General features: G+C 41.8%; 1 protein-coding gene and 1 long non-coding RNA gene across 3 annotated transcripts; both read left to right on the forward strand.

Moving 5' to 3' along the window:
* The first annotated feature begins 10,403 nt into the window (after positions 1 to 10,403).
* Positions 10,404 to 119,584, forward strand: LOC146700852 (glutamate receptor 1-like). Of its 2 annotated transcripts, none has more exons than XM_085471105.1 (18): positions 10,404 to 10,661; positions 20,956 to 21,090; positions 57,075 to 57,314; positions 75,993 to 76,177; positions 82,455 to 82,508; positions 82,974 to 83,132; positions 87,884 to 88,051; positions 88,585 to 88,689; positions 89,768 to 89,878; positions 90,259 to 90,465; positions 93,766 to 93,981; positions 94,251 to 94,371; positions 94,473 to 94,614; positions 96,660 to 96,858; positions 96,969 to 97,216; positions 103,492 to 103,606; positions 110,442 to 110,576; positions 116,068 to 119,584. In XM_085471105.1, the coding sequence occupies exons 1-18, from the start codon at positions 10,568 to 10,570 to the stop codon at positions 116,278 to 116,280; spliced, it is 2,847 nt and encodes a 948-aa protein (XP_085327231.1). In that variant the 5' UTR covers positions 10,404 to 10,567; the 3' UTR covers positions 116,281 to 119,584. The 2 variants fall into 2 exon arrangements, with proteins under 2 accessions (XP_085327231.1, XP_085327232.1); XM_085471106.1 differs by lacking the exon at positions 103,492 to 103,606 and adding an exon at positions 105,382 to 105,496.
* Positions 63,351 to 67,232, forward strand: LOC146700853 (uncharacterized). Its single transcript, XR_014922634.1, has 3 exons — positions 63,351 to 63,454; positions 64,580 to 64,714; positions 65,998 to 67,232. It is a non-coding gene; the product is annotated as an uncharacterized LOC146700853 (long non-coding RNA).
* Positions 119,585 to 141,137: the final 21,553 nt, after the last annotated feature.

The following is a 141,137-nucleotide window of genomic DNA, read 5'->3' on the forward strand; positions in this document are numbered from 1 at the left end:
TTTTACCTGCTTGACCCGTTTTTCAGCCCCTCTGCCTGAACCTCAGTCTCAAAGTTTATAAGTGGCTTTTAAGGAACTCAGGGTTAAATGTTCGATCATGATACAAACACTATCATTACAGCTCGATAAATGGCGTACACAGTCAAAGTCGGGCTCAGAGCTGCAGTTTGCATTTTATTGGAAATTTGATGGGTAAAAAAAATGACTCTCATATGTTTGCAGTCACTTTCTGAGCATCTTCAGTGTTTTTTAATGTGACACTAAATTCTCTTTATTGGTTTTCTTTTACATATCCCATCAACTCCCTGCAGAATGACTTTTTTTCTGCCAAGCCAGTGTTATTTGATTTCATGTATAAAATAATACTTTATCTTCTTATTAAAGCTGGCATCACACTGATAACATTTTAATATATTACCAAAACTTTTATGTCCTTAGAGGCCAGAAGTGGCAAAACCCAGGGATCCAGCTTGAAACTGAAACCTAGTCTCCTCCTTCAGGTTCTTGAAACATCTCACTCTCAGCTGAGAGACGGCCTCAGCTCTAAAAGCTGATTAGTCTGAAAGCTCAGGTCTTTAACCTGTAGTGCCTCTCATACTGTGTCATCACGTGAGTCATTGTGTGAAGGTGTGAATGGTTACCTGAGGCTAGGTTATTACCCACATTTCTGAACGCTGGCTTGTACTGTAAGAACTCAGACCTTTGTTTTCCACTTCCTCTATGAAGAAGTCAGCTACAGTGAATCACCCCAGGGACCCAACACATCTCAGATCGTCTGTTTTATGAACACATGATGGATTAAACGTGAACATTTTCTCACGTTGTTGGATTTCTTGCAGTAAATAAAGTAAAACATATTTTTAATAGGTGTTAAATGATCGCTTTGGTTTGACACTTCACATCACATGTGGGCCTTGTGATAAAATAACACTCGTGGCATAACCGCCCAGGGTTGGGCGACGTCAAAATGTTCCAACCTACAATCGGCAGTCCAATAATCAACAATGGGTGATATATATACATATATGCATGCGCAGACTTTTTGATCGGCGGAGCAATGTGATGATGCATGAACTGATTTGTGCGTTTGTGACACAGATCAGTCCATGCATGATCATATTGCTCATGACACGTTAACGCGGTCATCACGATTAAGGCGATTGAAATTTTCAACATGCTCAACCCATGTGGAGCGCAGAATGAACAAACGTTGGACAAACTGCCCGAAATGCATTGACAGAGACATTTCAGGGATTTTGACTCAGTCTGTGCACAGATGGGTTAATTGTTAATCGTGTTAGTCATGATGACGGCGTGTTAATGCTGACAGCACTAAAAAATATAAAGTCGCCGATTTAGGATAAAAGAGGTAAGCCTAAGGATGCAACCAAAGCCGTATGCCGCTTGTGCAGACATATAGTGCGAGCAACATACGCAAACATGACTAACTTGCATGAGCATGTATGTGACCACCATCTGGTTGAGTATGCTAGGCTATCACCAGCTTCCGCGGTGCTGTTAAAACAGTGCTATGTTTTTTCCTGTTGACTGCTTCTGTTAGCTCCATCGTTATTAGTAAATTTACTCATGGGCAAATAAATAAATTGCCCTTTTAAAAACGATCGGCGATGGGCTCACCCACCACAGTCACATCTCTCCAGACAGAAGCAGATGAGTAGGACACATCTCCCTCTAGTGTGTCACTGACTTGCTAACATCTTTCACGACCAGAATTTTTTAAGGTTACCAGAAAGTTATTTTACATCCTTCCAAGTTTCCTGAGACAGCTCACTGTACAGCGACTCTCTTAAGCAAAGAAAAAGAGTCCTGAAATCATGAGGTACTGCAGCTCAGTTCACTTTAGCTTCCACGAGGGAGGCCAGATGCAGAAAGCCAAAATCAATAGCAGCAATGGCCTTGCAAGAGTTTTATATGATGATACAGGGAAGAGGCTGGTGGGTCAAATAGATTTGAACTTTTCTGCTAAACTGCAAAATACAGCAAGTAATATTTTATGTAGAGGATAAATTAATGTTTAGTGGTCCTTTGGCAGAAGTTTGTAGAAACATAACTAAAGAAGAAATGAATGAGGATGCTGTTGGAGTCAAATTGTTAAATGTTGTCATTATGTTATTTAAATTTGTAAGTCTTAGTTCAAACTATAGGATCAAAGACATTCTTTGATGTTGACCTGTTGACCTCCCCAGCCTGTTGGTGGGGGAGGCTGTAGTGTTTTATTATAGGGACACGTCCTGTGTGAGGGTTCTGTTTGCTTGTTTAGTAAGCGTCCTGCTTTTATGACCCTTTTGTGGGCAGGAGGTCACACAAACACACCCCCAAACACAAACAGGGCTTTGGAGCGTGATGTCACGGGGGTGGGCGTGGAAAGGATTTTGGCCCGATCCGCCATTTTGGGGGTCTAAGTAAGGAGCGAAAGCATAGCCATGGTTCGTACTTGCTGTGTGGTCGGCTGCAATGTTCGATCTTACGACCGGCACGGGAATAAGTTTCGATTGTCTTTTTATGCTTTCCCAACCTGGAAGCAACATGAAGGAGCTCATGTATCGGATATTACCAAACGAAGGCGTCTAGCCTGGATAGAAGCCGTGAGACGAGCTGATATCAAGTTCTGTTACGTCTCCAGATATATCAGCTGGTGTGCTCAAGACATTTTCATTCCGGTAAGTTCTAAATATGTTCACATCACACTTTATAGCTGAATAATATCATCGTTGGTGGTCTCGGAAGTTATAGAAATTGCGATCAAACATAGAATGGAGTGACTTGATTGGTTGATGTAAAGACAATAAATGAAATGAGACAGGAAGGACACAAATTGGCGTTAATAATTTACCCGATTATCAATGTGTTAATTTGCATGTACTTTACAATTACGGGCATATAATATGATAACGATATTTTAGCAGTTCAATGATAAATGTGTAACATTAATTATGGTGGGGGGTGGAAAGTGGCTATTTCACTCGATGCACTCCAGCTGACTTACTTTGACGATGTACTCAGAGTTTGGCGGCTTGAAAATAGCCAAATCTTGCGCCCAGCCATTTGTAAATTGGATGTGCGCCTCCAGTGACTTGTAATTACGAAACTGGTTCGCTGTGTAAGCGCTTACTCCACAAACAAGATACGTGAAGATATCGGGGTAGGACAGTGGCGGTAAGTCGTCTGGGTCTTTACTCCACTGCCGTATTTCATATGGGTCCAGATTTGCGATGCACTCTATTTTTTTTCCAAGTACCGCTGCTTCGCCTCTGGACGCAATCGGTCTCTATACCGTCCGTTTTCTTTTGAGCTGCTTTTAAACATGTTTCTTGTCGTCGTTGTTCCAACACAGTGTGTTTGTTTTGATTCGTAGACCCCGAAAATGGAGCTGCGCTCCCACAATGCATTGCAGCGTGACGTCAACTCCAAAGCCCTATACAAGGCGGCAAGTGGAGGCCGGGGTTGAAGGGGTCTGACCGAGGGCAGAGGGGCTGCTCTGAGATCATTCCCTTGCGCAAGTAAAATCGCTGTTGGTCTTGCTTCCTTGTCGTTAACAGGAATAAGTTTCTAAACCAGCGGGGCCTGTGGAAGCGCAGACCCAACAGATGCCATTTATTTTCCTACGTGGCTCCATTTCGACCCCTCTGATAAAACGAATGACTGTTAAAAGTTCGATGTGGCAAGGCTACGATAAAGTCGTGCTTCTACACATGAAACTAAACTGATCAAGTGTCACTCAATCAAAAATAAATTAATATGCTTTTAAAAATTACATAAAAAGACCATTTAGAATTTGGATGACAGTAAATATGTTTTAATGTTTTCTTCAGTATTACAATAAGGTTTAAATAAACAGCAATTTCCTGTTTTACAAGCCAATGTTTTTTTGATCCATCCATCCACCCCAACCTCCTCCCAACGTTCCCAAAACAGAAAAGCATAAATGTGTGTGTTCTGATACTGTAGGAGACGACTGTTGATGTGAATTCCTCTTTTATAAATAAAACTAAACTGAACTGAAATGATTCTTAATAATTTTTTTCGTTGTCAATTAATTAACTGCAAAGTTCCAAAAGTTAAAGAAAGAACGGCAAAATGTGAATTTTACAAAACATTTGGCGATCATCAGTAGCTCTGCAGGATTTTCCCATCATGCTTTGTCCCATTGGGTGTGGCTCTGTAGTGGTTTCAGTTCAGTTCTGGGATGAAACAGAGATCTGTTGTGTGTTATGTCTGGAGGGGTCTCTGCAGGTCACATGATGAATGTTATGTAGTGGGGACAGATGAGACTGAGGGTGGAGGTTATGGGTCAGGGGTTGGGCACTGAAGGACAAGATGTAGGTACGCTCTCCTTCCACATCGAGCACATCTATGATTTACACTCACAGGAGGTGAATCTGAGCATCACATTCACTCTGCACAGGAACAATAAAGCTGTGTAGGCACAATGCAGTCATCATTTATTCATTTTCACATCACGCTCAATGGAAAACTGCACATGAAAAGCATGATTCTTTTACGAGCCTTCCAGCTGCTTTAGATCTCTTAATGTACGATATAGAAACCTAGTAGTTCTGACCTGAGGGTGAAAACAGGATTCTAAACTGCAGCAGGTTTGAGCTTCATGTCTGACAAACAGCTCGAAGCACAAAATGTAATAAAGGCCAGAATGAAACAGAGAACAAGTGAAGAGTTTACCTCAGAACACTGACAAAAACCTGAAATAATTACAATAAGCAGATAAAGATTTAGTCGTGTGCATGAACAGAAAATATTTCACTGTTTTTGTGACACTCACCACAAAGTTAACAGTTATGCTTGTTTGTAATATGTGTAAATGGTGGTTTGGGGTCCGTAGGATGTTAGAGGCAAGATCAGGCTTAAGTTTCTTCTTGCTTAATTTTTACACCCAAATCAGGGAGTCCTACTCCAGAGGCTCCCAAAGTGTGGGGCCCGCCCCCTGGGGGGGGCAGAGCCATTGCGGGGGGGCATGAAAAGGAAAAAAAAAAAGAAAGACGAAAAAAAGAGCGCTTGGACACTGCTAGCATCATGGACAGGTTTTTGACGGGGCTCCCACACAAACGCAGAGCAGGAGATGAAGCATCGCTGAATATGTTTCCAAACCAACTTCATTCTAAGCCAAAGACTAGAAAATATGGTGAAGCAAATCTGCCCTTTGGCTTCACCTGCACAGGTGCTGAGGTAGGTCTCCCTGCAGGATTAGTTTCCCCTTCTTCAGGAGCAGCGCTGGGCTCTTCAAATCACGGACAAACAGGATCCCACATTCTTGATTTTTAGTTCACAAACACTTGTTGTAATGACTAACTACTCCTGACATGTTGGAGATGTTTGCTCTTTATACAGTAAAGTTACAGCTGGATACAAATAACATCAGGCTGATCCTGCCACGATTTCTTTCCCCGGTTCAAATCACGGACAAACAGGATCCCACAGCTGTTTATGTTTTTGAACCCATTTTGCACAGAGAGGCATTTTTTGAGAAATGTATTGATGCAATGTTGAATATTATTACACAGGAAAAAAACAACTACCGTAATTCCCGGACTACAGAGCGCACCTGATTAAAAGCTGCATGCTCTAATTTTAGAAATAAAATCATCTTGTACTTGTACAGGCCGCACCGGATTTTAAGCCGTATGCGTTTCGCTCGTAATATGAGATATTTACACAGAAATATTACACGTGAGGATTTTTAACGTTTAATTTAATCCGTAAGGTAACATAAACATGGTAACATACAAAAATACATACTGCAAATGCTCTTTTTCCTCAAACAGCGCCTGTAACACGGCTACCTGTAAGTACACGTACGTATCAGTAACACACAAATTACGTTGCTTATGTTTTTTTTTACAAACAACAAACAACTACTTATCAATTTTATTGGTCTACTGTTACCAGGCAAAATTTTTTGGCCGCATGAAAAAAAAAGGCTTTAGCCGCACGTCAGTTTAAGCCGCAGTGTTCACAGTGTGGGAAAAAAGTAGCGGTTTATGACCCGAAAACTACGGTACACGTTAAATAATCACACAAAGAGTTTTCTTGTAAAACAAAGGGGGGCCTAACAAAAAACGTTTGGGAGCCACTGTCCTACTCAGTGCGTCCTTGGTTCTGCTGGAAGTCTCTTCCTGTTAAAAGAGAGTTCTGTCTCCCCACTTTTGCCAAGTGCTGCTCGTCTGGGATTGTCTAATTGCTTTGGGGTGAATAAAAAGTGATATATATGATATTGATGGTGCCACCATGGCATTGTATATTGGTTAATCCTCTTGTTAAGTTTTAAGCTGAGTCTCAGACACGGTGAGCAGAGGGTGGTTTTGACCCTGAAACAGAGGAACAAACATTCCCTGCTTTATCGTCCTCCTGGACACTAACAATAACCTCAGTTTACTCAACAAAGGAGCCGTGGGCTGTTATCTTACAGACTTCTATAAAAACACACTTTCAGCGCTTAGTTTTAAATATCTGTCTACAACTGGAAGTCGTTGTGCACCCAGAGGAGTCGCCCCCTGCTGACCATCAAAAAGAATGCAGGTTTAAAACACTGATGAGAGTTTTGTAGGGTGACTTTAAAGAAGGTGATTTATGTTAGAAGACAAAGCTGTTTTGTCCTTCCCCTCAACCTCCAATCAGTCAGGACATCTTAGTTCTGCAGAGATCTCTTCCTGTTCAAAGGAAGTGCTGCTCATCTGGGACTGTTTGACTGTTGCTTTACTTTGCAATATAAATTACCTTGAGATGACTGACGCTGCATGAATAAAACTGAATTGACATGATTTCTTAAAATAATTTTATTTTGCTTTGTGTTGCTTTCTCAAGACTATAAATGTAACACAATCCAACAGTAATGTGTCTGACCACAAGTAGCTCTGCCTAAAGAAGCAGTCAAACAGAACAAAAACAAAACAAGCACAGTTTTAATTGAGTTTATATCCACGATCACAGACAGGCTTTAGAGCCGCAGGATGCCTCAGTTCTTCTGACCTCCAGCTGTTGTCAGTGTGTAATGAAATTGGTTTGCAGCTGGAAATCAGCACAATGAGGAAAAGAGTCACGTCTGACAGACGTCTCCATTTTTCTGAGCTAAAAGACTCCTATCACAGCCAGATCTCCTTCAGATATTATCGCTAAACATCCTGTCAACCAATCACGTCCTCCTGTCAGCGCGCAGGCAGCGCATGGACTCAGATTAGACCATTTGATGTAGCTCATATAGATAAAGCAGATGCCTGTCTGCATGTGCTGCTTCAGCTAATTACACATGGCGCTAATTAGAGTTGAATCAAGGAGGAGGCAAAAAAAGAGAAAAATGACAATCGCTGCTTTTACTGCTGTGATCTTAATGATATTACACAACATTTACTGATGAAACTGCTTTGAACTGTCGGTTGGTGCCACCTTGTAATAATGCGTCAGGACAGCCACCACACTGCTAATGGGTGGCTAACGTTGCAGCTCTGGTGTGTCTAACAGGTCAGCTTCCCTCCTCTCTGGCGACCACCATCAAACAGAAACAAGAATCTTTATTCTTAGACAAATTTTGAGTCGCGCCATCAATCTGAGAAGTGTTTCCACTGTTATGATGCTGCATCACATCAGTACTAACCCTTAAAAATAACCACAGCACAGACTTCAAAATGAAAAATGGCCACAGGAAACTGGACTGAAAGCAAAATCTAACTGAACAAAAAAAGACTCTTTTAACTTAAATAAAACTTCCTGTCGGGTGTCGGGTGCAGGTCCAAGAGGCCTTTTTGTACACTTCTGCATGTTACATACGTGTACTGAAGCTCATACGTGTAGGTGCTTTGTCGGAGTTGTGTCGGGGATGTCATGCAGCTACACATTGCATCTCATGAGTTCTTGAGGACGTTGATGCCCTCAGAAAGCAAACCTGTGAAAATAACAACGGAGCAGATCCAACAAGGCCTTCACACTCAGTCCCGATAACACAGTAAAGAGCTTAATAAGTAAAAAGGACATGCTGTACTATGTGGAAGTGTACTAACAGAAGTATCTAAACTGGGACCCGGTGGCAGTCTGAGAGTGATTCGAGTGTACGAAGGCTTTAAAGTGCAGAGCGCAGAGTTGCTGTGATCAGCCTCAGAGGCTCCTGGTGTGCCTCACTCTGCCAGCAGAACATGTTTTATATTTTATCCAACAGCTGCTGAGACTTTTCAGTCTGAACGATCGGATCGACGCATTTTACAATCACGACACAAACATTTTAGATTTGATTCTTCTACTCTGCTGTTACATTAATTAGTGAACATTTCATGGTTTATTTAAAGTCACTTTTCCCACCCAAAAGCTTCAAAGTCCATCAGAATCTCTTTCTCAGGACCAGAGGACAACAGGCGCACCGTTAACGTCCTACAACATGTGCCCACACGTGGAGTAACGGGGACGCTGATAATCCTCTTCTATTCACTCTCAGTCGACCAATTTATGGAGACAAAACAAAGAGAGGGGGGAACGTGACCACCCCCTTTCATGCAAGTCCCTGCCTAATTAATTTATCTGTGCTCAGCAAGCAGGCCAACGGCAGCGTGGGCGGATCCAGAGGAAACACGACAAACGATCGACTTCTGACAGTGAAGCGGCCTCGCTCCCACAGCTCTCCTCTATCTGCTGCTGTCCAGCAGCTACGTGTGTGATGTTGTAAACATCAGCATCTAAAGCGGGCATTTCCACGCTTTCAGTGAGACGCACACGCAGCCTCACCCTCAGTGTGTCACTGCAGAGAAACTCAGCTTTCAGGTGTCCGCTCCCACTTTCCTTTTTCTTTGGTCTAAAATATTTACAATTAAATCCTGTCTGAAGGGAAGCAAATAAATAATCCTGTGTAGGAGACACAGAGAGTTTGTGGTTTCTTCTTTTGTCTCTGTATGTTGGTGAAAGGCGATGTGCTGGTGGCTGCAGTTGGAGGCCACAGCAGCTCCAGTGAATGGACTGATATCCCCATCTTACTGTTGTTCCTGTAGCATCATTATTCATTTTGCTCAGTGATTTATGAGGATTGTAATCACGCATATTCTCTGTTCTCATGGTCATACATGTACACTGTGCTGGTGCTTTGTTACAATGAACAGGAACAGTTTTTAATGTTTTCGTTTTGCCTTCTCTGCCCCAGGATAAGCCCAGTTCTTGTGATTGAAGCTAAAAGCCTGGGGACTGAGCAAAGCTCTGATTGGCTGAAAGAAGATATTGGTTTGTCTTCTGTCTGCATTCTGTTTTAGCAACAGGTTGACATCTGCAAACCCATTTGAGTTTGGGTTTGTGGTCACATTAGATAAGATGAGATAAAATTATGATTTCATTCAGACAGCACTGACTACATGTAACGATACAGCTAATAATACAGCTTTGTGTCAGAACTAGTCGTTCTGGTTGGACTCTGAACAAAAGTTCATGACATTAGAGAACGTGGTGGAAGAAGATTTCTGGTGAGTTGGGTCCACGGTTCTGTTTCAGTTCCTCTCCAATGCTGATGTGAGTTCAGGCATCAGCTGAGCCCTCAGGTGAGCTCGTTACTTCCAGCTGTGTGAGGCTGAAGAGTGAGGTTAACTCTCTCTCACACACACGCACACAAACACACACATGAGAGAACAGCAGGGCTGCAAGATTGTGAACAATGTCAGCAGGTGTGTTAGGAGAACATACGGGTGTGTTGTGAACTAGCAGCAGCCATGTTAAATTAGCAGCAAAAACCAAAACTGGTTTTGGAGAAAGATATAAATGTGTTATTTCCACTGTTGGAGCCTCAAGTGGACGTTCGAGGAACTGCAGGTTTTTGCTCTTTGCTCTAAACTTTTCGTGGTTCTAAGTCACCACCAGGCTTTTCTGTGAAGGTCAGTCCAAGAAAAAAAAAGTTCTCAGGGCTGCAGTTGCCTTTCTTTGTTCCACCAAACAGCCACTGCTCCGGTCACGCTGATATACTCCTAGGATGGGTCTCGAACCCATAACCACTGATTTAGGAGGACAGTTAGAGGCGCTGCCTCAGTGATGGCCGAGTGGTTAAGGCGTGGGACTTGAAATCCAACCGGGTTTCCCCGCGCAGCTCAGAAGCCTGCTCGCACCGGATGGGAAGGTTTAGAAGGAAAAGACTGAAGTCTGTAAACTGACCAGATCCCGTGACGGTGAAAGGTGTAAACAGTTAGCACATGTGTGAATCTCAGTGACCAGCGGGAGAAGCGGGCGATCCTTCACTAACAGAAATCTGACCTGCTGAACTCTTGTCGTGTGGCCAAATGTGTTTCACAGTAATGTCACGCACTGATTTTGGTGTAACTACACTTGACTGATGTGCGCAGCAGAAAGAGAGAGAGGGTGAGAGAGTGGAGGGGGTGAGAGAGGTACAGTCTCAGCGGCAGCACGGCTCTGCGCTCCGAGTGTGGATGTTAGAAAAGAGGGAAGGACTCCGAGACACACACACACACAGAGGAGCGCTACCGGTGGACGTGAGTGTGCTCGCGGGCTGCGGAGCGTCTCTCCGGTCAGCTGTGAATGGGATTACGGCGGCTCCTCCGGGACTGCAGGAGGAACCATGCGGCCGCAGAGCTGCCCGCTGCCCTTAGCACTGCTCCCGCTGCTGCTCGGGCTCTGCAGCGGCACAAGTTTCCCAACTAACATCAACATAGGTGAGTGAGCCCCGAGAACCCGGGTCTGACCAGCCCGACCCCCACATATTCAGATCATTCATATCATGATTCACGCGTGGACGCCTGGACCCGAGTGCTTGCGCTCCTCCAGACTGTCTCGAACGTTCCTGCTGTGACTTTGTGTCGATGTGCTTCTGTGATCGGGACTCCCTTACTTACACTAAGTTAGGGTTTATATTTCCACGCGAGGACAGGCGCTTTTTGTGTCTGCAGCACTTTAATATCGCTGCAAAACGCAGGGCATCTTTACCACTGTGACGCGAGGCGGAGGTTGTTCACGGTGATTCTCAGCGGCGGGAAGATTATGGAGATCAGCACCGCGGACAGAGTCACAGACTCAACAACCAACAACTGAGTTGATTCAAACATGGCTCAAAAATCGTTAAATATGAGAATCATTGAGGGAAAATGGGGATACCGGCTTCAGCACCACGGACAGAACTACTACATACGAACAATAGTGGACCAGCATGAGCACCAGAGTCACGGCGGGTGTGACTGATTGTTTTTATGGCCTTAAATTAAATATAGTTAAAACGTTGCCATGACTGGGGGGGTCACAGAGACACAGACAGAGCTTATTACAGGCTTATTTTAGGACAAAGGACAGAGTCACAGTAGCTTAATGTGCTTTATGATTCATATGGTTTCTGCCATACACATTTCAGAATCAGCATTTATGGGGTCAGAAAGTCAGACGGTAATATTCAGCACCATGGACAGAATCATGAAAGAACATTGTCTGTTTTTATGGACAAATTCCTAAATTTAAATTTACAATTGAAATAAGAGAATCAGAACTTTAGAGGGAGAGAGCGATAAAGACATGGGCTGGAATTCAGGAGCCGGAGAGAGAGACAGGCCACAGCATGGCTAACATCACTTAAGAACGCAAAGTGTTTTTTAAAGAGAAGTATGGTTATTATATTAATCCATAGGGATTAGAAGAATTAACTCCATGAACAGAGCCATATAGGGCTACCATTTCTCATGTCAATAAACATGATCAGGACATCCCAGTAGTAAGTCCCAGACTCTAATCCCCTCAGCTAGCCCCGAGGCTACATGTACACAACAGGATTTTCCATATTGAGCTATTAATTTATGAGCCAGTCACCTCTGAACCTGATCAGCTGTTTAGTCTGCTTGTTGCTGAGATGCGTGAAGATGTCCGTTTGCGGAGCGGGTGGATTCATTTTCTCTCAGAGGACTGATCATTTAATGATTGCAGCTCTAATGCCACACATTAGCGTATTAACTGTGTTTTTATTGTACGATGGTGTGTTATGATAATCCTGACTTTGCCTGTTTGATGGTTCTTATAATTTCCTCTGAGACATCCCGGCCGATGGGACTGTCAGAGAGGAGCCTGCAATCTTTCTTTGGAATGACTTTATCATATTTTTATCATATTTCTAAATTTAACTGTATCTTTTCATTAATCTGAAGTATTTCCTGAGGCTTTAGTGATTTCCTTCAGCTCTGTGTTAAACCGCAGTCTGCTCGGGTCACTTTACAGTTTTACTGTCAAGTCTAAATACTTGTGCTTTGCTGTTATATCACTAGATGGAGTTATTGATGATTTATTCTCCTTTTAAATGTACCTTTTTTTCCATCATTATATAATATTAAAAACTGAGAAAAGAGCTTATGATTTGTGTCCTAATGGTTCAACTGTTATTATTTAGCTGGTTGTAAAACACTCTGTGCCTCTCATGTAGGCTCACATAGATGGTGTGGTTCTCTTGCTCAAAGTCACTTTCATTTAGGGACAGATGGAGTCAACCCTGCCATTACTCAACATCTTGCACTATGAGACTCTACATATAGAGCTCTAACGCTAATTCAGTCGGGACCACTACAGAGCAGACCCCAGGTCAGTGACAGCAAAGTTGAGACTAATTAAATGGGATGCAAAGCAGCTTACAGACGTTCAGATGTTTAAATAATGCATACCAAATAAGATTAAACAGGGGTCACTGATTCATTTCTTATAAGGGGCTAAACTGCAAGCCCAGTGATGGAAGCAATGCAATGCAAGTAAAAGTGGTCATACTTTAGTATATACCTATTCATCCCCTGGGGGAGTAAAAATCCAGCTTTACTAAGTAAAAGTAGAGGTTAGGGTTAGTGCCTTTTAATCAGAATCCCCACTTTTATTAGATGCGTTGGGTTCAGATTTGGATTGAGGAGGTTTTGCAGGATTTCTTGCTGTGGGAGCACAGAGTTGGACACTGGCTCTTGCTGCTTCTCAGATACATATTTAGCTTGAACAAGAAAATCTGGGAGAGATCATCCTGATGTTCTCAAATAATATCACAACTGGATCCAAGGACTCAGGTGATGCAGAGTGTGGAGGAAGCTTCAGGCTTGGTGGTTAAATGCGCTATCCTGTTAGCAAGGCTGCAGCTGCTTCAAATGGAATTACTAGAGTTATTTTAATCAGTGATTCATTCAAGTTATTGATCAAATTAACCCTCACGTCATACTGGGCTCTTTTTGTGCCACTTTTTTCATTCGTATGAACGCCATTTCCGCTGTGTTGGGTGTAGCATAGCCAAACTTGCCAGCCGGTTTCGTTTTTGTAAAATCTTCAAATTTTCAGTCTGATTTTCTTACATCAGCCTAACACGGCTTAGCAGCAAAAATACTCACACTCAACACCCTAGGGACCGTTTTGTGCCCCATTGAAACCCATTATAAACGCTATTTTTCACGGCAAAAAAATTACGGTCAAATCGATCGTGATCGGTTATGTTTCCGCTTCCGCTTGCAGTACTGGCCTTAGAGTTGTAATTTTTTTATTTGTCCACCGGGTGGCGCCCTTGCTCCACATGTGACGCCTGCTGGAACATACACATGTTCTCCAGCGGCCTGCTCGAGACAGATACCCGGAAAAGGCACACTAATTTCCCGCGTACAGCAGCAGCTTGGCCCGCTGCTCGTTCCGGACCATTTTCTGCCCTTAGGTTCGTTTGATTTTTTGTTTTGTTTTTTAATCAACAGGAAATGACGTATTTGTTTTCACGTGGTAGCGGAAGTGTGTGCTGCAGACACGGGAACCGAACCATATGCTCCGGCGCTGTGCGAAACACACCCGCGGCAGAGGCACTCCTCCCCGGGGGAGCAGGAGCAGCAGCGCCGCCTGGGGACATTTTTGGCTTCTGGAAAAAAAATTAAAACCGGATCGAAATTAATGTTCGTGCCAATCTTTTGTCCATCTAAAGGCCTAATTATAATAACAATAAAATATTACTTCAAATGTTTTTTTTGGAAAATATTTTATGTTTTATGTTTTTGGGGCAAAAAAAGCAGTGCGCTCATGTGACGAAACCGGGATATAAAGGGTTAAAATCCGCGAAATGTAATTAAAACTTGACATGAATATTTCAAGGAGAAGTAGGTCTAAAAGATTGGCTAATTTAAAGTGGAATAAAATATTAATATATAAATTTTTTATAGCACTTTTTCGGGCGTGGCAGAAAACGGTCCCTAGGGTGATGAACGTAAGTTTTTTAAAGGATGACGTGAGAATATATAACCTGCAAAAGTGCCCAGTGATTAAAACTGTTAACATCTGATATTAGTGATGCATAAAGCTCCAGAAAAAGGAAAAAATACCAACATGCGGTTATAACAAAGTCGTACAAGAGTGAATATTCTGCGTCCTCAGGACTTTAGTTATGTAACTTACATTTCTATGCTACCATTTTCATGCAGCGAGCTCAAGTAAAGCAGGGGCTCAGTATTGTTTTCTGCCCTCAGTCCTGATGTCAGTAAACAGACGTTCAGCGGGAGTTTATGAAGCGGGGACTCCTCTGCCTCCTCGTCTATTCCCATGTCGAGCCTCGACTGGTCGGCTCACACTCAGCGATGTGTGGATGAGGCAGCTGTGGGCTGTAGCGCGTGTTACGCTGCCAAAATGAAGTTTAAATGTGATTCATCAGGCCGCTGGTCCAGATTCCCGCTGTGGCTTCCACTCAGGTGGGATGCTCATTTGGCATCAAGTTGAACTAACCTTCATTTTACTGGAATAAAATCCCTCCTGCAGCGTGACCCTGCACGCCCAACCAGAGCGCCTCGGCACTCCTGCACGTCTTTATAGCTTCAGTCACAGCAGATGGATTGCTTCCAGCCCTCATTTCTCTGATGAATAAATCATAAATGATTCTAATAAAATTTCACAAACTGTCTAGGGATTGCAGATTTTATTCTAGGTCAAATATACACAACAAACTCTATCATTAACAAAACCTTTATCCGAGCATAGTGCCTCATTCAGGTTTTGCAAAGGAGACTTCAAGTTATATAAAGTTTAAAGATGGAGACATGGAGTACACAGATGCAGAAATGAAGAAATTAATTTATTCTATTATTATTGTATTCATGGGCAAACATATTGTGACCCCAGTTGACTGAAAAAAGTCCAGTTAAGTCATGTGACTGAACATGCTTCAGTGATAAGTGACGAATGGAGGGAATTTGACTTCTGTCTGTCATGTTGACCCAGCATTTTCAGTTTCTTATGTTTCTGGTATTCTTCTGTATTATGATTTATGTCTGATTCTTTAGTTATCCTGCTTTGATTATTATTATAAGTCTACGTTTCAGTTTATTCTGGTTTAGGGTTTAGTTCTTAAGTTTTGTTCTTATGCCCTCGTGTTTAGTTTAGGTTTAGTTCTGTGCTTCGTCTTCTCTGCCCGTGTGTTCCCTCTGTGTAAAGTCCATGTTTAGTCTGTCTTTGTGAATTGTTTCCTGTTTTATTTTGAAGGGTTATGTCTGATGTCAGTGTTTCTAGCTTCGCTCCCCCTGTCTCGTTAGGTCTCATTCCTCCCGGCTGTGTTCCCCTGCTGTCTCTAATTCCTTGATGACCTCCTTAGTGTGTTTAAGCCCCATGTTTCTTTGTGCCAGTGTCGTGTTGTACCATCAGATTTTGCCTGTGTGTCCAGTTTGTGGGTTTTCCCAGTTAGGTTTCTGTTTTGTTTTCTGCCAGCAATAAAGCTGTGGTTTTTGAGTTGCACTCAGTCTCTGAGTCCTGCATTTGGATCCTCACCTCCGCCTGCCCGCACACAGAGCCCTGACACTGTCATAGAAATCCAAACAAAGACGAGAGCTGGAGTTCCACTGGATCAGGAAGGAAAATGAGAAACTGCAAAGGTTGTATGTTCCTTTAAGACAGGGGTGTCGGACTCCAGGCCTCGAGGGCCGGTGTCCTGCAGGTTTTAGATCTCACCTTGGGTCAACACACCTGAATCACATGATTAGTTCGTTACCAGGCCTCTGGAGAACTGCAGGAGCTAATTTAGCCATTTAAATCAGCTGTGATGGTTCAAGGACACATCTAAAACCTGCAGGGACACCAGCCCTCGAGGCCTGGAGGTGCCCACCCCGCTTTAAGAAGTACTCCAACCTTCACAATGAAGTAAAATTTTGCAACAAACTGCTCAAAACTCATTGAGCTCATTTTGTAGTCCATCTGGATATCATAGTTCTGACAGAGGAGCCTGGGGTAAGTGCCGTCACATTCTCTGAGCTTCTCTTTACTTGTGACCTATTAAATACTCTTTCACAGCTTTTCTTCCCTTCACGAAATCTTCCATTGAGTTCAAGCACTGTTTGTGTATTAACTGATGCCTTAGTTGTGTGGCTAGAAATGATATTTTCGTGTGTGTGTGTGTACTGAGATTTTTATTTTGAAACTGTAAACAGCAAAAATGTCCCATTTTGTGTTTGCGTTCCTCCTGGCTGATGTGCTTGATGTGGGATTTAAATATTTCCTGTGGTGTCATGACTCCTGTTATGTGATATTGTTACTTTTATCCCTATTTATGATTATCTTTTCACTGTTTTTATGCATTTAAATGTGCAGTGTGTTCATTGGGCAGAAACTTTGCTTTGGCTGAGCTGGGTTAGCTGCACTGGAGCATTCATACAAGTGAAAATGTCTCCTCATGTTTCCTGTTGCGTACATGAGAAACCATCTTTTTTGAAGGTCATGTAAAATATATGACAAGCAGCTGTAACCGGTGTGTTCCTGCGTTGTCTGACACTGAAAGGTAAAAGAAAGAAAGACCTCCAACTTGCCCGCTCCAGCTCCTACAACCAAATGTAAACAGTAAGGAAGAGGGTTAGCTCAACCCACCACAACTTCCAAGCTAACAAAAATGATCTATTCATGATAGCATTAACTGTGCCTATAACACATGTGGCACACGCATACTACACATTTACAGTATCTACCAAAGACGGGCACAGTGATGACAATAACTGAACTAAAACACAATCAGAAACATCAGGGTGGCTAAATATACATTATGTGTGTTGTACAGTGTTGGGAAAGAAATGACCCCAACCTCTCCCACAGGGGAACTGTGGAAAAGGGGAGGGGCCAAAGGGGTACCCCGTATTTATAGGGTTGCACCAAAGAAGGAGAAGGGGCTCTAACTGATAATGAACATAACTACAGGCTTGAAGGTCCTAAAAGTCAGGTATGATAGGAGGGGTTTGGGGTCTAGAACACATTTTGTGTAATTATAACATTATGTAATTTATGACCTGGTTACACAGACATGGAGGCGGTTGGAAGGTGATGAATCATAACAGCTGTCTTGTATTAAAAAGTTATTGTAAAGTTTGAATATCTTCGTGTTCTCCTAAGGTAATAATGACTAAATATGATACTGACTTGTATAACTACCAGTTTAAAAAAACAGTAACTGGGTAGGACACAAAGAAAAAGTCTCCAAAATGCTCGACTGGGTTAAATGAATAACACAGTCAAACTTCAGAGACAGTGTGTCCAGTTGGGAAGCATAAACTGTGAATCCGTTTCACCTGCTTTACAGATGAAAGTGGCAGCAGGTGCGCTGGACAAACCCCAAATAAAGGGAATGGTCTTGCAGGTGCTGACCACAGACTGCTGCGCTCTGCTCATCCCTCCTGGCTGCTTTTTTTTTTTTTTTCTTTCCGTTCATGTCTTTGTCACTGCTGGTGGAATGAGACGGTACCTGCAGCTCATTCAGGCTGGATCTGGGCACGGGTTCATCTCCTCCAGGATGGCACATCCATATCGACCAGCACATTCTCAGGAGTGTGATGGGTCATTAAAAACAGAACTGGACGGAGCCTTATTTGCTCCTGTGTGAGGAAGAACAAAGTGAGCTTCTGTGCTCGTCTCTGACCGAACTGTCAGATCCAGAATCCACAAGGGGCCGGCGTCCTGCAGTGAGACAGACACCGTGCAGCTGGATTAATGTCCTGTTGGTGTCTCTGCAGTGTAATGGGTGCTTCCTGTCTGGACACATTGATATCTGCGAAGTTCAGCTGACTTTGTGTTATACTGCAATGATCGGGAAAAAAACACCTTCTCTCTGAGTGTGAACCTCAGATGTGAGTTATCAGGACGTTTGGAATAAAAATCATAATGATGGCCACAGTGAAGCTGCTGACTTTCATCCAGGAGTGTATTCCACTCTCTTACTCTGTCCCTGATAATTTGAACCTCTGACTACATTTGTCATGGCCGACACATTCGGACCATCACAGTTAGACTCAGGGGAAAACTCCATGGCTCATATTCGATGATTACATCGATAGTAATGACAGAAATCTTTGTGTCCATCAGCCTGCAGATTTGAGCACACAGCTGCCACATTCTGCTGAGCTTCCCACAGACATCCACACTGCTGAAGGTCACAAGTACTGAGAGAAAAATCTCTTTTCTTCCTACTCAAGTTTAAGGCAACTCTTAATAATCTCCAGCACTTTATGGGGAAAGTTTGATTCCTACAGGACAAGCTTGTCTCTACTTAATGTGTAAATTTTCACAGCAAGGACAGTACTTATCAGTGCTCATGTCTATTTTAGGGGGCCTTGGCTGAAACAAACTGATCAACAATTTCAAATGTGAATACAAAGTGATGACTCGCACCGTGCTTTGTTGGAAAAACTAATATACAGTAGGAGTGTGAAAAGTATGAATTTTTTGTGCTCCATATCGCCCCCCTCTGGTGACTGAAATCCCACTTACTCAATAATAAAAATGGCATCAAATTGTGGAGATGCTGAACTGAATTTGTGCTTATCATAAACTTTTATTTCCCCACATTTATTTTTATGTGATGATCTAAGAAGCTCTGTAAAAATCTCAATATGTTTCTGTTGAGGAAACCATGGCGATGCTAATTTCTGCACTGACTGGCTAAATAAAGATGAAGGAGAAGCTCGATGCAGAAGAAAGATGGTTTCCTTCCTTTTTCTTTAACTGCAGAAAATTTGTGCCTAAATGTCACCAAACAGCAGCAGAAAATCAACCATAACTGCGAAAAAAGCTGGAAACTGAAACCTTTTATTAAACTGCTTTATTCAAAGATCTGTTTGTGTGGAGACAGAGAGGACAGAGCAATTTTTACTTTCCTGCTGAGAAGAAGAGTCGTGAAAGCTTCACCACAAAAAGAAAGAAAAACATAAATTAACATTTGAATCGAGGAAGTTGGAGCGCCCTGCTGTGCAGTCATATGAAAGCATCTCTTCCTCCTTCAGCACAGAAAACAGAAGAGGGTCAGTCAGTCGGAGTTTAAGTGTTTGGATAATTTCCACGTGACCCTAGAAACCATTATGCTGAGAGGGTATGAGTGCCGTAAAATGGCTCCAGTAAGAGCAGAGAAAAGAGGCTTTTAACAGCAATTACAGCAAAGCGGGCACTCGTCATTATTAGTGACAATGGTAAACTCTGTGTGAGCAGCCAGCTCACGGGCAGCACAATCAAGCATCTCAAAGTTTCTTAACTTTACTCCCATTTCTTATTTTAGGGTAAAGTTGGAGTTTGAGGTGCTCAGGAGCAGTGAGTGTGAATACACTTACATGCAAGTATGAAAACACACAGTTCAGCTCCACTTTTCTTTTATTGGGGACATGAAAGCGAAATAAATTGGAAGAAATCTTCTTTGCTATTGTTAGCATGGCTGCTCTATCACGACTATATGGACATCAAATTAAGAACAGCAAGCTGGAGGAGAGAGAAGCTGGGAGTTTATTCATTTCCACCCAGCATGAAGACAAGGAGCCACATTTAACCTCATTTACAGACAACAGAGAATGAAACCTGACCCTGATTAGCGGCCTTAAGTAGACTAATATGAGCTGAACACGTGAAAATGTTTCACTTCATAGGAACTGAGGAATTTTGGCCTTAAACAGGACAAAGGTTCCAAGTTCAGACAGGAGTGAGACACGGCTGCTGACTGCTGTTTCTGGCTATCAGCAGCAGGAAGTGGCATCCACATTGACCACTTTATAGACAAAATCTTTAGATGGTTGAGTAACTAAAGCTCCACACTGAAAAAAAGTGGTTAGACATATTTTAAATAACAGTCCTTTTAGGCGAAACAGGAGAAGCCCCACAATTACATCATTTAGTTCCAATTGGGTTTTTTTTAAGGCATTTCTATATGAGTAAGAGAAGCTAGCTTAACAGTAGACTCATGAGCTTCATTAGCTCCCTGCTAAAGGTGCAGATGACTTGCAGGCAATGTACCCTCTAAGCTACGCGCGTGCGCAATCGCGCACTGCTGGCACGTCTCTGCGCACAGAAAATCTAACCTGAATTGAAACTAAAACAAATACGTTAACAATTCTGTTTGCAGTTTAAGTTAGTAAGTGACCGGAAGCTGGCTGCTCCACCCAATGATGCGATTCACATTCGTATATACGCAGCTAATCAACGTCGTTTACGGGAAAGACTAACATGCTTTAATTGTGCTAAACAGCTCCACATGAATAACTAGCACGAGCTAATTAGCACAATGTTACGTCATGGACATTATTATAAAATTTTTGCTTTGCGGAGAGACGTTTTTCCTGCAATAATCCAGAACCCACCATTAGCTTTTCTGCAGAGGGAAGCAGGGCGATGCGTTGACCCTTGATTTCCTTTTCTTTTGACTTTTTGAGGTTTAATTTAAAGTTTTACTGAGTGTGACACAGAGCTGCTTTTATAAACTCTGTTTGCATTTATACTCTAAGAACAGCATAAAGTGGGGGCGCTCTTCAGGGCGGTCCTATAAAGCACAATCACTATGAACAGCTCAATAAAGATTTCACTCTTGTATCTGATTTCATGTTAAATCAAACGGCGTCAGCTCTTACTGTAAAGCACACCGGTGTTTTTGGGCTTGTGGGTGAGCGGTCGTTTCTCTCTCTGGGGCTTTCCTGTCCTTTGTGCTTTGGGACACTGAAGAACACCCTCTGTGTGTCTCTGTGTGTTTGTCAACAGGAGGCCTTTTCCCCGGTGACTCCCATGAGTACGAGGTGTTTCGTTTCGCTCTGGCACAAAACCAGGACATCCCCAAGCTGGTGCCACAGGTGGACATGGTGGACACGAGCAGCAGTTTCGCCATGACCTACGCCTGTAAGTTCATAGACCGATGGCGCTCTGGGGCGGGCCAGAGGGTGACTCTTTGTTGGTGTTTGGGGTATTTTACCACATTTTTAACTGAGCTTTTTAATTCTGGTATAAACAGCATTTTGTGCACCTGTGCTTCAGCAGTTAGTTTCCATGGAGCGTTTCTACTTGATTTAATTTCATTTTACAAAGCGGTTCAGGTGCCATGCTCATCTTTTAGATATCTGAATTGATATGAATGAATGCAAGCAGGAGGACCTGGTGCATAAATCTTTGAAACAAAGCATCTCCGGCTGTGCTTTTTTTTCCTTTTCTTTGTGCACTCATATCCCAGATTCCAAAACGCAGCGGGGCATAGAGGATGTTTACCTCACACTGGTGCAGTTGGATCAAATCAAAGTTGAGTTTTGCTCAACAGTTTTGGGATGGAACTGGCTGCCACTGGTCCGGTGGATTTGGAGGTCACTCTGCTTTGCTGAAATGTAGCAACAACACGGTTTATTAACTCTACAAACAGTCTGATGTTTCCTTTCTCTGTAATGAAATTATCAGCGCTCACTGTGGAGTACTTTTATTATTTCATAACAGCAGACAGAAAGGAGTGGCTTCGCTCAGAGTTTGCTCAACATTTATGAGTGAAGCCGTCATTAAAGCATCATCCAGCTCAGCCTGTGGTGATCAGCGTGAACTCATCAAGGAAACAATTACAAGAAAAATAAGAACCATCTGCAGAACTCGGAGACATTTGCAACAATCAGAAAGCTTGTTTATATGAAAATGTAAAATGTACCTTCATAACTTATGACCTGTGTGCTCCAGTCCCCTGACTTTGATGTACTTATTTTCGGCTGTATGTGGATGTAAAAATGTAGTTTATCTGTCAGGTTACACGTGCCCAAACAACTGGCAGAGCTCATATTTGAATAACACTGCAGCTGTTTCATCATCGGCTTACTCCGCACGGTCTCTTACCACAAAGTGCTCCAAACATCTGAATCACATTCCTCCCACGACGTCAGACATGCCGCTGGTGTCCTGCAGCACCGATGCTTCTGCTGCGGCATTATTAGATCCCGAGAGAAGAATGTCTCAACTTCTCCGAGGTTTCAGCACTTCTTAATGTTGGTGTGTGGAGTTGCAGGCTGACAGGAGACGTTCTACATGTATGAAGTAATAGAGCGATTGTTGTGACAGTGGAGTGCGCTGCATTCGAGGGCTCGCTTTCAGGAACCAAACAAACAGTCTCTGCAGCTGATGCTGCTCCGGCTTCATTCACTGAACTGAGAAAGTGTCAAAAAAGACATGAAGAACATTACTGGAGATCTTGATCAGAGAGCCAATGATGAGTTAGAAAATAATGGAAAAAGTCCAGGAGTATAAAAGAGTTTTTACAGTAACTTTAGCATTTTTAAGATAAGATCAAATAACCTTTTTTAGTCCCACACGTTCAAAATTTTTTGGTCACATGCTAAATCTATTTAACACTTTAAAGTCAAGAGTTTATATGAGTTTCTGAGACTTCTACATCATCACTGTATATTTTAGCGATGTTAAAATTTGGTGTTTGGTGATTTGCCCTCTTAACTTCACCAAAGGACAAATAGAATTTGAATTTTAAGGGCTGAAAACAGATTTCGGGTCAGTTTAACTGCCCCGCTGCTTTGCTTTGACCGCAGTTACAAGGCAGCAAATTGTGCCATAGTTCTATTTCCAGACTTTTTATTTTGGAAGGTTTGAAATGATTTTTAAAGACAGGATTTTGCAGCAAATACATGTTTAAGACTTCAGTGTCAAATTCAGCAAAGCAAATTTCCTGCCGGTTTTTTTTGGGTCTTGATGATATAACACATGGTTTTTGTAGCTACTGAATGTGCGCTTTTGCTCGGATGCTTTTGTGCATTGTTAGTGTATCATTTGGCTCTCTGTGGTGCTTGTCTGACTGGGTTTTTTGAAGGGTTAGCCTGCCGTCCGCTGCACTCACCGTCATGGGTCAGTGCATCATTCTCCCGTCATCCAGACTTCATTCAGCAGACCTGGGATTTACAGGGTAAACACAAGTACATGGAGCCTGGCTTCAAAAGGGCACGTTGCGGCAGTAAATGGACGCAGACCATGGGGAGCTCGCCACTAAATGGACTCTGGCTCCGGGGAGCGTTCTGTACAGTGCAGCAGGTTTAGACAATAATGTGCTGACCTGTTTCATTCTGCCCCAAAACACTGAATTTACCACCTGAATGTTCAGCTGCTGCTGCAATGAATCAGTTCAACCTCAGACACGAGGCTTCATGTGTGACATGAGCTGTTTAAAGAGCTACAGTACGAGTGCTTAATCACACTGAGTACAGACCACAGCACATGTCATCACTTAACATCATTAGACAACAGAGGTCATTACAACTTATTTAAACTGAGTATTTCACATACATCACTCTGGAACTCAACTCTTTAAATTAAGAAATCAACCTAGCAACACTTTATCCTTCAGTATTTAGCATTAAAAACAGAGTTTAGTTGTCCTGAAAAAAAGTGATAATGTTGGTACTCGTCAGAAAGGTGATGCTACTCAAAACACTTGGTCCAGTAAGTTTTTGGGCCAACGCAGTAAATAATAGAAAAACACAAATACAACAATTTGTGGTCATTTATTTAGAAAAATGTGACTAGTAGCTATGATTCTTATTTAACATGGACATAAACGTATTTATTGTATGCTTTAAACCGATGAGTTGCTCAGGTATATTTGGGGAGTCATTTAAACATTTTAAAAATCTTGTTTTTATGACAACAGTATGATTAATTTACAATTGGATAAACAAACTTTTAAGCCTCAGTCTCGACCAAAGGGATGAATTCTTATTCTTGTTATACTTCTTTGAAGTCCGCTGTCTGAGGTTTATTTGTAGCTGATGTTTTCTAATTAAAGTATCTGCAGATGAGTCTGCGCAGTCAAGAAAATAGGCAGTCTACACGGATCCTTGTTCGCCATGTGGTGGTATAAGTTAGACCCCAGCAAACCTCAGCAGGGTCACAGACATGAAAAGTATCCTCAAGACTTTATGTCTGAAATTTGAGTTGTTGCTAAATTAGCTAAATTACACATGCTAATCAGCAATAGGTAAAAGACTACCGACCACAATTTCTTCAACGATGAGTTAGTACAACCAGCTGCACAGAAAGCTCCACCATTTGTCAGATAACTGCATTAGAAAAACTGCAAAAGGCATCAACAACACAAACATGATCCAGAGATCCAATTCAGTGACTCCAATTAGTAGACAGCTAGCAACTGCAGTCGTCTGTGTTGCAATCCATCCATCAGTCTAAGAGGCCACGCCCCTAGTAATGCAAACTTTAAAATTCATCATTATCCAAGTATTTGAGTTATTAAAGAATTCACCCACCAGGAGGCTAAGGTTCAGGAGGTAGCGTTGGAAGGTTCCCCGGCGCCTTTAGCCTGCGTGGAAGTTTATCCTGAAAAGTTGTCCACAGAGCCTGATGTCGCAGTGTGAATGTGTGAACTTAGGCAAAAACATGGTTGTATGATCGTCTGTGAATAAGTGAAGGAGGCTTGTCGTAAGAAAGTGCTTTAAGTGCTCAAATGGAGTGTAAAAGTACCCATCCCTTTATACACAGATGTAATGAAGCAGCTGAGAGTTGGAACATTTTTCGAAGTAAGACATAAACATGTTTATTTCTGCTGTAAAGAGATTTTATCAGGCAGTCTACAGGGACTGATCACGGTGCACATTCACTTTGATGATTGGTGCTTTACCTGGACCTGACATTTCCCACGGCCGGCGGAGCGGACCAATGTGTCACAGTGAGATTCTCCTCCATAATGCAGAAAGTCTCTAACGTTGCTATCTTGAGATGCTTTGTGGATCCAACCTGTCCTCACTCCCAACTTATCACATGACCCGTTGGTGTCACCGCGGCTTAAACATCTTTAATACGAGGCTCTGATCTTCTGAAATAGATGGAATGAGTGTTGCTGGTGTTGTTGAGGAGTAAAATGTAATAAATGTTATTTATTACTGTGGCAACAAAGAAAATGTTGGAGGAGCTTGTTGCATTTTGACAAGCAGTGTTGGTGCCAATATTTCAAATCAGTGACAGAAAACTTTAAAATAAGAAATAAAAGTGACACAAACTGCAAAAAAGGCTCAGATGAACCTTAACATAAGGAAGTAAACATGACGTTGGTACCAACACTCGAATAAGAAATGCTTCATCGTCATCTCTGAGAAGCTCAAGTATTAACATCAGTTTATTTATTCATATTCTATCTTGAAGCCGGCAGTTTTAGCAGCTCCAGTCTCAGAATACTAAACAAAAAAATGCTAATGCTAATAAAAGTGGAATATAAAATCAGCTCTCAGTGGTGCAGCTGTGCTCTGCAGCATTAAAACTAAATCTGGAGTGAAAGACAATTGGACTGCACATTACACAGGTTAGTGTTGTTATGAGGGCAGATATTTCTTAATAACGTCCTCACTGATCATGTTTTACAGCCTAGCAGAGCAGATAATCCCAAAAACATGCTTCCAGTTCAATTGTGAAGTCTTTAGAACCAGTGCCATGTAGTTAATAAGCAACAAGTGCCTGTGTTTCTGCTGAGTCATACTTTATACATGCGTAGAGCCGCACAGAGCCGGTCGTCCTCTCTCATCTGACAGAATCGTTAGCTTTGATTTGGACGGGGCTCAGTCAGGATCTCAAAGTTTGATATTCACAATCTCTTTTCACCCAGTTTTTCATCTTTATTAACCCTTAAACGCACAGCCTGCTGGCTTGGATGCATTTGTTGATCTGTTTCAGGAAGACAAAGCGTCCGTCCATAGGAACGTTTCTAGACACTTGAGAGGGGTGAGGATTTTGAACCAACGTGTTCTCTATTACTATCATTTACGTACAAAATAAATATCTTTATCTCCAGTTTGGTACCAAAGACTTGGAGAAACAATGCTGAGGAGCACTAACGCTGCTCTGGTGACTCAGCACCTCACTAAGATGCTTAGTTTTCCTATCAATTACCTAATTAAAACAACCAGTGTATCATAGGCCTCTAAGCAGTGTTAGCCTATTGGTTGTTTGTAGCTGAGTGAGAAATGTTTTCAGTCAGTTATAGTGAGTTTGTCTGTGCTGGTGTTTTGGGTTTGGCTTATTCCACCTGAAGGTGAGTCCATCGAGTCTCTGGATCTCTTTAAAATGAAAATTAATGAGAGAAAATCAGTGAAACCAAAAGTGGCCAAAAGGATAGCTGTCCATGCATCCATCAGTCCATCCATTTTGTAGGTGCATACTACTGTTTGCAAGTCCCCCCCCCCCCTCGTAGAGTCTGCCAAGGAGAATGGTTAGAAGCTATGATTGCAAGGAAAGATGGAACCAGAGATCACATCGCCTCGTCTGAGACAGCCCTGAGGGAGGCCTTTGTTGGCAAAAGCTGGGCGGAAGCCATCCTCTGGACCTGGAGGAAGGACAGTGAGGGTCCTGTGCTTTTAGCCCTCTGATTACCTCTAGTGTTTTGTTTATCATCATATTTCCAATTTTAATTCTTATAGAAAAAAAGGCGTCACAAAGGATTCACATGTCTTCCATCTCAGGACGTCTCTGTCTGAAACTGAGGGTCAAAGTGGCTTCCAGAAAAAGTCCAACAGTTAGAGGAAGGTTTCACAGTTGTGTGAAGGCAGCTCAGTGCAGAGCAGACCTCTGTGGGTCTTATCCTCGCAGCGCTACCACCTGTTCCGACAGGCCAGTTTCTTTGGGTGAAACAAAGCAGCCTCAGTGTCTGATGCTCTCCTAAAAACGCGTCCTCTGCTCGCTCCTCTGAGCAAACAGGAAACCACAAAGTGCAACTCCTGGTTTCCTCTTTTCTGCTGGTCAGCAGGTGCCTCTGAGTGTTTCTATGGAAATGCTGGTTAGTGGGTGTCACCGATTGTTACCATGGAAACTCCGCTCAGTCGGTGTCGCCCATTGCTGCCATGGAAACACCGGTCAATGGGTGTTTTCTTGTTGAGAGACTGGCTCCGGAGCTGCTGTTTCTGTGTCCTGTGGGAAAATCAGGCTGCAGTCACTGACTCCTGTCTGTTGCTCTTAAAATGGCCGGTTTCTGCTTTTCCTTACTTCCTGTTGGCTCTCGTGCTCCAGTGGCGGAGGTTCTTATTAATGATGGCCTCAGTTACTTTCAGATAATGAGGTCAGAATAAATACAAGTAATCTCAGACTCCTTTAAACACTTTGATTTGTTTAGCTCTTCCCTACTCTTGGATGTGTATGACACCAGTAACATTGTCACCGCAGGCACTGAAACCTCAACCACCTGCTGTTCAAACTTTCTGAGGGGCAGCCAATTAGAAGAGAGTTGGCTTAAAGTGGGAGGGGCTTGTTTCAGATGTGGCATAGCTTTGGTGCAATCCCTCAGGCTAACTGTTGTATAAATGAGGATTATTTTGGATTCTGAATCATGCAAAACTTCTCTAATAGAGTCCCAGAATAAAGATATGCAGCTGGATCTGAGCAGAATACGACCACTTCAGGCTCTGACTCTGTTTCTGTAATATTAACTCATTGCCTTAAAATATCTTTTCACATATAATTTTTTTTGTATAACTGCACCCAGAATAGCTGATAACTGCACTTTATTAAGTGTCTGAGGACTGAGGAAGTTACCTGTTGTAGCCAGATTTATTCCATTGCCAGCTGATGCTCAGGTTCAGCCGCTTTGTTGTTTTATCAGCGCTCTGATTGTTTTCAGCCCAGACTCTGACTGCAGAGCTGCACTCTTGGAATATGAGCAGACTGTGGTTTGGGCATCATCTTCTCGAAAGAAATGCTAAAAAAACAACATTTGAAAAATAGGCTTTCTACACTTCTCACGTCAATAGCAGATTGTGGATTATAGGTTATCATTTGTGTAGAACGTTGTATTAAGACTGTAAGCAGTTGCAGGTTGGTTGTGTTTTTTGGATGTTCTGGCAGCCTGGGTGACATCAGACAGGCAAAACTAATAGATTCATATCATTTATTCATAATAAAGTCTGAAGGCCATGAAAATCATGAGAGAACAAAAGAGCAGGAGTGAACCTGGAGAAGGTCATGAAGCAGGTGAGAGAATGTGTACCGGCAGATGTGTTTGTTAATGCTAACTAATGAGCTAATCAGCTTCATTAGGAGGACGCTGATTTAACAAAAGTCAGACCCAGAGGTATCACACACAGATAATCTGATGATGCTGCAGGTATTTGCATATTCAGAGAAAAACCTGAGTTGAGTGAAAACGTGAGTTAACATTTCTGTTCTGAAAGTGATATAATCATCTGTGCTTTAAAAATTAGATGTAACTTGTGTTTAGTGAGCTCAGGAGATGCTGTCAACAGAACCAGGCGGCTGTTTTTATCCTGAGGTAAGCCAGCTGTCCGTTCCACCTTCGTGCAGTCGAGTTTTCATTTTAGTTTTTTCTACGTGCGAGATTTATTTTTCTTTCCTGAGCTCAGGCCACGTTGTCGAGTGAAGCGGCTGTCAGTCACTCGAGCCGTCATCACGAGACTAAATCTTGATAAAAGTGAGAGTGAGCAGCTTGTGTCGGAGTCTCAGCGCTCAGAGAGATGTTTGTTTTTCTGCCTCAGAGCGCGCTGGAAAGACGCAGCCATGCTGCTCGGCGCCGACTCTAGAGTCTGTCTCGCAGGAGGCCGAGCTCAGTCTGTTTTACATTTCACACAACAACAGACCGGGGAGAAAGCGGGAGGGGAGGGGTTAACAGTAAGAGAGAAAAGAAGCGAGAGACTGAGCAGGAACAGAGGAAAACGGGGAGACCGAGGCTGGTACAAAAAGCACAGAGGACAGTTTCTCATGTGCAATTATGATTTCAAATTCAGGTTCAGCTGTGGAGAGGACATTTTATCAGCTTCAGTCCTGAGCTGGCCAAACGGCAAGTGAACAGACACTGACAGCAGGACTGCAGAAATCATAACCATGAATATGAGCTTCATTATTTAACATGAGCGCTAACAAGTGAGGATTTCCTGAAAGAGTTGGAGCTTGTGGGTTGCACGGGGTTCTCAGAGTTAGCGCCAGCCCTGGCTCCCTACCATCGTCTGGTTCCACTGTGGGATCTTTGTGGGTTCATTTGAGGGAGTGGGAGGCCCTGGTGGCAGTGGACAGAAGCCACAGGGAGAGCGATGGAGGGATGAAGCCACAATCAGCTCACACCTCTGTCACATGTCAGTGAAGGCGGATCAGGTGAGAGACTTGCGGCAATCCAGAGATGAGGGCAGCTGCAGCCACCCATTAATGATTCTTCCACAGGTTCACAGATGGAAATCTTTGTTGGTTGATGTTTTTGACCAAATGTTCCCTCTCCATCGTCTCGACTCAAGCTGGACTAAACAGTGAGCGAGATCAGTGGAAGGAAAAAGGTGATGCGCTTGATTTATATCACAGGACAAAACGAGAGCTTTGGATTGACTATTAATGCAAAACTCTTTATCTAGGTTGCATTGTGTTAGTAACAGCTGGAAACCAAATTTGTAATTAAATAAAAAAAATCGGATGAATTGCTCAGCCCCAGTTGACGGTGAAATCACTCCCTGCAGGTCGAGTGCAGCCCAAAGATTTCACACAAAAGGATGCTGTGACATCACCCACTGATTTGTGGCCTACTGGTTTTGCTCTCACATGATTAATGGACCAATTGTTACAGCCTTAAATTAAATCAGTTAAAAGCTGACATTTCTCTGGCTGTGTAAAAATAACAGTGATGATGATTGCTGGGTAACGTTGTGGCTGTTCCTGTATAATCAACAACTGATTGAAAAGACTTTAAAAAGACTATTTTCTAAGACGTCCAATCAAAGTTGAGATTTGGTTTGGTTACAAAGAGAAGAGACTTCAGAGCGTATGAGACGACAGAGTCACCACCGTGTCATCCCAGCATGTCGGAGCCGCACAACTGTGACGCACAGATGTAGGAATGGGTTTGATTAGAACTGAGCAGTTCTGATCCGGTTCTCGATTCCCATCACTACACAAATGGTAAATAGACCAATTTTTAAAGGTTTTTAAAGTTCTTATACGCTTTGCTTGAGAACACAAAGCATTCTTTATAACAGTGGTTCCCAAACTTTTTTTGCTAGGCCGCCTGTTTTACAAAAAAATGTTTGCGCCCCCACCCAACCCCCCACGCGCACGCACAAACACACCCTCCAACCACACACGCCCATATTTTGTTTTCAAACTCAGTTGCGGTTTATTTCACACCTCAAACATTTAGAAAACAATTAAGCAAATGCAAGTAAACTGCAATAAATTACAGGTAGTTAAAATAAACTCTTTTACGCTGCGTCCGCACCTACACGGGTATTTTTGAAAACGCAGCTGTTTCGTCCGCACATAAACGGCGTTTCGAATCACCGGAAACAGATTTTTTAAAATTCCTTTTTTGTGTTTACCTGTGGACGAGAGTTCGTCATGAAACATTAAAGGTATGTGCTTTATTTCATGTCAGCTGTGTGCATGTTATTGCTTACATGAGAGGAATTGCAGAATGGAGATAGAGACAAAATACTGTTAATCTGACTGTCTGCAGGTTTACACGCAGTTACTGTCCCTCCATTTACAAAGGCAGAGGCGTCACGCTGTGATTATTTTACGTGTAGTTGTTTTTTCCTGTGTAATAATGTTCAACATTGCTGTCAATACATTTTTCAAAAAATGCCTCTCTGTGCAAAATGGGTGTAAAAACATAAACAGCTGAGGGATCCTGTTTGTCCATGATTTAGACAGGGGGAACAAATCGTGGCAGGATCAGCCTGATGTTATTTGTATCCAGCTGCAACTTTACTGTATAAAGAGCAAACATCTCCAACATGTCAGGAGCAGTTAGTCATTACAACAAGTGTTTGTGAACTAAAAATCAAGGATGTGGGATCCTGTTTGTCCGTGATTTGAAGAGCCCAGCGCTGCTCCCGACGCAGGGAAGACCAATCCTGCAGGGAGACCTCCCTCAGCACCTGTGTAGGTAAAGCCAAAGGGCAGATTTGCTTCATCATATTTTCTAGTCTTTGTCTTAGAATGAAGTTGGTTTGGAAACATATTCAGCGATGCTTCATCCCCTGCTTTGCGTCTGTGTGGGAGCCCCGTGCTGGCAGTGTCCAAGCGTTGTTGTTGTTTTTTTTTTTCCTTTTCATACCCCCTGCGCCCCCCCTGCAATGGCTCTGCGCCCCCCCGCCCCCCGAGGTGGCGGGCCCCACACTTTGGGAAGGTCTGCTTTATTCACCCATTTATACAAGCACTTTTTTCTACACTTTCTATGTAACATTCAAGGGTACTTTGGTATGCAGACTGGAGCAACCAGGGATTGGACCACCAACCTTTGATTGGTGGTTATGTGGCTCAAGGCATTAAACCCTGGGGGAAATTATATATGACATAAATATGTTTTTACATTTGAAACACATGAAACAAACTCATAAAATCAAATTTCAGGTTATAGTTCAATCAATCAATCAATCAAAATTTATTTATATAGCACATTTTTAAGACCAAAGTACACCAAAGTGCTTTCCAGTAAAATCGCAATACAAATAAAATCACAATAAAATATAAATTACAAATATATAAAATATAAGATAATTACATAATCTAAATACAGAGCCAGATGTAAATTACCCTAATTCGCCTTAAATGCCAGATCAAACAAATACGTTTTTAAACGTGATTTAAAAGACTGAATGGAATCTGACGCGCGAATATGAAGAGGGAGAGTATTCCATAGCCTGGGTGCAGCAACGGCAAAGGCACGGTCTCCTCTGGTCTTCAGCCGAGACCTAGGTTGCACCAAGAGCAGTTGGCCCGATGATCTTAGTGCTCTCTGAGGGCTGTACAGACAGAGGAGATCAGCTAAGTAGTCAGGTGCCATATTGTTTAAAATTTTATAAGTAAACAATAGAATTTTAAAATCAATTCGATATTTGATAGGAAGCCAGTGTAAATTTTTCAGAACAGGGGTGATAGAGTCAAACTTTCTAGTGCCGGTCAAGAGACGTGCTGCGGCATTCTGGACCAGCTGCAGACGCTGCAGAAGAGAAGATTGAAGACCCAAGTAGAGTGAGTTACAATAGTCCAGTTCTACAAATACACAATGAAATAAACGGGCAAAACTAACAGTTCTGGATCAAATGTAACCTAATTTGAACTTTCATTGAGATGTATCATGAAGTCATCTGTTAGACCTCTAACCAACAGAAAATTGCTCAGTGGGTAAATGGTTGTAATGAGGTTGAATTCATGTCTTTATAACAGCGTGAAAAGATGCCTTTTAACTTTTACCTTACAGCCAAATTTAGACATAAAGGGATAATCTCACCACAGCCAGTCACAATAGTTCACTAGCAAGCATGCCAATACGTGACACAAAGAGTGGAAACATTTGGTGAGAAAAATCTCAACCAGATCTCAAAGCTTTGAGTCTTTGTGGAAGAGAAAAGGGTAGAGCGATGGGTGGAATAAAGCAGAGGACAGAAAGGGAAGCTAAACAAGACAGAAATGCAGTAAGAGAGGGCGAGAGAAATGAAGACAAGTGGCTTCACAGGATAAGACGGGGACAGATAATGAAAAGGGCAAACAAGAGGGAGACAAAGAGATGGCTGGAAGGAGAAAGAGAGAGAGACAGATAGATAGAGGAAGGGTTTTTCGGTAGTATCCAGGGGGCAGTGGGGATCAGCTCAGGTGCTGCAGCTCCATTATTCAGACTCTGTTCACGTCTGGTTTAGAAAAATAACCTGCAGCACCGAGCAGAATCAGGGCACACCTTCATTTTCAGGTTAATTCCAGTTTATTATAACCAAGGTCTTAATTTTGAAGTTTGATCTATTGATTTCTTTTGCTCATTCATCCTGTTGGGGACATTTGAGACATTTAATCTGGAGAGAATCATGTGATCTTGGTATGGGCCATTGTTTGTGGATGCTTTTTGCTTGTTTGATAAAGCCTCTATAGTTCACGCTCACCTTCATCTGATTCTTGCCTTGGGCTGTTTGTTAGTGATCCCTTCCAGATCAGGTTAGTAGTGTATGTGGTGCCAGAGACTGCCGCCATCAGGTGGTGCACTGCCATGCAGTGTTTCAGCGGGTGGCATATATCAAAGGTATTCACATGAATACCAAGTATCTCAGAAGAACACTGAGTAACTGCCATAAACTGTATTTCCTGTAACTCCACTTGAAGGTGAATCCGTCCTCATAGACTCAGTAGTGAAAATATCCAGATGTAAGATGATCACAGCTATTGCCTCCCTTTATATCAACTCTACAGGTTACGAATTTGTTATGAGTCATCAACTTGAGTTTTTTAAGGCTTAAACTTGGCTATTTGGATTGACAGGTGGATGATGACACAGGTGGCTGTAGCTGACTGTACTACTGACTGTACTAGGCATTATTGTAGGGTCTTAATCTCACAATATTAAGCACCTTGAGGTGACTGTTGTAGTGATTTGGCACTGCGCAAATAAAATAAAATGGAGTAGGTTCCACCACAGCTAACTGGAGTGAGTGACCTGGGCCCTATTTCAGGAAGCCGGTTTAGAAAACTCAGAGTTAAAAATGATACACGGGGTTGAGTAACCCCGAACTGTCCAACTCGGAATATTCGGTTTCAGAAAGGCTGATAACAATTAGTTCAATCAACGCGGAGTTGCTTTAACCCCAAGTGAAGCGCGCGGACGAGGATACATAAAGCCCTGATAAGCGGAGCACAGATTAAGCGAGTCACCATGGAGACGGAGGGAAAGAAGGCGCGGTCAATGTATTTTACAGCGCTTGAGGCCGAAATTCTGATGGCAGCATATGCCGATAACATGCAAATTCCGCGGAAAAAAAGTAACACAGCGACAGCTGCAAAAGAAAGGGAGCATGCATGGCAAAACATAGCCGACAGAGTCAATGCGTGAGTGTTAATATAAACATTGATCGAGGGATTTCCACCCATTTAACACGTTATTTTATCATATGTTATTTTATTTGTTATGTTATACATTTTATTTTGTGACGTGATGTGAGCGCAGGTGCAACCCAACAGGCCCCAAACGTTCCTGGCAGCAAGTAAAAATGAAATATAAAAATATAGTCCAAACAGGTAAGGTGTAATTGTATTATGAGCCATAGTGCTTGGTCTGTTTGTCCCATGTAAATCAATTGCAGTTAGAGGCTACATTAATTTCCCCTCTGTAAGCACTTATTGAAATTATCTGAGCACATTACAAGTACATATTTGCTTACTCTGTATGCTCAAATGTGACCCGTTATAGCCAACAGAAAAAAAGCGGAGGCCCGAAAAACAGGTGGGGGTCCTCCACCACCACCACTCACAGAGGCTGAGCAGTTGGCCCTCAGCCAAAACAGTGGGCGCCCTGTGGCCGAAGGCATCTCTGCGGGGACATCCTCTGAGTCAATAACCCCGCAAGACACAAGTGCCTACATAGGGGGTAAATTCAAAATAATACATGATGTGTATACATCCTTTCTTCACAGTCACCTTCGCAGTGCTACTCATTCATTTGATAAACTCTTTACCATAATGAATTATTTTGTAGTGAAGTTATTTTCCGACTGATTTTGCCTTCCCTCAGGCTTGGTTGTCTTTGAGAGCATAATGACAATGAAGTGTAAGGTGATTGGTATGTTTGTTAATTGCCATTTGGTCCCTTGTAAGTTATAAGTGACCTGTATGAACCTCATATTCTATCAGTTGATGGTGATGGTGTACTGCATCTGGTGCAGCCTCCTGTTGAGCCAGACCAACATGCAGTTGTGAGTAATACTCCACAGATTATATGAGTTTACAGTAGAACAGCAATGTTGTTTATTTCTTTACTACAGGAAAATAATGAAGAAACATTGACAGCTGTTACAGAGGAGGAAGCAACAGAGACACTTTATGAGGTTTACATCTTTTAATACTTTGTGTACAGGAAACACAGGCGACCAATAAAGCCAGTTGAACAAAAAATCTGTTTATTCTTCTTTCAACATGTTGAGATGATGGGTCAAAAGAAATGATTGTGACATATGGTGTCTCTGACTGCTCTTCCATCTTGTATGTCCGTGGGAGGGTCAGGATGTTCATGGTTTGGATCACTGCTGATGTTTGGTTCAGAAGGACAGTGTTCTCCTCTAATTGTGGCAATGTTGTGAAGAATCACACATGCCACAATAATGTCACATGCCCTTTCTGGGGTGACCCTGAGTCTTTGCAGGCACTGGAACCGGGCCTTAAGCATTCCGATAGTCATTTCAACTCTGGCTCTTGTCCTGCAATGAGCCAGATTATATCGCTGCTGTGGGCCCGGGTCAGGGTCAGGGTAAGGGGTAAGCAAATAGGGTAAACATGGATACCCCCTATCACCAAGCAAGTAGCCAGTGAACTCTCCTAAGACAGAAGGGTACACTTCAGTTCAAATGTCCCTGTAGCAATTGGTCTTTATATATTTTAAAGTATTCTCAACTCACCATGTCCAAATTTTGTGCTCAGTGTACATTCACGGAATATTTGTGAGTCATGGACAGAGCCTGGCCGCTTGGCTTCCACATTTGTGATAATGTTGGCAGCATCACATATGATCTTCACAGTGCAGAGAACACAAATTAGCATCCATTACTATAATGAAATAATTTGTTAGTTTGAAATGCTACAGGGAACTATGTACCTGCACATTAATGCTGTGGAAAGACTTCCTGTTCACATAGTCTCCTTCATTTACTGAAGGAGCAATGATTGGAATGTGAGTGCCATCTGTACAGCCAATCACGCCTGGGAACCCTGAAAATAAATGTAAAATTTAAGTAGTAGTCCAAGTATCACCACATCATACATTAAGTTTTGTTCATCCTGCCACCTGCAATTTTGTGGCATCCCTCTTTGATGAATCTTGTGGGTCTGTGACCGGGGAACACAAACGAGTACAGGAGACGTTTCAGTGCAACTGTAACATTCCTGACTGCCCGACAGACGGTAGCCTTGGAAACGTGCTCAGCGTCACCAATATTATACAGAAAGCTCCCGTTTGCAAAAAACCAAAGTGCAATACAAATAATATGCAATGAACTGAGAGCATGTCCGCGATGTGTCACATGAGCAATATTAGGCCTGAGGATGTTATTCAAATAACTTATAGATTGTGCTGAAAAACGGTAACGTTCGCACAGACAATCATCAGGAAATGATAAAATGTCCAAACGCGCTCTGATCACTCTCTCCCGGCGGAGAGCTCTGCGGAGAATTTGGGCTTCACGATCTACTGGCTCTTCAAGGAAGGGACACGCCATGTCCGACACTTCCTACTGTCAGGTTTCCGACAAAGGGGCGGAGACAGTCAGGGTTAGTTGTAGTAAACCTGCTAGGGGGCAGGTTAGCTTCACGGAGTGTGTCGTCATAGTGACTCACTGAGGCTTCATCTGAACTCGCTTTGTGAAACCGAAAACCCAGAGTTTTCGTTAACTCAGGGTTTACTTACTCAGTTTTTCCACTAAACCGGCTTCCTGAAATAGGGCCCTGGACGTTTGGACCATGTTTGTGGCTGAGTGTTTAAGCCTGTTTGTTACTCTCTTACTTATATGTTTATGTCTCTGTAATAGATGCAGTTCACAGATGCAGGTTGCCAAATAACCATTTAAAGTAACTTACACATCAACATGGCAGTAGCTAAGATGCTAACTCTGAAGCTTTAAATTGCTGAGCAGGTTACATTTTCAATGGTTATGCTTGTGTTAACAACCCAGGAAATCTGCAGAAAGTCCTAAATACTTTTCATTTGTTTCTGCATCTGATTGCTGACTGTTGGGAGAAGTCACACACCAGTAAACTGTACGTGGGATTGTTGTAGCAGTCGATGGTGAATTTTTAATTAGCTTATCCATCTGTCCGCTTTCACACCACACTGCATTAATTAACTCAATGGCATATTTGAAGTTGTAGTTGTTATTTACAGCTGATAAGTGCTAACAAAAATATGATGCGAATGAAAACTCATTCTGCACTAAATCGTCCGTTCTGTTGTGAATGTGAAACTGTAATTAAATTGCCTCTTTAAAAGCTTACAGTACAAACTGTGTGTCAGACATTTGTCTCTTTTTTTTTTTTTTTTTTTTTTTTTTTTGGTTTTTTGTGCCCATTACTTTTCCACTGATGACATTTCCCCTTCAGAACAGTCTCAATGTCAGCTGCCTGTACATCAACAGTGTACAGTACAGAAAGTAGGGTGCATCTGTGCAGGGGGATGGTGGGAGAACAGCTGAGCACCACAAGGGATTTGTGAACACAGGGACTGTATGAATGAAAAAAGCTTCACAGAAAAACCTGCAGTTGCGCCTCTGCTGCTGGAGCTTCATCAATGCAACTCTGCAGTTACTGTAAATGGAAAATAGGTGCCAACGGATATTGATCAGTGATATCAGCGATGTATTTCCATGTAATCTCACAATAAATTCCCTACAGTTGGCAACAAAGTTACTAAGCTCTGTCATCCTTAACTTCAAAGACAAAAGAAGAAAGATGAGATCTCTAAGAAGAGATCTCTGTGGTGTAACATCGAACTTGAAAAGTTAAATTAAATAATTTCAGTATTTGTTTCTGTATCTTTATTTAGATTATTATGCTTTGTAATCTCAGTGTTATTAAACACCAGGCGATACTAATGTGGCTAACTCTTTTTAGTTGAACTAACCAACTGACAGTGCTGGGGAGCAACGGAATACATGTACCGCGGTTACGTATTTAAAATACAAAATATGAGTAACTGTATTCCGTTACAGTTACCATTTAAAAAAGTGGTATTTAGAATACAGTTACTTTGTTGAAATAAATGGATTACACGGTGGTGTTTTCCTGTTTCATATTGTGGCGGGTCAGGACTGTTTGGGTTTGTTTGACAGCTGTGATGTTCTGTTGTTCCAGCCGGCAGCGTTACGGTTGCCATGGTTACAGGATGACACGCTCTCTGCGACTGTGTTTCCTGGGTGAGAGAGTGCCTTTTTGTTGTTGTTGAATGCTACAGGCATAGCTCTAAAGAATGTAGCCTGATGGGCAGTGTAGTCCGTGCTGCAGGGAGAATGGACTGTTATACTCGTTATGTGTCTGTGAGCGAGGAGGGAGAAAAAGGCAAAGTACTGTCACTGAGCAGAAACGGGAGCTGGAAGCATGTAAATATAATAATAACCACTGCAGCCAAGAAGAGAGTCTGATGAGCCCAGTTGTAAGTAAGCTATTAAGACTCGACTGTACACCGTGTTCGTGTTTTCCTCTGAAACAATAAGTTCCGTTGGAGCAGTCTTTCAACGCCTCTCTCTGTCTCTCACTAGCAAAGTCGACCCAGACAACAAAGTAAAGCTAGTTTTCGGCTACAAGCCGACACGAACCCGACGTATTAGCCAGAGGTCCCTTTACCTCCAGTAATAGTAATAAATCACACAGCAATAGTACATTCACGTAGTTGTAAAAAGCATGATAATATATTAAGTAATCCAAAGTATTCAGAATATGTTACTCTCATTGAGTAACGTAACGGAATACGTTACAGAATACATTTTGGGGCATGTAATCTGTAATTTTTAGTGGAATACAAGTATGACAAACCCCACCAACCAGCCAAGCCCACAATCCTAACCTGTAGGGCCAAGCACCCTAATGTTACCAAATCCACCTAATGCTAAACCTAATCCCAGCTCACTCACTGATCCCAGCTAACCCACGCAACTGACAATAAACCTAAATAACCAGCCGATCAGCCTACCAAACTTTTTCCCCCAATGCGACCAACCATCCCACCACACTAACCCATCAAACCAAACCCACCTATCCACTCTACCTCCAGCACTTATCTCCACCAACTTGCAGATACTAATTAACACAATCAACAAGCTGACACAACCAACCAACATCCACTTTTGTCACCCCATGCAACCAAATCCACCTACCCCACGTCTCGTCAGTCACTCTATCGAACCAACACAACCTTAACAAACAACCAGCTCTTCTAAACCATCTGAATCATTCCAAGCAAAGACCCCAAGAGAAAACATGCCGGCTAATTGAGTTATTAATTTTACAGAAAACAAGTCTTCCTAACAAAAGATATCATCTTCACAATACGCAGTACCTGTTTCTTAGAAAAACAGATAAACTAAAAATATAATCTTCTTATCAACACAGACCAGAAAATGTCACCACAGAGAAAGAGAAATTTTGACTGTTTGGTTTGCCAACCACTTATGAACACCTGATTTACCCACCAAATGATCAAATAATAAGAATATAATGCCACACTTTACATCAGCAATAAACAAAAGTAGTTGATATGTTCTGCTCTTCGTGTCAGTCATGTCCTTTATGGAGATTGACGCATACAAATAATGCAGAGCCAGCTTCCTGTCTCGGTCATCAGACAGCCGGTGACAAAACCTGTGATGTGTCTCACTCTCGACGTGGCTTACATCTGTCAGACTGCGTTTATTGTAGGCCTGAACCCTCAGAGGATTCTGTCTCCCCAGTTTGAAACTCAATTTCTTTACATCCTCACATTTTTTCATCATATTATTTTCATTTGCATGTTTTTCATGCTTTGGATATTATCCGTCAGTTTTTATTTGACTCTCCTGCAGACCATACACCTACACTCTAATGCATTTATTTTCCTCTCGGTTATTCTAATGCATGCTAGTGTTGTGTGTTTTTGTTTTGTTTTTTTTTTGTTTTTTTTAATCACTGTGTTTCTAGCGTATCTAACATTGAGTATGTTCACGTATACGTCGTCAAACACCTGCTTTTGAGACCAGTGCATGTTGAAACATGATGGGTGACAGCTCACTGTCCGCCCTGTGTTGTGATGTTTGTGCCTCATCAGCCTTGTTGCCTTCTTATTCACCTGCTGATGTTTGTATTCATGTAAACAAAACTGGTTAAATACTACTTTATTCAGCTTACATTCAACTGCATTTTCTCAATGAAGCTACAGCCACCAACTGTTCCACAACATGTGACACAGGATTAGAGGAGCTAGTGTAGACTCAGCTGATCCTCATTTCCCAGCATGTTGTGACACACTAACACTGAATGTAATGTTTGAGAATAATTAATAAATGGTTTTGAGGCATAAGGAATAATGTTGGTATATATTTGTATATTTTGTATAAACACAGACGGAAATGGCAAAAAGGAGGTTTTGAACTTCGTACTTGCTCCTGGTGTTAGTGTTAGATGCACCTAACTTAACTGAATCCATAAATTGCATGTGTGTCACCAACTCTTAGTTGGAGAGTTTCACTGTGTAATATCCAAAAAAAGCACCATCACCACAGATACTATCCAGAGGTCCAGTTCAAGGACACCAGTTAGCAGAGGTGAAGCAGTTACCGAGATAGATGCCACGTGTCAGTTACTTAAAGCGCCCTGCTTTATGCCTGTGAGTATTTTCTGGGATAAACAGTCCATGAGAACAAAACTTTTTCTTAACATTTTAGTTTCTGCAGTAAAGACGTTTTAATCTGGGATGATCATGTGGATTCATTCATTTTCAGGACCGGCCTCAAATGGCTACTTGAAGAATTGGAGGATGACCGTAGTGGATGTGGCTGCTCGTCACATCCACTACTACTCGTCTGTCGCTGTCGGTTTTGTTTTTATATTGTTTCTGCTATGTGTCACTCTGGAAGTCGGGTCTTTACTGGTGTACGATCGCCAATCGCTTCTCAATCTCCGAAGCTCTGGTCAAAATACCGTTTGCTAATGGAAAACAGAATTCCTGTTGTCCGCTGCTGTCACAAATACCAACTTGCTTATGCCGTGCTGTTTTGCTACCTGCCCGGCGAAGGCGCCAGGGTAGGGGCGCAGTGGTTGGCTGGTTAACCTCAAGCTCTCCTTGGCGCATCATCCCACTACTGCCCAAGGAGTACATCGATTATTTCCTGGCGTTTTTGTGCATCGACGATTCTTGGACCCTGTGGAAGCCTGCCTCATCCCCGTGAGCAACTGGGATGATACTCCGCTTTTTCGCAACCCCTGTCCTCCTCGGCTGAAGGTGCGCCAGACGAACCTCCGCAATCTGTGGCCGTTGTGCTGAGTTCCCTATGCTGCTGAGGCCCCAGCTTCTGTCAGGGTTGGATTGGTAAACGCCAGATCGCTGATAAACAAATCTTTTGTTCTGAAGGAGTTATTCACCTTCTGGAGTCTGGACTTGGCTGAACACTGGTGAGTTCAGTATGTTTTCCGAACTTTTACCAGCAGACTGTTCTTATTTTAACACATCGAGGACATCAGGAAGAGGAGGTACGGCGGTTGTTTTTAAAAAGGATTTTAAATGTAAACCACACTTTTTACAGCCTTCTTCCAGCTTTGAGCTGATGTGTTTTGAAGTTATTTGCTCTAACTCAGTGCTCTTTGCTGTTATTTATCATCCCCCTAAATCAGGGGTCCCCAATCCCAGTCCATGAGGGCCGGTGTCCCTGCAGGTTCTAGATGTGTCCTTGATCCATCACAGCTGATTTAAATGGATAAATAACCATCTTGAAGTTCTCCAGAAGCCTGGTAATGAACTAATCATGTGATTCAGGTGTGCTGACCCAGGGTGGGATCTAAACCCTGCAGGGACACCGGCCCTTGTGTACTGGGATTGGGGACCCCTGCCCTAAATATACTAAGGACTTCATAAATGACTTTTCAGAATTTCTAGCTGGGTTATGCCCAACTACGATTACGTTCTCATTGTGGGAGATTTTAACATTCGTGTCTGCTACTGATACTGTGTTTTCGCGCACTACAGGTCAAAACAGTGCTCCAGCTTGCCTCTGTCGGATCATCAACCCCTTCCACTACTGCCCGGTTCTCCTCTGCCTTTAGCCAGCTGTCTGTCCCTTCCGATCTGGACACAGAGGTCCTTAGCTCTTGGTTTGAATCCTCGTGCCTAACTATTTTGGACTCTGTGGCTCCACTTAAAACCAGGCAGCCCAATGCTAAAACCGAGCCTTGGTTTAATGAACCACTCGGGCTGTGAGGAGGGAATGTCATAGAGCTGAATGTAGATGGAAGAGGGACAATTTACAGGTGTCTCTACAACTCCTAAAGAACTCCTGGCATCTCTATCGTGATACGGTTAAAGAGGCTAAGAGGGAATACTTTCCCAAGATCATTTCCTCCAACAGTCATAATCCCCGTGTGTTATTTAACTCTATTGGTTTAGTTTTAAATGCTCCACAAAGTGGCTGTTTAGACGCCTCTATCAAATTATCTAATGATTTTATGTGTTTTTTTTTTTATTGATAAGGTTGCAACCACACAGGACCTCATCTCTGCCCCTGAGTCTGACCTCTGTTTTAATCCCTTGCTCTGCTGTTTTCGACCAGTTCAAGCCCATAACTCTTTCTTATTTAGAGGATGTGGTTGGGCACCTGAGGCCCTCTGGTTCTCCAAATGATCCTCTACTGCCACATTTTTTTAAGGAGATATTTTCTTGCATAGGGCAGGCTGTTCTTACTGTTATAAATAGCAGTTTAAGATCTGGTGTAGTCCCTGCTAATTTTAAGCATGCAATAGTACAGCTCTTGCTTAAGAAACCTGCCCTGGACCACACTGTATTGGCTAACTATAGGCCTATCTCTAAGCTGCCTTTTATGTCTAAAATCTTAGAGAAAATACTGTACTCCCAGTTGGTGGACTTTTTCAATGAGAATGGTATTCTAGAGGTTTTAAAAACCTTCACAGCACTGAGTCAGCTCAGTTAAAGGTTTTGAATGACATCCTTCTTACCTGTGATCCAGGTAATTATGTTGTTCTTGTCCTTCTTGACCTAACAGCTGCTTTTGATACCGTAGACCACAACATCTTATTGTCTCGCTTACACCATCCTGCAGGCATCTGTGGTACGGCTTTGAATTGGTTTAGGTCCGATCTTACTGACAGAACTTTTAATGTTAATTTTTTAGGGTATGAGTCCTTTTCTGCCACGTTTCAGTTTGGGGTCCCACATGGCTCAGGTTTAGGGCCTTTGCTTTTTGCATTGTACTTACAGCCCTTGGGTACCATCCTTATAGGCATGGAATAGCCTTCCACTGCTATGCTGACGACCAGTGTTGGGTGTAACACGTTACTGTAATTAAATTACTTTTCCACTGAAAAGTAGAGTAACTGATTACTGTTCATTTTTAGGTATTTTAATTACATTGACTTACAATGTGCTTGCGTTACATTGTAAAATAATTAAACTCGCTGAATATCATTATTTAATTTCAATCATTTGTCTTCTAAACGTAGAGGTAAACTCTGCCGCTTTAACATCGCTGTAGTGCAGCTGCTCGTCATTTCGCGTCAGTTTGCTGCACAGTCGTATTCTAAAGCAGGAGCTGCCGGACTCGGCTGAAGCGAGTTTTATGAAATGGACATATTCCCGTCTCTTCACTTTTCTGAAACAAGCAGACAAGAACATTACAGTAATATGTAAAAACTATCGGCGGCTGTTAATAGCAGGAGTAATCTGCTGAAGCGCCTGACACAGAGCACAGACGAACACTTCTGAGTGATCCTTGTTCATCATCCATGGATAACACAGCGGCAACTCCTGCTGAGCAGCAAAACCTGATTTTACTTCAGCAGCACAGAAGGTGCTTAAAAAGGTGAGCTTAAAAATAACTGCAGGCGACACTGTGGAAGAGATGCTACCGCTGCTGTAGAGTCCCTGTCTTTAAAAAAAAAGATTTATTATTTAAAGAGTTTAATTTCTATTGTTTGTCCACTCAATGTTTTATTGGGATTTTAAGAAGTATTTAGTTAAATTACTTATTTAGTAATTAAGTTACTTTTCAGACACAGTAATTAGATAAGTATTTTAAATACAATATTGATTAAGTAATTAGTAATTAATTACTTTTTTTAAAGTAACTTACCTTAACTTACAACACTGCTGACGACTGTCAGATTTATTTGCCTCTGGAGCAGAAAGGCGCCTCTTCCATTCAACCACTTTTGACATGTCTAGATGATATTAAAACTTGGATGGCCCCAAATTTTCTAAGATTCAATTCAAGCAAAGCTGAGGTGATTGTGTTTGGTCCTAGTGGACCTTGTGACCCCTCCACTATTGATTTGGGACCCTGGCAGAGTATTTTACGCATGTTGTCACTAACTTGGGTTTTTAGATGGATAGTGATTTTAAATTGAACACTCAAATTACTGTCAAGTCCAGTTTTTATCACGTAAGAGAGAGCATATAACTCCTATCCTGGCTTCACTCAGCTGGCTGCTTGTTCATTTTAGAGTTCATTTTAAAATTTTAATGTTTGTTTTTAAATGTTTAAATGGTCTTGCTCCACCTTATCTCTCTGAGCTTCTTCATGCTTCTTCACCTCCTAGGTCTCTCAGGTCAGCTGACGAGCTGCTCCTGGAGGTACCCAGGTTTAAGAGGAAGCTCAGAGGGAACAGGGCTTTCTCTATTGTTGCTCCAAATCTCAGGAACAATTTGCCTCAGCTCATAAGAGAGGCTCCATCATTGTCCATCATTAAAACTCACTTTTGCTCCCTGACCCGGACTTTTTATATGTTTTTAGTCTAATTAAATTTGCATTTATTTTTATTTATTAATTTTTTTACATATACTATTTCACTATTGTTATTTGTTATGTCATGTGTACAGCACTTTATTTTCAGCTGAGAGTTGTTTTGAAAGTGCGATATAAATAAATTGCTTGCTTGCTTCAAGACATGCTTGCTGGAACGATTCAGAGGATTTTGTTATCTTTCTCCAAAGCCGGATAAGTTGTCCCCACTGTTTCCTGTTTTTTGCTAAGCTACACTAACTGCCTTCTGGCTTTGGCCTTTAACTGACACACTGACTCATCTCACTCTCAACAAGACGGCAGATAAGCTTTAATGAGTTGACTCTTGAGGTCGAGAACAGAGCAAAATATGTGGGACTGAGGTCGTGACCTTTTACAGTCACTGCAGAGCAGCAGAGGAGAGCGGGTGATGGAGAGAAGCCTGGATCTTAATAAAGATGTTGCGGCAATAATAAAAACATCGTGTTTCAAAGGAACCCAAATGCAGTCTTTGCCAATACGTCACCATGTCTCATTCACGCCAGCAAATTGGGCTGAATTGAATGGAGATGGACTGAATAGAAGTGAAATGAATTGAGTCAGGACAGGCAGAGAGAGGGATGGGGGTTGGAGCGAGCATCCCAGTGTAGCAGAGCATGTAACAGGGTTGTGAATGGAGCTTTAACCTGAGCGTGACCCCGTGTTAACGCAGGCTCAGACTCTGCTGATGGCTCCATGAACTCGCACCCCACCGCACCTTGAAAATCTGCGACGGCACCGTTTTATGAAGAAATATGGAGCTTATTTTATTTTTTCTTAGGCTGAAGTAATGGTTCGGGGCTGAGCGGCAGAAAATCCATCCGTCAGCAGAGAAGAAATGAAGTGGAGGAAAGTACTCCGAGCACAGAAAATGAAGTTTCTTTTATTTTGGCTAAGGTAATTTTTCGGGCCGTTAAATTGCTTTGCGACACCGCTCACCTGCAGGATTGTGAAATTAAACAAGTGTCACACTGAATTTTACTGCAGCAAACGTATAAAACACTGTTTGATTTCAAGGGAAAATATGAAGCGTCTCTATTGCTGAGCTAGTCTGTTAAATTTAAGGAAGAGTGACTATTCCATGGGTCTTATTTTACTTTATGATCGGCTCGGATCCCAAATAGTTTACAGCTGCATGTCAAGGCAGAGATAAGCAAACAATGAAGTCAAGGTAAAAATAAATAAATGAATAAAAATGAATAATGTGTTAAAAATAAATACATAGAATGACGAGGACAAATGTCTATAAATGAACAATCACAGAAGATTTCGTCTAGAAACCAGACTTTGTTATATATCTGATATTTTTATCCTTCCATCAGAAATGACTCCTGATTTTTGATTCCACCCTACCTGTCCTCTCTCCTCACCTTTGTCACGCAGTGTCTGTAGCTTTGGATGGCTGACCGCCGATATTTAACCTCATCTACCTAAACTACCTCCCCTTTAACTCTGTGTCCTCATTCACAATGAGACATTCTTGACCTTCTTTATACCTCTCCGCCAACACATTAACCGATCAGGTAAAAAAAGCCCACTGCCCTCTCTCATAGATGCCCGCATACCTTCACAGGTATGTCATGTGGACCAGCAGCATTCCACTCCTCACCCTCTTCATTAAGTGCTCTCACCCCTGATTGAACCGTTCTCCACCCATACATCCTCCTCTCATTTTAATTCATAAGCTTCTCAAAGTTAGATCTCTAACCACCAAACAGACTCCTCACCAGAATTAGGTGAACTAATGTTCGCTAATATTACTCGGAAACTCAGATTTATATTATGGAGACTGTTTGGCCAAACAGGCATTTGATCAACTTCAGCAAAAACCCCAAGCTGTCTGTCTGTATGTTATCATATCAGCTTATCATAAGAGCTGGCTATGCAAGGTTTTTATAAGAAAGATTGCTGTGAAATCAACTATGTTCCTTAAGCTAAGTGTTTGTATGGTATGGATAAGCATGGGTAATGTTATCGCTCATAGTAATAGTGCATTTAAATAAGCTGTCTGCCTCCACCATGTCTATGACTATTTTTAATAAAGTACTTTATGTTTAGGTAAATGATGTACTTTCATTTATGTCTTATTTATTTATTACCGTGGTATCAAACTTAGTTTCAGGCACTGGTGCATTCTGCTGGTGTTTGTACTGGTTACTACATTTCTGCTGTTTTGACCTCTCTGCTTTCTACCGTAAAAGCCAGCGTGGAGGCAGCTAGCTAGCTAGCTGTAACAAAGTCCCCTTTGTCATTCCACACAGGTCTACAGTATATACAGCACACTGCTCTCTCAGCTCTTATGCATACAACAGAACAACATTACAGTTTATATCTCACTGCTGTTTCAGCCAGTGTTAGCGCACACGTGGAGTGTGACTGCAGTCCATTAATCCCAAAGGTGTTCTGAGGTGACGCAGAGGTCTTTTAAAGTTTGAGTTTTCACACTTCATCAGACGGAGCAGCTGTAATATCACAGCTCCTCCTCTGAATCCTCAGCATTTTAACTTTGCACATTAAATATCAGCTGTAATCACTGAGCAGCAGCAGCATGGGAGCCCGCTCACTCACATTTTAACTCACCGCCCTCCCCGAGGGCCAGATGAAAATGGGAGGAGGAGGAAGGAGGCAGGGAGGGAGACGGAGGAGAAATTAAATGGTGATTCTCGCTGCCAGGACTCGCCTTATCAGGAGCGTACAGATTGAGACGACAGAAGGAAGAAACACGACTGCCCCGCTCCCCGTAGTTAGTGTTATTTGTTGTTTATTGGTGTAGAAAATAAAAAAAATAAAGAGCGCATCGTGTCGGACACACTGAGACAGGAAGCCGGTGGAAAGAGAGGAGCGAGAGAAACAGGAAGAGAGAGAGAGGGCTGATTTGGGTTGCTGGTGACATTTCGCCCTTGAGGACTCACTTGTAGTTACACGCTCAGTTGAATGCCTCAAATGTGAAATGAGGATAAAGTGCAGCCCTGAAAAAAAGAGCGCTGCGTGTATCGCCTGGAAAGACGTTTTATCTCAACAACACAATTTGGCAAATAATGGCAAAAACGAAAAGCCGTCTGTCAGACACGAGGGCTAGCTGCAGGGAGGGAGGGGATTATCTTTAATTAATAATCTTAATCTCTAATTTCATGTCGGACAAACAGAAGTGATATCAGATGGCAGAGTGGCAGGATAAAAGAGGAAGATTCAGATGTGTTCAGAGAGGAAATAACAAAGGAGGAGAGAGGAGAACTAAAGCGCAGAGTTTTAGAGAAGGAGCCGGAAACATCTCACTGTCCACTGACAAACGCTAAATGTTGGATTAAACAACAGAATCAAAACGCTGATGTGTGAAGAACTGGTTCCTGACCTCAGAGAGTTCAAAGGTCGCAGTCGGGCGTGTGGTTTTCCTTGTGTTTGAAACAGCTGTACTGCATTAAAACTATAATTTTCAGTATTGATCTTCTTGTGTTTGGATTTGGTTCAGTTGACCTCCGTTGCTATTAGGGACGAGGACATCGGGCTGTAACATACCAGTAGCTGAGCAACTTAATTATTTGATGGAGAAAAATAATATCGCAGACATTTTTCAGTCTGTTTTGCACATTTTACTGTTTCTGGTGACGTGTTGATAGCAGCAGACTCCAGAGAATTCAGAGTTTTAGTTTTATTGGAGCCCGTCTCTGTTGCTCACAGCATCATGATAAACAGGCTTAATGACTTGTTTGTGATCAAAAATATAAATATGTCCTGGAGATATTTTACTGTTGAAATGAATTAAGTGAGTTCTGCCTCTCGGGGCTTTACATTTTGGCTTTACAAACTCCCTGAAGACCAAATTATTAGACGTTACATTAATACCTCTTATCATGCTAATGACATTCAGTCAGAGACTTTATATATAGTTTTTTACATTGTCTACTTTAAGTATTTGCTAAAAGAATTCAAACTATTACATAAAACCTTCCTTCATGTAAACACAGATAAAAGAGAAACTATGATTATTGCTCCTGATCGTGAGATTTTAGAAATTAGGGGTTATATCTTCTTCTAAATCTTCTCCTCTTCAGTCAAGCCTCAGAAATTTGGGTGTCATAGCTACTGGGTGCTTTGCATCCATCCTGCAGGTATGAGGAAAAAACTTGAGATTTTGCTTCCAGGAAATGCACTTAGGCCATGTGAATCAGCAGGTTGCCTGGGAAAATCAATTAATAAAGGTTTATTTAAAGTGAAAGCAGAGTTCTGTTGATTTAACTTCGTGGTAAGTTTTGGTTCAGCTTTTTATTATAAGAGATTCAGTGAATTCACCTAAATAAGGACCTTTTTTTTTTTTTTTCAATAATTTAACTGATATCAACCTTTTTTTTAGTTTGTTTGAATTTATTGTCACTGTTCCAGAATAACAAAGAAATTAAATCACCATGAAAACTTTGAGCTTTTCATTTTTGAACATTTTGACATCAGACACATTTCATCAGTCATTTTAGTTGCACATATGCCAACAACTGTCAGGTTGTAGTTAATGGACTCAGGCGCAGGCCGGGAATCCTTGCAGAGTAGACAGTCAGTTTATTAACACAACGACACCAGGTGACACTGTTTGCAACGTGCTGGAGGGAGGGGATGGGGGTCCAGGGCATGTGAGGGGAAGAACGGAAATCAGACACACTCCAAAGAATCTCTCTCCTTTCTCCACAGTGGGGTAACACAAATCCACTCACTCGTCCACACAGTAACAGGCAGGCAGGGGAAGGTCCGGGGTAGATCTGTACACAGAAACTAGCGTTAACGACGAACTGACGGAAATTTAACTCACTAACGGCAGAGTGTCTGACGCTGATAGCCCAATGATCCAGCGACGAGTAACACAGTGCTGCCGTCTTAAATAGACCTTGCGATCACCCAGCAGGTGTGGAGATGGCAGGTGCGTGGGCCAGGGGCGGGGGCCCATAATGAGCACCGCCCCTACAGGTGAGAGAGAAGGAGAGAGCAAAAAACAACAAAACACATGTTGCCTAGTACAGGATCAGCTGGTGAGGCACAGGGACCATGACAAGAGCAAGGTCAAGGTTTGTCTTCTTCTGCTAAATAAAGGCTGAGTGGTTCACGCAGCTTTTGTTATCTCTGCAGTGAATTGTGGGTAAATCTCTGTGGATGATTGAAATGTAAATGTAGAGGTTCTGAGCTCTGAGCTGACAGATGGGGTTTGAACCTACAACTGTAGGGGGGGTAACACATGTAGAGAGGCTCTAGATCAGCGTGTCTGTGTAACTTTGTGTGTGTCAGAGCTGCGTTCTCAGCAGGAGATTATTGCATTGATGCCTCAGAGGCAGCAGTTGCCTAAATGACTTTAGTGTGTGTGTGTGTGTGTGTGTGTGTGTGTGTGTGTGTGTGTGTGCGCTGCATCACCCCGAGGAAGGCAGTCATTTAATTCATTATTCAGCATTGCTACAAAACACATTAATTAGAGCCTGAGGTTGGGCTGGGTTCACAGTGCCGCTCAGATCACTGCGAGTCAGAATTGAAATTTCATCTCTTCTAATTTTATTTGAACTGAAGATCTCACTGTTGGCCTCTCGGTCCTGGACACCTGCTTCCAGAGCCTTTAACACCGAATAAATGACGTGTAGTTGCCGTACACTGTACACGTAGCCACTGTGACAGCACTCTGAAGCTAAAGTAGCACCTACAGCTCCTCACGTTCGTATCCACACCTGTTGATTTTTACATTTGTACATTTTTAAAGCTTAGTTATAAAAGCATCCCCCCCTTTGCAGAATGGAAGTGAGCTATTATACTTTTTGTGTGTTTGTTTGTTTGCAGTGGGCTGTAAGCATGTTTATTTCTGCTGTGAAGTCAGACAATTTAACATTAGACACAGCTGGACTTTACTGTTGAGATTTATACGTTGAAACCACCCAAGTTTAAAAAGTCTAAGAATATAAACTCAGATGGACATTTAAAGGGTATTTAGACAGAGGGCTCATGTCTTCACCACTCCACTGTCTGTGAACTTTGAAGTTCCCATTTTGGGCTTTTATAATGTCACACACTTCCAGCTGAATCTCTCCCTGAACGTCACCTCAGATCAAATAAACGGTGAATATAAATGTCACTATGAAAGCTTTGGTGCTGGAGTTACTCCTCTTTCTGTTTCCGACCTGACTCGATGTCACTCTGTTAGAAGCGACAGTGACTCGTGCTGGCCGAGTGACAGAATGCCGAACGGCGCACCGAGACAGTGACCTGATCATCGGCTGTGTGTCTCCGGGCCGGCCTGTTTGCTCGGTGGAGGAGAGTAAACAGTCGAGAAGGAGGATGACGGTGAAAGCCTAAGGTTAATAGATGTCCTCACAATTACCCGCCTGTTCCCCTGGGCAGAAGAGTCCTTTCTTCCTCTTCTCTCTCCCTGCAAACATGAGGGTGATGATGATTATTCATCACAGACAGGCAGATCTGCAGAGATGGACCGGCGTGTCAGGAGGATGAATGGCTCTGTGGGTAGACGCGGTCTCAGCTGCGGGCCCCGTGGCACTTGGCGTCGTCGACTGTGGGCTGTGTTTAAATAAAGCTCTGTCTAAAAGCCTTAGGTGGCGAGGAGCGAGCTGTCTGACTGGAGGAGCCTCTGTGGGTACGAGGCGAGGTCAGCTCATTCGCTGAGACGCCGTGATCGATGTCCTCATTCACTGTTTGGCTCCTGAACGTTAAAGGTGGCTTGAATCAGGACAGCTGTGGTTTAAACATCTGTGGTGGAGACAGGAAGTCCAGCACGTAGTGAACCCATACTGGACTTTTGATTGGTGTTACAGCAAATGAGGTACATCTAATATGAATCTTATTTAGCAGCTTTAAGGTTGCACTCGCACTGTGGTTAAAATGTGTCCGGCCTTGTTTTTAGTAGTTTTTAGCATCTAAACTTAAACAGCAAGTGAAAGTAATATGAGTGGAAATGAAACAAGTCATCAAGAGGGAAATAAACTGAAGTGCCAAACACAAAGATGGGAACAGGGTCTAATAAAAGTATAACTAATAGCATCACACGTACCTGCACTCTCCTGTATTTTAAGAACATCTCCAGTGATCTCCAATAGTGGTTTCTATTTGCCAGGCCCTCGAACTTTCTTCTGACTGATGTGAAAACAATTTCCTCTGTTTTTATGTGTGTTTAATGCACCCAAGTTACCAGAGTGCCTATGAACCAGTCCACACACAAATGCAGTTTCCACCTATCTGTCAGCACAACCAGGCAACACACAGCCAGGTCCAGGCTGTGTTGATCTCTGCACACACTCAACCAATTATCTGCTGTCTCAGCTGTTCTTGGACACGTTCTGCTGCCAAACCGCAAAGACATCACAACTGGATGAGACTTCAGAAACGCACAGAATTCAGTGGTGGTGAGTTGAGCCGTGTGTTTGAGTATTTGGGTGTGTACGCAACGTTGAGTTGTTGACTTTGATATAGCTGGAAACTATTAGCTGATTCAAGCTTGCAGTTAAAATAAACATAGAAAAGTCATAAATTGCACAAAATAACACATTTTTCCAAATGATTTTCAAGTGCGATTAAAATCACCCGAGCTGGACGATTTCATGAAAATCGTTGCAACTCATGTTTAACTAAAACCTGCACGTTATGCGCCGTAGTCTCACCAAAATCCTGTCACACATCACTGACCTCCTCTCGATCATCAGAGGAACTGAATCGTTTTGGAAAGAACGACGACAGCTTGTTTGCATTGTATATTCTCAAACTGGATCAGTGTCTATATTAAAAAAAATAGACTGAAACGGCAAAACTCACATTAAAAAAATGTCCCATTTGACATAAAGGCAGCATCAACATTAAGGCCAAAAAAAGGGAATGTGCCTGGCTCTGCCAAGTTTAAAGAATCTGACTGCAAGCATGTCTTCACACCACTATTCAACACTCTGCAGGCTGATTTTTAACCCCTACAAAGCTGAAAAAAGATTGTTGTGTTGCTGTGCATTCAATCTCAAACTCTTTGAAATCAATGACCGGGTCAAGAAAGAGTCTCACGTTTGACATTTCTCCTGGTTACTTACTTACAAAAGGAAAAATAGTTACACTGACGACAACCACATTTGGTATTTTATGCAACAGTTTATAAAAGGCATTAAAAAAAAGAATATTCATACATTTAAAGAGACAAAATATGACATGAATTTTAAATCATTATGGAAAAAAACAGCACAAACTGAGCTCATTAAATCAACAAAGACAGCTATTTATGTAATGCTACATAAATTAGAAACCACTTCATTGGCTAATCCCATAGGTTAAACATCTGGACTCCCATCATGTTGGCTTTAATTTAAACACAACTAACTACAAAGCTTCCCAAGGCTCGCAGCATCTGTCAACTCTGTGCTGCCCGACCCCCTCTGATGAAGGACCCGCCTGTCGTCCCAGTTGGACAGCAGCGCTAATGCTAAGAGACAGATACCTCGTTAGCACTGATAGCATTTGCCTGAGGGTAAACATCTATTGTTAGCATGATAGCATGGCCCCACAGGGGATGGTTATTTCCAGTGTGAGTCTGCTAAGGGTAGATGGTCTTGCTGTTAGCATGTTAGCGCTGGCCTCAGGGATCTGCACCAAGGACACACACACATTCACAAAGAAAGTAGACGAGGACATCTGTCAGCACCTATGTGTCTGATCCAATACTGATTCATTGATTAGCAGTTTGGCAGCGATTTAGCAAATTTAGAAACAAAAAAACAGATGAATAAGTACATTTCAGCAGTTTGATTTTAAAACTGCAAAAAGTGGATTCTTTTTTGAGTTTTGGTCAGTCTGTGGACCATTTATTAAGAAGTTTACTCAGGAGAAACAAAAGCATATTGAATCAACAGCTCCACGGCTGGAAGAAAGACTGAAGAACCTATTAATTAACAGTTGTTCTCTGAATTTGAATGCATCCGAATAGCTTTACTTCCAGTGTGGGTGGGTGAGACAACCTGGAGATTTAACCATATTTGCTTTATATCTGTAACTGTATAGCGATTACACAAGCTTATAGGTCAATTACTGCCAAAAGAGGGGTTGATGTTTCACTAACCTGACGCACCAGATGTTTGTTATGCAGAACCATCTGGAAGGTCATCATCGTAAACTGTTTAGAAAAAGGCCAACACTAAAAAATAGGTTACTGAATTACAAACAGATGTCTGTTGCCGTGTATGAACTTTTGAACTCTCACTGTTTTTAACTTTGACACATAACATCAATGAACCACTACCAGAGGAACCAGCATGGCAACAAAGTTCAGCTCAAACTCAAACAGTAGATTGGCCAAATGCTGTAGCCCCAATCAACTGATAGGTCAGATAGTTTCCTTTTACACTTGGAGAAGCTGAATGTCATACAGGGTTCAATATTTATGCATTTGGGTCTCAGGTTTTCACTTGATCAGTGTCAGCGCCATAGACAAAAGCCTGTAATGATTAAATACTCTCCAGCTCTGACAAACAGTCATGTCCTGGTCGTTGTGTCCTTGGGCAAGACACTTTACCCTACCGCCTACTGGTGTTGGCCAGAGGGGCCGATGGCGCGATATGGCAGCCTCGCTTCTGTCAGTCTGCCCCAGGGCAGCTGTGGCTACAACTGTAGCCTCCGCCAGTGTGTGAATGTGAGAGTGAATGAATAGTGGCATTGTAAAGCGCTTTGGGTGCCTTGAAAAGCGCTATATAAATCCAATCCATTATTATTATCATTATCATTATGTCAGGAAGAAAGCTTGAAGTTAATAACCATCACACCTAAAGCACCTCTATAGCTACCAATGTAGGAAGACCAAGTACTGGGTCCAAGTGCTTAGCTTGAAGTTGAGTGTACTGGCAGTTATGCTTTGTGAATGAGCCAAAACATTAAAAGAAGTGAGAAGTGCATAGCACTGAGCTTCTTGCAGACCTAACTTAGATTGTAAATCTGCTGAGTTACATGCCCTGTTAGCAGCAGCACTCCCCGATGGCAGTCGTCTCTCTCCCGATTAGTGTCAAAAGCCTTCCAACTCCCCAGATTCCAATCAAATCAGGCCTCAAAGGGATGTATATGAACAAGCCTGAACTATGGAGGCAACCAAAGGTCCACCACCAAGCTGGTACAAAAGAGGTCATGATGCAGTCACAGTTTTGTGCAGTCTGTACCTTTGCAGATCAGGACTGATCTGGCAGCATAGAGAGGGGGTGTAACAAAACATTGGCACAGGTGGTTTTAATATTGCTGCTCACTGGTGTAGATGCCTCCTTCTTTCCTTCTTTCCTCTCAGGTTTCACTTGTTTTAGCCTAAATGGGGATTTTTCTGGGTGATGACACACAAATATGGACATGTTTTGATTCAGTCTAAATCCGGGAGGACCATAAAATGAGCCAGTGATTTACAGAATGACTTTTGGAGCCTCAGCAGTGAGTATTATTTTGTCTTAAGACTTAATCCCTGACTGTGAAGGATCTCAGAGTAATTTGATTAGAGCTATTGTGTGTACGGGGATTTAGCATGTGGGAGCGCTTTGTGTGAAACAGGAAGCTGCTCTTCATCAGCTACACAGCGGCAGATAAGTCAGCTGCAGAGATGATGTCTGTTTACCATGAAGATAAGGACACTTTATCATCTGTTAGCTTATTACCACATGGAGATTGGGCTGTTCTGTGTTGATGGGAGGAAGAAAACCCACTGGAAGCGCTGATAAAACAATAAACATGCATGAAAAATGGCAGAGGTCAGCATATTCAGAAGTGTTCATGTTTGTTTGAAGAAGACTGTTAAAAATGCCAAAGAAAGGCGACCCGAATGTGACAAGATAACGCTAAGAAGAAGGAAAAAAGCTGTCACGGTTTTGCACCATTAAGTCAAAATGAAGCACAGTGTGACTGAGGAGTCATAATAAAGTGTACGAGCTAGATTTTACTCGTGGATTGTTTGCTGACCTGGATTTATGGACAACTGGAGCTTAAAAACAAGACAGACAATGAGACAAATGGCATTATTAGAGAGAGAGAGAGTAAGTGCGAGGGAAGAGAACGGGAGGTGAGCGAGAGGCCAGAGGATGGAGGGACTCCTAGTGACAGAGGATGGAGGCAGATGACGAGGTTTTTATTGTTGATGTCACGCTGGTTTGCAAACAGCCAGTGAACTCACAGGTCACAGGAAGGTAGGCATTACTATGAGCACCGGCACTCTGTAACCTCCGGCCGAAGGCACAGAAGCAAAATGAAGCAGATGTGGGAAGAGAGAGACAGCTGGCCTTTAAAGGGACAGTTCTCCCCAAACACTCTGGTCTGTAGTGTTTTTCATTCACTTCTGTTTATTCTGGATTGTTTTGATGTGAGATGCCCAGTTTGTCAGAGATGTCTGTCTTCTCTTGAATGTAATTGAACTAAATGGTATTGCCTTGTGGGACGAAAATTAAAAATGCCAGCGTTGCTGTCTCTTTCCAGAAATCGTGACCCAGTAAGTAAAAAAAACAAACTCCATAAACCTCCAGGAGCAGCGTCGTGTTAGAAGGCTTTTCCTTCTGCTGAGAAACGTTTCTGTTACTACGTCTAACGAAAGACTCGTGGCTGTGACCATGTGACAGGATGTAAACATTACTTTCCTCTGATGTTAGCTAGCAACACAGGTTTTTTGTTGTAGTTGGTGATGTAAATAATGGAATAATGGCCTGTTTTATTTTTGAGTAAATGTGTCAGAAAAGACACAAATGCTGGGGCACTGAGGATAACAATAAGAGTCCACTGATTAATATTCAGCAACAAAAAGGAAGAGAAATGCTAACGACAGTGACATGATCACTTGTGACTGATTATTCTGCAGAAACTCTACATTCTTAGTTATCATGTAACTACATGTAACCCCTTTACCGCATACGCCGTTACCTTCCATGGCGACCACGTCGACCTGATGTGTGGTCATATTTCTCAGGAGGTGCACGTCAGGTTCTGTGGAAGGTTAAGGGTAGATTTCCCACAGAAGTCTAAATCAGGTCACATGTTTTGAGCAACGTTTAGTTTCATTAAACAAAAGAAAAGAAAAGATGTGGGAGTGGGGTGTTGGGGCAATAACCCACTGCCCCCCATCCTTTCAAGGCCCATGGTCTGAGTCAAATTTGTTCCCCTTTTCAGATCTTGGTATATTAAACATCGTCAGTATGTTGGAGTCATATCTAACCACGTCTATGTGTTTAATGTTACTTCAGTTATATGAACTGTAAAGATTTTTTTTGTCAGACATGTAATAAACACACTTGTGGAAACTTTGTTCCAGTAGATGTTGGGATTTGTTAGTTTGGCTCCAAATGGCAGACGGACTAAAGCATTCAAAAATGATCTAAATAAACATTAATGAAACCCTCTTGTTCTGTGTTTCTGTACCAGTCTGCTCACAGTTCTCTAAGGGAGTGTACGCCATCATGGGTCTGTACGACCGGCGGACGGTCAACATGCTGATGTCCTTCTGCGGGTCTCTGCACGTCTGCTTCGTCACGCCGTCCTTCCCCGTGCAGACCAACAACCAGTTCGTCCTGCAGCTGCGGCCCCAGCTGCAGGAGCCCCTCATGGCCCTGCTCGAGCACTTCTACTGGACCAGGTTCGTCTACATGTACAGCTCTGAATCAGGTGAGGACGCCAGCATGCAGCACAAATGGTTTCTCTGTATCAAGTTTCGTGTTGGAGTGCCTGTTCAGCAAGCAGTGCAACATTACTCCTGAGCAAAGTGTGCGGGTCTGAGGAGGGGGCGGGGTTAAAGAGCATGTGTTTGTTCGTTCTCGATGTTCTCAGACTCTTTAGTCTGAGTGGAGAACTGAAAGTAAGAGAAACCTGGATTTAGAAATCAATTTGTTCTAATGTTAACGTGATGCTCTCGGTGGGTATAAAAACAAAAATAGATATCTGGAAGATTATTTTATTTCATTACAAAACCAAAGCTTTAGAAATGACAAACAATGAGTTACGGTAACATTGCGGTAAGTCTGAAGTTTTCTCATGTCAGCAAACAGAAAAAGGGGAAAATATGTCTGGTTGGTCTGACACTGAAGCATTCAGGGTCAGCATATCCAGGATAGAGAAACAAGAAGAAGCTGGTTGTCAACTCGATGAATTAACGCAGACCTTATCGTTCTGACCAAACGCAAACACGGACGGGTCCACTGGCAGCAGATTTCATAAAAGAAGATCAATCTGTGATATTAGCAAAATATGTGAGACATCAATCAACAGTCAAAGCAGCAGTGTGTGAGTGTGCGTGACGAGGGAAGTGTTGTACGGCGTTTTATTTTTAACAGTCAGGAAGGAAAGAGCTCAGTGTGCTCAATGAAAGCTAATAGGCTAATCGCTTTCACGGCGCTATCATCCAGGCACGCGGCGCCATGGCTGTAATTACAGATGTGTATTCCAGTAAATCAGCGTGTCGCTCCGATGGCTTCTTCTGATGTGTGACACAGTTTCACACTCCGCCTTCTAGCTGCAGCTGCCTGCGCTTTTAGGAGAAGATCACTGCAGCCTCGTCCTCAGGCTCTGCATTCATACAGACAAAGACTTTAGACCATCTGAAACTGTAGACGTGACAATAGTGAACAACATCTGCCACGTGTGCAATTTCAGCTGATCATAACGAGCTGCAAAAAAAGGAGTCGTCTCTGTGGTTGACTTCAGGCTGCTGAACATGAACTCAGTGTTTGTCTGACTACTGAAAGATTCACTTGTGCAGACACAAACTTTGGATTGTGTCCTGAAAACTTCACCTCCAGCTCTTTGGTTCAAGCAAACAACAACCTTTGGAGAATTGACCAAAAAAGGTCTGTTAGCTTGGTCGGCCTCCCTCCCTCCTGCGCCAGGCCGAGTGTCCCCCCGCAGCCCGTGATCTGTTATAGTCCATTTGGCAATCGGCAGCAGACTGTCTAATCTTATTGCCTCTTTTACATCTACCCGGGAAGTGTTATTGGAAGTCTATGTGGTGTAATAGTGCATGGCTTTCTGCCTCGGCAGTGCAGTCTGTCTGATGTTATTGCTCCTCGACATCTGCTGAGGACACTGGCTGTCTGTTGGAGGCAGAGTGGATTTCCTGAGGCCGAGCGCCTCCAGCTCAGCTCTGATTTACGTCCACTCTCAGCGTCTGCACAAACAGGAGGGTCCCTGCTGGGGATGAAATGGAACAGTCAATCAACAGTCAGGCTTCAGTCAGACTGCAGTAATAGTTTAAGTAGTTAGAAAGAAAAATGGTTTTCAGAAATCCGAATTCACTCGTTCGTTTCTTTTTGACTTCAGGCTCAATTATTTACTCTTTTGAAATGTGTGAAAAAGAGGAGAATCAGACTGAAGGACTGGATACTGCAACTGGAAGAATTCTCAAAGTGTCTGAAACTAATGACTTAACCAGCCTTTTCCATAAAATACAGATTTAAATACTACAAAGCCCTGCGACAGGCCGGGGCCTGTCCAGGGTCTACCCCACCTCTCACTCCATGCCAGCTGGGATAAGCTCCACCCCTCCCCAACCATGACAACCCTGAATTGAAAAAGCAGAAGAAAATGGATGGCTAAGCAGCAGTGGACTGAAATGGTTCTGACTAATTCAAATTCATGTGACAGAAAAACTGAAAAGAAAGGTTAGAGAGGAAAAGTTGGATTTTATGTTATAAGAAATCTGGACTAAGGTAAAGACTGAATTTAAAAAGTTGGCCTGGAGTAAAGTTATGTGAGGAAACTGGAATGACCTTTCACATGAGAGAAAAAGCTTCTGTGCAAGCGTGCTCTCCTTCTCCCTATTTTTCCTGCCTCGTTCTTTCCTCTTCCTTTCCCCTCTTCGTCGTCGGGTTACTTCTCATTACTCCGTCTCTTCTTCTGTTCCTGCTCTCTGTACTCTCAGCTTGTACCTCTCAGTAAACGCAGTGTTGAGAGCCTATTTTCTGCTTGGCTGCTGGTGGACGACTCACAGCCACAGGCTCAGCTCTGCCTATTTAGTGTGTGTGTGTGTGTGTGTGTGTGTGTGTGTGTGTGTGTGTGTGTGTGTGTGTGTGTGTACACCACAAACACATGTGTACGACTTCACTAACCTCGCCATTTATTACATAAATGAACTTGCCGGCGTGTTCGAACCTTATTCAACACATGGACAGATAAAAAGTTATCAAATCTGACTCATCCCATAATTGTCTCTCTGTGTTGTTGCCATGGATACAGACTTACAGATGTGAGAGCCTGCTGAAAGCAGAGTAGTTACAGTGAAGTGTTTTCAGCCCTCCATCATTTCATCCTCCTCTGAGCCCTGCCCTCCTCGTCTCCTTTCACCTTTTCCTCCTTCAGTCTGACATTTCCTGTCCTTCCATGTTGTAAAGGGTTTTTTTCACTCTCATTTGAAGGATTTTTAGGAATGTTTTCTTTGTCTCTGTCCAGGATCTGAAGATGTTTTCACTTTTTTCTAGTGAGGAAAACCACAAAGATCTATGAGCTGTAGCTCTGCAGAGTCCGACCTGCACTCCTTCCATTTAGACAGATTTCCACCCGCCCTCGCTGGCGAAGGGCCAATCACAGCCGCTGATCTCATACAGGGCTGATTTGATTTGATGGCCACATGTAACCATACACAGCAGAATGTTATTTACTCAGTTTGATACAGCACGAGTGAAAATGTTCTAAATGTCTGAGAGAACTTCAATAAGCTGATCAGAGTAACCCACATGGAAAAGAAATAGAAAAAACTTATAAAAGACTTGCATCAGATGTGGCCTACTTCATATAGTGAATCATAGAAGGCTTATATGATTTACTCATGAAAGTGGCCACTTTCTCATTACTTTCATATATTGTTTTAGTAAGTAATAATAATAATAATAATAGATTGGATTTATATAGCGCTTTTCAAGGCACCCAAAGCGCTTTACAATGTCACTATTCATTCACACACTGGTGGAGGCAGCTACAGTTGTAGCCACAGCTGCCCTGGGGCAGACTGACAGAAGCGAGGCTGCCATATGCCATCGGCCCGATGGCGTGATATGACAGGGGTAAAGTGTCTTGCCCAAGGACACAACGACCAGGACAGAGAGCCCGGGGATCGAACCGGCAACCTTCCGGTTACAGATGCGCTTCCCAACCCCCAGCGCCACGGTCGCCCCAAGTAGCCAAAAACATATAAGTTTCATTTATATAATTTTTCAAGGGATCTTATATCTGTTTTCACTCTTGTATGCTTTTCATGCAAGTTTCACACAAGACAGAAACAAACTTTATAGGATTTATATAAATCTTTTCCATGTGGAAAACGCTGCTGAGACTGTGGAGAAGAAAGAGCTACGACTGCACAGCTGTCCGTCCTTCTTTGTTCCTTCATTTCTCCTCCAGCAGAACATTTGATTCAATTTTCTTTTCATTTGATCCCTGTTGATAGTTTCTAAACACACATACTTAGTTCTGTTAAATATTGTTTCACTGTTAGATTATACAGATGATAAGTACTTTTTCTGATAAGTCAAAAACAGCGCCAGCTAAACTGGAAGAAGTTGATGTGTCAGATATAAAAACTTGAGGAATGAAGTCGCAGATACTGACAGTAGAAACGGGTTTCTTTTGAAGGAGGGCTGGGCTCTCCCTCAGAGATAGGGTGAGGACCTCGGCCATTTGAGGGACTCGCAGTAGAGCGGCTGCTCCTCCACATTGAAAGGAGTCAGTCGACATGTTTCGGGCACGGAACCGAACATCTCCTTGGCGAGGAGCAGAAAGTGGATGGATGTGATTGTTGCACTCCGGTGGAGATGGTCGGTTAATATTCGGGTCCTCTCACTGAGACCATTTTTTTCCTGTGGGCTCATTCAAGGTAAAAATCCTTGACCTGAGACAATAAACGCTTCCTCTCCTGTGTTCTCTGAACTGTCCAGAGGATCAAGAAAGCTTTTACATGTTCCTTTCATCTTGTGCTGCTTCTTTATTTTTTTCTATTTTCTCATCTTTTTGCTCACCAACGACGTGGTTAAAGCGGACGGCGGGGAGCTCCGTCCACTTATTAAAAGAGAAAAAAAGCTGGACATATGGACGGGCAGCAGCTGTAAAGGAAATAAACCACGGAGAAGAAATGAGCAGTCTCTGTGTAATTGAACATGAAACTGTGTGTGTCTGTGTGTCGTTGACATAACTGTTGCCGCATCGCCAGTTTAATATCCAACACACACACAAATATGTGCACGTTCATGCACCAGCACACACATTACAGGCTGAGGCAGCAGAGAAAGAGAGCGCTGCTTCTTCTTCTCTGCTGGAGTAAAAAGAAGTGTTTTTATGACAGCTTTTTTTTTTTCATCTACTTTTGCAAACTGAGGGAGAGACGAGCGCAGAGTTCAGACTGTGACAGCCAACAAATGTTAACACTTGGTAGTGAGCACCACGCAGACAGTAATGCTGAGTCATGCAGTCGCATTTATTCTTAAACTAAAATATTTCTGTCTTACTTCCTGTTGTTTCCTCAGAGTGGAGCAGCTGTTAGCACAGTGTTGACCTCAAGCTAGCCTTCCAGTTTTGTTGGTTAGTGTTAGCTAAGACTTGTTTGACATAACCAGACTGCAGAACTTCATCATTCATGTGACTGTGTATTTGTGCTCCAGAGCACAGCCAGTATTTGTGGCTCTTTCGTCGGCTCGATTTTCCACCGCAGCCACCGGACCTGGGTCGGAGACAGGAGCGTACAATCGTGTTGGTTTACAATGACAAACAGATGTTGCAGTCGTTTGAAAACTAAAGACTTTGTGGAAAAAACAGGAAACATTTTGAGTTCTTCTCTTGCTGTATCAGCTCTTATTATCTGCCAGGATTGTCTGAGTGGCGCCAGCTATAGTTCAGGAGAATACTGCACCTTAATTTTGGGTTAGGGGCTGTGTGATGATGGTAGGGCGGGTGTTTTATCCCTGGATTGGTTCCGTTTTTGCTCCTCCCCTCTCTCTTCTTTGTTTTTTTCTATTCCTGAGTTTTTCTTCTGAAATATCTGGTTTTGCTTTCCTCATATTTTCTCACCTCATCTTTCTCCATCACCTGGTTTTATTCTTTCTGTCCTCATCTTTACTTCCTGTTTATCACTTGTTTAGAGGTAAATGATATGCAGGCATCATATTATAAAAGGGCAGATTAGAGTCTATGATTTTAAAAATCATTACACCTGTTTTTATCCCTGCTTTTGTTCGCTCTTTTATTTGAGTCTTCTGTCTCTCACTATTGTTCTCTCTCCGTCCTCAGCAGTGACTGACACTTGGCCTGTCAGCGTGGGTGTCTTGCTGTATGTCTAATTGAAGGTTGTGCATTATCATTAACACACTTGACTTGCGGAGCTGAGCCTGTGCAGCAGCTGTAAACACTGACAGCGTATGGGCTTTAATGAACAGCTACCTTTCAGAGGAGATGCATAATTTCTTTCAGATAGTAGCAATTATGGCCAACATATCTGCTGATGTCCATTTTTAACACATCCCTATGAGGAAGAGGTGAAGTGAAAGAAACATTTGGATCCTTTATTTAAGTAAAACAGGCAAGAACACAATACACTGTAAAAAAAATCCGTAAAAATACAGTACAATCTACTGTATAAACGTGAAGGAATTTTCTGTATTAGTCATTTACAGGTATTTTTCTGTATTTCTCAACTACTGCAATGCATTGTGGGAAAAGGAACCTGAAAAGGAGGGAAAAGTAAGCGCAAGAGCAGCCATTAGGCTTCTTTCAGGCTTCATCTGGATTTTGGATTCTGAAGTTGGAGAAACTGCCTTCAAATTTCTGTGGTAAGTATTAAAACTCATGTTTCGTTTTATTAAAATAATGTTTTTCAAAAGACTCCGTGTTTTTATTTAGAAAGAATTGTTAATTTATTTGTTAACTGGTTTCGGCTGTCTCCAGACAAGTCAGGAATATTTTGCTGACTCATTTTTTAAAATAATTGTTATTTAGGTTTAACATGACTTAAGCTTTATTTTAATTAATGTTAAAATAATTTTTACTGTGATACCACCAGTTTTGCCCTTCAGTGGCTGAACCAGTTTTCATAAATATTATAGTTAGCTGTCTGTGTCTCTCTGGGTATTACACAGCTGTGACTGCTAACTAGCTAATTAGCGAAAGTCAGCGATGTGGATAACTGGGAAAGTGAGAACTTCATGGTTCTAGAAATTATTCTAGGACTCTAATAAGTACTGTATCAATACCTGTGTTTTACAGTTGGCTCTACTGTACACTTTAAAGGGTTTCAGGCAAAGTTACACTAACCCTAGTTTAAGCCTCAGACCTTCCTGGCTGACGCTAGCAAATGCTAATGTTAGCCTCTGATTTGGGCTGCTAAAGTAAAGACTTTTAGCTAGCTGACCAGCATAGATTATTTCGGTGGTTAACAGACTGTAGTGGTAAAATTATTGAAAGTATAGTTTCACCTCAGCACATTTACAATTACAGTATGTCTATTTTTTAGCACATAGAAATGTTTAGTTAATATTTACAGACAGACACATTTTCCCTGTAACTGTGTTTTTACTCCAACATTTGTTGAAAATGTAATTTATGAAATGCTGAGCAGCATTTCTTGTATGTGGAATATTTTTGTCACCCCACTGTGCTAATGTGATTAAATACTAAAAATTATTACTAAAAAAATTCAATAATAAATCAATAATAACTATTTCTTGATTGAACTATAATGTAAGTGCAGTGCTGGTGTGCAGGGGCTCTATATGCCTTGTCTATATCAAGCTTTTAGCCAAATATAAGCAGAGATATTTGTATCTTTCTTAAAAATCCAGATCCTTACAGATTATTTGAGAAATGGATCAACAGCTATCACTACTTGAAGCACTTTAAGTCCTGCAGTGGAAAAATATCCCTTATTTCACCTTTGATCACACACTTTGGTTTTCCAGTGCAGAGCAATGGCCAAGAAAAGGAAAGACTTCCCCGAGTGAAAAAAAAGATGAAGATACAAGCTGGTGATGATCCAGAGCAGCTGGTCTCAGGAAATGAAGAAAAACCCTGATCACCTTCTCTACAAACACAAGGTGAGTTTAATGTTGTGGTTGATTTAGTTTTTCAAGGTATGTATGTTACTTTAATTATAAACTGCTTTTGTTGCAACAGAATGGTGTTATGTGTATGCAACTCTACGTGAATTATAATCCTTTGTAGGGCTGCGTGATATGACCAAAGTCTCATATCCCAATATAAGACGTATCTCTCCTGATAACGATATATATCACAAAATAGTGCATTTTCTGTAAATTCTGTGATTCTCGGGCAACTCGACTTATGTGAAATGTTTTCAGTTGGGCGTCGTGTACCTGGAGTCGAGTGTTTTGACCGATGCATGAAACTATACATTTTTAGACATGAGTTTAAATGGCCGCCATTTTCTTTCTGAGTATTTATTACACGGCGTGCTGCAAGGAAAAGCCTGTTCTAACGTTTGAGTCTAAGGATTATTTTGAGCACCTGACGACTCTTTTTTGCTTTTCATTCGTAAACTCTCTCGAAACTCTTTCATGTGATTCCTGTGTAGGTGGTTAAAGAGGTTTGTCGTGTTCGAGTGGTGGTGGGGACCAGTTTGTGGCATAATTTGCATAGTACAGTTTTCTGGGGCGTGTCAGACTTTTCATAACCAAACCATGTCCATGCTACAGAGGTAGCCCCTCATTTAACAATAAGGTCCTCGATTTCTTTTGACTGGTCCTTCTGGTTCTGCCTCATCCTTGCTGGCCATGCTGGTATTCTCTGTGCCTTCATCTGCGTGGTGACTGTAAGCGCCATTTATAGTTACTTGATGTTTTTATTTGAGGTCATTTGTTTGATGCATATTCTGAAATTTTATGTTTGAGAATAATGTATATCATTTCAGTTTAGTTTGAAAAGTCTCAACAGAAACTTGAGCTTTATTGTGAAAGGTTTATGTGGAAAATAAACAAGCGGACGGCGGAGCCACACGATGGTTTTATCCTCATTGTTGGTAACGAAAGTACGCGTAAAAACAGTCACTTGTCCGTCCATAGTGTGGTTATTTTAAGTATAAGAGAAGGAGAGAACTTTAAGAAATAATATAGCAACTACAGTGACCATCAAAACCATGAAAAAAATATTGCCGTAAACAGTTTATTTTGCAACACCACAAAACAAAGAATAGTGTATAATATGAAACGATAGACATTTTTATATCGTAATCTGATATATATCGTCATATCGCACAGCCCTAATCCTTTTTTTGTTTATGTTGTTTATGCTCTAGGTAAAAAAAAATTATAAAAATACAAACTTTTTAAAAATGTCTTGTTGTTTCTCTTTTTTTCCTCAGAATAAATTGCGACTAGTCTCAATGGCTGACACGGAGGAGCAACACAGCGACACGTTAACTCCGACTGCTGCAGTTCCTGTATGAACTGAGCAACTCTTAAAATCCAAGGAAAAGCTGAGTGTATTTTACTTAAAGCTCAGATGGACCTTGATGTACTAACATGCAGGCTGCATTCAGGACTTTGTCACACTGTTATATGAAGAGCGGTAACAAGACTTTGTAGTAATTTGTCTTACTATTGTCTTATTTGTTGTGATTTAGGGTCTGTGCGCACAAGCAGAGGTTTTTGTTTGTAACTGTAACCTCGTTTTCAGAGCCTTGTCTAACATTTAATGGTCATGAAATATGTCAGACTTTTTCCTCTACTTAACCAGCTTAGAGAATTTGAACACCGTGGAGAAAAAGGTGTGCATTAAGGATTTTGAACTATGATGTTTAAGTGTTGTCACTGCTGAGGATTCGTGGACACAGATCCTTATTCACTATGCTGCTGTTTACAGTTTAACTTTTCATCAGAACAAGCACTTCTAATTATACTTTGCTCCTCACTGACAAAACAAGTCCCGTAAATACACTTTTATCTTTAAGTTTGGGACAGTAATCTGTCTTAATTTATTATGTGTTGTAGTTATCATATGGGGAAAAGTCCTGTGGTTATCCATCAGTCCTGTTCGAATAAACCCAAAGTTCAGGAACATCTTCTTTAGATCTGTTCAGTTGTATTCATGTGGCACCACTTAAACAGTCAACAAATTTTGACTCAAGTATGTTATATTGTAAGGTAAAGAGCCCAAAGAGTTAATCTCAGACAAATGTTCACACAAATGTGAATTACATTCACTTCATTAATGAAGTGAATGCAATTCAGTAATCAAAGGTGTTTGGCTATAACTGACTACATGTGTATACTGTATCATAAGTGGACAGAGATGGATGTAAACCACACCTTAACCATTTGGCTGAGGCAAAACTACCACAAGGCAGTGATTCTAACTAAAAGGTACTCTGGATATTATTAAATGTGAACATGTCGTTAAATATGACATTTTTTGTTTGTCAGGTGTCCTGTATGAAGAAAACACTTGGTAGCCACTTGAATGAATGTAAATAAACACATTTACATGAGGGCAACCTGATTTCAAGGAAATAAAAATGCTCAAATTTGAAAGCTTGTGAGTTATTTTGTTCATGTATCAGCTGTTTAGTAGTTTTATGACAAGATGGATGCTGTCATTATATTTAAGTATAGTGTTTGAGTTAAGGAGAATAAAAGAATATTTAACATTAATTGTACCAATGTTGTTGTGTATGAAGCACAAATTAATTTAAGTTTTAATTTATGAATTTTTGAGTACATGGTGTACTAGGTTGTAATTGCATAGAAATGTACGTTTAAGGATATAAAGAACTATATTTAATTAGTTACAGTGAAAAGAAGTGCTTGGAAATAGTAATATAAACAGAAATTTCAATTTTTCTATTAACGGAAAATATCAGTTAATGATACAGAAAATATACTGTGAATAAACGGAATTTTCTGTTTTATAGCTGAAGGAAATGTCCGTAAATAGTACAGAGAGTATACTGTAAATCTACAGAATTTTCCGTTTTATCATTTACAGAAAGGTCCGTCAAACCTCCGTAAAAAAACAGAAAATGTACTGGCAGAAAATTACCAGGACATTTTCTGTTTTTCTACGGAATATTTTTTTACAGTGTAGGAAGGCTCTCTGACAGTAGTTATTCTGCAGGAAGCTATGAATTATTTCAGTATTAATACTGATACATGGATGTGTTGGCAGGAATTTACTGTTTCCTGAAGTAGAACAGGCTGGTATTGATTCTTTTAGCCTTGTTTGTGACTCTTGGATGTCTCCAGTTGTTGGTATGTTGTTGGCTATCAGTAGTAAGCCTGACTCCAGCCCCTGGTTGGCCTTGTGTTGATTTCATAGCCTGGTTTTGGCCCTCTGTTCAGCCGGTACTCACCCCTTGCTTGTTATTCATTTGTTGGCCCTATATTAACTCATGTTAGTTTAAATATATATATATATATATATATATATATATATATATATATATATACACACACAGAGTGGGGCAAAAAAGTATTTAGTCAGCCACCGATTGTGCACGTTCCCCCACCTAAAATGATGACAGAGGTCAGTAATTTGCACCAGAGGTACACTTCAACTGTGAGAGACAGAATGTGAAAAAAAAATCCATGAATCCACATGGTAGGATTTGTAAAGAATTTATTGGTAAATCAGGGTGGAAAATAAGTATTTGGTCAATAACAAAAATACAACTCAATACTTTGTAACATAACCTTTGTTGGCAATAACAGAGGTCAAACGTTTACTATAGGTCTTTACCAGGTTTGCACACACAGTAGCTGGTATTTTGGCCCATTCCTCCATGCAGATCTTCTCGAGAGCAGTGATGTTTTGGGGCTGTCGCCGAGCAACACGGACTTTCAACTCCCGCCACAGATTTTCTATGGGGTTGAGGTCTGGAGACTGGCTAGGCCACTCCAGGACTTTCAAATGCTTCTTACGGAGCCACGCCTTTGTTGCCCGGGCGGTGTGTTTTGGATCATTGTCATGTTGGAAGACCCAGCCTCGTTTCATCTTCAAAGTTCTCACTGATGGAAGGAGGTTTTGGCTCAAAATCTCACGATACATGGCCCCATTCATTCTGTCCTTAACACGGATCAGTCGTCCTGTCCCCTTGGCAGAAAAACAGCCCCATAGCATGATGTTTCCACCCCCATGCTTCACAGTAGGTATGGTGTTCTTGGGATGCAACTCAGTATTCTTCGTCCTCCAAACACGACGAGTTGAGTTTATACCAAAAAGTTCTACTTTGGTTTCATCTGACCACATGACATTCTCCCAATCCTCTGCTGTATCATCCATGTGCTCTCTGGCAAACTTCAGACGGGCCTGGACATGCACTGGCTTCAGCAGCGGAACACGTCTGGCACTGCGGGATTTGATTCCCTGCCGTTGTAGTGTGTTACTGATGGTGACCTTTGTTACTTTGGTCCCAGCTCTCTGCAGGTCATTCACCAGGTCCCCCCGTGTGGTTCTGGGATCTTTGCTCACCGTTCTCATGATCATTTTGACCCCACGGGATGAGATCTTGCGTGGAGCCCCAGATGGAGGGAGATTATCAGTGGTCTTGTATGTCTTCCATTTTCTGATGATTGCTCCCACAGTTGATTTTTTCACACCAAGCTGCTTGCCTATTGTAGATTCACTCTTCCCAGTCTGGTGCAGGTCTACAATACTTTTCCTGGTGTCCTTCGAAAGCTCTTTGGTCTTGGCCATGGCGGAGTTTGGAGTCTGACTGTTTGAGGCTGTGGACAGGTGTCTTTTATACAGATGATGAGTTCAAACAGGTGCCATTCATACAGGTAACGAGTGGGGGACAGAAAAGCTTCTTACAGAAGACGTTACAGGTCTGTGAGAGCCAGAGATTTTCCTTGTTCGAGGTGACCAAATACTTATTTTCCACCCTGATTTACGAATAAATTCTTTACAAATCCTACCATGTGGATTCATGGATTTTTTTTTCACATTCTGTCTCTCACAGTTGAAGTGTACCTCTGGTGCAAATTACTGACCTCTGTCATCATTTTAAGTGGGGGAACTTGCACAATCGGTGGCTGACTAAATACTTTTTTGCCCCACTGTATATAAATATATATATTATTGTTCGGCCTTGGTTTGCCTAATATTTTCCCTTGGTGGTGCCTTTGTATTCCTCAGTTGGCCTGGTATTGTTTATTGGTATCTTAGGTTACCGGTTACCCTGGTGTTATTCCACTGGTCCAGTGATTCCATCATGGATGATTATCTAATGGTGTAGCTGAAGCTATGATGAAATCATTTCTGGGATCAAGAGGCATGGAAGTGCTGCTCCAACAGCAGGGATTTAGTCCCATGCAAACCAAGCATTAAGTGGGATTGATGGATGGATTTATTCATGTTTGTCATGACATGTGTCAGATCAATAATCTTCCTCTGGAAGATATTTTGTATTTCTCTTTCCTTTTTTTTCCCCCATGCCTGAAACTTTAGGTGTCTTGCAGTTTGAGCCAGTTTAAATCAGTTATTTGATTTATAAGAGTTTTATTCTTAAAGTATGTAGGTGTGTAAAAATATTCTTGGGAAAGTGTTGGTGTTTACTTTGCAGAACCCAGTTTGAAAGCAATTAAAACTGACATTATCTAACCTGCTGAGTCAAAGAGGACTAGAGAAGTTTTGGAGCTCAGCACTTGATCTTCATCCATCAGATGTTAGCACTGAATTGCCTTTTGTCCCCCTGTTGAAACTAATGTTCCCATGTATCACACACACACACACACACACACACATACACACACACACACACACACACACACACACACACACACACACACACACACACGGAGCGAGTCTGCTGATTGTAACGACGTCTAATCTTCTGCTCTGAGTGTGAGACACTGAGGTAATAACGCTGGAGGAGGTGTTGCTGCGCACGTGTCACAGTATCTTTGAAGTCTCTTTTTCAGTGTGTCTCTCTGCTCTTTGAAGTCTATCTGAATTCTGCTGACTTGTCTTTTGAACAGTGTGTGTGTGTGTGTGTGTGTGTGTGTGTGTGTGTGTGTGTGTGTGTACTGTAAAATGCTGATGTGATTACTCTGCGTGTTGACTCATTGCGTTTTTAAACACAGAGCAGAAAACTCCCTGTTAGGTTGTAGAAACACACTACAAGACATGTGAAGATGCACTAATTGAGAATTTGAATGATTTTATTTTTGAGAGGCAGAGGAGCGGGGGGTGAGTAAGCAGTAACAGGGTCACTGGTAGGAAAAGTGCAGTGATATAAAAAAGGTTTTGATTCTTTTGAGCAGGAAAACCAGCACAGTGATCTAATACCTTTCCCTCCATTTGAAAAGGGGATGCTAGCTTCACATCGAATACACCCCAGAGCATTCTTCACACATGGACTGCAGCCCTGTGCTGGGTTTACTGCTACTGTGAGACTGTACAGTAGCTGCTTTTTCAGCTGCCAGCCTGCTACTGCAGTAGTCTTGAGCGCTGCCTCCTGCACTCGCCATCCAGGCAGCTCCCTCACCTTAACCACAGTTGAATAGAACTGGATCATTTTCTGCTTTGTGCTGTGGGCAAAATCACAGGCTTGTTCTCCTGAAATTGTTCTATCCTTTCAAGACCTTGAAAGGTTTAAAGGAGATGTTGAAAAAGTAGGTCACGGGGCAGAAATAGGTGCAAAAACATTTAGTAGCAAGCTGTGGCAAGCATTCAATCCACTATACTTATGGCTGTGAGCATCACCTGCATGGACGCTGACGCTCACACAGGTAAGAAAGGGACGCAAAGAACCAGAATACAAACAGGTAACAAAGCTGAAGGTGATCCTGTTTCCTGTTAACATACAGTTTAAATGTGGTGATGTGTAAATATTACAAATGTACACAATACGTTCATATATATATACAAGAATCTAAGCGACTGCAGAAAACCTATTTTACTCATTGATTCTCTCGCCCCGGTCGCTCCATGCCCAGGACATTTTCACACATTCCTGTTTTCACATCAGTTGATTTGACCAGCTGATTCCCAGCAGACACTGATGAAGCACAGACGAGAAAGAAGAAATCAATCAATATCGAACTGAGTCTGATGTGATTATAAAGTCCAAACAGCTTAGCATTAGCTTCAAGACTTTCTTCCAAACCATCATCTTTAATAACGGTGTTATAAAGCAGTTTCTCAGAGACTTTGTAAAACTGTGCAGCAAATATGAGAAAACACTGGGATTCAGATATTCCTGAGTCTGGGATTAAAAACAGAATCATGGGATAGCTTTGCTACGCTCACAAATGATGTCCCAGTCTTCAGTTCCTGTGTAAATGTATGACCAAAACTATTTACAAAGGGCAGCCCTGGTGGATTGCAGCACCCAGTGGACTGGTCTGGATATCATGACCATTTCTACGGTTTACAGAGAATGTCAGAAATAAGAAACTATGCAGTGAGCTGCAGTTGTCTGTGACAAAATGCCATAATGGTGTTAGAGAACAGGCCAATGGAGACTCAAATAACTAAATATAGCCAAAGTATGCAGAAGAGCATCTCTGAGAGCACAACACATCAAACTTGAAGCTGGTGGGCAGCAGCAAAAGACCACACTGGGTGCCATTCCTGTCAGCTAAGCAATTGTAATTATGGGGATAATTTATTTGCACACTCTGGGATCAATAGTAGCAACTGAGCATCATTAAAAACCACAGCCTGAGTACCGTTTCTGTCCAGCCCTTTGTGACCACAGTGGACCAACCTTCTGTGGTTGATCTTCAGTGTTATGAAGATCAGATCTGTAGCAAATATATGAGGTTTTTATATCAATATGGAGCAAAATCTAGAAGGAATATTTCCAGCACTTAGTTGAATTACAATAGAATGAGTACTAGCAAGTGTTTGTCCTGCCTCTCTCCCATCAACCCACCTGTCCCTGAGCCTGGATTTAAGGGGGAAAGTTGTCTGATTGTTGGAGCTTTCTCTGTATCATTGTAGTCTTTACTACATGCACTGAGGCGACTGCTTTTGTGATTTACCACTATATTTCTAAAATGTCATTGAATTGAAAATCACATCCAGTATGTATCTTCCAGGTTTGATCCCGAGGCCAGCTGGTGTATCATGTTTCTTTGACCATTGACTGTTTAAGGTCAGGCTTCTCTGCTTAAATAATATATCACAGCACAGAAGATGAAGCAGTGTGAGAGATAAGAGAGTCTGTGCTGCTCTGAATAAGCTTCTCAGGTATTATCCTGGATACTTCAACACCATCACAGACATTGATTTATTTTCTCAGTCAAATGCGATCTCTTAAACAAAAATAAATTCGCATCTGTGGCATCTCCATGTGAAGCAGCTTTTTGAAGTGGCACACGGGTCAAGTCCAGCCTGAGGCAGACAGCAGATTAGGGCTGTCACGATTAGTCGACTAGTCACGATTACGTCGACTATCAAAAACATCGACGACTGATTTAATAGTCGACGCATCGTTTGAAGCTTTGTAAGATCCCAAAAGACGCAGGAATAAGTAGCAGGATTTAAGAGTGTAATAACGGACTGAAACAGAAGATGGCAGCACTGCATGTACAAGGATGCCAGCTGCCGTTAAACCCCGAAGAAGAAGAAGCTGTGTCCCAGAATTCATAGCGCAGCCCAGCTCAGTTTCCAACAATGGCGGCAGCTAGTTAGTTTTAATGTTACTCTTGTTATTCTTTCTGGGTCACAAAATAAACGTTTAACATATTTTCAGGCGAGAACGTAGCTGTGTAAACCTCAAATATCTGCTCAGTTTATCAGGACACCACATATTTTCAAAAGCGCTCCGACGTTTTTGGAGACGTCTGTTACCCACTAGCTCGATAGCGAGCCGGGGGCTAGGCTCACTAGCGCCGTGAGAACACCGGACTCCCGGCAAATCGTTTTCAAACCCACCGCTGTCTTTCAGTACTCAGGTTAAACATGATATATGAGTCACTTAGATAACTTAAAATGTTATTGTTTGGCTTTTTTTGTATTTTATTTGTTCCTGAGTAAATCAGTTTGGCTGAGATTAAAGTTATAGTTTTTACACAGCTGAATAAACGTCAAGCAGACAGCTGATTATCAGAAGTGTGAGATGCTGGAGAATATACCCCGGTGTCCTGTTATATTTTAGATAGCAAGGAGTTTATTAAACTTCACCGAAACAATCTGCAGATTTCATTAACATTTAATAAACTATCATCTTGTCTTTATTTTTAGTTAGCACATACCTTAAACACTTAAAGCTGTAAGCTAGTGATGGTTATATAAGAGCAGATGCTGCTGGTGCAATAAGCTGTACGTTTTATGTCCAATGGATGATGATCTGATTAGTCGACTATCAAAATAATCGTTTGTGGCAGCCCTACAGCAGACATCATATGATGTCTGCTGTAGGCCCCCCCCCCCCCCCCCCCCCCAAAAAACAAAAAAAACAAAAAAAACAAAACGAAACTACAAAACAGTTTGACATTCAGTCAGAGGAGCCACTGCCTCTTCAAATCCAGTCCTCAGCAGCTGACATGAAAACATATCTCTGCATTCATTCAGCAGTTTGGAGCAAAGCGTCTTTGAAAAGTAATCCGTCAGGCTGACGAATGGCAACAAGAGCTGGAGAAAAGATATCTGCCAACAAAGATCAAAGGAAGCAGAGATCATTTCTAAGTAAAGAGAAAGGTCACTCTATAATACAGCTGGGATGAGTTTCAGAGTCAGACTCTCCGGGTAAACTGTTGGACTGCTGCAGGTTTACACAAATATATTGTATTCAACGTAGGACAATTATTCTGAAGGTCATAAACACTGTATCTCATATCAACATGAAAACATACTCAACAAATCCTCTTCAGAATAATCATACTTGATTGAGATTCGAGTTAATGTGGACTTTTGATGCAGTCTGAATCTGGAAACACTCTGTACTTCCTTTTAGCTGGGTCACCGTTGTAATTCAGTGATAACTGCCAGCAGCTAAACATATGGGATAGATAACAAATAATGAGGCTCATTCAATGAGCTGATAACATTTCAAACAAGTGACTCAGCGATTATATCTCCCACTCACTCAAACTTTTCTCATAATATTTCTCATTATAAGTTTTTTTTTTTGAGACCTGGCTCTCAAAAAAAAGTAAAAGACTTCTTAGTCATAATTACGACATACAATGTGCTAATGAAAAATAAGTTTTATTGTCTTGCTCTGACTTAAAGTTGTAAAAGTCAGAGACAGTTTTCAATGAGTCCGCTGATCTTAATCACTACCTCAAACGTCTGTTACTCGTCTACTTTACAGGTTGCAGGTCTGCAAGTTGTGAAGCTGAAAATCAGTTTGATGGTCAAAACAATTTCTGCCTTGTGAAAACCCCGGATTTGGTGATTCCCAATCGGCAGTAAATAGCCCAAGAGTCACTTGTACAGTAGTCACGGAGCATGCAAAAGATTAGCCTAACCAATCTGAGAAACACTGAAACTTTCACTAAGTTAATGAACCTGAACAGGTTTAGCAGAAAAGTTAAGTTAGTTAAAAGTCATGGAGTAGGAGAAATTATACCCCCCCCCCCTCCCGCTGTGCTGAACAATGGTTGGATTGCTACGTAGCTTAGATAGCTGAGAAACAAAATAGTTAAAACAGCTAAAAATGTTATAATACAGGAACAGTTCAAGGAGCTTCTATAATTAGGAATAAAATATTGGAAACCATTGGCTAAAAATATTGCAGTAAGTAATAATTTTAGTTAACGTTGCAGATAACCAAATCTATTTGATAAAGTATAATATAGAGCTGAAATAAAAATGACTTATTCTTACTGGAATATTTAGCAGCGCAAAATGGTTATTCTGAAACTTAAAATATAGCTTAGCAAGTGAAAGTGATGAAGCACAGATGGGCATGAAAAAAATCCCAAAATAAATCTGTTAGGTACAAACAATATTAAATGATGAAAAGCTGTCAGTTAAACAGGATCAACTCAAAATGACTTCCTGTGTCCGTTCTAGTTTTAATGTTGGTCGTGTAACAGTGAATAGCTGTTAAAGGAAGTAGAAGCTAAAAACAGTGGCTTCATGGTTGGATTAATAAGCCAGCTGTTATAGATGAATGATTAGATACGATTGCTGACCATAGCTGATTGTTGGTAAGCTGATAAACTGATCAAAGTAAATGGTAAACTGAAAGTAACCAAGATCCAGTTTAAAGAAGTTTAAATGAATACTAGATGATGATGGGGGTTACTTGAGTCCACCTGATCAGTCACTGGGACTGTGTCAGGTGAAATAGCTATTGGATGCTGATGTTAAGTTAAGCTTAATAAAGCTTATAATGAATACAGATTTTATTTAAAAAATTAGATTATCCAAATTTAAATCCCGTCTTACTTTGCTGTCCCTCAGGTTTGGCAGTGTTGCAGAGGATCCTGGACACGGCGGCAGAACGAAGTTGGCAGGTCACCTCGGTTAACCTGGACAGTCTCACAGAGCCGGCCTTCATCAAGCTGCTGGCTGACCTCGACTACAAGAAGGACTTCCAGATCATCATCGACTGCGAGCTGAAACGCCTCAACTACATCCTCAACCTGGTAAAACACTCTGAAACCAAACCAGTGGCCTCCACTCTGTCTGCATAAGAATTACTGCCTGATACTTCTGAGGGCCTACAGTAATGATATTGTGAATTAGCATGAAATTTTATCAGCGCTCTGGTGTGAGAAGTCAGAAATGCTGATTGTAACTATTATTATAATTTCTGTATTTTTATTTTTAGTAGATAATTTGTTTTGTTAAGTACAAAAACTCCTCCCGCCCTGTGGTACCTGGGAGAGGCTCTAGCCCTCCAGCAACCCTAAACTGGATGAACAGTTCGGAAAGTGCATGGATGGATGGTTCCCTCTCCATTCATATAATAAAAAAGTTCTTGTAAATAACTTCTCAAATAGCTGCTGAGTGGCAGCACTAATAACTGGGCAGGTAATGTTTCTTCCTGATCTTGTGGAAATACAGCCAACTCAATATTGCCTTGGAGCTTTCCCCAAGTCTCCAAGCTCTTTTGGTTTCACCCTCGCTCTTCACCATCTTCAATTATTTGGGGAAAATCCCCGATTTGTTTTTTTTCTGTAAGCCTGCCTTTACAGTGAAGCTGAACCCAACTAAAAGCCGGTGGTTTCAGTTTGTTTTTATCCACTGGTCAGTCTAAATTGAATTAATAGTTTCATGTAAGTGTTATTTAAGGGCAGAAACAAACTGAATGTTGGATGATTTTAGCTTCTTCCTCTAATCACCTGTGGAAAATGATAACAGTTTTATGTTGAGGCATTCCATCTGAAATCAACATGAGCCTCCAGCTCGACTGTCTAAAGCTAAAGAATGGTTGCGTTGAAACCGTAGATTCATATATCAAATATTCTCCAGCACCATGAACTTGACAAGAATAAGTGGAAGAGGATGAATGGATGTGAAATATCAGAAGTTGTGCCACAGAAACAAAACACCAGTAGATAGTCTAATCCAATTCAAACACAGCTCTGGAGTTTTCCAGATGGTACTCCAGCTCTAACAGGAAATCATTTTGTTCAATATGTGCATATTTTTCATTTTGGAAAATTTCGGCCCTGGAGGAGTCTAAAAAGGAAACTTAATGATTCTAAGAGACATTAAAAACTCAACAAGGACCAATGTCATGTTTTTGTATATAACATTTGATGTGAGCAGGCTTGAAGGCCAAGCTGCTGTATCAGTACACACCAACCCTCTAACCACTGCTACCATATTAGTGATTAGAAACCATACCACTGCTATAACAAGACAGTTACAGTATTTTTCTGATTGGCCCCTCATGACATCATACAGATCCAATACTATGAAACCGGAGTGCTTTGGCCTGCAGGGATTACAGACACCAACTGCATTGTATTGAATCAGAGTATTTTCCCCTTTATTGAGAATAACAGCGGCACTTTAACTCAGACTCGTCTGGGATGATCCCGTTCTCGGTGTCGGTTAATGAGAAGCTCGTGTGTAAGCAAACCCACGACGCGACGAGCAGCGGAGCTAAAGTGAACAGAACAATGCGGCCCTGATGAGCTGATACTGACTGTGTGTGAAAAAGAAACAGATTTCAGATTCAGCGTGGCGCAGAAAGTAATAACCAGATGGCAGTCAAAGATTAATTAGACCTCATGTATTAAATTTAATGACAGTTTCTGTTTGGAAGATTCAACAGATATCAGGCTTTAAAAAGCTCAACAGCCTGTCTGCTGTTAGGAGAGGGAGCCGCAGGATTAGGTGCCACTCTGCATGACTAAAACTCACCACATAGCACAGCTTTTTTCCCCGAGACTCGGCACAGTTTTGGCTCGGCTCGGCTCAGCTTGGCACTGTTACTGTGCTTCTTTTCATCCCCTTGGCTCCCTCTGGGAAGCTGCTGTTGTCTGCCAGCTGTTAAGAGCCCATTAGAGCCAGTGTTAGTGCGACAGTAGAGTCTGAAGAGGCGTCGTCAGAGCACCACAGATAGGTGTGAACCTGAAGGTGGAAGGGTTCACGGTTAGGATTTCTTCAGTGACTTCTCAGCTGTCTTTGTTTTTGCTAACGCTGTGACTCACACACAGCTGCTGGTGTTGAAGAATTCAATTATGGGACTGGAAAAGAGCAGAATCGTCCCCAAATGATCTCCTAATGAGCCTCTTTAACATCGTTACAGCACTGACGACTGTTTGGTTCATTTGTGAGAAAAAAGTCCTGGGAAAGAGAAATTTGAATAATTTATATTTTAGGTTTAGTGTTCCTAAAATCGAAAAAAACAAAACTTTCTTTTTCCACAGGATTCCATATTATATCTTCTAATTTTCTAGCAACATTTACAAAGTATTTTATAGTCATAAATTTCACAGTACAAGTGTTTTCAGTGATAACCAGTACTCCTGTGTCACGGATCGTACCAACCAATAGCAGCACATAAGAGCACAAAGAGCGGGGGGGCGGGAAAGCTTATCCAGGGAGACTCCAGGAGGCCGGATTTGGCTGCGGTGCTCGGAGCTCCTGCCCACAGAGATATTCCAGCTTTTAGAAATAATTATGCTTTTTGGTTCTTTTATATAAAATAACCAAATGTGAAAATATTTCCCAGGTGACTCTTTCAGAATCTGTGGATTATTCTTTATATAACTTTAATAAATAAACACAATAATATATAAAACATTAACTTGAGGCATTTCATCTTCATACTGTAAAAACTTTCAGAGCTTCAGGCCTCAGCGTACCTGAGGTGGATTCAATTTGGTGCTTTCAAATGATTTTTTGGCATCTTTAAAGCCTCATAACTTGTTAATCACAGAAGATAGAAATATGAAACTGAAAAACACGTTTAAGATCTGTTAAAACCTGCAAACAAATCAATAAGATAAGATAAGATAGAACTTTATTAATCCCTCGGGTGGGTTCCTCTGGGAAATTTGATATTACATTATAAGGACAAAGATATCCCTCTAAATGTAATGTAGCAGACGGATTCTGCACAGTCATTTTCCTGGTACTATAGAAAGGTGGGCGTTATATACGAAGATCATCATCATTCACAGTCTGGTGACAGAAGCAGGCCCAGGTCCCAGCTGGCAGGATAAAAACTTCACTCTATCAGACTGGAAAAGTTCTCAAACAAGCACCGAAGGCTGGTATTTTAGAAAATGACTCACAGCTAGAACGTGAGCTTTTTATGTTCTGACTTGCTTCAAGCAGCTCTCTCTCTGACATGGTGATCGAGGTTTTACCTAAAATGGACTTTTTGAAGTTTCCTGCAGTGATTTATCAGAAAAGAAGTCAAAGACAACCGACGTGTGTTCCTCTACTTCAGCGACGTTACACTAGTGCAGTTATGATACATCCCATAATACTGAAGCTCAGAGCTGGTTATAACACCAAGCACATTTTATATTAATCAGTCTGTTTTCAAAGGAGTTTGCAAAGAAAAGCGTCTGGACTTCTTTAAGTTGCTTGAAGACGTTTCACCTCTCATCCGAGAAGCTTCTTCAGTTCTAAGGTCAAATGGTGGAGAGTCCCAGATATAACCTAGTGGGAGTAATATCTGGGACTCTCCACCATTTGACCTTAGAACTGAAGAAGCTTCTCGGATGAGAGGTGAAACGTCTTCAAGCAACTTAAAGAAGTCCAGACGCTTTTCTTTGCAAGCTCTGTAGACTACCATGACCTGGATGACTGAGAACCTTCAGAATCAGTCTGTTTATTTTTTACTAATTGTTCCCTCAAAGATAATAAATAACTCTGAGGGTATTGACATGATGCTTTATTATCCACAGGGATGATGATGATGATGATGATGCTGTTAATTGTGGTTGTATTTCTTTGTGTTTTCCTGTTAATTATTTCTCATTGGTTTTATGGAACGAGTGTTTTATAAACTCATCAGTCGTGAATGTCTGTGATGTCATGTGGATGGAAATCCTTATATGGTCATCTCTGATCCCAACCAGCTCCTCTTTGAGCTTTGTGTTTACGAGAGGCAGCCAATCAGTGTGAGATATATAAAGATTGCTTTGGGCTGTGATTCACGCAGAGCTACTCCGGCAGAGTAAAAGAACAAAACTATGAAGCAGGAAGTCAGTGGCTCGTGTCCTTATGTTGTTTTATAATCTTTTCATGCATACATGTTTATCACAGACCCCACAAACACAGAGTTGTTCTGTTTGAGCCTCTCGGTGTTCAGAGCAGCTGGATTTCGTGCTCAGTGTCTTCAGCTGCAGCTGCTTTACTGTCCAGATTTTGGTGGAACACTTTGATTTCAGAGAGACACTTCAAAATTCAGGAAGAAGGAACGTTTGGTATCAGCTGAGATCAGTTTGTAAGAGAGGAATGAAAGAGGGCAGCAGGAGAGAGACGAGAAGCCAAAGGTGCTCAGTGGGAACTCTGGCCAGAAACCAGCTGTCATTTGGGAAATTCCTCTTTCTGCTGAGCTCCAGCTGGCTGAACGAGACTCAAGTATCAGGTGGCTTGTTGGATCTGTGAAATGAAGCCATTGGCTTCAGCATCACCGTTTAGTTTGGCTGAAATGATCAGGTGGCGCTTGCTTTGGCTCAAATTGGTTCATTTAGTCCAGCTGGATGGGGTGAAAGTTTCCAGTGGATGACGTCGGTGACTTCAGATGGAAGACTGATTTTTACAGAAAGTTGATTCTAATCATGTGGACGCAGAGTTTTCAGTGGGAGAAACCAGTGACTGCAGCTGATACTGATGTGTCACATAACAACGACTGAAAACTCAACATCCAGATAAACAAAATCCATTTTCTTTCAGCTCCACGACGTGGCAAAAGTCAGGAGATCATAACGGTCCGACTGGGACTGATAAATCAATAAATGACAAGGTGATAAAAATAACAACAACAACAAAACACTGACAGCTTTCACAAGCTTGTGGTCCAGCTGTGGGCCCACTGCACCAGCACCCTGTAAATGACCGTAACTCGTGCTCGAGCTTTAGGGAGATCTTTGGTATCACAGTCGCACAAAACATGCAGAGTGTACTGCTGTCTGCACACAGACAGGGTCATATTATGTGAACTTTACAATAACATAATTCAAAAATCATTTTGGACATGAGAGAACAAACAAGTTACTCCTGAAAAATATTTTTTTAAGTCCAGACAGCCTGTATGTTATATCGTTATACCTGAGTAAAAACCAGTTAAAAATCATCTCAACTTCATACTAAGAAGTTATGAAGGTGTTCACTAATGTGCGTCCAGGTCAGGTGTGGTAATGTGTTGTGTTCCCAGTACAAAGCTGAGCAGTCAACGCTAACCTTCTTTACAACCGAGAAAAACTCTGAGCTGAGGCCATAAATCTAAACAGGCAGAAAAGCACTTTTCACTCCTACTAACTCAGGAAAATGTCATATTTTCTTCTCCTTTTTCCTCATCTAGTGATGGATTTTTCTGAACACTCGTATCATTTAAACTAAAGCAGCTCACACAGAAGGCTAAGTTAGCTCCTGCTCAGTTAACAGATGCATGTTTCTGCTAATCAGAGCAAAGTTCCAAGCAAAGCAAGGATAAACCTGGTGTGTTAGATAACTGCATTACAAAAGCTCCAGATATGGTCCACGGGTCCAGGTCAGGGACTCTAGTACAAGAGTTTAAACAGGTGAGACTATGGGGACTGTGGCCATCAGATGAACTGCAGGTTTTGGTGACAGTGTTGCTGTTGCTGTTCGATATTCAATTCTTTGACTGAGTAAAACTGCAACGTGCATCTTTCACTGTTTTGTACACATTTATTATAACAACTGTTAAGTGTTTGATCACAATATGAAAATTATTATCAGCTGAATGTGTTTGCTGTGAATGAACACCAAAAGAAACCAGAGGAATGAAGTGTTGGCTGGAAGCAAAAGGAGAGGAGGAGGTTTAAGAGGAGGGACGCTTCAGCAGCGTTCTCCTCCCTTCCTCCTCCAGAAGTGCCCAGTGATGCAGAGCAGCTGTTCGCGAACGCTCTTCGACTGCCGCTCATTAAAAGCCGGACCTGAGAGGAAGGCGTCAAACAACACCTGCTCCTCCTCTTCATAAACTTTCTCCTTTCTCTCCATCTTCCTTCCTTCCTGTCGTCTGTCAGTGGAGTCGTGAATCTGAGGAGAGCTTCTTGCTTTCTTTCCAGCTCCTCCTGATGGCAAAGATGGGCAATTAATTCCTCAAAGAGCAGCCGAGTCTTCCAATTAGCAGCTGTTTGAGAGGACACACACACACATGGCGATGATTGTGATGAATGTGTGATTGGTGCTTTTTATCATCATTAGAAACATCAGGAAAATGTAATTAGCATATCATTTACTGTGCCTCTCGCTCCTGCTCAGATTGCTGCTCAGAAGAGGAACTTGAAGAACTACCACTACATCCTTGCCAATCTGGTGAGTTCAGGCTCAGCTTCCCCACTCACAGGGCTGAGGTTAAGGACGTATGCAGATGACTTTAACAGTTTGCACAAACTTTCCAGAGACGTGAAAGTGCTCCCTGTTGTCTGCATGTGGAGCTGTTTCCAAATAAACTGCAGCATTTCAGTTCATAAGTTTAAAGAGCTAGAAATTTCCAAATACATTTGGAAATATGCAGGCTTTCTTTTAACACTAAACTAAACTCGAAACACAGAGTAGTGCAAATAACTTCCAGACAATGATGTCATTTTTCATCACCAAAGTGTGCATGTCATTGTTTATCTATACCGAAGACAGGGTTTTATGGGATGCAGTGAAAGTTCAGGCAGTGAAACCTGTTGCTTTCCTGTGTGTGTGTGTGTGTGTGTGTGTGTGTGTGTGTGTGTGTGTGTGTGTGTGTGTGTGTGTGTGTGTGTGTGTGTGTGTGTGTGTGTGTGTTAGGGCTTCTTGGACCTGAACGTCACAGAATTTCAGAAGCTCGGACCGAACGTGACCGGCTTCCAACTGGTGAATCGGTCGGATCCCGCTGTGCAGAAGATCAATCAGAACTGGCTGGACTTCGACAACAAAGACCTCAAAGTGGCTCGCAGGAGGCTCAAGGTACACACACACACACACACACACACACACACACACACACACACACACACACACACACACACACACACACACACACAGTGTTTTCATACTTTTTCTTTGTGAGGAAATCTGAATTGTATCCTCCCAGTATAAATGATCCTGACATTGTTGTTCTGACATTTTTTTACAGGTGTGATATAAATGGTCATTTGGGTTTTTTTGTTTTGTTTTTTTGCCTGTCCTGTTTGGATCTTTAGCCATCAGAATTGTTGTCTGAAGGTCAAGAAAGATGCCAAGTGGATTTACTTTACCGATTGGATCATCATGGCCATATTGGTCCATTATTTTTATTAAATACTTTATTTTAAGTATTTCTTTTATTTGATTCTCGGTTGTTATAGACGGGACAGACATGACTGGGGGATTGGACAGGGAGAAAGAATGAAAGAAAGAGAGGGAGAGAAAGAAAAATAGAGGAGGAGAGAGGAGACGGTGATAAAGGGGGAAGAAAGAAAAAACACCTGGATCACCTGTATGGAGATAAGAAAAAACAGAAGAGAAAACAAACAAAAAAGAGCAACATAATAAATACAACACCATCACAATAAACTAGCTAACAGTAGATACTGAATATTACATGTTATTGTGCAGCACACACGATCGACAGCGCACAATGTGCTTTGAGGTAGCAGCCAAGAAAGGTGTAGTTTGTGTCAGTGAACACCTGTGTGGATCAGCACGCTTGTATTCCAAAGGTTTCTCCATGTAACGATCTGCTAGGGGGTCTGGGGAGTCATAGCCCCGTCCCCCAGGGCATGAAGCAGGTATGGAGGAGATCCAGGCCCCAGACATCCAGAGGCCCCAGAGTACGAGGACCCAAGGAGGACCACCAGGGGGGCAACTGTGCCACCCTCCTGGGAAGAGCTGAGGAGAGCCTCAAACGAAAGGTCAACCAGCAGCCACAGAGCAGAGGCCAGAGGGGGTTGCAGTGACGTGCCCGTGGGCTGTGCTGGCAGCCAGCAGGCCCAGAGGCCTGAGGGCACCCCACCCCCCGGAAGGGGCCTTGCCGGGCCACAGGCGCCAGGTCCCGCCAATCGGCCACCAGGAGTGAGTCAGTACATACATGAGTGCCCAGCCCCAGACACCAAGAACCACCAACACACCAACGTCTGAGGGCATCAGCCACTGGCAGGGGGAGTGTGGTGAGGGGAGATAGACCTCCGTACTTTGGAGAGCCTGAGATGTTCCCAGCGAGGTGGAGTCTAAGACCCAAGCTGACATATAGACACAGACCAACAGGTGCACGCGGACATAAACGTGTATTCCCACCCCCATATACACAAACAAATACTTTGCACTCACCCGATGTGGAGACAGACACAAATAGACACTGTACACACATTCACACTCCCCAAACATACTCTAAATCCCAGGTCCAGATACCCCTGCTCCCAGAGCACCTCCACCCAGCCCCCCAGCCCCGACGGCTAACAAAACGGGGGTGAGTGAAGACCCCATACCTCCCTCCGCCCGCTCATATGTAGTGTTGCTGCGTGCTGTTCTAACGTGCATTTAAAACACAGGAGGGCATGGTGCTTCCAGCCAGAGAGCAGCACGGCTCCTCCCGAAAACCCTTAATGTCTATATGCATTTAAAATTGAGGGTAGGGCACCAGCGCCAAAGGTGGGTTTGAATACAAAGACCATCCTCTGGACACTGTATAACGTGCCCACCCTCAAAGCCCTATATGTATGTGTTATGAGAATATGAGTAATGTCTAGGTGTCTAGGTTGCGGAATTAAATTGAGGCACAGGCAGCCAGAAGGGGACAGAAGGGGAGTACCTCCCCTGCACCCTGGTGAGACACCTGCACCCCAAGCCCTGCCTGTGTGTGGGTGTGGTGGAGCAGGAAGAGTGAGGCAGAGTGAGGCAGCTGAGGATGGGGAGGGAAGAAAAGGAGGGGCAAGCGGCCCCTCTCTGGGGCCAGCTCTCCCACTGACCCCAGTAGGCACCCCCACACTCTGGAATCCACCAGGGCAAGGGGGCCCAGGCCCATCCGGACCGGGGCCCACAGCAGCAGCACCACCCGGCCCCACAGAGTCCGGGGCAGCCCACCCGACCCCACCAGAGAGAAAACTGCACCCACCCCATCATCCAATCTTCTCCCAGACTACACAAGACAATAGACACTCAGGTTGAGTCATTCTCCACCTCTCCAATATCTCTCCCCCACCTGCAGAGTGAGCTCCTGTAGAGAGGAGACCTCCTGCAAAGATGTAACAGCCTCCCCACCAGTTAGAGAGCCCTCCAGTTGGGCAGATGCACCAGAGGTCCCCCGCACTGGGGCTGAGCCCCCATGCACCCACCCGCCCACCACCCTGGCGACACAACAACCAGGACCCAAGGCCCAGCCAGAGCCCCAGCCCGGGGGCAGAGCACCCCCAAACCCTCAAGCCTCCACGCCCATCCCGGACCCACCCTGGGGCAGCCAGGCTACCAGGCCAGTAACCAACGTCCGCCAGCACAGACCCTCTCGCCACCAGAGCCCCTAACCAGGTCATGGCCACAACCCCCGCGTTAGGCCCTCCTGGGAAAACGTCCCTAGAGAATCCCCAGACGCCCTAAGGCCTTCCCTACCCCCATATCAACCACACTAGAGAAGGCAGGACCAAACTATGACCCCCCCACCCCCACCCCCACTAGGTGATGAAGCCGATCAAAGGAGCCCAGAGGGATTGATCAAATGTGATGGCAGAGGCTGTCTCAAGACTAATGTGATCTATCAGAGGGTTTTTATATTTGCTAGAATTAAGATTATTTTTATTTTTCCAGTTAATGAGGACTGTTTTCTTGGCAATGCATAGGGCTGTAAAATCTTTTATTTTTGGCAAGACCATCATTTTTATAGCGGTGACCCTTCCCATGAGTGACATGGGTAGAGATTTCCATCTAGCTAGATCGCCTTCTACTGTCTTTAAAAGTGGGATGTGGTTTAATTTAGTTAATTCTGCAAGTTTAGGAGACATATTGATACCTAAATATTTAATATTTCCAGATTGCAGTCGGGTAGATGAAGAATTATAGAAGGAGCAAATACTCAGAAGAACTGTAGATTTTGACCAGTTAATTGAGTAATCTGAGACTCTTGAGAAAGAGTTTATCAATGCAGTTACCCCAGAGAGATTGGTTTGTGAGTTTTGGAGAAAAAGTAACACATCATCAGCATAGAGACTGATTTTATGTTCTACATTCTTACATTTTATGCCCGTACTTGTTGTAGCCTTTCTAATTGCTGCTGCTAGTGGCTCAATAAAAATTGCAAACAGTGAAGGGGAGAGTGGGCATCCCTGCCTGGTGCCCCTCAGGAGACAGAAGCTGGAGGATGTTTGGTCATTTGTTCTGACACAAGCTGTTGGGGAATTATATCATATTTTTAACCAGCTTATGAAAGAGTTTCCAAAACCAAATTTGTGTAAAGTTACAAATAGAAATTTCAAGTTAACTCTGTCAAATGCTTTTTCTGCATCAAGAGACAATATTATGGTTTCAATGTTTTTACTGCATGAGTAGTCTAATCTACATGTGTTTGTTGATGAGTGCCTACCTTTTATGAAACCAGTTTGGTCAGGATGAATTAAGAGGGGGGTTATTTTCTCTAATTTCTTTGAGAGAGCTTTGCAGATTATTTTAAGGTCTACATTTATAAGGGATATTGGACGATAGCTTGAAGGAAATACAGGGTCTTTGCCTGGTTTTACTAAGAGACTAATATTTGCAGAGTTCATATTTGGTGGTAGTCTGCCAATTTCTTTGATTTCCTCCAACATTCTGTGAAAAACTGGTGCCAGAATCGTCCAGAATTCTTTGTAAAATTCTGCAGGAAAGCCGTCTGGACTTGGAGCCTTATATTGGGCATACTTATCAGGGCTTCCTGGAGTTCACCTGGCGTCAGTGGCGAATCCAGTGCCATTGCTTGGGTATCTAATAATTTTGGAAGAGTTACGTTGTCGAGAAATTGATCAATTTCGTTTGTAGATGGGGTTATTTGTGGTGTATTTAAAGTTTCATAGAAATCCCTAAAATTTTTGTTTAATTTTTTTAAGGTCATATATTGTATTCCCAGATAAATCTTTAACAGCTCATATAGTTGTTTTTTCTTTATTGATTTTTAACTGGTTAGCTAGAAATTGTCCGGATTTGTTACCATGTTCAAAATTTTGGAACCAAAGTCTTTGTACTAACAACTGAGTCTTTTTATTAATAATTTCATTTCATTCTGGTTTTGTTTTGCGTATTTTGTTCAAAATTTCTAGATCTTGGTGGGACACATAGGCTTTTTCTAAGGATTTGATGTTTTTTTCTAATTCCTGAACATTTTTGTTTTCTTCTTTCTTCTTAAGTGATGAGAAAGAAATTATTTTAGCTCTCATCACAGCTTTCCCTGCTTCCCAGAGGACAGATAAATGGTCATTTGTAGCTGCACTTCAAGATCGTCACTCTCCTGAAGCAAAAGGAATTAACAGGCGTTGTTCAGGCTAAAGCAGCAGTGACACAAATACAAACTATCATTCACAGATACTTTTCCATCTGCCCCATTGCTTTTATTCCCACTTGTTTCTTCTATTCTACTTCTATTTTGAATCTATTTAAGGAAAGTACAAAAAAAACCACATTTCTGTGTATGTAAAGCAAAATCTTGTCTCATTGTGTCACCAATAAAACTGTGAACAGGATCAGGATTTTAACCACTTTCCTCCTGCCTGACCACTCAGTACACAGGAGCTCTGACCTATGATGGTGTCAGCGTCATGGCAACGGCATTCCAGAATCTGCGGAGGCAACGGATCGACATCTCTCGCCGGGGCAACGCAGGGGAGTGCCTGGCCAACCCGCCCGCTCCGTGGGGACAGGGCATCGATATCCAGAGAGCCCTGCAGCAGGTATGCATAAACAGCACACAGGCAGAACTGAGAGTGGGTCCAGAGGGAGCAGCTGCCACAGAAGCCCCACCCACCTGCTCTTCAAAGCTTGTGTTTGTGAAAAACAGCCAATCAGAAAAGTTAGTTTAAAGGGAGATAAATAAGGATTATTTTGAACTGTAAATCACGTATAGAAATATGGAGGTTGGAATGAGGAGAATACTCCCTCTTTAAAAACACCAATATTTTTAGGTCCTCTGAGAAAGTAAATATTAACTCCGAGCTGTTCTCAGATCCTCAGGCTGCTCCAGCAGCTCAGAGGAAATGAAAAATGAAAGTTTTGTCCTGAAATGTCCCAGAAATGTCCTAGTCTGTAGATCGAAAAACATGTCAGACAAACGGAGCGTGAAGCACTTTAAACACAGAGGAATTTAAAATCAATGTAAGTGTTAAAAGCAGAAATAACGGGCTCTCTCCATCAGTGCTGCCGAGCTCTTCTGGTTATGAAATCCTGCAGTTTTTCATTTTTGCTTTGCTTTTCTTTTCGTTGACAGGTTCGTCTGGAGGGGCTGACGGGTCACGTCCAGTTCGATGAGCGCGGACATCGAACCAACTACACTTTGACTGTGATGGAGCTCAGCCACATTGGACCCAGGAAGGTGCTGCTCCCGCCGCTTGTTGTTTTGTTCAGTTCAGGCGGGTTTTGTGTGGAATTGCACTCAGCAGGTTTTCACTGCATCAGCTCCTTCCAGTAATTAGCTCCCTCTCCTCAGATTAAAGCTGCGATAATCAGTGAAATCAGCCTCTGCTGCGTTTGTTTGCTGCGGAAATCTGCCGACTCTCAGTTTTCTATTAAATTCCGTCAAACAGTGCATCACACAACGACTTATCATTGTGATGAGCTGCTTAGTCCTGCTTACTTTGTGGTTTACAAGACATCAGAGTGGGATATTTTAAAGTTTGATGGGCGCTATGGAAGAAACCAATGCATAAATGTTTCCAATAATTGCCGGAGGCTCCTGGAACTTTATAGTGTACAACACCCAAAAGACACCAAATTGCACAAAACAACAGCAAATGGATGCAAAATTACAAAAAACAGTACTCAAACCTGATACAAACCAACACAAGCGATGCAAAGAAATAAATATAGTCATAATATAACAAAATTATAATTAAACAAAATGACTCAAAAGGCCCGTAAAACTTGAGCAAAATGCAGACATGAAATGTAAAAGTGAGTTCAGAGATGTGACTCATATTTTTTGTTGAGGAAGGAAACGCAAAAATGCAAATGTCTGTTTTCCCAACTCATACACACAAAATTCTCCCTGGGATTTCTTTTAGATTTCAACCCTCTGTTCTTTTAGCTCATGTTTCATATTTATCGTGACTGCTGCAAAGTACAGTTAACACAGCAGTGACAATGAAAGAGATTTTTTATTTAAATTAATTAAAAGCTTATTTAATTAAATAAAATAAATAAATAGCATTCATAATTAATTAAAAGAATATTATTTAATAAAGAAGAAACGATCCGTGCTGCTGTTTTACATATGAAGGTGATATCACACTAATGCTACCATGCTGTCATAATAAACATGTAAATGAAAAACATTTTATTAATCACAAAATCAGCATAGCAAATACGTTAAATAAGCAGGAAGGTAAGCAGGAGGCTCAGTAATGATGACATAAGTACAGAGTTGTGGTCCAACGGTGCTGTTTTGTGTCCAGATCGGCTTCTGGAATGAGAAGAGAGGCTATGTGAACACTGCCATCTACAAGCCGATGCAGGAGGAGTTTTACAATGTGCAGAACAAAACCTACATCGTCACTACCATCCTGGTAAGTTTGGGAAGGCAAGATGATTAGTTCAAATATTTCACACAGTGCAGTAATATATTACTTGTTATGTTTGGAAAAAGTAAAGTATTTTGTGCAAATTAGGCAACGTTCTCACACACAGTCACAAATCTCTGACTGCTCCTGTTACCTGTTGAACTTCAGGCTCTGGCTGCTTGACTGCAGTCAGCATCACTCAACTTTAACATCACTCTGTAAAGATGTTTGCACAGACTTTATATCATCTTATCAGCTGTGGGTTTTTTTCATTTTCCTCAGAAAAGAAGAGGCACTTTTTACTAGAGAAGCACAATGTAAAATAATCTAAGTTAAACATACTCGAGTAGAGTGGCAGTGACATTCACACTTCTGCCTCCTCACAGGAAGCTCCCTACATGATGCTAAAGAAGAACCACGAGCAGTTTTGGGGAAACGATAAATATGAAGGTTACTGTGCCGAGCTCGCCGCAGAGATCGCCAAACACGTCGGGTTCACGTACCGCCTTGAGCTAGTAGGTGACGGCAAGTACGGTGCCAGAGACGCTGAAACAAAGATGTGGAATGGCATGGTGGGAGAGCTGGTGTATGGGGTGAGTGTGAGCAGTGCTCATTTCCACAGTTAAAATGTTTCTTTTCCTTATTTTTATCTTATTTTTAACAAACCAACAGCACATTTTTGAATATCTTAACAGTTTCTGTATTTGGCTAAAAACTCTCAGCTTTTATTACATCATCATGTTGAGCATATGTTGTTCTATACCTTTCAGCACTGATGGTGCCTTTCCAAATGTGCAAGCTGCCAATGCCATAAGCCCAGATGCCCCCCAGTACTATGCAGCTTCAGACAGTGTCTTTTGCTGGTTATTGGTGGAGACTCAGCACACTGAAAAAAATATGTTGGATTAATTTGATTCAGTAGTGGACATTGATTGCACGCAGATGTTTTGCTTTGGCAGCAACTTAAACAATTGAGTTAAATTAACACACTTTATTCATGTTCAATAAACCTGTGCAATTTGTGTTGATAAAATGTGACTTAAACATGTTTTGATGAAGTAATTTGAGCTCTTAGAATATTTTAATCCTGCACAATTTTCTCACTTTATCCCAACACCATTCAGTAACTTTTACCCCAATATTACTTGGTCACTTAAATACTACATGTTATCTTCAGATTACATGTTGCTATTATATTCTAGTATCAAATCCGCTATTTTCAAATGGAGGCCTTATAACAGATTGTATTGTTCTCTTCCAAGATAGTTGCTGGCATCCACCAGTAACCTTTCAAAAAAAAAATGTATATATATATAAAACACCCAGCACGCCCCTGCGGGCGGTTTATCCTTCAAGCTCGGGTCCTCTACCAGAGGCCTGGGAGCTTGAGGGTCCTGCGCAGTATCTTAGCTGTTCCCAGGACTGCGCTCTTCTGGACAGAGATCTCCGATGTTGTTCCCGGGATCTGCTGGAGCCACTCGCCTAGCTTGGGAGTCACCGCACCTAGTGCTCCGATTACCACGGGGACCACCGTTACCTTCACCCTCCACATCCTCTCGAGCTCTTCTCTGAGCCCTTGGTATTTCTCCAGCTTCTCGTGTTCCTTCTTCCTGATATTGCTGTCATTCGGAACCGCTACATCGATCACTACGGCCATCTTCTTCTGTTTGTCTACCACCACTATGTCCGGTTGGTTAGCCACCACCATTTTGTCCATCTGTATCTGGAAGTCCCACAGGATCTTAGCTCGGTCATTCTCCACCACCCTTGGGGGCATCTCCCATTTTGACCTCAGGACTTCCAGGTTATACTCGGCACAGATGTTCCTGTACACTATGCTGGCCACTTGGTTATGGCGTTCCATGTATGCCTTGCCTGCTAGCATCTTGCACCCTGCTGTTATGTGCTGGATTGTCTCTGGGGCATCTTTACACAGCCTGCACCTGGAGTCTTGTCTGGTGTGATAGACCCCAGCCTCTATGGATCTTGTGCTCAGAGCTTGTATATATATATATATATATATATATATATATATCCAGAAATCCTACCAGTGGCTGGACAAAGCTGGACTGAAAGACAGCACAGAGGCACTAATCATGGCAGCACAAGAACAAGCTCTGAGTACAAGATCCATAGAGGCTGGGGTCTATCACACCAGGCAAGACCCCAGGTGCAGGCTGTGTAAAGATGCCCCAGAGACAATCCAGCACATAACAGCAGGGTGTAAGATGCTAGCAGGCAGGGCATACATGGAACGCCATAACCAAGTGGCCGGCATAGTGTACAGGAACATCTGTGCCGAGTATAACCTGGAAGTCCCGAGGTCAAAATGGGAGATGCCCCCAAGGGTGGTGGAGAATGACCGAGCTAAGATCCTGTGGGACTTCCAGATACAGACGGACAAAATGATGGTGGCTAACCAACCGGACATAGTGGTGGTAGACAAACAGAAGAAGACGGCCGTAGTGATCGATGTAGCGGTTCCGAATGACAGCAACATCAGGAAGAAGGAACACGAGAAGCTGGAGAAATACCAAGGGCTCAGAGAAGAGCTCGAGAGGATGTGGAGGGTGAAGGTAACGGTGGTCCCCGTGGTAATCGGAGCACTAGGTGCGGTGACTCCCAAGCTAGGGGAGTGGCTCCAGCAGATCCCGGGAACAACATCGGAGATCTCTGTCCAGAAGAGCGCAGTCCTGGGAACAGCTAAGATACTGCGCAGGACCCTCAAGCTCCCAGAGGACCCGAGCTTGAAGGATAAACCGCCCGCAGGGGCGTGCTGGGTGTGGGTATATATATATATATATATATATATATGATCAATTTCTCACAGTAGGCCAGTAAATGCATGATGAAAATTATGGCATCCCTTCAGTGGAATCTGTACTCACAGGTAATAGTTGACTGTTTTAATGGATGCAGCATAAAAATCTTTTACTGACCTAATGCAATACATATACACTTTGTAGTTAAAGAATTTTGAAGTTCTTAATGTCATCATGGCAGCTACATCCTTTAGCTTTGTGCCCTGCTCCCCCGATCACTTTGCAAACACTCTCAGCAGACTTTCAGAGAGAAACTCAAGCAGAAACCTTGACTATAAAGGCATGGCTGGGATGGACTTGAATGCTGCATTTTATCTGAAATCACATAAAATTATTTTAAAATAACAGCAGGCACTGTTAATGGTTAATCAGTAATTTTTTTGTTAAATAAAACCTGTGTTTCCAGATCTTATGGGATTAAAAAGATCCTAAGATGTTTGTTTTGAATTTGCAACCCCACAACACACAGGTTACAACCTCATTTTTCTTCAAGTGTGCATTAATGCGAGTCCAGTAATCACCTTTCTGACAATATATACAGGTATAAGTTAAACCTATGGCAGATTTTGGATTTCACAGTTGTATTAATAAGGTGGCCTGTGTGAGTATGCATGCACCTAATAATTACAAAAAGTCTGTTATAATTATGTCACAGAAACCTTAAGCGAAAATAGAATATACTTTCTCACCATAACACCTTGAACCCACAATCCACAATTGGCAAATTAATTCACACAGAAAACCAAATTATGTTATGAGCGCCTCGGAGTTAAGTTTAATGTGACATTGTGGCTCTTGCGCCAAAAACCATAATATCACATTAAACATTATGGTTTTTGGTTTTAAGTGTAGAGCTTCATTTTGACCTGAAAATACGTTTGGGAAATTGGGTGAGACGTTATGGATTTGTTTTTACTGTTTTGGGAATACGAGGCATAGTTTCAAGAAATGTGTTTAAGCAATCGAGAAAAACTGCAAATTTGGATATCTGTTGTGGACATATGATAATGTGCTTCCATACATACAGATGCTTTTCTTTTAGCAAAGGGTTTTGTGTCTCTCCTCCTGCAGAAGGCGGACATGGCAGTGGCCCCGCTGACCATCACTCTGGTGCGAGAGCAGGTGATCGACTTCACAAAACCCTTCATGTCTCTGGGAATCTCCATCATGATCAAGAAACCTACCAAGTCCAAACCGGGCGTCTTCTCTTTCCTCGACCCGCTGGCCTACGAGATCTGGATGTGCATCGTCTTTGCCTACATCGGGGTCAGCGTGGTGCTCTTCCTGGTGAGACTGGGCAGACTGGATAAAGAAAGCTTTCTTTTAACTAATGTTAGCTAACATGATACTTTGTGAAAGACGGATGGATGGATGGGTGGACGGAGCTGGTGCAAGCCTAGTCAGTGACATTAAAATGATTTTTGATTGCTTCACATACTGTAGAAATGACTCCAAAGGCTGTTAGGACTAGAAGAGTAAGTGACATCTAATTCTTTAAGTTTACTGTTAAACTGAGGATCCTTGTTTTTTTTTGTTTTGTTTTTTATCTTAAACAGGTGAGTCGGTTCAGTCCTTACGAATGGAACGGTGAGGAGTCTGATGATGAAGATGAAACTGCTCCCTCTTCTTCTCGAAGAGCTCAGGCCTCTTCATCCGCAGAACATACCCACTCTCCAGGTATCTCAGCATATGTCTTTTTTTTTTACGTTTACGTTTATTCTTGTAACAACAGAAACCGAACCTTCATCTTTTATATTTTTGATTGTTTCCTCTGTTAGGGTTCTCCCAGGCTCAGGGGCAGAACCAGAACCAGCAGAAGGAAAAGGAGACCCCAGAATGCACCAATGACTTTGGCATCTTTAATTCTCTGTGGTTCTCACTCGGAGCGTTTATGCAGCAGGGCTGTGACATCTCTCCCAGGTAATTACTTATCTTCTAGCGCCTTACATGCTTTTGTGAAATATTGGGGTTTTGCCATTTTGTGATGCAATGATGCAATTTTATTGTAAACCAAAATGTTCGAAACGGTTCCTGTAATTCATTTTTCTTAACTTCTGTATTACACATTTATTTTATTTTTGTTTTACTTTATTTTATGATCAGCCAAAAGGTCTCAATGATCACTGTAATTTTAATTTCACTTATTAATTAGGTATCCCACACGGGAGCAGTTTGTGTCTGTTTTACTGGAGCAACTTTACTATTTTTCTGGTGTCAGTGGAGAGTGCAACGTTTTTAAGAATTAAAAATTGAAACGAACCAAACAAAGACGTTCTGTGAAATCTGTATGAGTGCTGTTACAGAGGACCTCGCAAACACGAGAACACACACGCAGCTTTATGATACACTCTCAGCTGCATTATTGATGCACACATGTATCATGAAATGCGGCCGATTCTGTGTGACATGCTGCCGAGTTTGTTGTATGTTACCGCTGCATTAAGGCCTGAGGCTCTTTCTATTTTGGATCTGCTACAGTCTGTGCGCTTGTGCGTGTCCTCATATGTATGTAAGTGTGTCACTGTGTGTGTATTTTGAACCATTACAGTGATTGTCTTCCTCATGATCCCTAAGCCAGATTTCATGAGATGTTATCTGTATGTTGCATACAGATAACATCTTATACATGTTGTATAAGAAGGCAGTTATAGTCGCACTTTTGCCTCAATCAGACTTTTACAGTTGTGACGATTCTTCTTGGCATTACCTTTAGCATGTCTTGCTGTGTACATGGACCTATGAGAGGGCTGGACCTTTCTCACTGGATGTCCGTTAATAATACCATAATGTTACGGCCCTAGCAGGGCCTCCTCCTGAAAGTGCCTGTGTGGGCGTGTCCCACCACCTCTTCTGCCTGAGGTGCCACCTTTCCCTTTCCCAGCAGTCGCCTCATTGTTCTGACACACACAACAACACTATTGACTACACTACACACTAACTACACACTAACTACACAAGATTTGCGCTAAACATCGCAAATCTCTCACATCTCAAAACTCCGCCGTCACTCCTAAAACTTCCCCCTTCCTAAACAACTAAATGCCATGTTGCCATATCATTTTTTGATTGGTCCACATGGTACATTTTTTGACCAATAGGAAAGGCTGGGTTTTTTTTGGTGTTGTCTTTGTTCACAGGCTTTCGAGCGTTTTCCTTATAAAACACATTTTATACCGTTTCTTCCTGCAGTAAATAGAAACAACGACAGTATTCAGGAAGAAAAACAAACATTGCAGATATTTTATCATAACTCTGGTTTTACGTGGCCGATCAACACAATTTAAAAACTGCTATAAAGTCCACACTTTTTCCATCAGTTGTTCCGTCTGTCCTGCTCACGTCTCCAATGGTTGTACACGTTGTCATTAACGTGGCTTCACTCCACATCAGCCGCTTTGCTCGCTAAAACACCGGCGTCGGCACATAAGGACGCTGTCATAGCCTGTCAATGACGTTGATTAGCTGCGTATATACGAATGTGAATCGCATCATTGGCTGGACTATGGGATAAGGTGGCATCATTCTAATCCTACACGGGAGCAGCCAGTCACTGACTCACACTGCAAAACAGAATTGTTAAAGTTTTTATTTTAATTTCATTTCAGGTTAGATTTTTTTTTTTTTTTGTGCGCAACGCAGATTTTTTTCTGCGCAGAGACGTGCCAGCAATTGCTATTGATAATGTTATTAGGAGACACCATTTGTGTATCATCTACATAACTGAAATAATTTGTTATAACAGATTTGGAAAACAGAGTGAGGTGGAAGCAGAATCACTTATTATTGCATTTTCTGAAAATTCAATGAATAGTCGGCTTTGTTCCTGGTTCAGTCACAGTGAATATAATTGAAGAAAATGGGAAGGACGCTGAAATATCCCCAGTACACCCCTTTAACCCTGCCTGCTGTGCCTGAAATGGAAAATTTATCTTCCTTGCTCTTCTTCCCCTTCTTGTCTTCTCCAGGTCTCTCTCAGGTCGAATTGTCGGAGGAGTTTGGTGGTTTTTCACCCTCATCATCATCTCTTCCTACACAGCCAACCTGGCAGCCTTCCTCACCGTAGAGAGGATGGTGTCCCCCATAGAGAGTGCAGAGGACCTGGCCAAGCAAACAGAGATTGCCTATGGTACCTTGGATGGAGGCTCCACTAAAGAATTCTTCAGGGTGGGGGCACATTTCTAGAAGTGCAGACGTTGTAGTCAAGGCAGCAGTCTGAGAAGGAATGTTTTTCTACAAGCACAATAACACATAGATATTCTCTGCTCCTCCACCAGCGGTCAAAGATTGCAGTGTTCGAGAAGATGTGGTCGTACATGCGGAGTGCAGACCCATCGGTCTTCGTCAAGAGCACTAGTGAAGGCATGATACGGGTCAGAAAGTCAAAAGGGAAATATGCTTACCTGCTGGAGTCCTCCATGAATGAGTACATCGAGCAGAGGAAGCCCTGTGACACCATGAAAGTAGGAGGCAACCTGGACTCTAAAGGCTATGGAGTGGCCACGCCTAAAGGATCCCCCCTCAGGTAGACTCTGAATCTCCAGATAGAGGATAGTCTGTGCGGGACTAATGTCGGTGTCTTGTTCTGTCTGCTTTTTTTGTGGGGAAATTAGGTCACTGCATGCAAACGTATCACACTGGGGTGTATTTTTAAAAACATTATATATCATGGTCTCATAATATTGGAATGTAGTAAATACAAATTACAACTATTAAAAACTTTCAGCCAGTCTTTCCAGCGCTCTCTGGTGTGTGGATGCCGGCATGTCTAGTTCCTCTGGGAAAAATAAAAAGGGCAGGAAAGCTGAAGTTTGCATTAAAGTTTTGTTTTATAGCTAAAATAATTTAGTTAGCAGGGCTGCTTTTGTCTGATTGTCACAATAATAGACAATTTTGTCAAAGTCTTATAGAATTATAAGCAAAACCCACTAAGTGTATCAGAGGTGGAAGAACTTGGAAGATGTCCACTAAAGGATCTATTTATAGTTTGCTGACTGGCTATAAGCACAATAGATTTTTCTGTGACAGTTTCTCAGTTTGGAGCTACTTTTAATTAGTTTGTATAAAGTGAGCTACTTATCAAGAGTTCAGCCCTGCTTAGAGGGTCACAAGATTAATCTGAGGGATTGTGAAATGATTAATTGGAGAGTAAAGAACTTTTACCTTCTGCTTGTGTTGTGAATCACTGGATAATTTATCCTCTTTGAACGTCGCATGGCTATTTAAATGAAACAATGCAAGCAGAAGAATAGCTTCTTCATGGAACAACTTTCATATATCTTATGTTATTGTCTTTGGGTCACAAGCTTAAAAGCTTGGGGGCTTCTGCTTCAATCTTCGTAATGTATTAATTTTACAAGCTTGTGATACACATAGTGGGACTGAAATGTCAATGTTTGACTCTGAAGTATGGCTAAGTAGAAGTTTTACAGAAGAGGGAAATAAAAATAAATGGCTATATTGGTGTTATATAATCAGTGGAATTACTTTATAATTTACTCTTAGGAACTGAGACTGAGGAGACTTGGGGACAAAATGACCTCTGCACAGCACAGAGTGCTGTTTCAAACTCATCAACCTGGATGCTGTTTTTGCAGAAACCTGATGACTGGCTGGCATTCACAGAGCAGATCCAGGTGTTTAGACATGAAAATTAAATGTCAAAATTGGTATTCATGATTGGAACATGAAAACTAGTCTAACCCCAGAGAACAGCTTTTTAGACTTTTAGACTTGTTTACTGTCTGTCTGTGTGTGTCTGTGTGTCTGTCTGTCTCTTAATCTGTCTTTTTGTCTGTCTTGTCTCTCTCTTTTTGTTTGTCTTTGTCAGTATCTGTGTTTGTCTGCCTGATGCTGCCCTGTCGGCCTTTTTGCTGTCTGTTGTCATTTGTTATGCCCGTCCGACTGCCTACCTGCCCGTCTTTGCTTCTACATTCACCAGAATCCTGACATCTAAAGTAACATCCTAATGAATCTCATTCTGTGTCTGTCGATCAGTCTTTGAGCTTTGCTGCTGTCAGGTAAAACGCTGCTTTAAGATAAACACTTCGATGAACCTCATTCATGTTTATTTATCAGATATGGCAGTTTGCTGACGATCACTGAAGTAAATAAGGATTATTCTGGAACTGAAGTCTCATATTGAACTATGAACAGTTTAAAGTTTTGCATTTGGTTTGGATTGTCTCTCCCTTACAAACCAGTATTCTTACACTTAAAAGTTTTCCATGACGTCCACTAGAAAGCAAGATCCTTGCATGATGTAAGTCGTATTATTCCTGTAAGACTGTAGAGTTCCCATGCTTGAAAAATAGGCCTGTGTATAAGAGTAGAAAAGTGCTATTAAAGAATTACTCCATTTACTCTTTAGCATCATGCAGGGAGTCACATACATTCTAGTCTCTGACGTTTGTCACCCCCACTAGCATCCGTCCTGCTAAAGGGTGGAATTCCTGTGTATCAAGGGCATTGCTCCCATTACAGTGTGTGAGGCGTATCACTCCTGTTGCAGACCAGTATTTCTGAGCATGAAGAGCCATACTCACATCAGACATGGCTGCTCCTAGAGCTGGCCTTCCTCACTTTCATTACAGACTGTCAGGAGTGTCACTTCCACTGCAAAGCATGATGTAAGGTGTAGCAATCAGGGAGGACATCATCACTCCTGTCAGAGAGTGGTCTTTGTAGGCTTGAGGTTTGTCAGTCCTGCAGATAAGCATAATTCCTGTAGATGAAGAGCATCACATCTATTAGAAATTAGGGCTGTGGTGATTCTTCTGTTCTGGGCAATGGGATTCCCATCCATAAGGAGCATCACTGCCTAATTTTGTGATAGAAATCAAAATATTCCCTCCCCCAGTGATCTGGGTCCCAGATGTGAGGTTTTATCACTCCTGTATTACAGTGAGATTACTGTTGCTAGAGAGCAGAGTCCCAGATGTGTTTTGTGTAATTCCCATAGGAGAGCTGGGTCCCCAGGCACAAGGAGTATCACTGAAAGAGACCCAAGTGACGTGTGCTGTTTGAACTGCAAGATGGTGTCACTACTGTAGGACAGCAGGGCTACAGCTGTGAGGCTGATTGGAGTAAAGAATACATAAATACATAAATAGGAAAACAAGCAATACTCTTGAACAAATGAGCCCAACCTGACATGTAAAATTTTAATGAATTTTTTCCCATATAAATGTTACATTTGATAACAGATGAGTTGCTGGTTTAGAGCCATTTAAGGTGAATTGAAAAACATGGCTTTTGTCCACAGAAGAGGAAAACAAAACAGAAATTGAGCTGAAAAATATAACCTGAGGTGGAGTTGGTGAGTTTTAATTATACCTGACAGCAGCATAAAGTCACGTTCTTCCTTTTTCTTTGTTTCATACATGAATGAACTCAGTCCATGTTTTTATCAGATGTTCAGTGAAAGAACATCTTGTTCTCATTCTCTCTGCTTCATGTCAGCAATTTACGGCCAACCCAGAGTCAGAGAAAGGCAGACGAACTAGAAGAACAAAGACTGCACCATGTGGAATGTGATATTTTTTTCCCTTTGAGTTTTGAATCTATTTAATCCCTGAAAATAATCTGTGTGTATGATCCGACTCAATCAATCGATGGATCAATAAGTCACTTTGAAATGCAGCTTGCATAGAGAAGGTGGTATGTATTTACCTCTGCTCCCTGCTGTAGATGCAGGAAGCACCAAATCAACATTTTTTTTTTAAAAATATAAAGGGTTGAGTTTTTGTCATCAGTTGCTTAGCAACACAGTTGTGTTAAACCCATTGAATGCTGAGCATATTGTATAATCAACTTTACACATCAAAAAGATGAGCTCTTGAGTTCTCTGTGAGCAGTCTCTCTCTCTCTGGGTTGACCGGCTCTTAGTACGAACAGATGACAATAAAAAAATCATCAGTCGACTTCATTCAATCTGCTTTCTGCTCATCATCCTTCTGCTGTTTCCCAGCCACTGTTTCTGAGCCTTAACCATGACTGTGTTTCTGCAAGATTTGTTCCAAATGACATTCTCACAGTTTTCACAGAATCTGGTTGATAGGATTCAAACAAATGGTAGTTTTTTGTGCCAAAATGGTGATTTTCTACAATAAAGTGCCACGGGGATGATGGGTTTTTGTAGGCTGACTTGGAAGTGAGCGTCACCCTGATTCCTTTGCTAAAAAGCAAAACAGATTTTGATTTTTGAGTTAGACTATTAAATAAGCTCTGTGGGAAATAAAAGTTTTGGATACTTACACATTTTGGTGGGCATAATGAGGTCCATAGGCTTCAAAGACTTAAAGTAAAACCTTCAAAATTTATGAAATGAATATTTACTTATGTACTTGATGTTATAGAACAAAACATAAAAATCTCTGAAGTTCATATCAACCACAGTCCCATTTAAAAATCCTGCTGACTGCGACAAGGGAATTGGAAGTGCACAAATACTAACTCATTTCTGGATTGTAGGACTGGCTTCTTTGATATCCCAACTGAGATAATCCTGAACAATTAGGAATACCACCAATCTGACCAAACATAGCTGTGTGTAGACATGAAATGTAATTTAGCAGGAATCTTCTCAGTGTGAACTCAAGCATCACTTCTGTGAACAGTTACGCTGGGTTCAGACTTTTTGATTTTGTTCTGACCACATCAGAATAAAAGATAAACTTTGTTCTGGCCACTGGGAATGATGAGACCATACCAAATAGAGAGGTTAAAACCTCGAAAAAATACATACATTTTCCTGAAAACATTTGAGGGGAGGAGTAAATATGTATTCATTTAGATAGTCCACAGCTAGTTTTCAGCTTTGCACAGCTAGCTCCACAAGTCATTAATTAGCAGAATGGGTAGCTCCTGTGGACACACACCATTACTCAAGACATACAGCTATCAGCACTTCCTTCCATTACGCACGCCTTGAAAGTAAGGTAGCATTCATGATCCGGAAACAATGTTTAGTCTGTTTCAGTCATGAAAAGCAATGATTTTTCAAAATAAAAAACGAGTATTCTCTAGTCTGAACCCAGCGTAAGTGATTCTCCTGATATGTCAAATTTGTAAAATTACTATTTTCAGCATCTGATTCACAAACATTTTTAATCTGAATTTAATCGGAGTTTTTTCACACTGAATTTATACAGATCTTTTTTTAAATTAAATTATGCACTTTAGAACAAAACTCTTCTGCTGCTTTCACACTCATCACATCATCTGTTATTGACATTTCAAACTGAATTACTGCTGCTCATTGATCATTTTATTGATTTACCATGTACCGTTCAACATCATCTGCTGCCTTCTGCCACACTATAGTTTTGATCATTTATGGTATGTAAAGGGGAACAACAAGGACATGTACAATGTCACAAAATTTATATTTAAAAGACATTTACCCTTTAATTTGAACTGATTTACACCTGAATACTTGACTGGTGTTCCGCCTTTATTTATCAGGTATTGACTAGAAGTAAATGCAAGTGGCGCTTTGCTGCACAGTAGTAAAATGGAATCATTTTCTGTTTTTTCGACCCAGACAATATTAAAGTGCAGTTTACCTTTCCTTGTTATAGACAATGCAAATTAAACCGAGAAGCTGATGCCATATTGGCATCGGCGTGGTGCCATTATTTCATAAAATAATGAATGCAGTGATTAGCCTTGTTTTGGAGGATTGGGATCCAACCAGTGAGACCATTGTCAACATATGCTACCACTGAAAAGATGCTCACAAACAGGAATTTTTACCAGTTTTACTTATAATTAGAGACAGAAATTAAAGTGTTTGTCAAACATTTACTATTGATTGTTATTTACTTTAAAAGTCTAAATGATTCTTGTATTATAGACCACCGCACTGATATTCCATTCAGTATTGCATACTTATTTATGACATTTAATTCAATTCAGTTTTATTTATACAGCACCAAATCACAACTACAGTGCCCTCAAGGCGCTTTGTAATAATAATAATAATAATAATAATGGATTGCATTTATATAGCGCTTTTCAAGGAACCCAAAGCACTTTTACAATTCCACTATTCATTCACTCTCACATTCACACACTGGTGGAGGCAGCTACAGTTGTAGCCACAGCTGCCCTTTATATTGTAAGATGGACCCTACAATAATACATACAGAGAAAAACCTAACAATCATATGACCCCCTATGAGCGAGCACTTTGGCGACAGTGGGAAGGAAAAACTCCCTTTTAACAGGAAGAAACCTCCAGCAGAACCAGGCTCAGGGAGGGGCGGGGCCATCTACTGTGACCGGTTGTGGTGAGAGAAGGAAAACAGGATAAAAACATGCTGTGGAAGAGAGACAGAGGTTATTAACTAATTACATTTAAATGGGCATCACACCTTTAATTGAGTTTGACAACGGTGTTTCTCCATTTAAAGACCACAGTGTTCGGAGATTCAAAAGAGACTGCATGAGTCCTGTAAAGTAGACAGACAGACAGTCACTAGTGTGCATTACCTGAAGATTTTCCCAGTTCAGAAAATTTGATTTAAAAAAAATGATGGCATTTTTCTCTAACTGTAAGTATTTGGTCTACTTGCATTGTAATGTTCACAATGCAGGAGGAAGATGCAGGAAAACAGCATGTTACAAGGTCTGGGCTGAATAGCAGTGAATCTGTTGTTTTTATGTACCATTCATTAATAATATCATGCCTGTCATAGGTACACATGTGTATTAATGTTGCTATCTTCACTGTGGCAGTCGTCTGTTCATTAACACCAGGTTCCCTTTTATCCCTTATTGTTACTATCATCCCCGTAGAAACCCTGTTAACTTGGCAGTGTTAAAACTGAACGAGCAGGGCCTGTTGGACAAATTGAAAAACAGATGGTGGTATGACAAGGGAGAGTGCGGCACCGGGGGAGGGGACTCCAAGGTCAGATCACCGTAACCCCAACGGGTAACGACAGGCAATGGCACACCAGGGTAACCGGCAATAACCCAGAATTCGCTACCTAACTAAAACACTCCGGATGGCACCAATGAAATGCTACAGGAACCTTCTATTTGGTGTCTTTCTCAGAAAATTATTACAGATAAGTAGGAGGTGATAGAGCCATCAAAACTGTGACCTTCTTTGTCAAAGACATTTTTGAATTCTTACTTTCTGATCGATGGGGTATTTTACAAAAGAAAATCTTTCATTACTAAAAGACTAACATCCACCTTACTTTCAGTACTTTTTAGTACTTTTAGTCGTGTAGAAGGAAGATGGTGATTTTCTCCAGGTTTACACAGTGACAGAAAGGTTTTCGACCCTGGACTTGAACAAAAGAAGTGACTTGGGCAACCAGAGACTGGACCAGTGACCAGCCTTGAGAAACAATGAACCCAGCCACTTTATAGGTGAATGGGGCTTTAGAACCCTTTGGGAAACTCAGGTTGTCTACCTGCATTTATACCAGAGGAACCAGCAAAACTTGATTTACATATTTAAAGTCTAGGAGTTGATTGCTTAAATACTGTAGTCTTTCATAGTACTATAGGACATTTATCTGTAAATTTATTTACAAAAGTAAAAGATTGGTGAAATACGTCCCAACCGTCTGTCTTAGGTGTTTCAAGTCTAATATGGATAAGAACAATATTTCAGAGATAGGTAGGTGGACTGTTTTACCTATATAAATATACAGCCTGACACTAAAACCAACTTTTGTGGTTCTACCTCTGGTTGCTGTGACATGTCATATGGGCAGAAGGTTGTCTGTGGCGTCAGGCAGTATATAATTAGAGTACTCAAAAGTTGCAAGGTGCGACTTCCCCAGATTCAACATGTTTATATGCCTGGTTTAGATGCTGGATTGAGTTGGGATCTAGACTTGCCTAGACAATGTCTGTCTGGGTTTCTTAAGGCTTTCTAGAGTTGTTTTTGTAGTGTGGCAGTACAGGTTGTCGGGCTGATGAAAGCAGAGGAAAGCCATTCTAGGACCCGGGGTTTCCTGGAACAACACTGAATTGTAAGACAATAAATGCCTTTTAGTGACCAAAGGTTCAAAGGTTGTGGCTGATTGGTTCAGCATACAAATCTAGTCTGTTCATGGAGTTGAAGAAAATAAATCCTGGCTAACTAGCAATGAATTGATAAGTACTAAACCTACTTAATAAAATACCCCTTCAGTCAGTTTTGTCAGTTCAATTTTATTCCAGAAAAAGTTAGCTGTTCAGCCTTCCTTGCCTAGAGACTACAGTTTATAGTATGCAGTCTGTTTTTTTAGACAGCTTATGACGCATTCTTGCTCAGAAAACCCAAAGTTCCCGGAGTGTTTTCAGCCCTTGCCGGTTACCCAAAGTGATATAGTAATACACATCTCGCACGTAGGGAGTCAGGCTAAACCAAGCTAGATGGAGTATTAATGCATATCACTTTGATGCTGACATTTTCCAGAGTTTTCCGTGTGATTGTGCCTGTTTTTGTTTGTTTGTTTGTTTTTCTTTCTGCTGTTTTTGAGGTGTTTTCTGTAGTGTTCCACAGCTACTGTACTGCTAAAGTCACTTTTGCTAAAAACGTTGCTGCCACCACCACTGCTACTGCTGTAGCTATCGCAGCCCTGTTGCTGTGCAGCTGAACAATAACATAAGATAACATGGAGGTGCATAATGTTATTTATGTTATTTCCAATTCCCCTCCCTTCCTCTTATGGTTCTTTGAAGAATCCCAGTAAACCTAGCAGTACTGAAGCTCAATGAACAAGCCGTCTTAGACAAGTTGAAAAACAGGTGGTGGTATGACAAGGGGGAGTGTGGACACAAGGACTCCGGCAGAAAGGTCAGTTCTTGAGGCCTGGTCCCAAGGTCATGTGTTGGTTAACCCCCTACACCACCCCACCCAATCCCCTCCCCCTTCCCTTATTAGTTTCTGAAACTCCAGCAGCTACACTGTAAAAACAAAAAAGTTGAGCTAATTCATATTTTTGATCCTTTATTCCACATTTTTATTGACTGGTATGCTTTGAGCTAAAAGTTACCTGGAAGAAAGTGTTTTTATAAGTGAAGGCACCGCTAATAGTCTGCAGCTAAATAGAAAGCAAATGTTTGTTTATTGTCCTGCATTAAAATGTATTTTTTAGTTTTAAAGTCAGTTTAAATTCAAAATATGAATCCTGTAAAAAATCTGTTTACATTTAGGGAGATAAACAGATATCAGTAAGACAAAACCAATAACAGAGCATGTTACTACTTTCTGGGGACCAACACTGTCCCTTGGCCTTGAGCAGTAATATAGCATGACCTTTACACTTTATACATACTACATCACAGTGACTGAATTCGTTTAGGTAACCTGGGGTGAGGATCCTGCATGAGGAAGAAAATACATTTTTAAAATGAAAGTTCTTAAACATCTCTTAACCTGTAGATAACTTCTTCAAAACTCAAATAGATACCAGCAGATGAATGTGAACAATCAGCAGCAAGCTTTCTCGTGCCTGATTGTACTTGTTTGTGGTTAGAATAATGCAGCTAAAACATCTTTGTGAAGAGCAAAAAAGAAAAGCACCTGTCAAAACGAACTCTTAAAACCTTTGCTAGCATTTGACAATAATTTAACCTTTTAAGTCTCGTTTACATTGGTACCGACTTGGATCAACTCGCCACGACTCGACTCAGATCGACTGGTTTTCCATTACGATCCAGTACTACTTGATGTGTGTGGTTGTCACCATAGCAATGCATCCACGTGTCCCATTATGTAATTAATGTGCGACATGAGCGCTACAACAAAGGTGTATGTTAAGGCAAAAATATACCTGCTGTGCTGTGCCTCTTCGTCAGACTCGGGGACCACAGGGTTGTTTCTTGTAGCCGTTTCATTCGTTGCCAGCTCTTATAAATGGGGGCTTTGATTTTCCTGAACAAGACACTCTCATAAGTCACTGAGTGACACTACTGACCAGCCAATTGGTGGAATACAGTCTAACAAAGTCACATTTTAGTACCTCCTTGGATCCCTTGGAACCCTGGCCAAGCAGGGTTCCAAGGGATCCTGGTACCAGGTACTCTCACTATGACCTAATGGAAAACCCTGAAAACCATGGCGAACTGTGATGACTCGATCCGAGTAGGTCCTAATGGAAAGGTTACTGTATTAGATCTTCCAATAAAACTACACTTGTAAACAATGACCAGTGGACACAACAGGAAACGTGTTTTCAGTAGAGTAAATGTTTTAGTGAGATTTAAGGTGCTCATTGGGTATATTTTGTTACCCCTTCACAAAGACTGTTTGTCTCAAGTCCTTAAAGTAAGGCCTCAGTAATACAGGCCAAGGGACCTGCCCTGGAAAACCTTGTTTGACAGCGAAAAATATGTATTTTCCAATGATTTGGCAAGTAGTGCTGTAGTTTTCTAACTGTTCCTGGGTGAAATCATTCACAAAGATGGTGCTGCCAACAAAAGTTGTGCCAACACATTTCAAAAGGCACATATTTCACACTGAACAGAAACAGCTTCTGTTTGTTTCCCAACAAATTCATACAATCTATGTGTGATTACAGCAACCTGCAAGTGGCTAAAGCATTTGCAACAAAGTTTTTGGCGCATCACTGTAGACCTATTTGAAACCAAACCAGTGACTGCCAGCAACTACTCACCAACTGGTTGAGGAATAATGGTATGTCCTGTGACTGAAGCCTCAGAAGGTTAAACATGAACGGTCTCTTCTCACCTATAAGTATGAAAGCAGGTCGCAAAGTGACAAACTTTTCATTCAAGGTCATAAAGTCATTTTTTAATTGATTATTTTTTTTGGTTTATTGAGGATTTTTGCTTTTGCTTTTACAGTGTATCACTGCTACTCAGTTGACCATTCTGAAGAACTGAAAGATAAACATATTAAAACATGAAAACATTTTAATATCCTGATGGCATGTGTAAACCCCACAACTCCAATTTGTACTCCTGACTTAAACTGAGAGGCCGCTGAAATGTGCTGAGTATTTTTTATGAACTTCTTTCCTACCAAACGTGATTCAAGCTCGAAGACAAATTTATGCAAATTGGGAGGCAAACGAGCGGGGCTTCAGCCATTTCTGACAAAGCAGACATTTTTTGGAGATAAGGGGTTTTCATGAGTCCAGATCAGTGGAAATCCATCAGATTTCTTCAGAGGCTTTTCTCTGCTCAGCCTTCCTTCTGTTCTCCAGAATATTTGGTGGTCAGCACAGTTCAATGGAAGCAGCCGCAGACAGACAGACGAGTGACTCTGCTGAAAAATGTGACCTTTTACATCACTTTTAATCGCACATCCAACTGCCTTTAGGTGCCACTTTTACATGTGTATTTTTAGTCTCTGCTCGTGGCTGTACAGTGTCACAGAGTTTTGAAAAAGACACTTTGTCTGCTAAAAAAGAAAGAAGAAGCCGTCAAACAGACATAATCAGGCCTGGAAGATAAGCTCCAGATTAAAGCAGGTTTGCGTTCCCTTCACACAGGTCAGATGTAAAATGTCAGATTTTTATAAATGCAGATATATTTGCCTGTTTCTTCCTCTCTCGCTCTTTGAGTCTCTCTCTCTCTCTCTCTCTCTCTCTGTTTATGGCTGCTGACCAACTTTGATTAAATTGAAGCAAATGACCACAGCTTTGCCCCCACCCATCCTCCCTCCTCCCCTTTCCTTCCCACACACAAATGCTGATGTTTTTGTCTCCAATCTGTCATGTACCTCCTGCTTCTTCTGAACTCGCTGAGTAACAGACCGTGACTAACAAATGGTGGAAAAACGTTCATCAATCTGTTGAGAAAAGACACTTTTAATGTCAGACTGAAAGTGCAGCACTGAGAGTCATGCCGATGATTGGTGTATTTCCACCTTCCCTTTGGATTAGTTTAGTGTAGAGAGAACTTTCCATAACAAAAATATACAGAGATGATAAGATGTGTCCACTAATAGAGATTCATTTACTAAAATTGATCTTTGTCATCTCTTTATTGAAGCCATTCATATCAGAGGCTGTATTCAGAAGGCTTTCGCATTATGTAAAAAAACCCAAAATGCCCTCAAGTTTTCAAAATGTTTAATGTGACATGATTAATTCTGGAGTTTATCTACATTTTGTTTACACGTTGTCAGTAATGGCAATGATCATGCTTCACAGCTCACTGAGCTCAGCTGCTGAGTTTTTTCAGTAACATATTATACTACTATACTTTAACACCACTATATAGGACAACTGATTATGTACAAGTCTCACGGACAAAGAAAAGTCCCTATAAAGGCTGTTGATCTTATTGATGCAGTCTGTAAAACACTTGTAAATACAAGGGTGATGGCAGGGACAACTTTAAAAATGACCCGTGACTGTTTATTCCCAGAAACAATTCTTAAAAGAAAATTTAACCTACCTGGTATCTAATCAGTGTATTTGGTTAAAAGATCTCTGTTAACAAGCTGATTTCTACTATCATTCACATGATCTCTTAGCTAACTGGTTAACAACTATAAAGCATCAATGAACTATACTATTGCATCAGATGTTACACACAAATTCAGATGACTTTGTTTTTAAGAAGTCTGACTTTTTTAGTGTCTTTTGGTGGGATTTCCCAGAAGCTGATTGGTTGAGGTTAACATGACAGTGTGGAGAGGAAATCCCACTGATAGGCTCACACCACTTCCTACTGTTGAAGGGAGGCCCCGCCCACTATTTCCTCCTTTCTTTTTTTCTAACAGGCTGCATGCTATTGGATGAAAAAGCTAAGTCACACCCACCAAAAACCAAGCGATGCATGTGAGGAAAGAACGTGCAAAATTCAAGAGCTCGTCAACTGAGTCTGTTTTTTAAAAGATTGTGATATAAAGCTATTTTTCATAAATGACACATTTCTATGACCGTGAAGACCAGCACAGATATAATGAACCTCTGAATTGAAGTATAAGACCTTTTTGTTAAGAATTTCAAGATAATTTTTTTTCCTCATTTTGTTTGCATTTTCGTGCATGAAGCTGCATGTGACCGATCAATAGATGTGGAGGTTCAAAGGCTATGATTGAGGCAACGGAGGGTCATTCTTTTCATGAGGAGATGAACATTAGCAGGGTCTTTGCCCTGTTCAGTAGGGTCAGATACATTTGGACTTTTAAATACATTTATATATCAGATAATATTGGGCTAAAGACTAGATGGTTGAATTGGACTCTTGGAGTGACAAACTCTCATTTTAATTAGTTTTAATGTTTGTTATTTGTTAACATTTGTTAGCATTTATTAACTATTTTAACTGTTTCCTTATTGTGATTAGCTGGGAAAAAGTGATGATTTTTTACAAAGAGGAGTTTGTTCATATCTCAAAATAGACTCTGATGTACAAAAACATCAAAGCACAATTAAAACTTACTTTCCTGGCAGGTGTCACCGATTAGGTTTTATGTTTTGAATGGAAACTACAAACTTATCAGTTAGGCAGTAAATTTCAAATTTCAAATTTGAGTGGATGTCGCCCAAAAGTAATTTCATATTAAATTCCATAATTCAGGGGATCTCAGACATTCTCTGAGGGGATTTATATTTCCATTTGTCAGAATATCACAGCCTTTGAACGCTGCATAATGGTCTTCCTAGTTAGAAACTTGTATTTAGCTTTGGGATTTTAGACCATTTTAAACTTTCTAAAAATAATTTTGTCCTTTTGCTTACAGTTGGATTCAAACCATAGTGATGTCATGCCTCTGTGCACCATGATTCGGTGTCTCTAACCTCACTTCTCTGTGCTGATAGGACAAAACTAGCGCGCTCAGTCTGAGCAATGTAGCTGGAGTTTTCTACATCCTGATTGGTGGGCTGGGCCTGGCCATGCTGGTGGCTCTGGTCGAGTTCTGCTACAAGTCTCGGATTGAGTCAAGAAGGATGAAGGTGAGATCAGAGAAATGGTAAAATTGTAAAAACAAGTCTGCGATTTTTGCTTTTAAACGCTGAGCCTGAAATGTTTTAGCTGGATATTTCACATATCTGATGTTGCAGTAATTTTTTTAGCTTCTTTTGATCCAAATGAAGCACAAATGTCTATTACATAGCTGTCAGAAGTTGGGCTGTCCTGGCCAGCGTGAACATACAATATATTGCCAAAAGTATCAATCTGCAGTGCTCGTCTGCCTTCACTCACATATGAACTTTAGTGACATCCCACTTTTATTCATATGCTTAAAACTTTGCAGCTATAGAAGGCTTTCCAGAAAGTTTAGGAGTGTCTTTATGGAAATTTCTGATCATTCTCTAGTAGCACATTTGCCAGGTCAGGCACGGATGTTGGATGAGAAGGTCTGGCTCACAGTCTCTGCTCTAATTCAGTCCAAAGGTGTTCTGTCAGGTTGAGGTCAGGACTCTGTGCAGGCCAGTCAAGATTAACCACACCAAACTCACTCGTCCATGTCTTTACAGACCTCGTTTCTTGCACTTGTGCACTGATTTGTTAACAGTTACAGAGGTAGATGATCTGGAGGAGAGGTTGTTCTCCTCCAGATCATTTCTGAGCTTCAGCTTGAAATTTCTCTGTTGAATACAATCTGGTGGTTTAAACAGCTGCTGGTGATGTGATCTAAATGAGTAGCATGGTACATGAAACAAGTGTGATTAGCACTTGGGAGCAAACACATGTTGGAATTTTGCAGCCAGGATGGTGATGTGTACTCATTTACTTGTTTGTGTGCATCAGTCAGGACTCTCGCAGGAGCATTTTGGAAGAGCCCGAGTCCACATAAAAATGCAGTAATTCATTCTGAGCATGATGAAAGCACGGATAACCTTCTCAAGGTTGTTTTTTGAAACAAAGCTGGCTCTGGCAACAGATTTGATTTGCAAATTTAAGTTAGGAAGAATAAAAAAATAACATAAAAGTTCTCACAGAAGCAACACCAACAACCAGAGATAGAGAGGAATATTAGTGAATGAAGGTGATGGAGAGAGATGGGTAATATATGCTGAAGAACATACGTAAGGGCGAACTGAGTCGGTATATCTGAATATTATCAGTGCGCGGCTCATGTGTCTATATGGATCCGAGGGACAGAAAAAAGAATAGAACTCCAGTCAGGCCACCACAAATCAAAGGTGGTACTTAACAGGAAGAAAAGAGTATTTTAGCCATATATTTAGGGGAGTGCAACAGATTCAGGTTTGCTTTAGTCAAGTTTAGTTTCCACTGTTTCAGTTTGGTGTAGTACTTACTGGTTTCTGTGGTAGTTCAGTTTTCTGTCTATAGGCTTAATTATGATGGCTTCAGAATTTCTGAATAGATTTAAAAGATTTTAGAACTTTCAGTCATGAAAACATCCCAGTCTCAAATTTACAGACATTTCCTGTTTATTTTGTACTAGTTTTTTTTGTAGTAGTAGTACAGCATCTCTGTAGGTGATATATAACCTTCGTTCCAGCTAAGTGGGTGTTTTAAGCCTGGTCAAATAGATAAACATAATTTTAGTGCATGTTTCTTTTACACCAGAGAACTCAAAGTTCGTTCATTCATGGGTGCAGTTTTATTTTTAATCATGTGCATGAGCTGCTGCCCTTTTCTGCATGGAGCCACAGGGCAGGAGCAAAAACACTTCTGCCATTTCAAAGTACATCAACTGAACTCTGCTCATCTGCCACTCGGGTCTCGAGCTCCTCTTTATCGCCGGCGTCCGTATGTGATGAAACTGCGGTCGCCTCATTACTGACTGTGCTGGTTAATACTGAGACTTTGATGGGCTGCTCAGAAGGAACAAACAAGTCATTAGAGTCGTTTTTCCACAGCAGAGGCACCAGTGTGTCTCCTCTCCGCTGGACTTTGCATTCACTTCACATTTCTGTCTGAGCACAAAGGGAGGACTTAAAAAACTCTGCAGTGGTGACACAACATGTGGCCAAGATTTCATCAGTAAGAGCAGATGGGGGCACATACGGAGCAGGGCTACACAACGGTTACCTGCTGCAGAGGAATGTGAAGGAGCACGACAGCACACACGGGACTGATAATCAATAAAGGAATATCCATGATGCATTCTCTTCTGATACATTGTTGAAACTAGGCTGTTAATATTGCATCATAGTCTCCCGTAACAGAGAAGCAAGGGTTTTTAACTTCACTAAACGTTTGGATTGTGAAGCTGTTCTGGTCTTTGCAGCTGTAGCTTTTCTTTTTATTTAAGGTTGGTTGCATGTGTCTTTGTGCTCCAACATAACTTCGGTGCCAAGTTGCGATTAGATTGACCATCGTCTAAGGCACCAGCACTTTCTTACCCCAGCCCATAATATAATGGCTTTTTCTTAGATGCGAGACGTTCTTTGTCATTGTGGCATTAGCTGATACTGAGAGATAATGGTCCCATATTAGAGGTCTAGATAGTCTGTGTCCTATTTTCCTTTAGTTTTCACTTGTTGGTTATTTCTAAGAACTCAAACTTCTTGGTCAGGTTTATGTGCTCAAAAGTAACTGGTTAAGTTTAAACACTAAAACGTTCGGGATTAGGTTTAGAAGCTGAAAAGAACTTTGTTAGACTGAAGCACTAACAAGTACTTGATGGACTTGAGGAAGAGCTTATGGTTTGGGTTTAAGAAGCATCCTGCACTTGGGGGTATACGTGACAAAGATCAGGACTAGTTAGGTCTAATCAAAGGACCCAAATGGTTTATTTATTTATATTTCATATAATAATGGTTAAATTTAGGTGCTGTGAAGTAGTCCTAGTTTTCAGGTTTCTGAAAACTGCAGTTAGGTTTACGAGAAGATTGTGGCTTGGGCTACACAGCTCACAACAATAACCCATACACTCACTAATGATGGGATTTGAGGACAGACCCCTTGCGCTGATCTCATAACCTACTGTGTCAAGGCACAGAAACTAAAGGACACCCTGTGCTCAACAGAGACACGACAGCGACAAAACTGCATTAAGTAATACCCGAGGGATGAGAACGCGCTAGAAGCAGAGATACTGATCGTGTTAAACCCATACATGACAAATATCTGCCATGTGTTGGGATGTTCATTCAAGAAAAGAAATGCATTACACGTTACTTGTCATTTGTGTCCTGGACAAAGTAAGTTGTTGCATTACTTTTGCATTAAGTGGCGTGAGATGCTTTGTGGCTTAATTGCATATGATCAGTATGCTCCATGCTCACATTCTGACACAACTTCCTGTCCTAATGAGGCTGCAGATCATTAAAGTTCTTTGTTCTTCATTAGTAACATCTGTGCAAACCTTGATACTAATTTGTCACATAGAAGTGGACATCAGGATTAATCTTCCTGGGACAGATGATTCTTCCTGGAGTTTGCATGCTCTCTGTGTTGCTGCAAGAGTTTTCTCAAGATTTTCGAGCTTCCTGCTACAGTCCAAAGACATGCATGTCCAGTCAAGTTTGTACATTCACTTTATGACAGTTAAGATATCATAACAACAACTGTGTATTAGGTTAGAAAAGTTCATGGTCTCCAAAAAAGGAATCCTTCCCACCTATATTCCAACCTGTTTGCATTCATCTGTTTGAAACTTTCCACCTGTTTAACACCAGCTTTAAGTTTTTCCACCTATTACTCAGTGGCTTTATTACTTCTCTTCACATTGAGACTTATTTTGAATCAAGTCTCTACATGAAAATGCCCCTGTAAGTTCTATAATGTCTTTTACTTATCATCAGATTCTTACTTTTTGTACTTAAAAACTGGCCAAATCGACAAGTGATGCTTAAAATTCAGTTTTAGCTTCAACAGGGCCGTCATTGGGGCCACAGTGTTGGAAGGAGACATTTTCATATTCAGGACACAAAAATCTCTTGTCTGCTTCACGATGGTTTAACAGGTGGCTATTATTATCTGCAGGCAACAGCAGTGATGGTCTGACTCTGCAGGGACAGATGCTGTTTTGTTGTTGACATCATATGTAGAGCTGCTATCATAATAAAACCTTCTATCAAAACGAAAAAGATGGGCAGGAGATGCAGAGACATGAGGGGAGATGCCCATGGTGCTCGGTGTCGGGCGTTCAGACGTAAGTACGCTCGCTCCAAGGCGTTGTAGGCGCTGAAGCTGCTTCAGTAAGTGAATAAATCGAGGATTTATTTGTACCAATCTGCCTGACGACTGTCGGCACTCTGCAGCAAACAGAGAGGGAGCGTGGGAGCCTCAGAGGCCCGATGCAGGATATTAACTTTGGATCCACATCATTAGTTTTACTGAGAGGTGAGGCTGAGGGAAAGAGCTTCATTCTGCTACTGAAAAACAACTTCTACTCTGATCACTTTTGGTGATGACTCTTTTACACACACACACACACACACACACACACACACACACACACACACACGGTCTACTGCGGTACACACTCATTCAAGCATCATTTATCCAAAAACTGGATGTGCAGCTGTGAAACAACTCATGGAGGCAATTAGGAGCCTTCAACCAGATCACTGTAGTTTATGCCAAAAGTCTTACTTCTCAGAGTCATAACTCTGTGAACAATATTAACATATATAAAGTGCGTCATTATTTCTGACTTCAGCCGACTGAATGTCTATGAATCAAACTAGAAATCTGAGGAATAAAGAAACTAAAGAACCTCAGTGTAAAAACCATCTAGTGTAATAGGAGGTAATACTTCCTCCATCCATCCTCTTCCGCTAGGCAATGTTTACTGTTGTTAATTTGTTAAAACATCATTTTAACCCCCCCCCACACACACACACACACACACATTTATTATTGATACCTCATGAACTTCCTCAGCATCCACCAGGTTTTCCACTCTGTGTTGGTGGATGTGAAAGCCAAAAACAACAAGAATATCCCTCCATTAATCAAATGAATCAAGGTAAGTGATTAGTAGAATACATTTCTATGCTGATATTTGGTGATTGTTATTGTTCATGCTGGGAGCATGAACATCACATCTTTTTGATTTGTGCAGAAAGAACATCTTTCACATAGAGCGAAGAGTCTGGAAAGTACACATGCAAAAAGTAAAATTTTCAACATATGAAATATAAAAACTGAATAAATAAAAGAAACAACATGGACTCGAAGAATTTGTCGATAAAATCCAAATAGACTTTTTGCTATCTGGTTATGGATGGAAATAAAAATATCTACATTATGGATATCCAAAGTAAATTCACGTGAAATGTGGTTGATTAATTCTGGCCTTAAAAAGGTAATATTAATTCTGTTAACTGGAAACTGAGGTCAAGAGAAAAACTCACTGTTGAAACTATTAGAAGGATTTTCATCTGCTAAATGAAAGAGTTTTGAGATATTTTTCCTCTTTGCCAAACAATTTAACTATTTAAACTGAATTTAATAAAGACTTGTCTTTGTGTGAGTCTGTGTGCTTAAATAACTTTTGTCTCATCTCTCCCTGTCTTGCAGGAGCTTATTGATGCCGCCATGATGAGCACCAGCCTTGGCGGGATAGCGGTGGCAGGAGGAGGAGCGGTTGCTGGTGGGTTAGGAGTTGGACCGTCAGGACTTGGAGGGGAGAATGGCCGCGTGGTGGCCCACGATTTCCCAAAAGCTGGAGCTCAGGGTTTACCCTGCATGAGCAAAGCAGCCGGCCTGGGACTCTCCTCCACAGGCATGTGATCCTAGCCAAGACTCGTTATTGGACAAGACGCTTCTATCCATCTACCTGTTTGTCAGTCTGTTGGTGAGGAGAGAAATAGAAGGTACAAAGTAAAGAGAAAAAGGGAAGCATAAAAGAAGAATAAGGATGAAATGTCGGGTGGCAAGGGAAGTGAAAAAAGGGGAGGAAGAACTATGAAAATGGATGAATGGGAAAAGTGTTGAATTCAGAAGAGAAAAGAAAAAGATTAAGAGGGATTTGGCAGGCAGAAGGAGAAGTGTTCATGTTCACCGTGAATGACTGAATACTGTAGAACTCTGAACAGAGAGCACCTGAACAAAACACCTGAGAGAAATCAAGACAAGCAGCGGGGCTTAACAAACTCTAACTAAATGAACTGGAATTACTTTTTCTATGAGCACTGTCTTAAACTGAAGCAGCAGAGGGGGTTGACCAGCGTTTTGGTTGGGGGGGATAACTTTTTTAAACCTCTTCTTGACCTTCACTCCAGTCCCCTCCTCTTCCTTTGTGCTTCGTCACATTCACACAGAACACCATGTCCAGATCAGAGAGGGCTCAGAAGTTTGAGCATGAAGACCTTTTTCAGGAACGTGCTGAAGAGCAGGAGCACGGTGGTTAGCACTGTTGCCGCACAGCAAGAAGGTCCTGAGTTCAATTCCACCATCAGGCCGGGGTCTTTCTGTGTGGAGTTTGCATGTTCTCCCCGTGTTTGCGTGGGTTCCCTCCGGGTACTCCGGCTTCCTCCCGCCGTCCAAAGACATGCAGTTAGTGGGGATAGGTTAATTGGATAATCCAAATTGCCCATAGGTGTGAATGTGAGCGCGAATGGTTGTCTGTCCCTGTGTGTTAGCCCTGCGACAGACTGGTGACCTCTCCAGGGTGAACCCCGCCTCTCGCCATATGACAGCTGGGATAGGCCCCAGTGCCCCCCGCGACCCTGAAAAGGACAAGCGGAAGCGGATGGATGTGCGGAAGAACAGCTGACAGCGCTCTGATCTGTGATCTGCCCCAAGAGTTATATTCATATTAATGCAGTTTAGGAATACAGACTGATGTGTCATATGCTTTGAAATTGTGAGCGTGTTTATGTGGAGATATGTTTACTGGTTATGTTTAAGTGTCCTGCTATTGACACCTACATTTCAAAAATTCAGAGCGTCTTCAATATGAAGCAGGCTTAATCAGTCAGCAAATTATTTCAAGCTTATTAAAGAGTGTTTTTTTCTGCTATGAAGGTGACACAAACAAACCTCATCATACATAACTGCTACCAGTGAAAGAAGTCCTGATTTCTAGTTGCAGCAGCACTAATGGTGCGCCGCAATGTCACAGGAATTTACTTGCATTCGTTTAGGGTTCCAGAAAATGTATAAAGACGTCACAAACTCTGGCTAGTGGACAGTAGGCAGTAGAAATAAGCTTTTTATGAAGGGTAGCTGGCCTCAACCTTAGCGACAAGGTGAGGAGCTCCACATCGAAAGGAGGCAGTTGAGTTTTTTCAAGCACCTGACTAGGATGCAAGGATGACAAGTTTCTAATCCGTTCTGTTTGCTGCCTAAAAATGTCCACAAACAATCATTGCCCTGAACTTCCAAAGCAATTTCCAAACTCCCTTACTGTCAAAAACCCCACCTGCAGCAAATTGGTCAACGGTGGAATTGATGACGATCAGTTATTGAAATGTCAGATATCACCAGCTTGAACAATATGCAGAAGCCAGGATGCTCGTATTATCATAGTTTCCATATCATTAATAGCAGGACGCTACATAGCCATGTAAGCACACTCACTGAAAATGTGTTTTGTGGTAAATTTACACTGAACCTTTCTTGATGTGACACACATAAAATTTTTAAGTGAGTGTTTTTTTTCCAATATTTTACCTTTGGTTTAAAAGATTTTCTCCCCTTTCGAGTCTTTTAATATACTCAAATATAAATTTACCCTCTTAACATCCAGCAAGTCACCAGTAATCCATTTTGAGTTCGAGTCTACCCCTTTATACAGAATTTTCACCTGTGTGTCATATCCAAATGGAACTAATATAACAGAGGAACTGAAAGGCCAACATGCTTTTAACACAGTTAATTTGAAAGGTAACAACTATCCACATTTAGAATGTGGCTAAAGTGCAGCCATAATTCCAAGGGCTTCACTGGTGACCTGGAGGATGTCAAGGGGTTAAATCAGGTGCCAGTAATATGTGCTACAGGAAAAAACAACATCTAAGATCCAAAAATATGATGCCATAAGTCAAGATATGACCTAGAATTGTCTCAGACAGTAACTCCAGTATGCAAACTGTAACATGTGTCCCAAACCAGCAGACACCATGAACCATCTGATCAGCTATGGAAGATCGTTTTTTAAGGTCAACCAGAATTACCATTTTCTGGATAAAACGTTCTGTTATAGATAGAAGCCATCGAAAGAATAGATGTAGCTCATTTTTTACAGGTTAGGAATGCAGTAAAATACTTTTCTGTGAGTATTAGAGTCACCATTTTGATTTCACTCACACACAGCAGAGAGTTTGTAGCAGTAGCCTCCTGACAGCACCACCTTCAGCCAACACAACCAGCTGCTTCTCCTGTACACATGGAAGTTTCTGCTGGGCTTTAGCTACACTCCTACGTCTGGTGTAGTCAATCATGTGGAAACAGGCACCATCAAAGGGACCAATCAGAACAAAATTTCTAACTAGTGGAAATGAACAACATCACCTGTATCCACTGGACTATTGGACACACAAACCAAAAGTCATTCAGCTCTCGAAATTAAATACAAGAGAAACAAGACTGTGACCAGCATGCTGTGAGTTATAATACTGGATCTTACAGTTACTTTAAGTATCCACTAAACTCTCCCATAAATGTCAATAATCTCATATACTCATATAATTTCAGGACTTGATGTTGATCGGTGTTAGGGTCATGTGAAAGGTGTTCAGTGTGTTCTGTGTTATAAAGAAGCTGAGTTTTCCTTCAGTTTGCTCAACATTTCTCTCTGATCAGGAATCCTGAGAAAGAGGACAACTCGGTTTGATTTGGAGGTTGTTTCCTCACATTACTCCTGGATTTCCTCCCCAGTGTTTTCTGGACTACACGAGCAATCAAGCAGCACCGCAGCAAAATGTTTTATACTCTGAAACTGAAAAATCAGGTGTTCACAGTTGTATATGAATGATACTGTGCCAAGCTTCGCCTGTTTGTCTGCATAATCTTTTTCATTTATTTTGGAATTTATAATCTTTTGATTTTTGTCACTAATACTATTTAATAAAAACTTACATTATAAGCTTGACTGTTGAAGTTTTCCTTTTTTTTCCCGCTTTTGAGTTGAAATGATAACAGATCCAAGTCTCTGCAGGACTAATTTGCCTGCTTGTTCTGGCACTTTACACTTTTTCATTTAGGGCTTGGCAAATCAATTAAATCCATGGGTTCACGCTTGATTAGAGATTTTTACTGAATGTCAAAGTGCTTGCTTAAAACTACATTGCATGATTTTCAACAGCTTGTTCATCATCAAGTCGTTTCAATTTTCTAAGATTCTTTAATGACTTTGATTTGAAAACCACCCTTGACACCTCCATGGTATTAAGTGTGGAATGCCCACTCTGATTTGAGGAGTTGTTCCCTGTAGTGGGGGAGTTTGAGTATCTCAGTTTGGTTTTCATGATGGATTGATGCATCATCTGCAGTGACGTAGATGTTATACCTGTATGTGGTGAAGAGAGGGCTTGAAGGTGAAGCTATTGATTTACTGGTCAATCTATATTCCTGCCCTCACCTGTGGCTATGAGCTGTGGGTGGTGACTGAAAAACTAAGACTGAGGAGACAAACAGCAGAAATGAGCTTTCTCCAAAGAGTTTTTGAGCTCAGCCTTACAGACAAGTTCAAGAACTTGGTCAATTAGCACTGAATGTTGGTTTTTAAAAGTGAGAGAGGCAGATCAGAGCATCTTTGTTTAGATGGTTGACTGAGTCAATTGTGGGAGAAGCTGAGTGGTTAATACTGTGGGTTCACAGTGGCTTGCATTGAGTGTGACGAGTTTGTATGTTCTTTAGGTGCTTGGGCAGGTTTTCTCTCAGACCTTTGGTTTTTCCCACCCTGTTGACATGTCCTGTGTAATATGTGAACACATCATCTCCTTTCTTTTTAAAAAGGATCTTTGGTTGTATCCTTTGTTGAAGGAGGTAATAAAGGAAGGGCTGAAGCATCCTTTCTTTCTATTTACAGAATTCAACTAGCTCTTATTATCATTAGCATCACTCAGCCAACATAAACTGTAATATTCTCATGTATGTATATATATATGGTTAATGTATTTTATTGAGCGTGTCTGTGTTTGGTTTTCTGCTGAAACTGTGTTGTTTGGTGATGGTGCTAAAATTAAGACCTGACTTACACCCAGCAGAGTTTTGCCGCTAAAGAAAAAAACGATTTTTTGCGGCTTGAGTGGGGACTATTTTCCTCATCTATCATGTTATAGAACATTATGAAATGATTTGTTGATACTCTGAAGCCACAGGGCAATGCCAGAAGGGAGGTTAAATCAGATCGAGAGTCCTATTTCCCGCTCGACATGAGGCTCTTTGAAACTCTTAATCTTGTGTCTTTTTATAGTATGTATTCTTTCTATAAGCGGGTATGTGTCTGTTAGATGAAGGAATATGATATCAAGCCTCTCTTCACTTTAATTATCTCCCATTATCTGGCATGACCAATTGGTAGAAATGACAGTTGTATGTGTTCTGCAGAAATATCCACAAGCAGCTGTAATGTTGTAATGTGGTAACTGAGCCGCTGTAAAGACATCAGGCTAAAAAACATTTTGTGATGAAATTAGACAGCAGGAGATACTCTGATGACCAACACTCCAAAATCCACTGTAGAGCTGGCTGACAGCAGAGGCAGATCAGAGGAATGTCACTCTGATAATGTGACCAGAGAGGCTCAATAAGGCGTCACTTCAGCAGACATTTCTGAGGAAAATCACCCTGCAGGAAGCACGACTCACCAGCACAATCAATACTAAATGTGAGACACGGAAAGCTTGTTTTCAAAGATTTGACAGCAACTCGGGAAACGAGAACAGCAGGCCCTCTGCTCGATGCACGAGGCATCTGAACAATCCATTTTACAAACATACCAGACTCATTATAAGCTACCTGAAGCCGATGTCTATCAAAGGGAACATTGTATGCTTTTATTTCCTGTCTCATAAAAAGTCTTGCAGTGGTGGATTTTCATATTAGACATGGCCAAAGTTTCTAATAATGAGGTCAGTATATGTACAAGTAACCCTTGTAAGCTAAAGACATCAGACAACAGAATTTTTTTTCTCTCACCCTTTTGTGATGTAGAAAAAAGGGATTTCCAATATGGTATTCTCATGCATAGAAGCCCCACCCACCTGCCATTCAAATCTTAAGATGATCAGTTACTGAAATAACAGATATCACTGGCTCAGACAATATGCAGGAACCAGGATGTTCGTGCTACCATAGCTTCCACACCAGGAATATCGGAATACTACATATCCACATAGGCATAAACTTGAAAATGAACTCAAAGTAAAACCTAAAACTATGATAAAGTAAATCAATACAAGACAAATATCCCAAAAACTATTATGGTGGCAGAAGTGATAAGAAATCATTTCATACAGTAGAGTTTTACACTGTGTTTTTCTCACAAACCTTAAACCTTATCAATGAAGGGATATGATTGTGTGTAGGTTCTTCAAAGCATTACGTTATCAGAAACTCAAATCTAAACATAATTATTGCAGCCTGTAAATACCTGACAGAAACTAATCAAAGAACATCGTCTTGAAACAAACAGGACAACTAATTTATCTTTGATTTAAGCTAAGATCGATCAACACAACATTTGGCAGATCAAACTTCAAAGCCATAAAATGAACTGATTTTATTCCAAGAAGTCACCTTTCTAAATGCTGCTTTGACAATAATATTCCCATCTGCACAAAGAAAAGGTCCGATGGCAGACGTTCGCCTTCAGACACTCACTCGGAATGAATCTCACATTTGCACACTATAAAAGATGACAGAAGATGTGGAAAACAGAAGGTGTTTAATTGCTGAAATGTTTCTTGAGTTTATAGGAGAAAACGAGGCTGCAGGAGAATTTCTTTGTGGAGTTTTTAAAGTTGGAGGCAAACCTCAGGCTGCTTAAAATTAAGTGGTTCATACAAGAAACTTCAGTAAATGGAGTGCGTTTATCTTTTCCTCTGGTTCTCTTGGTGTCCTGCAGAGTCAGTCCCCTTTGGTTCTTTCACCTTTTCTTCTCTCTGGATTATTTTTTTATTTCTTTGCTCTATCGATCGTCTCTTGGTGCAGTGTCTTAATTTCCTCTTCTCTCTGTAAGTGTAACTTTTCTTTGCCTTTCCTGTACAAACACCCACCCTCTGTTTTTCTATCCCATTGTTCTTCCTATGATTTTATCTCTTGTCCTTGTTTTCTCTCCATTAGCTCTTTTCTGATCTCTGAGGACTTCTCAATGAATGGTTTGTTGTCCTGAGGGGTACATCTTATCACGTAACACCTCATTACTCTCCCTGCTGCAAGGGAGGATGAGACAGAAGGAGCCGACAATTAGCCCCAGAAAGACCCATGATTAGGAGTTTGTGGCCCATTACCTTTCACTGTGCACCCTTGTGGAAACTTCTGGAAGACCTGCGAGGCGGAGGAGGACTGGTTCCCTGAGGGGCTGCTGGCAAAACTGCACATCCTTCACTGGAGACAAATAAACGAGTTTGAAATAAAACAACACAAGTGCAAATGAGCTGAAGAAGAAGAAAAGGAGTCCTCTGAATGAAAATGCAACAAAAGCTGTTTATATTTGCTGTGTTTTAACCCCTTTTTACACAGAATGACGGAACTACAATACTCTAGCAATACTATCAAGTGTATGTAGGGTACAGTCTGAAACAAAAATAACTTTTCCAATGGCTAGCAAACTCTTGTGATACCAAAATCCCTTTAGAAGTAAATCTCATGACATACAGAGTTATTTTGAACCACCATCTACATTAGTTGTGGTGGTCACTGGAGCAAAACACTGTAACTATATATAATTTTAAACCATCAAATCTGATTTTTAAAAAATGGTGAAAATTTTTGCTGATTACTGTCACCTTTGCTAAAATTCTCCAAAGATTTAGATTCAGGATTCTTTTAGAGCCGAATCCCATTCTGATGAAGGATAGCATTAATGACAGCCCGGAGCTGGCCCAAGTGCACTGGCTCAAAATAAACCAAAATTTACTTAACCTATACATGGTCCACAGATAAATGGCCTGCATTTGTATAGTGCTTGATTCAGTCCCTAAGGACCCCAAAGCGCTTTACACTACATTCAGTCATTTACCCATAGGCAATGGCAAGCTATTGTAGCCACAGCCACCCTGGGGCGCACTGACAGAGGCGAGGCTGCCGGACACTGGCGCCACCAGTAGGCAAAACATGGGCTTAGTATCTTGCCCAAAAATATTCGGCATGGGATCAAACCACCGACCTTCTGATTAGTGGCTGACCTGCTCTGCCACCTGAGCTACAGCCACCCTTAGGTGAATTCCCAGTTCTCAAACCAAACTAGATGAACACAACAGAAAGCTAGCCAGATCTAGTAACCTTGTCCAGGCTGGAGCACAGCTGGGAGGTTGACTTTGCTATCTACAAGTGTTTGCATAGAGGTGCTTAGAAGTCAGTGTTAATGGTAGAATGCTAACACGCTCCAATAGTGAGACATTTGAAATTCAGAAGTTGACATTGTTCTTAGCATTTTAGCTTGCTAAAAGTAAAAAGTATACAGCTGATTGACACATGAGGTGGTGGTAAATACATTATAGGGTTACATAAGCAACCAAAACCTGAAACATCTACCAGCAACTAACTGTCAGTCACAAAGCACTGCGCAAAGAGCAGCTGTGGAGGTGCTTTTCTACTCTCCCAGAGTATTCAAATCACTCTATACAATATGCCACATTCACCCAGTCACACAAGAACTTTCGTTCAACTGAGCACTTCCTAACTACATTCATACACCTTCACACTCTGATGGATGCATCAGAGAGTAACTCGGGGTTAGTATCTTGCCACAGATACTTGACATGCAGACTGGAGGAGCCAGGGATTGAACCACTAACCTTCCGATCAGTAGGTGACCTGCTCGCCCTCCTGAGCTACAGCCACCTCCCACGTTTCAGAAACTGCTGATTTCTTGGGATTTCTTCACACAACCATCTCTAGGACTTACAGAGAAAATATCCGGTGAATGGCAGTTCTCTGGGTTATAATACCAAAGGTCAAAGGAGACTCCTTTGAGCTAATAGGAAGGAAACCATAAATCATGCACAATCAAACTTTGAGCAAGCACTTTGCAACAGGAAGAAACCTTTAGAGCCAGGCTCAGGGAGGAGTGGCCATCTGCTGTGACTGGTTGGGGATGAGAGGAGGAAAACGACGGGACAAAAGACACACTGTGGAAGAGCGAAAGATATTAATCATAATGATCAAATCCAAACTGGTGCATAAACACAGAGAGGCAAAAACTCCTGTCAGCTAAGAGCAGGAAACTGAGGCTACAATTCACACAGGCGCATGAAAACTGGAAAATAGAAGAGAGTAAAATATGTGATTTCTATTCAAACATTTGGATGGTCGGGACAGAGTCTCAAGTAAACATGGAAGAAAGGCTCCATCTCACTGTAACCATGGTTCAGACTGCTGGGGGAATGAATGATGTGAGAAATATATTCTTGGCCCAGAATTTAAGTGCCACTGCCTGGTGTGGTGTTCTTATCCATCTCCATCCCTTTACCACAGTTATATTTATCTTTAAATGTAATATCATTCATCATATTTTGTGCTTGTTGTTTGGGGTGGTTTGTAACTGTAACGGCAAAACTAAATAATAAATAAATACTGAGGATTTAAATGCTTTTTGTGGCGATGCTCTTTAAACTCTATGTGGGTAGAAAAAAAAGACACTGCGTTCCTTATGGAGAACAGTTTGCTTTGCTTTTATTGTTATACTTAATTCAATAAACTAATGGGTCCTATTATACATCTTCGCTGGCTGTGAAAACAAAACAATTATGCTTGATTTATATTTGTGTTCTGTTGCATTTATGTGGGCAAAAATCTGTGCTTCAATAAATCCTGCTGCTGTTATTGATCAAATTATTGATTCATGAGGAAGGACTCTGCGTTTGTGAACACAGGCTGTCGTCATTTAGAAATACAGACACTGCAGCTACAAATATATTTTCTTTATTAGTGTGAGATTCAGCTCCATTCAGAAGCTAACAGTCCAGCATGAATATTAAAAACAGACAATAGTCCATCATCATCATCTTAAAGCCTGGCAGTAATGCAGTCGTCGTCAATTGTTCCCAATATGAGACAGCCTGCAGCGCGCTGATAAGGACATACTGTCTTTAATGTTCTGCACGCTTTAACCGTTCTGACATTTAGTTGAAACAACTACAGCTTAAGTCATCGAATTTACACTGAAGTGGCAAAACCCACCAGCGCATATGGCTCTTCGTGATATGATCATAATCAAAATGAGTATGCAAAGATGCAAAATACAAAGATTTTCAAAAAGTCTACAAACAGACAATATATGAGCAAGAAAAGAAACACGTCGGCAAAGAGACCCAAGACGACTATAAACAGATGCTAAACCACAAAAAGAACGGCTGCTCAATAACCACGGGACGCAAAACGACCAAAAAGAGACCACGAAAGATATTGAACAAGTACAGGAGCAAGGAGAGGCTTTTATGGGTCTGTATCATGGGGACTCGAGTGTCTTAATAGAAATGTGATGAAAGTGCTTTCAGCCTCATTTAGAAGTTTTCTCATAAGCACCAGATTTTCCTCAGAAACAGAGGCACAGTTTAAACAGCTCGCAGGGCTGAGAACCCGACAGACAATCTTTGTTTTGATTGTTGGGCACAGGTTGAAAACCAAGTTAACAACCTCTGAGGTGGAAACTGAAGCTGTTAAAAACTATAGTTCTCTAGCATATCGAGACTATCTCTCCACACCGTTACATATTCCATATGTACGGGGTACGCCCCCCCTTGGTCGTGGCGTGTGGATACTTCTTTAAGACACTCCAGCTCGCCTGGCCACGCCCTACAGCTCACGTATAAAACAGCTGTGCAGCCGTGACACCGGTGATCGTTTGATCTCCACTTGTGTTGTGTGTGTGAGTGCTTTGAGAGTGCTGTATGTAGTGCTTTTGACGATAGGCACAAGCAGTGTTGCTGTGCCTGAGCGAAAAGGGAAAAATAAACAACAACATAATAGCAGCCCAGAGCATGCTGTGCTGGCTGGAGAACACAACTCTACACAACTGTATTTAAATAAGGGCGTGCCAATCTTTAAGGCAGATTACAGAAAACATGAGCTGAAACAAGAAATCCAAAACAACAACAACAACAAAAACAAAAACATGAAACACTTAACTTGGGAAAACTAGAATTAACAAAAAAACTGGAAAACTAGGAAACTTAGAATGACTTGGACTTCCTTGTAAAAACACAAGGAAGGACTATCAGGAGATTTACAGACGCACCAATGAAGGACAAGTGGAAACTTACACAATATATACACACACACAAGTAGGGAATCATGGAAGTGGAAACACTTTGGAAAACAGCTGGAATGAATTAGACCTAATGGGACAGGAGGAAGCAAAACTGAACACACTCGACATTGGACACAAGGCCCTCAAAATAAAACAGGAAACACTGAGATGCAGACCTAAGACACACGGGCTTGACATAGCAATGGGATAAACGAGCAGGGAGGCAAAAGATGAGATGCGAGGACAGAAACAGGTAAGGAAGAAAAAACACAGTGACACAACTAAGAAGAGTGCTTGAGAGATACAAACATGGAGTCAAGACACATGGAGGGGTGAGAGACGCACAGGGGTGAGACAGAGACACAACAGGAGCCGAACAGACAAGAAACCATAAACTGGGGACACAGAAAACTCAGAAACATGGACATAAACTGGAGTCTAACTGTAGAACTTAACCCTTGTGTTGTCCTTGGGCAATTTTTGTCCTGTAAAGAAAAATCAAAAATGTGTTTTTTATTCCTCAAATGGTCTGAAAATAACAGAAGTTATTCATTACTATGCTACACATGATTGGAATAAGTTTTAAGTAATTTGATTTATTTATGGGGTTTTTATTGGATTTTATAACGTTGGTGGTCCTCGTGGACAAAAATGACCCCAAAGTACAAAGTGTTGCAAAGAGCCGTATTTTCACACCATACTGCTTTCAAACATCTTTGATCTTGGATCACTGATGTGTGGGGTCAAGCACTGGTTATAACAACAACAACAACAACAACAGGCAGCACAATGAGGAGGCAGGTGCTCTATATTCAATGAAATTTTATTTACTCAGCTCCAAATCACAACAACAGTCGCATCAAGGTGCTTCATATTGTAAGGTCGACCCTACAATAATACATACACAGAAAGTAGCTCACAGGCCTCCACTGCACTGGAGGCTTGTGAGCTACTTTTTTTTTTTGCCATGACCAGTAGGACAAAGCACATATTGTCCTCTAGTATAATGAGGAGGGAGAATCAATGTTCAGGAAGATCCAGGGTTAGAAGATATAGAAAATATTGTCAATATTTAGAGCACATGCTACCCTTTCTCTGAAAAAGCACATCAGCCACCTGCAGAAGTGGAAGAAGGCTATGAAGTGAAGAAAAGTGATGAAGAATCTGAACTATGTTCAAGTAGGTTCTCAGGCATCCAGGACATGGTAGTCTGAGGAGCTTGGAGAGAAAGTGACTGGGCTTCTTGAAGTTTCTTGAATTTTCAGAATGTGAAACTGAAATAGAAGATGTGTCAGAGGACTACACATCATCCATTTCAATTATGATGAAGACAAAGAATCAAGCAGGAAAGAGGAATCAGCTGAGACAGAGGAATATTTGCAGTAACGTGAGGAAACACTGATCTGGTCTTCTAACCTTCCCAGTGACAGACGATGCCTGACTCTCTCATGTGCCTCAGAGAAAGATGATCTACCACAGTCCAAGCACATGTGCCAGGTCCCATACTCCTTCAGTGGCTTTTCTACTCGAGTACTGAAAGCATTATACACAGTGTATTCTGCTTGTATTCTGCTTTTTAACGTTCACATGCCAATGGATGCATCAGAGACCAAGTTGGGGTTCAGTAACTTGCCCAAGGACACCTTGGTAAGAACTCCAGACTAGAGCACACAGAGATTGAACCAACAACCATCCAATTAGCAGATGACCTGCTCTACAGCCAACTCAATGATGAACAAGGAGGGACAACAAGAGAGGAAGAAAAATGGACCGAATGCAGCTGTAGGCATATGTGGGTGTGTTGATTCTTACTGCCGTGCATCCAGTAGAGTCACTACGGCCAGTTTATGACATCCTGAGTCTGGTAGAGAAGTTTTCATGCTGACACAAGATTAACCACAGAATCCCAAAAAGGTTATAATTTCTTGATAAAGACACAATAGATGATCATCGTGTACAATGGCAAACCGTCTGTCCTGCAGTCAGGACACGAGTTGTCCCTAACATTGCAGGTTTCCAAAAGAAAACAATCACCTGTAACAGCTTGTTTACTGTATATGCCCCTTGGCCTGCAACTGCAGAAAGAATGCTGTCCATGATGGGACCAGTGCAGAGGAATAAACCTGAGCTTCCTCCTGCCCTTGTGTCAAATATGGACACGCCTTTGTCCTCATGAAAGTTTGCCTTCACTCAGACTCATGCCCTGGTGTTCCTACCATGCCAAAATATAGAAAACTGTCAGGTAATGAGTTGGAATAAAGTTGAATAAAACCTTGAAACACAGAGATGGATGATATTTTATACTTGTTGCTTCAAAGCAAACGGGGTCATTTTTGAGCCCTGAGGACCACAGATGTGATTATTTGCTGCCAGTAAAAATCTTAAAAACAGTTTCCTAAATTAACTTTGACATATACCCGTCTGTGATCATCTATTAAAGCAACCGACTCTGGTTGTGTAACGATAATCACAATAACTGATGATTCAATTTATTTTTTACCCGAAAACAAAGAAACATTTCGTGTAAATGAGGTTTTATCAGACTTAAATTTGAAATGGAATAAAGAAATAGTGTCAAAATGTTTGAATTAAGTTTTAATTAAAAGTGGGGGAAAAATCCACTTCATATTAATTAAGTATCAAACCTGATGGGGACATTTTTGACCCCTGAGGACCACAGGTGTATGGAAATCGGGAGAACATTATGAGGGTTAAACCATCTTTAAAATAACAAAGTCACAAAAAAACAATAAACTCATGGCGTTGGGTCTGACCCAACACCCTGACACCTGCTACAGAAATGTAGGAAGAAATAAGGTTACAAAGAAAGCAATAGCTTAATTTCACCATGACAAGTTTATATATTTGTTACAGTTTGGATTTTGTAAATGCTTAAAATTAGCATCTAGTTTAATTAACAGGTGGCTCCTACTAGTCTGCTCTCTCCACCAATTGGTGTCACTGAAATGGTCTGTGTTCGTGCTTTTGGTGTCTGTGGAGCACTTTTTATGAGCTAAGTCCAGAATTAGCCTGAGTTACTGGCTTAAACTGAACCAGGACAGCTTCTCTCTCTCTTTTTTTTTTTTAGGAATGTTTTTTGTAGGAATCTCACTTGTAGTTGGTGAGATTCCTCAATTTTCAGTCCTCACTGATGTAAATCCAGTCACCAGAAATATTTATCCAAATTTGGCAATCATTATCAGGATGTGTGAGCCTGAACTTACCCAGTTCAGCAGGTTACAAGATTCACACAGCAGCACTTAAAACTTAGTGCACGTGCTGAGATATTATAGCTCTGAGAAATGTTTGTGGATGTAAACCAGAAAACGACCAGTAACTGTTAACAGCTGTCAGTTAACTGTGGATTCAAGTCCCAGAATTGGAATTTTCTACCTTTTTGTTGGTGACTTTTGATGTATTTTAAATAAAAGTGCTAACCGCTCAACCACTGTGATGTCCAACTGTAGTAAACTCTCAGTTAGTCCCACATACACCATCCACACTACAGCATCAAAGCTGTATTAATCCACCACTGAAAATAGTCCCTGTTATTTGAGAGCTTTGTCGTAATTCTTCTCCACTGTGGTTGGAGCTGACAGGCTCAGAGAATCAGAGAAATTAGAAAGTAACGCACTAAATTGTTGATGATGAGTTTGAATTTACAGAATAAGAGTGGGTGTAACTCTCTGTGAGACCACATCTGTTAACTTCTTGCAGAGAATGTCAATGCTCTCATAGCGCTCATTGACAAATAGACTAAATAACAATGAATGATGATAATAATAAATTATATTCATGTCTCCTTTCTCAAACTCTCTCTAGGTTTACAGCCCAGGACTGTAGGAGGAAGATCTGAAGGAATATGATTAACGTTTGGTGGGTTTAAATTCAAATTAAAAAAGCACGCCCTGCAGAAACTGATTCCCATCGTCTGCCTCCTTGGGCGTCTCTGTCTGCACGAAGCCGGGCATTTTTAGGAAGCTTACACACATTACACCCCCTCAATCCAGGATCTCTGTCAGTTTCTAGTAACTTCTGTCACGGTCTGCCTTCTGGGGAAATAGTGGCTGCGCTCGAATCAAAACAACCCGGCCCCCCTATGGGGTTTAAATGGGTGGATATGCTGTTATAAGTGGAGCCAAACCAGGATCCTCCTACCTTTCATTTTGCAGACAGTGTGAAATCACAGGAGACACTAAGAGGGCAGCGTTTCGGTGGCGTGACGGGAGGTTCACTTTTACTCTCATTGGTCTGCACACAATGAGGAAACACAGCCTGACACAATGGGAGACAATAGAGATATCAGAAATAAGACCAAAGAAACAGGAGTCTAAAGGCAGTAATTATATTATTCAGTATGAAGCATTGTGCTTTTACCTGTCAGATTTTAATTATCTGAGCTCCGTGTTTATTAATCACTTATTTATAAATACTTTTGCTTCCACTTTAAGTATATTTTGCTCTGATTATTTGCTGTAGAGTGTTTTTTCATTGCACGAGAACAGCGAGGCAGTGGTGAGGTGCGCGGCTGACAGATGGGCTCAGGCTGGAGTCTCTGTGGACCTGATGTTTGCACACAACATTGTGATCTGTAGTATCAGATTATACTGTTTTATATCAGCGGCCCTTCATCACACAACCAGGATTAATCTGGGATTTTTCTATGTGTAACCCACTAGTTTGTGCAATTATTAACAGCAGGCCCTAAAGAGGATAGCGTTGGCTTTCTACAGTTAAAGCCCTTTTGAGGAAGAATAACTGGTTACGGAAATTTAATATGAGCATGTGAGGATTTTAGGACAGGGTTAAAATAATAAGACGAGGTTCTCCAACTGAGTCCATGTTCTTCAGTATGGAGCACAAAAGCACTCATCCGTATCCGGCGGATGGACACAACAGCTCAGTGATGACGCTCTGCTTCGTGTTGACGGATCCAGAAAATCACACACGACTCAACGTAAGGAAAAGTGATGGAAGCAGATGGACGATTTATGGAGGAATTACCGACGAACAGCTGCTGAAGTCTGTCAGATAAGAAGAAAAGTGCAGAAGCAACGATGAAGCTGTCGCACGGCTGACGGCTGCGTCTGCAAGGCAGCTGGTTCACACTCTCAGAGAGGATTATGTGGCTTTAAAATGACCATCAAACATAAAACATGGACGGAAGTTTAACAACTCAGACAGAGGAGGCGAGCTGATTGGTTGTCAGGGAATTAACAAAAAGACAGTCAAAGTGTGGACGATGTAGTTATGGCTCTGGGTTTACAGAGTTTGTTACAGTGGGAAATTTTATCAGCTGCAGCAGATAGAGCTGTGATTATTACTCTTATCGCCGTGTGCTGAATAAGTAATTACTGCGCTGCAGAGATGATGGAAGAGCAGTGTGATCGGAGGACGCTAGAAATCAGGCATCTGATCTTCTCTTCTTGTGTAGTCTGAAGCATATTTTTACCCCACATTCTCAGTAAATGCCCCCATTATTTATCCATGCAGGAGATTTTTTCCATCCATCCATTCATTTTCTTCCGCTTATCCGGGGCCAGGTTGCGGGGGCAGCAGCCCAAGCAGAGAAGCCCAGACCTCCCTCTCCCCAGCCACCTCCTCCAGCTTATCCGGGGGAAAGCCAAGGCCTCCTCCCAGTGGGACATGCCCGGAAAACCTCACCCAGGAGGCATCCTTGTCAGATGCCCGAACCACTTCAACTGGCTCCTTTTGATGTGGAGGAGCAGCAGCTCTACTCTGAGCCTCTTCCGAATGGCCAAACTTCTCACCCTATCTCTAAGGGAGAGGCCAGCACCCCTTCAGAGGAAACCCATTTCCGCTGCTTGTATTCGCAATCTCATTCTTTCTGTCACTACCCACAGCTCGTGACCATAGGTGAGGGTAGGGGCGTAGATCGACTGGTAAATTGAGAGCTTCGCTTTTACACTCAGCTCTCTCTTCACCACAATAGACCGGTACAGCGTCCGCATCACTGCAGTCGCTGCACCAATCCGTCTGTCGATCTCCCGCTCTCTTCTCCCATCACTTGTGAACAAAACCCCGAGATACTTAAACTCCTCCACTTGGGGCAGGGTCTCATCCCTGACCTGGAGTGGGTACTCCACCTTTTTCCGGCTGAGGACCATAGCCTCAGATTTGGAGCTGATTCTCATTCCTACCGCTTCACACTCGGCTGCGAACCGTTCCAAGGAGAGCTGGAGGCCATCACCTGATAAAGCCAACAGGACCCCATCATCTGCGAAAAGCAGAGATGAGATCCTGAGACCAAAGAGGTGAAAGCCTTCTGCCACTTGGCTACACCTAGAAATTCTGTCCATAAAAATTATGAACAGAATCGATGACAAAGGGCATCCCTGGTGGAGCCCATCACCCACCAGGAACAAGTCCGAGTAATTGCCGGCTATGCGGACCAAGCTCTTGCAACGGTCACATAAGGACTGAATGGCCCGTAGCAATGGGCCAGACACCCCATACTCCCGGAGCACCCCCCACAGGACCCCCGAGGGACACGGTCGAATGCCTTCTCCAAGTCCACAAAACACATGTAGACTGGTTGGGCAAACTCCCATGCGCCCTTGAGTATCCTTGAGAGGATGAAGAGCTGATCCAGTGTTCCACGACCAGGACAAAATCTGCATTGTTCCTCCTGTATCCGAGGTTCGACTAACGGACGAACTCTCCTCTCCAGCACCCTGGCATAGACTTTCCCAGCGAGGCTGAGGAGTGTGATTCCCCTGTAGTTGGAACACACCCTCCGGTCCCCTTTCTTAAAGATGGGGACCACCACCCCAGTCTGCCCCTGATCTCCACACAACATTCCAGAGACGTATCAACCGGGACAACCCTACAACATCCAGAGCCATCAGGAACTCGAGGCGGACCTCGTCCACCCCAGGGGCTCTGCCACCAAGGAGTTGTTTAACTGCTTCAGTGACCTTGCCCCCAGAGATTAACGGGTCATCCACTTCGTCCCCAGACTCTGCTTCCACCACGGAAGACGTGCCAGTGGGATTGAGGAGGTCCTCAAAATATTCCTTCCACCGCCTGATGATTTTCTCAGTCGAAGTCAGCAGCACTCCACCCACACTATACACAGTGCAGGTAGAACACTGCTTTCCCCTCCTAAGTCACCTGATGTTTTGCCAGAATCTCTTTGAGGCAGTTTGAAAGTCTTATTCCATGGCCTCTCCGAACTCCTCCCACACCCAAGTTTTTCCTTCTGCCACCGCCCACGCCGCATTCCGCTTGGCCTGTCGGTACCTATCAGCTGCCTCCGGAGTCCCACAGGTTAACCAAGCCCGGTAGGACTCCTTCTTCAGCCCGGTGGCTCCCTTCACCTCTGGTCTCCACCATTTGGTTCAGGGGTTACTACCACAACAGGCACCAACTACCTTGTGGCCAGAGCTCCGTGCAGCGGCTTTGGCAATGGAGGTGCTGAACATGGTCCATTCAGACTCAGTGTCCCCAGTCTCCCTCAGAATGCTATTAGTATTAGTATTTAGTATTTAGTATTTATTTATTTATTGTCATTGTCAAGAACAATGAAATTGCGTTTGGGGCTTCCATACAACCCAAAAAAAAAGAAGAAAATAATAAATTGAATATTGAAGCTCTGCTGGAGGTGTGCATTGAAGATCTCGCGAACCGGGGCCTCTGCTAGACATTCCCAGCACACCCTCACTGTACGTTTGGGTGCGCCAGGTCTGTCCAGTGTCCTCCCTCGCCACCTGATCTAACTCACCACCAGGTGGTGATCAGTTGACAGCTCAGCCCCTGTCTTTACCTGAGTGTCCAAAACATATGGCCTCAGGTCTGGTGATATGATAACAAAATCGATCATCGACCTGTGGCCTAGAGTGTTCTGGTGCCATGTGCACTTATGGACACTCTTATGTTCGAAAATGGTGCTCATTATGGCCAAACTGTGGTTTGCACAGAAGTCCAATAACAAAACACCGTTTGGGTTCAGATCCGGGAGGCCGTTCCTCCCAATCATGCCCTTCCAGGTCTCACTGTCGTTGCCCACGTGAGCATTGAAGTCTCCCAGTAGGACAACAGAGTCCCCAGGAGGAGCACCCTCCAGTGCCCCACTCAGGGACTCCAATAAGGCTGGGTACTCTGAACTGCCGCTCGGGGCATAAGCACAGACGACAGTCAGGACTTGTTCCCTGACCCAAAGGCAAAGGGATCAAACCCTCTAGTCCACTGGCAGAAACCCCAACATACCAGCAGCAAGCCGAGGGAATACCAAGATACCCACCAGGGGCAACTCCAGCCCCTCTCCAGGAGACTGGTTCCAGAGCCCAGGCCATGCGTTGAGGTGAACCCGACTATATCTAGCCGGTACCTCTTGTCCCGAACTCGAAAATATTGAGGACGAAAACAAAATAACACTGGTCCCGAAGAGTCTGGTCAAACAATGATTTTATTGAACACACGCACGGGGAGATGGATACTGCACACAATCAGCATAGATCTCCACCCAAAAATACACAAGCAATCGCTTTTATAATGTCAGGGTTTGATGCCCGTTCTCGCGTTTTACAAGAACATTATTTGCATCTTTTACAGACAATGATCAATTCTTAGAGATAAATGCAGACACCGAAGTTCCCCTCTCTAGCATCTTCTTCCAAATATGGTGATGAATTCAGGCCCTGAAGGTCCCCAGGGACTTGTCTTCTTTTTGGCACATCATCTGTCACCTGTTACTAAACAAACTCAAACGCCACAGGTTGCTGACTAGTTTCAGGCCTTTGCTCAGGCCTGTTTCTAGATTATATGTACTATATGTGTTTTGTAACATGGGCCCATGTCCCTTTTTCAAGCTGTGCCCGGCCGGGCTCCATGGACTAAGGCCCGGCCACCATACGCTCGCCCTTGGGCACCCTCCCTGAGGGACCCCGGTAACCGTATCCCCGGCAGGGTGAACTGCTCCCTTGGTCTTTTCATAGAGGTCTTCTGAATCGCTCTTTGTCTGGTCCCTCACCCAGGACCAATTTGCCAAGGGAGACCCTACCAAGGGGAAAAAACCCCCAGACAACATGGGATCCCTGGGACACACAAACCCCTCCACCATGATAAGGTAGCGATTCGCGGAGGGATGCAGGAGATTTTTTTCACTTCATAACTGCCTGAATTGCTGAAATTATCAGTCTAATATTGTTAAAATGATAAAACGTACGTTGTTTTTACCTATATGAGTATATAGAACGTACACATACAATAAGCAATGAAGAAAACCTGATGGAGGCAGTCGGGGTCCAAAAAGTAAAGACAAACTCTGTCTAGTGGCCAGTAGGGATTGACTCATCTGGTCCCCAAAAGTCTGACTGTTTACACGCCAGTGACAAAGTTTAAAGTTCTTTTTATGTGCTCAGTAAACACTTTGCTGTCTCTGGTCTCAGTCTTAGATAAAACAACATTGTGCTCATTTATGTCAAACAGCACAATGTTTATCCTCTGTCAAGTATGAACAGGCGGCGTTTCTCAGTCAGATCCACTCCTCGCTCCACACCTCCAAACCCTGAAAAGCTTCCACTCCAGGATGTGGGTGGTTTTTCTCCCACAGACCGCTCGCTTCGGGCCGTTTTACAGCATTTCTGTTGGATTCAGGTCCAGACTCCAAACATGGACTTTATTCTTCTTTAATCAGAGTTTTTGGCAGAACTCCTTTTGTGCTTTGCATCATTTTCTTGTTGCATGACTCACATTTTCGTCCAGTGACAAATGTTCTGAATTCAATGCTCCACCAGTGATGGCTAGCTGTCCTGGCGCCCAGCATCTCTCAGTGCAGTTCTAAACCACAGCACTAAGCACCGTCACCACTTTAAACAGGGTTTTACTGATGGTTGTGCAAGCTTTCTAATGTGATGGGTTTCCTGCTATGATTCACTCTTTTAAAAATCTTCCGGAGAGCTTCTGATTCTGAGTCCTTTATGAATCTTCTTATCGTCTTATAACATCAAACCACGACACAACGCAAAGATGTTTACATTCTACAGTAAAAATCAGGACTCAGAAACGTCCACAGGCTGATGAGTACTGGCCACCGTTTTTCTTTGGAACTATTTTCAGAGGTGGATTTATCCACATTAGGTGCTGCGGTGAGTCTTTGTCAGTGTGTGTGGTTGTGGCGATGAAGGAGCACGTCAGGCCCGCAGCAGCTCTCTGATGTGCTTTACAGTTTTTTCTGATTGCTTAAGCACATTTTTTGTAACTATTGGCTAATTTTGCAAAACTCTTCACACAAATAAGAAAACCTGTCACCCAATCATCAAAACATTGTAGTTCTCTTGCAAAAGCAAACACAGCTAGATTAACTCTTCACACCTTCGTAAAAATGGTGTTTCCGTATCAAACAGTACACACAAGCCATCATCTACTAAGCACACAATGCACCAACTGCACACTGATGGTATGAATATAAAACACATCTGGCTTTTGCTTTCTCTGTGCACAAGGTAGGCTATGTCAGTTTGAGCTCATACTTCTGTCATAGATCCATAAGCATAGAGGGATCCAAACTTCAAGTACTGGTGTTTATTCAAACACATCAAAACAAACACAAGTGTTTATTTCCAAGTATAGGATTATTTGCAATCGCCATAATGACTATATGGGTTACTTGGTCTGCAGTGAACATGCTTCCTCTGCCCCAGCATCTGGTCATCTAGCAATTCTGTAAAGTAACAATTTCAGTATTTTTACATCAATGGTATTGGTGTGTTTCTCATTGGCATATGGCAGTGCTACAAATCTTTGTGTGAAGTGACTGTACTAACCGATTCTCATTTCAAGATGTCCTTATGGTACTTGCTACAGTGTAGCGGCTCGAGTTAGGCTGGACCCGTTGGCCAGCTTCCCTCAGGGTCATTCCACGGTTGATGACATGGTCCACTATTGTAGCTCTGATGTCATCAGCAATTCTATTTCTTACTCTTCCTACCCTTCCTCTCCCCCCTCCTCATCTTCCTCTCCCCCCTCCTCGTCTTCCTCTTGCTCCTCCTTGTCCTTGTCGTCCTCTTCATCCTACTTCTTCACCTCCACGTCCTCTTCCTCGGCCTCCTCTACTTCTCACTCTTTCTGCTCCCTCCATTGTACTCCGCACACACAGCTTACCTGTATTATAGTGCTTAGGCTGATTGCAAAGTGAACTAATTATCTAAAAAAGTTTTCACATGTGAAAGTGTGCCAGACAGTTGGCAAATTAGTGTTAATGATAGCCATACATGTGTATACTTTTGCTAGGAGTGTGTTGGAAATTTGGTAATTGAGTGTTGTGCAGTGAATTGTACCTACAGTTTTGCAAAGTGTGTGTTACAAAATTGCAAACTGAGTGCAAAGCAGTTTTTGTGCTTTTAGTTTTGCAAACTCAGTGAGTGGTTTTGCTATAAGTCTGAATAGTTTTAGAGATTGTGCTACAGGAATCACAGTTAGGGTTTAAGCATTCAGAAAAAACTGTAATAGTTTGTGTCGTGATCATCAGTGATGTACAGTTCCCGCCAACTCTTCATGCAGATGTGATGAATTCAGAGCCACAAAACATTTCCAACATTTATTGTGGAGCAGACAAAAGGCTTCTCGGGGAGGCTCCTGAATATTCAGGTCAGCGTTCAGTGATGAGGTGAATCCAGGTAAAACACATTTTCCCTTTATTCAATTTCTGAATACCGCGAGCAGCAGCAGGAGATAAAACAAGCTCTCACTAATCTAAAGTGTGTGTTTCTAACAGTGCTGCAGCTCAGGTGTGTGTGTGTGTGTGTGTGCGTGTGTGTAAGAATGAGAGAGAAATTTCAGAAAGGCTTAGTGATTAAAACTCATTTGAATGCTCAAACACTGCTGTGTTCTTCCCAGCCGCCTGCCTAAGGCTCATAGTTTGTACCACAGCGACACCAAGTGGACGTGGTTGGAATGGATGGAAAAAAGGCAAAAAAAAAAAATCCTCACAATCCTACCCTGAGACACATTAACATGATGATATTTAATAAATAAATAAATACAGAAAGAAGCCAGGACTTTATGACTTGTAAACATTCCAGAGTTCTGGACGCTCTGCTGTCCTGGTCCTGTTGCATGTGGATCTCCCAGCAGGAACCAGCAGAGATATTTCATCATTATTATTATTTAATGGGATTTCATGCTTTTCCCTGCCTCAGTGCCGTTACCTTTTTTAACAGAGCTGTATGCATTGCTGATGCACATAAATGTATTTCACGCTTGAGAGAATTAAGCCCCACTTTAACGAAGAGTCAAAACACTGGTTAAGCAGGTTAACACAGGCCTGCACAATTAAAACAGCTTCACTCTAAAAGTTATTTTACAGGTTAAAAAAAAGAACTTTGAGGGGTTTTTTTTTTTTACACAAACTTTGATCATTTAATCTTTTTGATGTATTGTTTAAATTTTCCTTTTTTTTAAAAAATATTCTCTGGTTCAACTAAATTTTATTGCTTTAAAAATTTTGTCTCTTTGCATTTTTTTCCCCGTAATAACTGTTAATCTTTTTTTTTTTTTTGCTATAATTTATGTTTTATCATTTATAATATTATATAGACTCTCAGAAATTCTATGACACTTTCCCTTTGAAACAGCTCAAAGTGATTATTTGGAAAAAGAAAATTGCTCAAATCAAAAAAAAAAATTATAAATAAAAATCCATTTTTGGAAATCCTGCTAAATAATAAATTCTTGTCAGTATAAACATGCACACGTTGATCTATCAGCATCATAAACCATCTGAGCTTATGCTTTGCAATTTAAATTCCTGTGCAGCTTCAGCGAGGACGAGCGAGGAGCCCTCTGACTGCAGGTGGCTGGCTTCCTGTGTGGTCCTCCTGGTGTGGGATAATTGGCCGCCGCGCCCTCGCTGAGGGTTTCCCACAGGAGCAGCATCATGTGGAGGAGGCCTGTTTACACACCAGGTGATGGATTCAGCATCGATCATGCGATTAAAGGATGAGTATAAAACACACAGGGGCACTTTGTCTTCATGTGAACTGATATTATGAATTTAAATAAATGAGTTTAGAGGCTGAACTTAAGATGCTTTTATAACCCACTGCATAACTGTCACCACTAGGGGGCAATGTTTTACCAGTGTATGTACTGCTGTCCTCGGTTCCTCCCAGATTTCCTCAGCAGGCTTTACCTTCCCTCTGTGCTCATAATGACTCAACGTCTCATTTCAAATCCATTGCAACAGTTTACAGAGCAGCTGTAGATGGTTTCACCTTAAAAGCACAACACTAACCACGAACTGTCTAAGACATTTTCCCCACATCACACTCAAAGAAGTAAAAACAGCCTCTCAGCTGTTTTCTCTGGTTATAGTTACACAGTGTAACATTTAGCAGCGACTCCTGGATTTAGCTTCATGCACTGAAACACGGCTGCCCCCCTTATCTGGAAACTATCTTCTGAAAGACAAACTTTGTGTCGCAGATCTTTACAATTAAATGATGTGACATGTTTTAACCCGTAAAACCAAACTGAAAATGTAAAAAAGTCCTTTAGAAATCATTCTAAAGTAAAGCTGGGCCTGTTTCATTTACAGGCATGGAAAGGGATCCAACACTCACGAATATCTCTCGTGAGTGTTGGTGACTGTGCTGCTGCTCAGAGAACCAGGCCTTCGTAGGGAAAAGGTTTGAGTTAAACAACTTTTGCAGTTTAGTTAAAAAAAATGACCTGAAATGCAATTTTTAAATTTTATCAGTTATTAATGACACATCACAGGAAAACAAAATGAAATCCGTTCCCTGCTCATGTGATGTTCAGCGATGGCACTGAAGCTTCGGTGGTCCACGGTGGTCTCAGGAGTGACGCAGCACTCCAAACTCTGTATTCCTGAATAACAGGTCCAAAAACATTGGACTGCAGCTTCAGAGGATCCACACGTGCTTCTCCAAAGTGACACAGTTACAGAAACTAACTTAATCAAATGCTAAATCTACTTTTGTACAGCTGAGCCATGTTTTACTCGTTAAACCCTTTGATGATGAGTTCACGGCCTCGATCTATAGTTTCACTTTAATCCAACATGACGCTCATTTATTAACGGGAGACTGCAGACATGAGAGTAGTCTCAGTCTTCACATCTACTCTCCAAAACATGACCAGTGGTTGGTGAGACAATGTCACGGCAGGTCGCTGGACTCAAACACGCCCATCGAGCATGAATGGCATCGTTTCCTTTTATATTTACACAATCTGAAGCTCTGAT

Source organism: Copadichromis virginalis, linkage group LG10, assembly GCF_057382275.1.
Source record: "Copadichromis virginalis isolate Kocher_CV1m ecotype Utaka linkage group LG10, C_Virginalis_male_GT1.1, whole genome shotgun sequence".
Taxonomy (NCBI): Eukaryota; Metazoa; Chordata; class Actinopteri; order Cichliformes; family Cichlidae; genus Copadichromis; species Copadichromis virginalis.

Bases quoted from the DNA above. Each gene is read 5' to 3' on its own strand.
- LOC146700852 (XM_085471105.1), top strand. From the start codon at position 10,568: ATGCGGCCGCAGAGCTGCCCGCTGCCCTTAGCACTGCTCCCGCTGCTG. The intron at 10,662-20,955 runs GTGAGTGAGCCC...GTTTGTCAACAG, and splicing joins CCCAACTAACATCAACATAG to GAGGCCTTTTCCCCGGTGAC. The intron at 76,178-82,454 runs GTAAAACACTCT...GCTCCTGCTCAG, and splicing joins TCAACTACATCCTCAACCTG to ATTGCTGCTCAGAAGAGGAA.